Source organism: Diadema antillarum, unplaced genomic scaffold (assembly GCF_040938485.1).
Source record: "Diadema antillarum isolate AM-2024a unplaced genomic scaffold, OU_Dant_1.0 seq00000523_RagTag, whole genome shotgun sequence".
Taxonomy (NCBI): domain Eukaryota; kingdom Metazoa; phylum Echinodermata; class Echinoidea; order Diadematoida; family Diadematidae; genus Diadema; species Diadema antillarum.
The window spans coordinates 1,093,723-1,220,353 of record NW_027271475.1 but is presented as its reverse complement, the minus strand read 5'-3'; the positions used below and the strand labels follow the sequence as shown (position 1 = coordinate 1,220,353).

General features: G+C 38.3%; 3 protein-coding genes across 3 annotated transcripts; 1 reads left to right on the top strand and 2 right to left on the bottom strand.

The window, feature by feature from the left end:
* Window positions 1-64,705: 64,705 nt before the first annotated feature.
* LOC139734307 (headcase protein homolog) lies at window positions 64,706-66,731 on the bottom strand. The gene has a single exon (XM_071645101.1). The coding sequence runs from the start codon at window positions 66,710-66,712 to the stop codon at window positions 64,850-64,852; it is 1,863 nt and encodes a 620-aa protein (XP_071501202.1). The 5' UTR covers window positions 66,713-66,731; the 3' UTR covers window positions 64,706-64,849.
* A 6,654-nt stretch (window positions 66,732-73,385) lies between these two features.
* Window positions 73,386-110,256, bottom strand: LOC139734330 (synapse-associated protein 1-like). The gene is made up of 9 exons (XM_071645122.1): window positions 109,777-110,256; window positions 104,350-104,423; window positions 103,244-103,384; window positions 101,028-101,167; window positions 99,774-99,865; window positions 98,824-98,889; window positions 92,681-92,884; window positions 89,696-89,754; window positions 73,386-75,958 (listed from the first exon to the last, which is right to left on the bottom strand). The coding sequence occupies exons 1-9, from the start codon at window positions 110,186-110,188 to the stop codon at window positions 75,869-75,871; spliced, it is 1,278 nt and encodes a 425-aa protein (XP_071501223.1). The 5' UTR covers window positions 110,189-110,256; the 3' UTR covers window positions 73,386-75,868.
* Window positions 110,257-110,602: 346 nt separating this feature from the next.
* LOC139734305 (small ribosomal subunit protein eS4-like) lies at window positions 110,603-120,840 on the top strand. The gene is made up of 7 exons (XM_071645100.1): window positions 110,603-110,614; window positions 113,600-113,677; window positions 115,049-115,229; window positions 116,759-116,856; window positions 118,182-118,353; window positions 119,404-119,514; window positions 120,457-120,840. Exons 1-7 carry the CDS (start codon window positions 110,612-110,614, stop codon window positions 120,594-120,596), a joined length of 783 nt encoding a protein of 260 aa, XP_071501201.1. The 5' UTR covers window positions 110,603-110,611; the 3' UTR covers window positions 120,597-120,840.
* The last annotated feature ends 5,791 nt before the right edge of the window (window positions 120,841-126,631 follow it).

Here is a 126,631-nt window from a genome sequence, read left to right as displayed (position 1 = left end):
ACATCAGGTAAGTTCACGCGTCTGTGTAAAAAAGCACGCAAACAAAAGTCAAATGATTACTGCTTTTGAAAATCTCTTTATCTACCTTGGTTATATATATATATATATATATATATATATATATATATATATATATCGTTTTGCTATATTCAGTGATATTATTGTCGCTATAGCATGATTGTATAATCAGTGTTTTACTAAGTATCATCTCAAAAAGACTTCCAGTTTGTTTGTTTTTTCACTGTGATCCTACTACATACGTTGACAATGAAGAAGCACATTGTCTGGAGTTTATGAAGGCATTATTTACCATTTGCAGATGAAACAAATACACACTTTTACTGCTACAAAATAGTTCTAAAGTGTGAGTAAGGAATAGAAATAATGTAAACATGTTAATCAGTATAATCAATGCTATGTATCATTAAATATGCAGATTGTGAACAACAGTTATGATAAGATTCAAGACTATGACTATAATTACCCATCTGCAGTTATGGTTTATTGAATAAAATAGTGATACCTTCATATCTTTTTTTTGAAAAACGTTCGTATGGTAGGATGTTTTGTGGTACAACTGACCTACACATATGCACCAAATGTGATAACTCAAACATTCTTCTTTTTTTTAGAATCACTGCTCCCAATGGTAAACAATACCTTTGTACCATATTGCTTTATGTTACGATTTCCAAGAAAAATTCAACACCGTAGAATGGGCAAGAAGGAACGAAGGATTTCGTGTATTAAAACATTCAATTTGTCATCGACCCCACAATGGTTCTTTCCTCTCAGCATCCATGAGAGCAGCTGACAACCATTTCCCATTGCCATCCTTTGTAAATATTGGAAAATCTCAACAATGTTCTTCTTTCTAGGTTGCTCATGTCACAAACATAACACTTTCATTGCATGTTTGTCATGGTGTGATTGCACATCCCTGCTGGAAAGAACACAGTATTCCCCACAGTGTGAAACACGTTGTGAACACGGTGTGGACTCTTTTCACACTTTTAAATTCGAGCGTTTTAACATTGTGAATACATTTTCAAATAATTAATTTACGGTGTGAAACAGAATAACTATGTAAACTCGCAAAGAAATAACTACAACAGTGTTAGATTATCTTCACACTGTTAGGTTCAAACGATTTCACAAAGCCTACTATGTTATAACATATTGTGAACACACTGTGGGACACTGCGTTCGTTCCAGCAAGGATTTGATTCACTGAAAATAGTCTATACGTAATTACACACTTTTTTTGGAAAAAAAAATGATGTATTTGTTGAAAAAGTATCGTACGAAGAGGCAATATCATCTTCGTAACTTCACTGTTTAGGTTAATACAGGATTGACTGCCTTGCTCTTGAATCAGTGATTTAATCCGGCACGTGTACGCATGGTCACACACACGGGGTCGCACTATCATAGATGGTATTTTACTCGAGGTATGTATGATGATAATAAGTTATCTCCCTATAAAGTGTTGTGACCAAGAGGTAGTGGCGTATGAAAATATCGCTTGGTTGAACAAGGGCAGAAAAAAAAAATGAGACACTCGAACGCATAACGATGAACTTTCAAAGCAGACTATTTCATTTGAAGTGACACAAAGGGGTTAGAAGTACGCAACAAAGTAGCTGCCCAGCATTTTCTCTCTTTTTTTTTTTTTTTTTTTTTTTTTGGTTAACTGCCCCTTGCATGTAAATATTCTGGAAAACCTCAACCACATTCTTCTTCAGAGGTTGCTAATGTCACAAATCCAATACTTTAAAGAGATGGTATAGATCTGGTTGAGATAGGGCTTCGGGTTTCCAATTTTTGTGAGATAATGGGAAACCTCAATGAAATTTAAAAGAAAATGTAATTTTAACAGGGATTCAAAGTTTATTTAATGGAAAATTGGTTCTGAAATTGCTGAGATATCCAAAACGAAGGGATCCTAATGAAAGGTGGGACTCACCTTTTGAATAAGGGCGTTATTGCCATTTCATTTATCTTTCAAATGCATTTCAACACCTTTCAACGGTACTTTTCATTGTATGAAATCCAATACTAACATACAGCAAATTTAGCCGAATTCTTATCTCGTCAAAAAGTTACTTAACAGACAGTAGGTTTACACAGTATGTAATGGCACAATAGTTTTCTTTCTGGAAAATCTTTGCCATGTTGGGCATATACATTGGTTTACATACAGTACATTGGCACCTGGTCCATTGTTGTTTTCAATACAAAACGGCAAAAATCTCTGCTCACAGTATTTTCATTGTGTCCTATTAGAGGATGATACAGCCCTTGTTACTTCCATTACTTTGAAATATTTTAGAAACTATTTTTTTTTTTTTTTGGGGGGGGGGGGGGGGGGTAAACAAGCATAGTCACCACTTGTAGCTACTAACATACGTTTATTCTTTTTTCCCCTGGTGCCCGTTGCTGGGTTCGCCGATGAAAAGTACTTTTAACGAAGAACACAGAAGAATGTGATTTCATCAGACATTGTCAGAGTTGATCGTCAACTATACAACGGGACTATGGACAATAAGTGCATGAGGTGTACTCCATCATCCAGCGCCTCAAACGATGGGATGGGGAAATACCGCACCTTTGGAAGCATCATCATCTTCATGGTTATCATCGTCAACGAGGTGTTGAGGACAGCAGTAGGTAAGTAATAAGTACAACATGATGTACAATATGGCAGCAGAGGTCAAAAAGAGCTTGCAATTATCTTGTCCAAGGTCCCTTGAAGTAAATCTATTACTGAAGTCCCGTCGACACAAATTGAGCAGTTCTTTGTTTGTTCCATTTCATGTGAGAAGATGGCTGGATAGTCCATCTACTTCAACTGCAAGAGTTGGTCTTCCATTTAGGGTCCAGTTGGATGTGCAAAGGCGGCACCACTTCACTGGGTTAAACACTCTGCTCTTCGCGATGAATAAATGAAACGGGATCTCTTACGTTCATGAGTTGTGACTCTCTCATACAAGGGACCTCCATTTTATGTAGTATTCAAACTCATCATCCTTAGTGAAATAATGAATAGATTAAAAAAAAAGATCTCAAGTCTCGTGAGGAGAGATGCATCGAAAACATGGATTCTGTATCGTTTGTTGCTCGCAGTGTAAAGCATAACGACAGCCAGTGTCATTTATAATTTTCGATACATGAATCAAGTTTATCATTCATCAAGTGAGGAACAGGAATGCAAATGTAATCGAAAATGAAAAACACAGTCTTAAACAAAATACAATGAAAAGTAGAATGAGTAGAGCCTACTTTATACTAAAACCAAGAAAGGGAAATTATGAATCAACTCCCAAGCTGGTGTTAAAAGGATAATTATCGAATTTGTTCGAACGTAAATATTGTGGTACATGAGTATTATGTGGACATTCTGAAGAATTAGGTCCGTGTTAAACCAAAATTCTTTTTTCAACTCAGTGCCCGTGGTTCCTGAGATTCTGAGGGTCACCTGTCAAAAACGTGCTTCTCATTTCCGATTCTGTGAGAACGGGTCTGGCTGTAGTCGGAAATTTCTTATGTGCATGGAAGACAGTGAGAATTTCTCAAACTTTCTCAAAGACCCTAGAACCAGTACGAAATCCTTTCTCAATATGACTATCGACAAGGGCTACGAAGTTGGCAACGACAGCTGTTTGGAAGAGTTGAGGAACGTGCAGACAGCCTTTGAGAAAGCTTTGTCCAGGTGTGAGGCGGCGATCAACAGGGAAACCGGGATAATCTTAGCGGCAAAGTTTGTGACACGGATGATATTAACCCTGCTACTGAGTTTGCTAATAGACAGGTGAGGTCAGGATTCTAGAAATGTATCCCTGAGCCAAAACAATGTGCATTGTGTGGAGAGTCGGGTTTTTCAATTGTATTTCAAAGACAAGAGTCCCGCACGCGATAGAGAGGTTTCGAATGATGTTAGCATTTTTGATTCTCACTTGGTTTGATTTGCCCTATAAGCTGCTGTATTTTTCGAGGTGTTTTCACATACTAGAAATGACTATACAGCAAGTCATGCTTGAGCGCCAAAGATAAATGTCAAATTCGTATGCAAAAAACTTCAACAGTCAATGTTTGCTATAGGCTGGAATTAAATCTACAAGTTACACGTAGGTCTAGATTTACACATCACAAAATTTTGATTCATTTTTCTTTTTACTTTAAGGTGTCTATTGTCCTGGATTGCAATTCGGAGGATTGAAGTTCCCCTTTTCTTCTAAAAGAAAGGTTCTCTCGAATTTGTGGAAATTTTATTATTCTAATCAGTTCCCTGTGCTGAAGCACACTGTTAGAACGCTGTGTAAAATTTCGTTGTTTAAAATATTGTTGTTTAAAATTCTAAACAATGTTGTTTAAATATAGAAAATTGGAGCTTGAATGCCTTAAACAGCGGTTGTTTAAAAACAATTCGGAATGATTGTCCAAACAATTAAACATCGTTGTTTAGAAATTGATGGGCAAAAGTCATGTGATAGTCATGAACCAATCAGCGGGCCTGCATGTATCCTTCATCGCAATCGATCGCCGCCGGGCGGCCACCGCGCCTCACACACACACTAACACGTACACGTACTGTACATCACACGTTTATGTACGTATATAGCTATAATACTTTAGCGCGGCTATTCATCATGATGGACGGCGGTGACGATGACTGCAATGCAGCTATGTGGAGTCACGAACATTATCAGCAAATGGGGTCTAGCTATAGAAGAACTTTGCCAGTCATTCCAAGGTATTTATTTATTTAACTGATTGTTACATCGCTTCATGCCCATTTAGATCTGTAATTTGCATGATGTATGAAGCTAGTCACGGCTCACGCTTTGGGTTCTTGGCCGGGCTGCGCTACGCCTCGCCTTCATGCATGTAACGTTAAAAACTGTTAAGTTAGGTCGTCTGTACCGGTAGGTTTCCTACGTACATTATGTTTTTCAACCAGTTCGTGCTTGTATAAACACTTGCATAATTCAATCCTTACATACATTTTCAAAACTGCACATAAAATACGAATTTCTTTTACAAAAACTAATCATCTAAATCAGCGTACGGAATATTCCCATTGTTGACACAGTAGTCAGTACAGTAGCCTATTCGTTGTAACTGCTAGCATAGGTAGTTCTATCTGAACAGTAACAGCTGGCACCGTATCACATCATGCACAATTTTAGGCGCAGTGTCCGAGTTCGATGATGTAGAAATCTAACAAGTTAGTTTAACATGATAGGGTCTAACGTGACGGTTAGGGCCTAGCTAGGCAATGCTAGGGCCTAGTCAAGGGCTAGGCCCCTACCGGCCTAGGGCCTATATTTTAGACTGCTGTGCTAGCAGTGCTTAAAGTTCAATTACCGGTACACAATGACCTGTCTCGATCATTTCCTACCTCATAATTTAGAACTTATGGTCGGCTGTATGATAGCCCTACTACATCGACCACCCTCTTGTATGTAATAAACCGACCGTGTATTAATTGGCGCACTGAACGCTTAGTACGCACTTCACTGCACGCAAAGCATATAAAAATGGATTGGCTTTGACTGTTGATCAGGATGGTGTGGGAAAACGCGAAAATTCACCGTTCATTAACAAAGTTAATGGTTTTAATCAAGGACAAAATTTCGAATGAATATTTTCACCGAATCATAATGTAATGTCTATGGAAGTTTCTAAAAAGCTTCGTACAACACGGTGTTCAATACAACTTGGTTTGCGTGCATTGTCAATGCAAAAACAGCGGTCGATCTCAATAAGGAGCGTTACCGCGGGGAGCTGAAACGAGGCCACGCAAGTTCGACGGCGATATTTTTGCACTGAAACTTCGAATCGAAAAGGGAACAAAGGCATTTGATAGCCTAGCTCTGGATTTCCTCAATCACGTAGGTCAAGTTTTTTGCATGAATTTCAGTGTTAAATATTCTTATCAAGCAAATAAACATTAGGCGGTCGATGAGTATTAGGTCCAACCGTACAACCAAAATCTACTGTAAACATAATGAACCCCCTAAAATCCAATACTAAAGTGCAAGTTAAGTTCTGCTACTTTTGCTGGAGCAATTCATTCTTTACTGAGCATCATTGCCATCAATGATGCTCGATGAATTAAGGTCTACGTAAGCTTCCAGTAGAAAAAAAGGCCTAGAACCCCTATAGAAAATGAAGATAAAGACAGAAAACAGATTGTGGTGTTTAACGCACAATATAGTCTATGCACCACACGTAAACTTAATGCCGGTAGTAATAATATACCACCTTTAATAGTAGAGTTCTATTTGTTTCGTGTAGGTACAAGTAGGTGGTTTGGAACCAATTTTTGGCACTTTTGTCACTATCGAATAAGCTTCTATGCAAAGATTAGGAGCTTTCTTCTCAGTCTGTCAAGATTTCCATGCCAAACGAAGCACATTGTGCAAATTCACACAAACTTGTGAGAAAAATGTTTATAGAATGAACATTTTTGCAGAAGCTAATGATCATGCATAATTCACTCCATCATTTCATTTTTTTTGCATGTGGTTTATAGCATTCTTTCTGGGCCACCCTTAATATGATTTATACAGCACCTCTTGTTCCATTTGTACAGATCAAGCAAGACTTCAGCCAGGAGATCATGGCTGAAGACAGGATGTTTGCAGCATGGCCATGTATGCTGACAAAGTACTCTAGTATGGGGAATCAAGATGTCCATCGTAGCAAATGCTGCTTATTCGTCACATGGGTGACACCGATGGCCTTTCCCAAGGTACATTTTAAATAGTATTGCTCTGTGTAGAGATTCTAATCTACAGCCCCAGTACCACCCTTTCCTTTTTTTGCATTTGAGTTGAGGTGAATTTATTAACAACATTAACAAAATACTTACAGTATGTACATGACTATTAAAAAAAAAATTGTTAGACCGAGAAATTCATTCAATGCTTGTTAATTAATTTCTAAGACTTTCGCAAAACCTGCAAAAACTGAAGTGGATCTGCAATTTCAAAGCCAATATCAAAGAGATCATCCGGGCTCTTGATGACTCTGCTTTGTCCATCATTCAACTTGCATGTCATGTTCCCGTATTTGGTTTTGTTGCCGATTTGACATCAGGAGCTTCCTTGGCATTTATCATGCACTGATCGAGTGACACATTGCATGCCTTTAGATCTTCATTGATGTACACACTTTTCATGTTCTCTTTTCCTTTCAGACTAGAATGTCCAGAATACAGTTTGTTCCTTTTGTTTGCAATAAAGTGGACTTTGATCTGCCTGCTCTTTCCTTCTTGCCTTTTCCCCACGATGATGACAAGATCATGAACATGAGATGTCCTCTTTCCAAATGTCTAAGCCAACTTCCTTGGCAACATTTGACTCGCCCTCAGTAAGCTCTTCCTCTGTCTCCTCAGCCCCCTCTGGCAGGCCAGTCAGGCAGAACTGAATCCTCAAGAGATGACATGTGGATTCAGAACATCTTTAATTGTGCTCATACAAGCTTCTTTCGCTCCTTGTATCACATGCGGTAGTGCAGCTTTAATGACTGTAACTACAGCTTGGACAATTATTTGGGAGAGGCTGTCTCCTGCCCCTCTCTCACATTATAGCACCCCACGGCCACAGTAGTACACTGAAACTTCTGGACGGTTTGTCCTTGCCTCCTTCATCTACCATTCCCCTTTTCTTCTCCGCTGCCTGATCAACTCACATGATAATCAAGCTTTTGTCATTATAGGATAACATTAACAGAGAAGTCTTTTATGAACTATTAAAGTTTTTGCATTCTTTTTCCTACTACTTGGAATAAAAATCACTGGACCTTGAACATCCCTTGCTCTTGCTAATCTAATTAAGATATATGCATATTAGCTGATCTTGCTTTACGCAATGCCAGAATATGACATGAACCTCCTGCAAAAGCCCAAATGTCATTCGTATTGCAATAGTCTTTGTTAAGCACTTAACAGTAGTGCAAGATTATTCTTATTAAGGCACTGGCTGTCAACACCATTCAACTTTCTTTCATCCAAGTTCATGGTAACTCTGATTTCTGCTTTGTAGAATAGCATGATGATTATTACAGCATAATAATTCTAATGCTTGGCCTTACAAGTTTGGCTCTACTCATCCACAATTACTTGCCCGTCTTGGTAGTAAATGCCGTTGCCAGAATTAGTCCCTCATTCAAAATGTGTATTATTTTCTACAATACCCTCCAAAAAACTTTAAAATAGCCCCCCCACAGTTAGTAATCCCGGTTGCAATCAAGTACAATATAAGTATATAAGCCAGCATCTGAATATGAGCTGATACTTGTCAGCATTTCTCTTTATCAGCCTTGATTGTGTTAATATTTTGAAAGGGTATATTTGTACTTATCATTAAAAATACTCCCCCTGTGTCATACATTTTGCTCCACAGAGGAAAAAGAGACGCTTGCATTCCCCATGCTGCCGCTAGTTTGCCGAGGCTGGACTGCGAGGGTGTGGGGCAAGTGCTCCTTTCAGGAGTCGTTGGGAGTTATTCTACGACTTTCAACCTGTAAGTACCTAACTGTTCGGAGGCTAATCTTCTAAAACAAGTGATGTGTTGCCCTCTTATTAAAATGATGAGATGGACTTTGACATTGCAATACAAAATATAAAAATCATCAAGCTGTGGTCCATAGTTACAGAAATTCCCAGTTTATGCTGTTTCATTTGTGACCGTGCACCTCAAAACGAACATAAAGTCGCACACACTGATTTTGCGTGAGGACTGAAAATAAGTGAAATGGGTCAACCTAGCCGAACTTGACTTTTTCATATTTTCTGAAAATGCGGGTCTTCTTTTACATTATGCTAACATTTGGGACCATAAAACGGGCAGGAAAGTGTGTTTTTTTAGCAGTTTATCTCGAACATTTTTTGTAGAATAGTGTGATTAGGTGTGTCTTTGGAATCCCTTTTTCATTTCTGAAAAACCTTGTCCACACTCGTCACCTTCGACTCTAATAACTTTTGAAAGAATAGTGCTACTGCTTTGAAAGTTGGCATTAATTATGGACAGAATGTGTTAATGAGGCATGCTTAATTTCAGTTTAATCTAATAATCCCTTCATTGTTGTTACTCTGGTGGTTTATTTCCTGTTTTTTGTCCCATTCATTGCACAGCCAGCACGGTTTGGTAGATTAAGCGCTTGAATAGACACTGTACTTCAGAGCCTGTTTTCTCGGTTCACACTTTTCCTGAGTTTGTGCTTTCTTTCCAATATTTAGATAGGTTAGGAGAGTCCATTTGATTTGAGTTATACATCATTTTAAAGCTTAAAGTCTGCTCTTTCAGAATATTGTCTTAACTTATAATTCATGTCTGGCGACTTTTTGTTTGTTTTGAGGTGCAGTGTCACATTTGTTAGTTTAGTCCATGGATTCTACATATTTATGTAAATTTACTATGTTGCTAATGTATGCTGTGAATCACAATAATTTGTTTTAATGAAAAAAAAATCTTATATTACATAGTCAACATACATATTTACTTTATTTTGTGCCTGACTGCTCAATTGCACACTTGTCCAATATCAATATGTCCTTTTCATTTTGATAAAAAGGGGAAAAAATTCGCATGAAATGCAAAATTGGTCCCAAATGTCGCCAATAAGGAATATTCCATTCGTCAATAAATATTGCACTTGACCTATGGTATCATTATATTCAGCAAGATGCTGGAAATATATCACGTACCACTCATATACATCCAATGTGATACAGGGTGTCTCTCCCCCCCCCCCCCCCCCCCCCATACCAAAAAGGAAAAAGACCTCGCATACTCCTTAATGTTCCTACAATGTAAGTGGACAAAATTGTTATACTACTAGTATTGGAAAGAGTAACTTACCCAAAGTAATGAAATGCAATTCAGAAGTAGTTTTTGTTTGATAATACTTTTTGTCTGGGCTTGCCAGCAATAAAATTAATTGCCTTTCAGAAGTTCCCATAGGCCACACAGTTGAAAATTCATTCAGCCAGGTCATGGTTAGCCCTTGCAAGAATAGAAAATGTAATACATGGATGTTATATACTACATAAAATACCCAATTTAGGGTATATGTTTGCAAATGAAATGTTGCAGAATTTGGCCAGGCACTTTATTATGAACTCTACCTTGAACATTGGAGAGGTGTGGGAAATATATCTGTTCTGATGGACCTCATTATACCAATGCCTCAACCCAACACTTCTGCGTAGATTATTTCAAGATTTTATCGAGATGTATAGTTATGCATGTTTCTTTTCCAATTCCATTTCATTTTACAGGAGGGCACAGACCTGGCTTTCTACATTGGACAAATTGACAGGAAGCAGAGACCACAGCCCTTCATCTTGCTGATGGGAGGATCCTGGAAGAAGCCACTGCAAACCTTTGTCATTAGGAAGTTTTGGCTACACGACACGAAGACCGAGAATACGAGGAAGCGATCACTTGTGACAGTCCCCGTACTCTGACTCCCGTCCCCATATCTATGCAGTTTCGCTTTCCTGTGCAGGACGGAGGCGTGGGGACAAGATCGCTGATTGGTTGGCTGATTGGCTGGCTCACTCCTGCCCAGCATCGGGACCGAACGCTATTTTGGCCAAGTACCGTACTCGTTTTCCCCCGGACAGGACGTTCCTCGGATTTGACCATGTGCAGAAGCAAATTTCGCACACGACACGCTTAACTCCAGGCCGCGTTGTGCGAAAACTCCCTATTGTAGAGAGACAGGGATTCTTGTTTCCAACTTTGACAAAGGCTGTGGACTGTGCATTCAAAGTGCATTATGTCCTAGATGTAGAGTACCAGGCTCAATGTTTTGCTGCCTGGCAGTTCTTGGAGACAGTTGTGTACAAAATGCCTGGTAAAGTGACATCCAATTCTGTGAGAGAGATCAGGACATACCTGAACTCTTCAAATCAGGAAGATTAGATGCGTAGAATGAGATTTTCATGGTCATCAGAAGTTTAATTGACAAAGTTGACTTTTAGGTCATTCGTCAAAGCAAAGGTTTGGTATCTATGTTTTATTTGTTTATAACTCAATAAGTAATGGATACATGTCACATGGAAAGATCAAAGGTCATGAGAAGATTGTTCTATTAGTGGGTAATGTTGGCCCTTGAAAACTTGTGATAAAGATGGACTAGAAATGAATTAAAAAGAGTATTTTGCATAGTAGTGACTTAATGAAATATTGGGCAAGATCTTCACAGGTTTATACTGAAGCATGACAGTCAATTTTCAGAAATATAGCAATTGTGAAATTAAAACCTCATATCTGTTGAGCATAATGGAGGTGACACTCTGTACTGAATGTGGCCTTCATAAAATTCAAGATGAACTGTTTCGTAGAATGTATATTTCCATTATGAATTTATTTCATTGTATATAGAGTAATCTTCATTACTGCCATCTCTATCACAGGAGTGACAGAGATGACCTTTGCTGGACAGATGTGCTGTACTTGGCACATCCCAGACATGAAAAAAAAAAAAAAAATTGTATGTGTTCATGGTAGCAGGTATGACTAAACAGGAGTAAGTTTCATTATAATTACAAAGTGCTGTATATGTTATTTGGTCTGTTCAGATATGCTGGATATAGGTATGGAGTAGAATTTTCACAAGAGATAAAACTTATTTCTTAATGTGAATGGTTTCTCCATCTGCAGTATATTTACAGTCATCATTGTACTGTCAAGGAAATATAATCTAATAACCCCTGACTTACTATTGCAGATGTTCCCCACAAGCATTGCAACTGAAATGATTCAACATGTTGTTACATCTAATTGAACATTGTTAAAAATGATCTAGTTAATAGAGAAGCTGTGTAGTGCAATACCTTCAGTAATATTTTCTTAGTGGGGCAACAAAGTACAGTATTGGGACAGAAAAGCAAATCCTTAGAGGCCATTCCCGTATGCTTCGCTTATGAGATTTCCAAGCGCATGTTATAGTGACAAACACTTCAAGAACAAAGTCAGTGGTTCTAAGAAAATCAGATAATTATTCCAGGAAATAAGACTCATTCAAGATTTATCTTGTCTTGTCAGGGTATGATCACTATAAAACTGGATAATGTGTCTGTAAGGTGTGCATTGGACTGTAAAAGCATTCTGAAAAATTACATTCTCTGTGTACTGTTCATTCAGTTAGCCCTTTTGGACCCATCTGAGGACAACTGATGGTCCCCATGCACCCACACAATATGAGAAATGAAGCAACAAAATATTCAATGTGGCACAGGTATAGATAACCTCAAGCTGAACACATCCATGTTATGCATAATAATTAATTCTTTAATTATTGCATGTTTCAAATTCAATTTGCCATTGCAGTTTAGTTGAAATATTGTGAAATGTGATTTTTACGGCGTTAAGCGCCCCATTTGTATGTAAGTGGAATCAAAATGTACATGTGACAATACACTAAGCTTTAGATGAGTCGAGGTCAATTCAGCTGGGAAATCACTTAACTCAAGCATAACAAAAGCTCGTGATTTTTCCTCTGCAGTCAAACTGCATATTTTTACTAAATCCGCGCAAGTCGACACATTTTTCTCGGTTCTCGAGAACTTCGACTTATCAAAGGTTAACTGTATAAGAAGAATTGTTACTCTGTATATATTCTGAAAATGGATGAGACAGTTCTTGATTGGCTCAATTTGTTATTTGTAATAAGTTTGCACATCGATGGACAGATTGACCGATTGAAGGTTTTCTAATGATACGCTGTCAGTGATATAGACAGTGAAAATGTGCTGAAATATATAATTGGCCAAAAAGATAAACATTTGTATTATTGTGCTTATATACAAGTGAGTTGTACAGTAATATGGGATTAAGAACTGTTTAAATTCTAAACATGAATATCTAATATTTGCTTTAAACAACCCAGTTGTATAAAATTACTTTTAAACAACCCGGTTGTATAAATGACTTTTAAACAACAGTTGTTTAGAGTTTTAAACAACTTTTTTTAAACAACTCAGTTGTATAAAATTACATTTAAACAACAGTTGTTTAGACTTTTAAACAACTTTTTTTAAACAACCCAGTTGTATAAAATGACTTTTAAACAACAGTTGTTTAAATTTTTAAACAACTTTTTTAAACAACCCAGTTGTTTAAATTTCTTTTAAACAACAGTTGTTTAGAATTTTTAAACAACAAAGGGTTAAAAGTTTAAACAACTACGTGTTGTTTAATTTTTAAACAACAGTTGAGCGATTCACCGGTTAACTTGTGGTTGTTTAAAATTTTAAACAACCTTGTTGATTTTTTTCTAACAGTGCATAAGCTAATATGCATAATGTTACGTTAGAATTTGTTACTCTACGTTCTAGCTTTCACAGATAAAGACATTTCATTTCTGATTCCACGCAGACTTGGATTATTCATTCCTCTTGTAGCCTCAACCGCATTTATGCTGTTGTCATGTTTAGGTGAGTAGCTATGACTACTGTTTCTCGTTAATAGCTTTTATGTTTTGTGGTGATTCATGGTGCAATTTGAGCCAATATTTCTTATGATCACATGTCTGTTGATTGCCTGGAAAGTAATCATCGGCCTCCCCCCCCCCCCCCCCCCACTCGAAAAATAATGACAAAGCCGATAATACAGTGTAGCTAAAAAGCGTTTCGTGACACTTAGTATCTTTAGCATATTCTGAAAACAAAAAGCGCAATTTTTCATGAATATCTATCAAATGTTATTTGATTATGGCTTACTATAGAAGTTACTTGATATTACTTATTACCTAACATAATTCCGTAATGACTAAAAAAAAAAAAAAAACTTTCATTTCAATATCACCCTATTTGTCAACTGAAACTAATACTCCTTCATTTAATTTGATAACTTATGCTACATTTTACGAAAGGACTGATATTACAAATATTTGCCATTGCGCAGATTGTTCTGATATTATAGTCTGATAGTGTTAACAATCATATTATTCATTTCGTTCTTTTACTCTTCATAAAGCTTCATCTATTACCATCTGGGTAAAGGTTAATCATGTAATTGTGTTTACCTTGTGTATAATAATCCTCCAGCTTCATTTCTGACGTTTTTGTCGAGCCCATCGGAGGTGTGGGGAGACTAAAGCCCCTGTCACACTTTGCCGGATAGGCCCACCGTACAAAAAAAAACACAAAAAAACCAAACAAAAATGGAATCGTCAATCCGGTGGACAAAGTGCAAAGTTTCCGTTTTAGGGGAGCGTACGCGCACGGTAAAGGGGCCGAACCAAAAGAAGAAACAACGAACCTGGGGCGATTGTGTACAGGACAGTGAAACGCGCGCAAACGAATGAGAAACGAATATGAACTGCTTGCCTACAGGACAAAACGCACGAGAAACAAATAGGTGACGCATAAGACGTACATCGAACGTCAGAGATCCATTGACGTGATGGCTATCGGGCTATACATGTATTACATCATCTTGGAGCGTCCACCACTCGGCCAGTTCTGTTTCTACGACATGTACACTTCACTTCAGCTCTCATATCAGCTCCCATCAATGTGCCAAGGGATCGTAGGCCAAGACTTAGCCTCCTTCTCATGATATGTGCCTACTTGTTGTTAGACCTTTGACACCGCTTTCTTCATTTTGGTCCTAAATATCACTCACATGCAGATTTACCAAAAAGTTTCTCACTTTTACACAAAATCAATTCATTCATGCCCGATGTTACTTCACAAATTTAACCTTCTCTATTTTTTGTTTCTGATTGAATTTTTGTTCAGATGTTCTTTATAATGATTAACAGCCGGATGAGCGTTGATTTTCTCAAGTAAAGGCACATGATTATTCTTCACTGAACTCATCCATTGTATTTGAAGATCATGAAGTCATAAAACACTATTCTGACTGCATTCAGAATATCAATGTCAGCAATACATTTTTTTTCAAGTTTGGACATACAGACCTTTGTATGACTCAAGGTTTGAAGCATTCTCTATTTTCTCTCAAACAGTTTCTGTGATACATCAAACCAAATGCATCACAGTCACATGACAGTAAGATGGCTCATTTAGATTTCCTGATGCTATTCGAACCTTGACGTCATGGGTTTTGATCTTGATGGCTTCTACTCATTGTCTCATTTTCAACTCAGAGGTCACTCATAACTTTTAAAGGTCCTGCTTACCTTAGGGAGCAGTGATTTAATTTTTTTTTTCAAGATATCACATTTGATGCATATGTGTGGGTCTGTTGTATCACAAAACATTCTGCCATATAAAATTTTCGCAATAAAGCCTAAAATATAAAGAAATATAAATACTTTTCTCAAGAAACCATAACTGTAGACGGTTTAGTCTGGAAAATTTGTATCATAACTATGTTCATATTTTGTGTATTTAACAAACTTAACATCAATTTATACGGATTCAAAGTTTTACAGTCGTTGTTTCTATCCCTAACTCACATTTTAGAACTATTTAAGCACTAATGCTGGGTTTTTGTTTCATCTGCAAATGGTGAATTATGCCTTGAACCTGTGAATATCCAACATCTCAGCCGATGCCCAGTATATCGAATAAACTTCATTGCCCCATAATGGCGAATCTGATCAAGGCTGGTAAAACCTATAACTAGTGTATTATAGGTATAATAATTATGCATGCTTCCATAAATTTTGTTCAGGTCTCTGCAGTTCCTCAGTATCTACAACAATCTTACAACAGCCATAATAGTAAACTGACTAAAAACCTTGCTTTTCCGAAAGACTTGTTGTCCTGTCAAAGAGGGGTGAGAATTTTTTCCCCCCAAGAAGATGATGGTCTTTCCGACCTTGAAACATGTGATGCATTTTGCTTTCTCTTTTTATGTGCCTCTTAGTTTTCACCTGAAACACAACATTCGCTTGGTAAATTCGGGAGACTTAGCAAAGCAGTTCGATTTTGTTTCGCTTTTGTGTCTATAACAATTGGTCATACAAACCAAATTGCCTGTGTCCTCAGGACCAATTTGCCACTTCTTGGACCGCATCTGCCTTCTCTGTTGCTTGCGTTCCCTCCTTCAGGCGGCAATATATTTTTGGAGGGCCATGTTGGTATTCTGCAGCAACGGACTTTACAGGATGCCCAGCGGATCGAAACGCGAGGAAAACGACAAAGTATTGTACAATACAGATACAGGAGAAAACGTGCAACTATAGGACAAGGCTCGGATCGCGCTATCCGTTTTTGGCGAGGAAAAACTATGTGCATGCACAAAGTTTTCTGCCCGCTCTGACGAATATCACCAGAAGACAAACTTCCATCCAAAGGATAAAAAGGACATGAAACGCATTTTAACGGAAATTAACGGATGCCAAAAATCGACCTTCGGTTCCCATGCGTTTGCCTTATCCGGCAAAGTGTGACAGGGGCATAAGGGATCGCCCGCGGCGTCCGTCTGTCCGACCGTCGTCCGTAGTAACGCTACAAAAACTTGAATAACTCTCTACTGAGGACTTCAATTTCACTCAAACTTGGAGGGAAGAGTGGTTATACAAAGTTAAACATTTTATCAAACATGAAGGTCATCTCATGGTCAAAGGTCACAGGCAGAGGTTTATAACGAACTGTAGGGGCCAATGTTAAGGTTTTACGGCGCGTTTCGATTATGGCTCATAACTTTTGATCCCTATGTCCGTTTGTGACCAAACTTGGCTGGTAAATGTCCCTTGGGGAGTTGAAGGTCATCACAAGATTAAAGGTCACAGAGAGGGGTCAACGAACTTTTAGGGCTCAATGTTAAGTTTTTAGGGCGCATTTCGATTATGGCTCATAACTTTTGATCCCTTTGTCCGTTTGTGACCTAACTTGGATGGTAAATGTCCCTTGGGGAGTTAAAGGTCACCACAAAGTCAAAGGGTCAATGAACTTCCGGGAGTTAGAAAAACATCAATTTCTTCTACGCGAATGGGCGAGACACAATTTGGCACTTGCCTTGTTATCCAGCTCTAAGACTTGTATTCCCATATCGTATTCATAATCATAATCAATGTTTCTTTTTCAAGCAGTTTACTTTTTTCGTTATCAAACCAAGTTTTAATACAACTTGTAGTTCTTGACTCTACATTCTCTGTACTACAATATAAACTACAGATTCTTGAGATATCATTAGCATCAATAAATATCCAGCAAGCCTCCTTTGTAGTCATCATTTACTCTTTTTTGAACAGAAAAGACGTACACTGGTATAATGACGAGAAATGATAATATGCATCCAATAAAAACAGGCCTAAAGAATATTCACTGACATCACTAGTCAAATTGTTATCTATTATAAAAAATAACGTAAATCTAATGAAACGCGTTTTTTTCTAATATCCATACCCATACCTCGACCTGTCTTATTCTTCCGTTATCGATTATAAAGGCATACTCATCAATGCTTATACATTTAGGCTGGGGGTTAAGTTGCCAATTTAGACTGACAGTTGAATTACGAAATCATTGATTTTGTCAAAATATTCTTTTTCAGATTTTTTTGTGTGTTCCGCCTAGTTTTTTTTTTCTTTCTTGCTAATATCATGATGCAGGATTTGCGTTTGGTAAAGACATGGCATTCTTGTTACTGGCTCGTTTACTGCACGGTGTTGGCGGAACTGGCTACGAAATTGCTGGTAAGATTGCAAATCTTAAAGGTACATGACATTTTACACTTTAATTTCACATTGTAAGTATAGAATAATCAGTCTATATTCATCATCATGGCCAATTGCATTCCTAAGAGTAGCTTAACTTTACTAATATCATGCATATCAGATTTGTATCAGATTAAGTGCACTTTGATAGACCTTTATCTGCAAAACTCCTTCAATCAAAAGTAGCTTTTTCTGCATGTCTTGTTTCCAAATATTCAATGTAGGCAAGATATAAACCATTCTTAATCACCATTTTCTTCTTTCAGTGCATGGTCTTAGCTAATTTGCTGGGGCGGGAGTAATGGTGCAGGATAAAGGATTTAGTGAATACCTGACTGCAATTGATTTATACCTTGCCTTTTCTTACCATGTGTTATAATGCGCTAGGACATTTTTTCAGCTGCTTAGAGTTTTGCTGATTAAATTTCATTTAGGAAAAGTTAGAAAACGAAACGGTTAACGTAATATTTCTTACATCATTTCATTAAACTTTATGAAACATATTCGAACATTTTGCAGAAATAAAGACACTATATCTAAAACTAAAGTTTGTTAAAGTCTCTACGCAGAGATGAGAAATAAATTCTTTTCCTTCAACATTCCATGGAATATCATAACATTGCGTTCCCGATCTTCTAAGTTTCTACATTTGGACACTCGAGGGATAAATCTATTCTCGACACGTTGCTGATATATTTAGATAAATTTTAAGTCCCCAAAGTGATTGTTGTCCCAATCGGCCATCAATAGTTAACCTTTTTTTTTGAAAATTTGGTGGCACGACATCAAATATTATTTAGTGGTCGTGGACAGCCGCTGTCGAATCCTGAATACAATATGCAGATATCCTGTTTGTCCGATAACATATCACTTTTAAATTTTGTTGCTCTTAGTTTTTTTTTCTACGAACCCCTGCAGTTATGCCACTGTTAACGTTCAAACTATTCCAGTGTTTGTTTTTTTTTTATTTCTATTGTTCTTTATCTTTTTCTTTTCTTTTTTGTTTTGCAAAGGAATAGCGTACCTTTCCTTTCAATACGATGATGACCCAGATTTGAAAGGATTCGTTCTTGGTCTTGTCTTGAGCTGCTTCGCCTTCGGTACTCTAAGTAAGTGTGTTGATTAAGCGAAAACATTCCTGAGGCTTGTTTATAAAGCATTTCAATGTATAAATGATAGACAGTTCAAAGCGTCGCGACCAAGAAATGGACTACGCAGCTCAGCTGAAAATTCTATTACGGGAAGCACCTAAATCGTAGATTGTACATATGTTTAAAAAAGTTATGGAGCCTTTACTTTATCATTGACCTGACCTGCGTTTCACCACAAAGCGTTATTGTTAATTTTGTGTGATCTAGTTAAAAAATAACAACATAAAAACCCAAAAATGACTGTGGCAACCTCTACCATTCTGAATTTCTACACGGATTTATTTTTTAAGAAATGCATGGCCTTTGAAATCATAGGGTAATAGAAAGGAAGTACATAGTGTACCCTTTATGAGACGGAATGATCTACAAACACATAACAGCGTTTGTAAATACAAATCTATCGAAATAATCACTGATTGTTGTCTTGCAGTTGGCCCACCCTTTGGCTCGATACTTTATGCATTTTCTGGCCAGGCTTTACCGTTTCTTATTCTCGCTGGGACCATGCTTCTTCTCTTAGGTAAGTTTCACTCCATACCCTATTCACCATTATATACTGCAGGGAGCATTTTCCCCTGCTATACTGGTTCAACCCAGACGGCACTATAAAGCAAGTGTTTAGCTGTGGTGCTAATGATTAAAAGCAAAATGAACTATGGACTCTGAACGCACATGAAACTGGCGTACGCTTTCGAACTATTCATCTTCACAGTTCTTCATCCATTTGCAATCTCTCGTTATTCTGCACCACCTTCTGAAGGAAAGAAACACTCTGCACTTTCTGTCGCCAGAAATCCCTACATCCTCATAGTGTCAGGTAATAATTGCGCTTTTATGCTTTTTAGTATTTTCACAATTCCGTTGTTTTTGTTTATTCTGTTTTGTTTTGCAATCAGAAAAGTTTTTCTTTTCGAAGGGGGGAGGCAGGGGAGCTAGGGACATTGGAAACTATTAGATTTAAATATATTTAACATATTTTTAAAGTTAGAAATAAAAAATATCATATTTGGAGTGGTCTCCCTTATTTTCAAAGTCCTTGCAATTGAAATAAGATCACTCTCCAAAATCAAACGTCCTGTTATCAGATCTTAATGGTGTGGTTTTATGGCCCACCATATACGAGAGAGAAAGAAACCGTTTGACATTGTGAAATAGACGACATTCCCCTCTTCCTTACCATACATTCCAAAAAAAAAAATACATTCGTACGAGTTTAACATTAAAATCGGTAAAGCATGATAAAGGCCACAGATATTGCAAATTGTATTTAGTAGAGAGATCTGTAGAAAGAATGACTGTATATGTTTGGTTATTTTGTTTTTGTTTTGTTTTGTTTTTGTTTTTTTCTGCGGATAAAAAAAAAACCCACAACAACCGGACTTTGCTCTTGAACAACCTGCCTCTTTTATCAAGGATAAAGAATTTTTGTTTTTGTGCGTTACTTTTATATGAAGTTTTTCATTTAATTTCGCTTCATTTCATTTCATTGCATTTATTTGCCTTGTTCCATATTCGAATATAACACAATGATAAAACAATACCATCAAACATAAATACTAGTAAACGCCCTAAGATCGGAGTTATGAAATAAAAGACAAATAAATTTCCACAAAATAACATCGCATTATACAGATAAAAACACAAACGACACCAACATTTAACAGTCAGGGACATGATAAAAAGCAGTGTCTGTTGAACTGAGAAATAAAGTCCTTGGGAGAATACGTTCGATCCGATAGTTCATTAGATTTGAATATTTGTCATTGAAGTATCTGAGAAAGATATGGGGAGAAAATATACATAAGATTCGCCGGGTATATATGTTATAGTAAACGATGTCATATATACGCAATTATATGTCATACATAATATTACCATAAGATACTAGGTCGTGTTACACTCGGGTAGCCAAACATAAACAATGTACACACAGTTTCTCGCATATGATATGCAGAGTTATTTCACTTTGTCGCCCAGTTCAATACATCATGTAATCATGAAGAAAAGATAAACAGGACCAAAGATGCTTGCATCGACATTCAATTTCAGGTGCAGACATCATTGTCTTTTCCGGAATGGCTTCAGTAGCAACTACTTTGCCCATTTACTTGCGAACACGACTCGCGGTTCCAGAATGGGAAGTCGGTGAGCATTATTCCGACGTGAAGCTCACTATAAGGATGTCCTTAGATATTACTCTCTTTCGAAATTAAATTTGTAGTATTTGAAAGGGTTTGGATCTTATTTTTAGGGGAGTATTGAGAGTCTTAAAGGGAAAACCATCAATAACCTTGCATGTCTCACACGTGTCCTGTCATTGCTTTTAATGATAGTTTTGAATGAGGTGTATTGATGATTTTGAAGTGTAACAAGATCTGTTTTAGATTGCAATGACTAAAGTGTTGTCAAAAGAGGCTCTTAACAAGTTTTCAGGATGGCGTTCATGTTGAAACAGCATGTTAATATTTCACATGTATTTCATACCATATAAATTTAATCAGCACTAAACAGTAAACTTTTTTTTTTATTGAAATGGGCTAAACGAGGGAAGAAATGAAGACAAAATATAAGCCAAATCAATTCCAATAACTTGTAACCAAATGTAAATTCATGAACCACATCCATACTTTCGCTCCCTCTCTTTGGTAATTTCGGTCTCACCAATCTCATATCAATGATGTGTGCATGTGTGTAAGTGTGTGTGTGTGTGTGTGTGTGTGTGTGTGTGTGTGTGTATGTGTGTGTGCTTGTGCTGAGTTTATTTTTTGCTCTTGGTGGAAATTAAAGAATCCTTTTGCCCTTTATCAGGTGTGACCTTTATACCTACCAGCGTCATCCCTCTGATTATTGGTCCTTTACTTGGCTACTTCAACAGGAAACTGAAAAGGTATGGTTTGGTGATGAATCTAAAGCATAGAGTAATGTTTTCCTTTTATACTTTCACATGCCAGCCTGTTTCTGCAACATTTTTCTTTAATATTTATCATATTCACTTATTTCACTCACTTGATTGATTTGTTTCTATACTTCTTAACTTATATATTTATTTGAGTATTTATTCATTGACTATATCGGATTTTGAGGCTGACCCGTTTGTCATAAAGAATTCCGATGAAAAGAAAACGGAACTGATATGCTGTATCGTTAGGTAATACAAAGTGGCCATTTAGGAATATTATGAAAATGATGTCAAGCGGCTATGCTTTGACTTGATTGTCGAAATTTTTGGCAATGTTTCTGATCGAAGCGATCTTAGACTTATAGTTAGTTTAAAAAGTATTTTAGTAGATCTGAAATTAAACACTTGTGGCAATAAGGTAATACTGATCACATAATTAAATAATGTATTTTTATTGTTTTTCCCATACCAAAATCTTGCAGATGGATCTGGATGAGTGCCAGTATGTTACTCATGGCTGCGGCTATCTCCACGGTATACAAAATCAATAACGCTTCGATTGGATACAAGAGAGAAGTAACGGTGGCGGATGAAACTTTGGTTATGATTTTCCTGTAGCCACATATTAACCAAACAAAAGATCAGCTATAAATGCTTATGATAATATGATAATAATACCTTTGATGACAATATACTTATGAATACTTAAATATTCTAGTGTTAAATGTTTCATACTTTTTGTGTTTATTTTTGCAGTGCCATATAGCAGTAAAAATACCAAAACCTGGAAGTCAAATCATTGTCAAAGTCAATCAGAATCTGCATTCCAGTTTTGCTATTATGTGCAGAGATTGAAGGAAGATAGGTCACAGACACACACACACACACACACACACACACACACACAGACATACACTGAGACTTATGGAGCTCAACTTTAAATCGCAAGTTAATCAGTGTTGATACAAATGTACTGAGAAATTAAAGACAGTACAGAAGCGTAGAAAACATTTTCCGTACGACCGAACGAGCTCTTATTCATTCTTTATGATTCTTTGCTGAAGTCAATATGTTGCCGTCCCTTCGCGTACTTAAATTCATAATTCTTAAACTGTCATTAATAGATTCCATTTGGCCATAAGGTCGTATACATCATACCGTCCATGAGCGCACTGGGTACCGCCATAGGTGAGTCGTACATAAGATAGTTTGTACGTTATTTTCAAGTAGGCCTACTATTTGCCCCTTCTAATGCAAGCAAATCGAATATATTTTATGCAAAAGGGAAATTTTAAACCATGGTAACCATGTATCAAGAGTGCAGTTTGAAAAACTTAATGGAAAAATGGATGCTCATAATGAAAGTTAAAAATTTGACTTAAAAGAACTCATTTCCTTAACCATATTGGTCACAATAATGTAGATAGCTACTATGGTTGTGATGTCATATCCTCACAACTCCAATTTGCATGTAAAACGTTCATATCATTCATTCATCGATATTTTGTAAACACATGTCTTCTTTTGTTGCGATATCTTTGTCTTATAAGCAATTATTTTAGGAAGATATGATTGTTCACTTTTAGTCAAGTCCAGTGAAACTTTGACTATTCATTGAAGTCAACATGACCTGAATTAAGTCGAGTATTTTGTTTTCTGTCATATGTCATTCGATTACAAAAGAAAAGGAGCAAAATGCTTGAACCATGAAAGTTAAGTATAAAAAGTATTGAAAATTTATGCATGTAGATGCTCTAGATTCATACGTCTAAACAAAAAACAAAAAAGGAAACATTCCTACCATCTATCCTAATGACATAAAAATTGTGAAGTCAGACTGGCAGAGTGGTATTATCTAATATGATAATTATTATTTTTTTATTTCTGCTTTAAATAGTAGTACCAAACCCTTCTTCAAGATGACCGTACTTTAAATTTCCCCCGGCATTGACGTGCACCGATTTTGACATCGAAGTATTTTGTGTTGTCGAAGGCTATCATGGGCGTCGGAATCTCATTATCCGTGTGTTATCAGTAATTTCTTAACAAAAGGGCTTTTTACACTTGTGTTTCTTAACCCCGGACTTTCTCTGACCCAGGACTATCGTTAGTCCCGTTCCAATTTTTTCAGCTTTTTACACTCGCCAATTAGTCCCGTACTATCTCTTGTCCGGGGCTAAGGAGAAAACTGACCTTTTTACACTCGTATTTCTTAGCCCCGGACTTTCCAAACCACATGAATATTCATAATTACGCTGTGTACTGTACACGTACACGCACGCACCAGCAGCACTTGATTACCTCGTTTCTGATTGGTCAGTGAAGGTCAGACTTCGTCTCGCTTAGCCCAGGATTATTTTTTCGTTCTGTTTACACTCACTTGCTTGGCACCGCAATTGCGGTGCTAACCCCTGCTATTTTGCAGGGCCAGATAGTACCGTACTATCGGTGGGGCTAGCCCACTTTGGCAAAAACAAGTGTAAACAGAAAGTGGGCTAAGGATAGTCCCGTACCAACGGTGGGGCTAAGGCCCCCCCCCCCCCCCTTAGCCCCACCGTTGGTCCGGGGCTAAGCAAAAATTTACAAGTGTAAAAAGCCCTAAAGATCCAGAGCCTTCAGTACCGCAAAGAACATACCATGTGAGAGATAAGCATTGTGATTCATTCATTGTCGCGTGATGAGAGGAGTTTATTGGCGTCACGTGTATAGACCAGACTCACATTTGTCAGTTCTTAGCAAAAGCTACAACGCTGCACCAGACGCCATTGGGTGAGATGCTTAGAATTGAAAAATGTTTTGCCCCAACAGCCATCTCGGATACCACGACTATGATGACTGTTTTTCGGATCGTCGACCTCTGGTACGATGGGGCCCGCACCGGAGCCTCTGCCGTCTTTATTTTTACATTTTGCCTCGGGTACATGGCAGGTAGGTGAATCGTTTCTGTCATTTCTGTAGAGTATGCAGAGAAATAATGTCTTCAACCTCATCACGCAGTAGCACGTGGTTCGGCAACCTATGAGGTTTATGGAAATTATAGCGAATCAGTGACATCAGAAGTTTGACTTAGATTTTCGAAAAAGGGACCGAAAGAACGTGTTGTTATCGTCAATGTACATGACTATTGCTTTTTAATGTGATGTATATTTCTCATGCTTCTTAGCGTTTATCAAATACCTCAACAGCACAGTACACAGCTATTCCAAATACACGTGTTCCTTGTTTTCCAGACAAACGCAATTATTTCTTTTTATGAAATGTGTTTATCGCAGTACTGCAAGAGTAACATTTATCTTTAACTTGAATTTTCGGTGGCAGATATTTTCACAACCGTTCAGCAACATATCCAGTACAGCGCAGCTTCACACCGTGTACAAGAGCATTTTGTTTGTTTGTTTGTTTTTTTGTTTGTTTGTTTGTGTTTGTGTTTGTGTTTTTGTGTTTTGTTTTGTTTTGTTTTGTTTTGTTTTGGGGGGGGAGGGGGGGGGGGCTTGTTTTGTATTCTTTTACGCGCTAAATCCCTAGATCAGAGTTGTAGATCTATGTACTCTTAGACCAGGTTTGATCATTACATAATACGGAACTCTATATCCATGGAGTGGAAGCTACCTGTCCTGTTGCTGTAGAAACTTTACTCCTCTTATCTCAAGCATGTTCATGGACATGAATAAACTGAAGAAACAGGACAGCGATAATTATATAAAGACCGCTCAATTCTTTTTTTCTCGCATTCATTCAGATTTCTTCTCCTCAATACATTCACAGGTTCGTTGCTTGCTGGGTTAATAGTCAGAGAAATAGGATTCTGCTGGTAAGACTCTTCTCTTCGTATCAGATAAGGACATGCTAACTTCTACTCTTTTGATAGTAATGTTCGGAAAAACATCGGCCCTGTTTTAACAGACAGAAGCTGTCTTCATCTTAAAAGAAGCGAAACAAATCAGGAAATGAATGCAAGTTAGGTTCATAAAACCTAAAGAAAGAATAGTGGGAAACATTCCGTGATTGTGCCTCACACTTCCCACTTGTAATTCAATTATAGACGATGTTAATTACACGCCAAGATGTTCAGACTTCCAATTATGTCTAACGTTGACTTGCCATGTCTAGTGTAAACACACTAAAATGACTAATGCAACATATAGCGTCTCGTTGGAAAGTGAATACAAATAATATCATAATCTCTTTATATTCCTTGTCTAAGCAATATGTTGTCTGGTTACTTCAATGGACAAATAGATTTGGAAATTGAATATGAACAGAGTGATATCAAGCAGATCAAGTCATGAAAGTAATTTCTGGCACCTAAGGTTGAAACGTTATAATTCACAGAATACAAAGACAAAAAGTGGCCCACACGAGCACTCAAACTTATGTGTATGTGTGATTAACATTTTATGGGGATGTATAATATTAAAGTATGTTGTAAATTAAGGCCTGTGGTTAAGTGTTATAGCGCGTATATGTTGTAAAATGATGAAGAAGATCCTTTAATCAAACGATTGGTTGAGAGCGTACACGTGACCAAGCATTTATTTTAGCTTACACTAAGTTTACTAATGCGATCAGTCGTTAGTATAAAGTATTGCGACCGGTCATTTGCCCCTTTTGTATTTTTTTTTTTAAATCTGAATTGATTTCTTGTATTGATCCTTTGTGTGTTGGTGTCTGTTTATGTATGTGCGAGTGTACGTGTTGCTATATTTCCTTAACTTACGTCAATCGCCAATATTGAATGCACATTGTATATAAAAGTTTTGGGGATAAATGAAGTGAAAAGAAATACAAGACCTGTCTAACTCCAACAAAAAATAGAAACATTGTGATATTGATTTTGTTTGTGTATCATTGTGTCAAAAACAGGACCATGTGGACCGTTGCCATAGCAGCTGTTGCGTATTCTCCCCTCTGCTTCCTGCTCCGTAAGATACCTGAAGAAGACGGTCAAACACCCATGGAAGGAGAACGGCAGGTTCTTCTCCCTGCTGTACAAGTTTCTACCCAAACTATTAAACAACAGCCTGTACAGAAAGAAGACTGACTTTTTCCTACACGTTTGTGTGTGTTTGTTTCTTTTGCTGCGTTAGCGGGTTATGAATGTGGGTAAAGTATGAGGGAAGGGTACATTGTGATGGACGTGCTTTTCAAGCTTATAGGGATAGTACAGTATTGGTGGAGATGAGAATTGGGTTTTTAACTTTTTTGCGAGATACCAAGAAAACACTTATGATGTAGTACAGAACATACAATATTCTAAGAGGAATTCAAAGTTTATTTGATGAGGATTGGGTTTGGAATGACTGAAACATCCAAAAACAAAGTAAAACAAAGCAATTGTAATAAAGTGTGGGTCCCATACTTTATTAGAATCGCTCTTGTTTGGATATCTCGGCCATTTCATAACCAATTTTCATCAAATAAACATTGCGTTTCTCACAGAATTACATGCTATTTAATATTTCATATGAGTTTCTCATTATCTCACCGAAAATGTTAGAAACCTGAAATTAGGTCTTAACTAAAACTATGCGATCCCTTTAAGGTCTTAATTCTGTGAATATCTTTTTTTTTTTATAAGAAATGATCGTATTAATCATGTAATTCGTCTGTAATTTTTTTTTTTGTGTGTCAAATTGTTTTTCAATTGAGATTTCGTATCCTCATAAAGCGTACATAATCCAACGCCCAAAAAGCCAATTATGATGACCGTCCCCTTGTGTAACAAAGAACACCAACTATCATTTTGAAGTTGTTCTTAAAGTTTATTATCGAGCTTATGTTTGATTCTCTACCTGGAGAACCCTGATTCGGGCTGCATGCCTGGCACTAGTTATATTATTGTGGTTGTGCCCACAAGCAGAACACTGAAGCTTCATTGCCTGATTTTCGAGTGTTTTCGATTTTCACGAGTGTGCTTGCTTACTAGCACATTTGGCCAAGATTCATACTTAGATCCCCCATTTTCAATTATCATGTCGTATTCATTAGACTTCATTGTAACTGTGTATCATATTTATCCATGTTGTACAGAAATGTTATTCATTCCATGTTTGTTTTATTGTAAGGCATATAAGTCTTGAAGAAAGTGCAGACAAAATAAATATGGTGAGTAGACCTGTGATTACAAGTAGTTTTAAGTTACTCAAAGTTGCTGCACAATACTATAACTGAAATAGACATCTTTACTTTTTTGATAATGATTTTTTTTTCTGTGAGTTATACAATGACGGATAAAAAGAAATCACTGGCCTTTATATAAGTACATGAAGTTGTAAGACTACTATTAATTTGCGGCCAAGGATTCAACACTTTACAACATGTTAAATAAATCAATGAATAAATGAATAAATAGATAAATAGATAAATGAATAGATAAATAGATGAATAAATAGATGAATAAATAAATAAATAAATAATACATGAAAGGTGTGACACGGCCTGTAAGGCCGTGTCACATCTTTCCGGGCAAGCCTTGCGTGCGACTTGCGAAGAACCATTTGTATCATTTTTTACTACCCGGAGGTCCCCGCAGATGACCTGCACATAACAATACCTAGCACGTATGTCACCCGTAGTCGCCCGGAGGTGCGCACGCAAGTCCTTTTTACCCGTAACCATGTGTAGGCCTTGTCACACCTTTCCGGGCAAGCTACGCGGGCTTGGTGCGTGTGAGGATTTTCCAGCATACCGGACAATACTGATGGCGGACAAGAATTTGGGCGAGTTGTGCATGTGTCCTACTTGCTTAATGCGTTCTACTTAAGTTCATCTTGCGGGTATTCTGTGTGACCTGCGTGCCAGGCGCACGTGGGGGGTGACAACTCAGAAATCCATCTGAAGGAATGGCAGAATAGACCGGGGTCCCAGAAGATTTATTTAGCTGAAAAGGGTCACACTTTTTAATGGTCTCATCGCATAAGGATGTGGCCAAGGGTCAATAAAATGAATTGCTGGCAAGTCATATCCTGTACCGTAAGCCTAGGGACCACAAAAAGGGACCCCGAAAATGGATTTATTCAGCCGAAGGGGGTCACGGACAAAAGTTGGTGGATATTGTTCCTTTGGGTGTACTTATCATGAAAACAGCAATGCCAGCTTTTTTATCCTGTACGGGGCCCCAGACAGTAGCCCCAAAGGGCCCCACAAATATGGTGTTATTCAGCTGAAAAGGGTCACGGCTAATTTCTTTTGCAATGGCAGTAGTTCCCATCAGAGGTACCCAAAACACCAATGCCAGCTATTTTATCCTGTACGGGGCCCCAGACAGTAGCCCAAAAGGACCCCACCCCCCATAGGCCCTACGTACAAACACACACAAACATTGATTTTATTCATTTGAAAAGAGCCACGGCTAATTTCTTTTGCAATGGAAGTAGTTCCCGTCAGAGATATCCAAAACACCAATGCCAGCTATTTTATCCTATACGGGGCCCCAGACAGTAGCCCCAAATTGCCCCACCCCCATACGTACAAACACACGCAAACATTGATTTTTATTCGTGCAGCTGAGAAGAGTCACGGCTAATTTCTTTTGCAATGGAAGGAGTACCCATCAGAGATATCAAAAACACCAAAGCCAGCTATTGTATCCAGTACGGGGCCCCGGACGGTAGCCCCAAAGGAGTCCCCCCCCCCCCCCCCCCGGCACACACACACACACCCAAAATACGAAAGCCAGTTATTTTATCCTGCACGGGGCCCCAGACAGTAGCCTAAAATGCCCCCTCCCCCCTCCCCTCCCCCCCCCCCCCCCCACACACACATTGATTTTATGCAGCTGAAATGGGTCACGGCTAATTTCTTTTGCAATTTAAGTAGTACCCATCAGAGATATCCAAAATACCAAAGCCAGCTATTTTATCCTGCACGGGGCCCCAGTCAGTAGCCCCAAATTGCTCCCTTCCCCCCTCCCCCCCCCCCCCAACACACACACACACACACACACACATTGATTTCATTCAGCTGAAAAGGGTCGTCTTTTGCAATCGGAAGTAGTAGGCATACTCATCAGAGATATCCAAAACACTAAAGCCAGTTATTACGGGGCCCCAGACAGTAGCCCCAAAGTGCACCCCTACACACACACACACACATACACACACACACACACACACACACACACACACACACACACACACACACACACACACACACACACACACACACACACACACACACACACACACATTAGTTTCATTCAGCCAAAAAGGGTCACGGCTAATTTCTTTTCCAATGAAAGTATATAGTACCCATCAGAGATATCCAAAGCACCAAAGCCAGTTATTTTATCCTGTACGGGGCCCCAGACAGTAGCCCCAAAGTGCCCCCCTCTCCACATACACACACACACACACACACACACACACACACACACACATTAGTTTCATTCAGCAGAAAAGGGTCACGGCTAATTTCTTTTGCAATGGAAGTAGTACCCATCAGAGATATCCAAAATACCAAAGCCAGTTATTTTATCCTGTACGGGGGCCCAAGACAGTATAGCCCCAAACACGGGAAATTTCTTTTGCACTGGAAGAAGTACCTATCAGAGATATTCAACATACCAAGGCCAGTTATTTTTTCCTGTACAGAGCCCCAGACAGTAGCTCCACAGTGTCCCATCCATTATACATGTACTGTGAATCAGCTGAAAATGGTCTTACAAATTCTTTAGTAACGTAAATATCAGGGCCTATTGAACAGAGATATCACAAACACCAAAGCAAGTCATCTTATCCTGTATATGGAGTCCTATAGGTTACAGTAGCAAAACACCCAAGAAATTTGCAAAGGAAGCATACTTCTGTATAGTGCACAACCGAGACGACCATATTATTACGAAAACCAGTCATTTCATCCTGTACTGGGCCCAGTACAGTATAGCCATAAAGTCCAGACCCGAGTCTGGACTGAGCAATGTTGTGTGTAAACATACCGTCCCCTCTAGCAAGAGGCAAAACACTCTGTCCCTCGGATAGGACATAAAATGGAGGTCCCGTGTATGAGAGAGTCACAGCTCATGCACGTAAAGATCCCGCTTCATTCATTCATCGCAAAGAGCAGGGTGTCTAACCCGGTGAAGTGGTCCTACCCCACATCCAACTGGACCCCATGGAAGACCAGCTTAGTGTAGCTGAATATGGGCTATCCAGCCATCTTCACAGATGGAAAATGAACAACAACAACAACAACAAAGTGCCCCTCCCCCACGTAATTATTATGACATCATTTAGCTGAAAAGAGTCATAGTTGTTTTTCTTTTACAATCGAAGTAGGCCTTAGTTTACATCATAGATACCTAATCATCAAAGCCAGTTAGGTTTTCCCAGCCAATTTCGCACTTTTGTCGGTTCATTTTGATAGAAGGTTCGAATTCGTAAAATGGGTATTTAAATTGGCTGGTACCCTACGTTCATTCAAATTCGCCTTGACTTGCCGAAAAGGGTATTTCAGTCATTAAATTTCGCGAAAGACAGTCAAATTCCAAACGTGTTCATTCAAATTCAAATCATGCTATTTCTTTGTTTCAGATCATTTCAACGTGTCTTTCTATTTGTGTTTTTGTTTCATCTAAAGTTTATAAATTACTGTTATAAAGCAGTAAAAGTATCATATTTCTTATCTAGTATAACTGGATTTGGTTGTTCTGTAACGCTCCTTCTCTTTCATGTACATGTCATTATAGGCCTATACGTGTACCAGTAATGCAGATTAACTTCATGTTTTATAGTCATGAGAGCGCAATAGATACAGACGAATATCTCTAGAAGACATAGAAAGAATTATTTAAAAAAAACTTGAGGATCATAACCTTCACTTCCTGGAACTGGCCAACCGCTCGTAATAAAGCGCTCGAAACGGTCAGATAATTTGTGGCTTCTTACTTCTTCGGATTCAAAAAGCACGTTAAAAAAAAAAACTGGTGTCAAAGTCTCTTAAACGAATACGAGAACTTGAAATGTTATGATGCTTACAAAACAATAACTACGATGAAAGAAAATAAGGAAAGAGGTCAAGCATGAACATATCTGTTCAATTGACTGCAGAACATCTTAAATTAGATGGCCAGAAATCAATTTGAATGAACGAGCGCAGCACTCTCTTAATTTCTAGGATTTATTTTTAAGTCCTAAGGATTTATTTCTTTAAGTCCTAGCGGACTGTAAATACAGACAAAACCTTAGAACTTAAAAGTAAGTCTTAGCTAGGATTTAAAAATTTAAGTCTATGTTCGACTTAAATTTCAAGTCTATAGGATTTATTTTTTAAGTCTTATTAGATTACATTTAAATCTTTCTTAGACTTGTTTTTAGAATAAATCCAGCTTGGATTTAAACGACGAAAGACTTATTTTAAGCGACGAAAGACTTATTTTAAGCCTTCCTTGGATTTATTTCAAATAAATCCATCATGGATTTAAACTCAGACTACTGAAAATGACAGCCAATTGATGCACTTTCTTCACATGTAAAGGTCTATTTATTTTAACAAAATCAAACTGATGCATTTTTCACAAACATCGATAAGTTACAAAATATACAGATGATTGTCATACACATGTAGGCTCCAGAAAAAATGAAATACGACATGATGAAAACAGAGCATATTTTGCAATAGTCTCAGATGGTCACATCTTCACATTCATGTTACTGATGCTTCTTTCACTGTGTTCTGTAAACAAGTTACTAGACGACTGGAACCTTCATTGCCAAATAGATTACTTTTTTTCACTTTTTTTTTTTAAATCTTGCAAGATGACTCCATACGACTCGATTCACTTTCATTTTATGTATTTCTTTCCCTGGTGAGCATCGTTAAGTCTTAAGATGGAAACTATGAACAAATATAAGATTATATATGAATTCTAATACCTTAAATTTTAGAAATGATGCTGTGTAATAAACAATACAGCCTCCATTAAGTTGACGTTTAGATTTACACGCTTTGTACGTCCCATGCATGCAATTTAAAGAATTATTTGATTTTTTGGAATGATGCATAGTATAAATTTAATCAAGAGGGAAGTAAAGGCCAAAATTAGTGTAATCAAATTAGAAAAGAGAAGAAATTTCCCTACACAGAATGGTGTAAAGACTATGAAAATCAGCTACGAAATAAGGAAGATATGCCTCTTTTCAATTTCACACATTTCCAGAAAACAGATCTTGTCCAGTCTTTATGAACGTCCAAATGAGGGAATTGATGTCATTCCTTCAAAATATTTTTACACTTTTCACCTGCATGTATTTGCATATTCATACGGACTAGTCAAGAAATGTTTTCTGAAAACGTGTTACATTTCCTTATTTCTTACCAGACTTCCCTAATTTTTCCACTATTCCGTAGGGAAAATTTACAATTGAATCCAAACTGTATTACATACAACAGTAGGGAGCAAGATCTATGTAAACTCTGAAGTAAATTCACCTTAAAACATTAAGAAGCTCAAATAACAATTAAATTCTAAAATTACTTCTAAAATTCCTTGAATATCGATTGTCTGAAATGGATTTACATAAGTACATTTCCATACTGCATTTTGGTAGACAAAATGTTTGACAAAAGAATATACAAATTCCTGCTTAATCTATTGATATTTAAGAATCCATCTCAACTGATGACAGGGAACCATCTCAAGAGACTGTTCAAGTGAGATGGACCACTAGTTTCTTAATTACTTTGATGTCATATCTCGTAACAAAGCACTATGTTGAAGTGATGCAATCTGAATTTTTAACTAGAATTATCACTCATTGTGATTAATATACCCCCACCCACAATTGAGGGAATTAGCTCAACCAGGATTATTTTTTCTTACTTTTTAATAAAGAAAAAAATTACCATGGCAATGCACTGTTCCACCTCTCAAATCAAGTGCTCAAAAACTGAGTGAGCAAGATAAATAAACTGACGATTTCTATGGTTTTTACTAAAAATTGTGTAACCATGGCAACACAATGTTGGACATTAAGAAAAAAATGAAGTTTGCACAACTATAGGCCCTATATCATAGCCGTCATATGTGCCAAATTTCAAGCTAAATGCTAAAAGGGTGAGGGGTTTAGTTGAATTCACATTAGTGTATCATTTTCATGCAAAATATACTGTTACCATGGCAACACATTTTCCACACTGACAAAAGATTTTTTGCACATCTAGGTAATGTAGAGGTAACATGTGCCAAATTTGAAGCCAAAATGCTCTAAACAGAGACAGGAGAATCGAAATGTTTGTATGATTTTCATTGAAAATGCACCGTTACCATGGCAACACATTGTTTAACAATGATGAAATATGAAGTTTGCATATTTCTGAACTACAATGGTTGCATGTGCCAAATTTCAAGCCAAATGCTCAAAGACTGAGGGAGTTACCTGAATCCAAAATGTTTTTGTATGATTTTCATTCAAACTATGTTGTTACCATGGCAACACAATGATCAACAATGACGAAAGGTTAAGTTTGCACATGTACGTACCATAGTGGTCAGGTGTGCCAAATTTCAAGCTAAATGCTCAAAGACTGAGGTTGTTACATGAATCCACAATATCTTTGTATGCATTTAGTGAAAAGATGCTGTTACCATGGCAATGCATTGTTCACCATTGATGAAAGATTAAGTTTGCACATCTATATGCTAAAGTTGTTGCATGTGCCAAATGTCAAGCCAATTACTCAAAGAGTGAGGGAGTTAACTGAATCCACAATATTTTTTGTATGATTTTCATTCAAAATATGCCGTTACCATGGCAACACATTGATCAACACTTACGAAAGAATACGTTTACACATCTACATACCACAGTGGTCTTTTGTGCCAAATTTCTAGCTAAATGCTCGAAGACTAAAGGAAGTTAGCTGAATCCACAATATTTTTGTATGTTTTTTGGTTTAAAAAAAGCTGTTACCATGGCAACGCATTGCTCACCACATTGTTTCCATATCTATATACCATAGTGGTCATGTGTGCCAAATTTCAAGTCAAATGCTCTAAATTTGTTTAAGGTGCCCATCTGCGCTGAATCTATCCTTCCTCGTGGGTTCAAGCACATACTTTGGCTGGAAAACCAAAGTTTATTTCTTTATAAATAGAGAGTTTCATATTAAAGTGTTTAGCCACAACGTCATAATGAAAATAGCAACAAATCAGCGCTCAATAAATGTGATGGACAATGGCTCAACAACACTGTGGGAGTGATGAAAATTAGGCAATCGTTGAATAATTACAAAAGTGTTCAGGGGAACCTAAACTTTCTTCTTTCAATTTAAATCAATGCGGATCTGGCATTACTTTTTTTTTTCATCATCAACCAGACATAATATACAGAAAACAAGCCAAAGATGAACAATAAATAAATTGAAACTGGACATGTATAAAAACTTGAAATATTGTTGAAATGTTCACGTAGCAATGCAAATGCAAAAGTGAGGCACACACATACATGATAGCACCTCTAAAGGAAACATTGCGGCATTAACTTTCCTTATTGTGTTATTTTCATTTAAAAATGCACACAAAAAAAAATTACAAGGAAACTTTACTACAACCAGGGCATGACAGACATGCTTCTTGTGTGCATGGATTTGTAGCTCAATATAAATGGAAAAGTGAGGCACACATAACATAACTCAATATCCATGAGTCAAACATTATGCATGATAGTATCTTCAAAGGAAACATTGCAGCATTTTACCTGTGTTACTTTGATTTAAGAATTCACCGAAAATTAAGAAAACTTTAAGAAATATTGTTGAAATGTTCACGTAGCAATGCAAATGCAAAAGTGAGGCACACACATACGTGATAGCACCTCTAAAGGAAACATTGCGGCATTAACTTTCCTTATTGTGTTATTTTCATTTAAAAATGCACACAAAAAAAAAATTACAAGGAAACTTTACTACAACCAGGGCAAGTCAGATATGCTTCTTGTGTGCATGGCTTTGTGGCACAATGTCGGAAAATCTTACTAGCATCATACACTGACGTGTTCTTGAAGTTCGTGGCTAATGCCCAGAACGAAGCCCTCACTTGGGATTGTAGCAGTGACATGAATATGCCGCCACAAAATCAAAGAATGCTTCAAGCACCCAAGCATATTTGACGATGAAGACACAGTGGGCTTTAAAGAGTCTGTCAAATTCTTGCTTCCGGTCATCTCCAGCCTGGACTTAGTATGGTCTTGTCCAGGATGAGAAAATACTTGATGTACGTCTAGTCACTCCCTTATCTGACTAAGCAGGGCTGGCTGAAGGTGGCATCTTTAGCATCACTGAACTTCGCGCTTCTCGCTCGTGATGTATACGTTTCGCGCAGATCAACTTGGCGTTTCCCGTTTGCTAAGGCTTTCAGGTGGGAGAATCTCCAGATCAGAAGATGCTTGGGGCTGGGGTTGGAGTCTCTGCATCAGCAATGCCATGAACATTGGTTCCTACCTGAAAAGAGATTAAACATGTATAGCACTACTGATATTTCGAACTAAATTTCACTTGAATTGTTTGAGCAAATGACAAAGGCTACAATTATTATCAAATAAACTTTGCTTAACATAGAGGGAAGTTAAGTTCTCAGTGAGAGGGCACTCTGGAGGGAAAAAATATTAAAATATAATTTTACATATTGATCTTAAATACTATGTACTAATAACATATTCATCACATAACTTTTAGTTTGTGATGTACAAGTAAATATTTCTGATATATTTCGGAACATATTATTTTAAAACATTTTGTCTCATCTGGTAAACCTCAAAGCCTTGAAAAAAATTCCCAGAAATCAGATTACTTTTTGCCATCATCGGGGTGGGGCCTACTTGATATTTACATGTTCCAGACTCATAAGATATTTGATGTACATGTTATTACAAATCAATAGAAGTCAGCATGCATTTTTAATCCGTAATTTAATGAATTTGAAAGAAAACTGTCAAAACACGGCAGATACCCCTACACAATACTCATTGCTGAATGTTCTAAAGTTTGTTTGAGAAGAATCGCTTCAAAAACACTGATATATCAGAGAAGAAAACTTTGCATTTCTCACGACAGCATGAGAAATTCAGATTTTTAAATTCCACCTGTTACTGAGTACATGCAGATTCTACACGAGTCTTGCTTTGTAAGATAAGAAGCTCAAATATTCTTCTCTAAACATGAGCTGGTACTTAAAAGCCCAATGAAACATGCATATTGATAATTCTCAAAATTGGAAGCTCAATGATTTGATCATAAACTGATTTCAAGTCTATAAACATTAAGCATATACTGTACTTACAGGCACATAGTCATTCTGCACCAGGTACTGCTGGGCATCCCTCGGGAGCATGAGAGGTCCTCTCCCTTTCTTCTACATGGGGATGTTGGGTCTGTGAAGCATCGCTGCAAGTAGTGACATTCCACAAAATTCCTATAGAATGGAACACAACACAATTTTTTTTTCAACTTTAAGTATTTCACCCATTCTCTTTAACATATTAGATATGACGTATTGTATCAGCTCTGACAATCCCTAACATTCAGTTTTCGACTTATTATCAATATCAGTCTATGAAGAGCAAACTCGTACACATTCACTTTCCTGAAAGGTGTAATAGCAATGAAGCATAAACAAATGAGTAAGTTTTACTCTTACACTTTGGACAGAAATTGTTCCAGTAATTATAATCAATGCCACAAGATCTATGAGGATTGGCAGAAGGACTTACTGTCTCCATCCATGTCTTCACATCTTCTTACGATGTGTTGCAACTAAGGGTGGTTTCGCTTGGCAAGTGCAAGATTCTATAGACGTAAAATGGCCCCCATCTGTTCACCATCTCCTGCACTTTTCTCGGTACAACTGGGCAGTCCGTATTGATCTGAAAATAAACACAAAAACTGTGAAATATCAGTGATAAGGAAGTGGAAAATGAAAAACAGAAACGCTTGACAAAAAAAAAGGAAGAAAACAAATATGCTTCGGGGGTATAAACGGTCGCCATAGCCACATTTCTAGATTTTTATGTAATTAATTATTTCTTATTGGTCTCGAGGGTTGTATTTCATGCTGGAGGAAAAAATGAGACCGATATCTCTGATTTTTGTTTCAGATGTTATCGTTAAAATCAATTTTTAGAAATACCAGGGATGTCTTGCATATCTAAACACCAAGAAGGGATAGTCCTGACAGAGTACTCCTTGGAGTACAAATTATACAAATAACAGGTAATTTGCATTCCCGTTATCTTAAAATATATTAAAAGTAAAAAATAAAAAAGGCCTCATATATTGTAAAACTTCACTACATTCTCTCACTGGTGTATGTGATGCTTAATGCATACATCTCAGCCAGAAGTGTAGATCTGTAGAATTTTTAAGTCTAGATCCTTCTACTCAAACACAGATCACCACATTGATTATGCTACAAAGAGAAAGACTGGAGTAGAATACCTTTATCCAGGTGCGAAATCTTGTTCCATTGCACGAGTTAATCCCATACATTATTTGTTTCATACAACGCCTTCAACAATAACACTAACAGACTTACTAGTTCAAGAAAGAGTCTTGAATTCAGTGCAGAAATGGCAACCATAAGGCCTAGGTGTCCAGGCCTACTACTGAGTGGTAGTAATAATAGTAGAAGTATTTTCATGGAATGCAAATCAGTAGCACATTCACATTACATACACATGTACGCAGCCAAGTGCAAGTAGCATTGAAGTTGATTATTCCAGTAAAATGAGTGACATGATGCACGCTTGATAGTAAGAGTGTTGAGTGCACACGCCAAAGGTAATTGTTTATTGTGACATCAGACTCAGTAGACCTAGTCATGCAATGGAACAGAAACTGTTTATTAATTGTAGACCCCCTATTTTAATATGGGAGTCAATAGAAATTGGTGATGTCAGCCAATATGGCCCATGCGATAGAAGTTTTTACAGTTCAGAGCTTGACGCCACTGCACTGGCATTGCAACATTGGCGCCCTAAACCCTGGGGCGCTCATCACACAGGGGGCTTCGTGTTTGGGCTGGTCGCAGTTCTATTGTAGCGCCCATAAGAGTCCCTGTATTAATACACTTGTACTTGCAGTTTCACCGAAATAGAGCCCCCACAATACTAGTATAACGTTAGCCTACATGTAACATGTTACAATGTTTGGATAGACACATTAGCCATGAACAGCTAACGTTAGCACTGGCGCTTCAGGGATGGACAGCGCTGTATACATGTATATACAGCGGCAAGGCTCAAACTCGCCAAAAATGTCATGTTCAATGTAGGGCGGTTAGTGCACATCTTAACATCTTTTATCCATGGTTACTGAGTCCCAGAGTTATCAAACACATTCTTAAGCATTCATACAGTAATATGCTCACCTTTAATAAGCAACTTGGTCAAGCTTCCGTCAGATCATGCCCTCAAAAAACTCCGGCCTGCATGACTTCTGCCTTCAAGACCAACTCAACTGTTCGAGTCAATAGCGTTTGTTTGCAAATGGTCGATGGTAGGTAGGTACGTACAAGTACTATAGTACATGCACAATGTACATATTGTGCACTGAATGTGTGTGTATGACTACGCTATCTAGCATCGCATGAAGCAAAGTGACGGCCAGCGCCAATTCCGGTTTTAGGCGGTTCAAGATAGCGCATGACGTCATTTACAAGTCATCTGATTGGCTGAAAGTTTAAGTCCTTGTTAGATTTAGATTGCGAACAGCTTGGACACTCAACTTTTAATCGAAGCCACCTAAAATAAGTCTTAAAGACTTAAAATATTTTAAGTCGTAAGAAAGATTTAAAATTTAAGTCCTAGAAATTAAGAGAGCATGTGATCACGTGACTATATCATTATGAATTTATGAATGAACGGATAGTGGAATGGTGCTTGTCTTATATATGGATTTCAGTTGAAAAAGTGTTATTTAGAAGAAGGTTAGAGGTAATGTGAATGTTTCAAAATGAATTTGAATGAAGAGATTATGACATTGAACGACCATGTCATCTAGGCGAAATTTTTGCTAAATCTAATTCAACATTAAAGAATTCGATTAAAAGAGGTGCGAAATTGGCCCGGATGCAGGGCCCTTGACAGGTATTATAGCCCCAAGGTATTCCCACCCCATGTGAATTAAGTGTTTTTAGGTGAAAAGAGTCATATATGCCTATTTTCCTTGGCAGTGGAATTAAGAGCTGAGATACGTAAATTAACACAAACCCATCCAGTCATCTTTATTCTTTAAGGGGCCCCCAGCCAGTAGCTGGAAAGTGCTCCCGTATTATATTCTAAGTGAAAAGAATCACTGCTATAATTTCTTTTGCAATGGCAGTAGTACTCAACGAGGTATCAAAAACACCGAAACCAGTTATATAGCTGTACGGGGCCCCACGGAGTGTTCCTAAAGTGTCCCCACATGTAATTCCACTATCAAGATCTGCATCCCGATCTAACAATGCAATCTGTCAGATCGGGAGAGAGGGGCAAAAGTGTACGGGGACCGGGAGTATCGTAGCAGCAGCGTTTGGGTGATGGGGTTGGATCTGGCAATTTTACAGATCGGGAAGAAATTTTGAACTGGTTCAAAATTTCTTCCCCATCTCCCCATCAAGATTGAGCTATTTTGAATCGTAGCTCAAACGGGGAGAGAGCAGTGACAGTGTAAATACCGCGGGATGAACGTAACAATTCCAGGTTTTTCTGACCGTAGTAACAGCGGACGTTATCATGGACGGAAAGAAAATCGAACACAGAAGTACTAGAAATGGTGTCGGCTGAACGTGAGCTACTCTCGACCATCAGGAAACGCCAGATGCAGTTTTTGGGCCATGTCGTGAGGAAGAGGCAAACTGAACATCTAGTCCTGTCTGGATTTGTGAATGGGAAGAGATCACGTGGACGACAGCGACTCACTTTCCTTTCTGCAATGGCTGCATTCGTGCGACGATAGAGGGAGATGGCGGAAACATACTGCATCAGTGATCGCCAATGGGCAGTGACGTCCATGGCAGAACAGAGAGAGAGAGAGAGAGAGAGAGAGAGAGAGAGAGTAACAGCGGCACAAGAACGGAAAGTAGTCTAAACTAGACACCGACGACATGGTCCCGCTGCTGCGCCGCTTTCTTGATCAAAGCACGACCTTCCCGCTTTAACGACGCTCTCACTAAGTTTTCTACTCTCGTATAAAATCAAGGCCTGTTCCTACGACGCTTCATTCCTGCTTCGATAACGCTGTTGGCCGCTTTAGCCATTGTTAGCTAAGCTGTTCCTACGCTTTCCCAGACTCAATTACGCATGTCTTCCGCTCTCGCCGCTCTAAAATCGAACTTAGCCGATACGCTGGAAAATGTTTGCCAGAACAGCAAAACTGATGATGAGGAGGAGGACGTTGTCGTTGTCGCGAAAATAAAGACGAAGGAGCGCATATTTAAGAAGAAGAAGAGATGCAAACAATAAAGAGAATAAAGCAAAATACTTTGGAGCTACTGTCTGGGGCCCCGTGCAGGATAAAATATCTGACTTTGGTATTTTTAATATCTGATGGGTACTACTTCCATTGCAAAAGAAATTAGCCGTGACCCTTTTCGGCTGAATGAAACCAATATGTGTGTGTGTGTGTGTGTTTGTGTGTGTGTGTGTGTTGCGTGTGTGTGTGTGTGTAGGGGGCACTTTGGGGCTACTGTCTGGGGCCCCGTACAGGATAAAATAACTGGCTTTAGTGCTTTGGATATCTCTGATGAGTACTACTTGCGATTGCAAAAGAAAGTAGCCGTGACCCTTTTCAGCTGAATAAAATCAATGTGTGTGTAAGTGGGGGGAGGGGGGGGGGAGGGGGAGGGGGTAAGGGGGCAATTTCGGGCAACTTTCTGGGGCCCAGTGCAGGATAAAATAACTGGCTTTGGTATTTTGGATTTTTCTGATGGGTACTACTTCCATTTCAAAAGAAATTAGCCGTGACCCTTTTCAGCTGAATGAAACTATTGTGTGAGCATGTGAGCATGTGTGTAGGGGGGGGGGGGGCACTTTGGGCCTACTGTCTGGGGCCCCGTACAGGATGAAATAGCTGGATTTGGTGTTTTGTATATCTCTGATTGGTACTACTTCCATTGCAAATGAAATTAGCCGTTACTCTTATCAGCTGAATAAAGTCAACGTGTGTGTGTATTTGTACGTAGGACTTCATAGGGGTGGGGCAATTTTGGGCTACTGTCTGGGGCCCCGTACAGGATAAAATAACTGGCTTTGGTTGTTTGGATATCTCTGATTGGAACTCCTTCCATGCAAAAGGAATTGGCCGTGACTCTTTTCAACTGAATAAAATCAATGTTTGTGTGTGTTTGTACGTAGGGCCTATGGGGGGTGGGGCCCTTTGGGGCTACTGTCTGGGGCCCCGTACAGGATAAAATAGTTGGCATTGGTGTTTTGGATATCTCTGATGGGAACTACTTCCATTGCAAAAGAAATTAGCCGTGACCCTTTTCAGCTGAATAACACCATATTTGTGGGGCCCTTTGGGGCTACTGTCTGGGGCCCCGTACAGGATAGAATAGCTGGCATTGCTGTTTTCATGATAAGTACACCCAAAGGAACAATATCCACCAACTTTTGTCCGTGACCCCCTTCGGCTGAATAAATCCATTTTTCGGGGTCCCTTTTTGTGGCCCCTATAGCTTTCGGTACAGGATATGACTTGCCAGCAATTCATTTTATTGACCCTTGGCCGCATCCTTATATGATGAGACCATCAAAAAGTGTGACCCTTTCCAGCTGAATAAATGCTCTGGGCCCCCGGTCTAGAAGTCCAACAGAAATGACAGAATGTCATTATCTTGGCCGCCCTAGCCGCATACGTGGACTGCAAAGTACCTGCGTGGGAGTTGCCTGCGAGGTGCTGCTCAAAACTTTGCTGCGGGTAAATCGGACTCGAGTGCCCAGCTCCGAGCAACTACGGGAAAGATAATTTTCCTACGTGCTGGAAAAACCTTAATCGCAACAAGCCCGCGAAGCTTGCCCGGAATGGTGTGACACGGCCTTTAGGCTACCGAACTCATTCAGTGGGGACAAAAACCAACTGCACTTACAATTTGTTTTTGTGATGATTGTGGAGGAGCAGAAAGTTACCAAAATGTGCAGGACATTGACGGCACAATTTGGTAAATTTACCAAAATGTGCAGTTACCAAAGTGTGCCGTGTTAACATGTTACGGCACGTTTGGTAATTTACCAAAATGTGCAATTTCCAAAAATGTGCCGTAACGATGGCCGTGAAGCAATCGATTCTGAAGAAAGCTGCAACCATTTCCGAACAGAATCAAACGTTGATGATAAAATGACTTATCTGAAAACTCTGTCAACCCAGGTCAGGACATCGTCTTGCGCGAAGCGCAGAAACACCAGTCCTGTCCTCGACTCGCCCTGTGGTGGCGCTCGACGAATCGGCGAGTCGAAAGCGCAGACTACGTGATCATTGATTTGTCTTGTCATGTCATGTTCAATCAGAATGTATCCAATAAAATTTAAGGCATTATTTACCATTTGCAGATAAACCAAAAAACCCAGCTTTAGTGTTTCAAAACAGTTCTAAAAATGTGAGTTAGGGATAGATATAATCAAACCAGTGTAAAAAGTTAATCAATACCTGAATATACCAAATGTGATCAATAGTTATAATAAAATTGTTTCCAGACTAAACCGTCTACAGTTACAGTTTAGTGAGAGAAAAAAAGTGACATCTCCTTATATTTTAGGCTTTATTGCAAAATTTGTATATGTATGGTTCTGTGATACAACTGACCAACACATATGGATCAAAATGTCATAACTCGAACATTTTCTGGATACAGTCTGATTGAACATGACATGACAATGATCATGCAGTCCGAGCTTTGGACTCGTCGATTCGTCGAGCGCCACCAGAGGGCGAGTCGAGGCCAGGACTGGTGTTTCTGCGGACGATGACCTGGGAACTAATGAGTAAACAGTATCCTTCAACACTCATTGGCATTGTTAAAAACGAGAAAAAAATTATCAAATCATAATACTGTGCAAACAGCGAAATAATCGGTCACAGTCTCAAATATACCTATGCAAATTAGTAGTACGCTGTCTCATTGAATTTTATTCTTTTATGTAATGGGCCTATGCTGCCTATCATTGATTTTTAGACAAAATTTCGAATTCTCACTGAGTTTGTCATGTACAAAATGTCAAGAGAGTATAATTCTGGGAGAAACTTTGCACATAAGTTACAAGTATATGCCTACAGATTCCCACCGAAGAAAATTTACTCAAAGATACTAATTGGTCTTGAGCATCTTTGATTTACTTTTCTTTCCCTTTACACGCTGCACAACTACTTTTCGATTACATTAATTCAACAAATCGCGATGTCTCCTTTGTATTTATTTGTCTCTTCAGTTGTCTTGTCATACATATAGCTGTATTGTATCATGTATAGTCCCTTTTAAAATGTCAGTTCTCTTTCTTTGGTGGGCTTCCGAATTCATTTTGGATTGATTTCCTTCTACAGAGGGGCCCACATAATTATTAAAAGCATTGTTGTTGTTTTACAGTGCATTCACGGGTCCCTCCGATTTTCGTATAATATTGCTCTCCTTAATTGGTATTGTTGATAATGCTTCTTTGTTACTATGATGTACATTATATTGTTGTATACACTCTGTTCTTTCACAACGTACCATTTACATTATTCTCTTGTCCAAAAAAAAAGAAAAAAGAGTGAGATGTATGTTGCGTCAGGTCGGAAAAAAAGAAAATAGATTTGAATTGAATGCAATTGCATGGAGCTGTGAGATTGCACTTTGGAAAGAGACAACAGAGACCAAAAAAAAAAAAATTAACTGCAGAAGAAGATGAGCCATATTTTTTGAATGAACAATACTCGAGGTAAAACTGAGTAATCTATGATACGCCTGGTTATCATGGCTAAACAGTGAAAAGAAAAGGAAACACAGATGAGATAACTGTCAGATTGACAAAGGGCCAGTGTCTTGAAAGTAGATATTTAGGGGTGAAAGCGGATGCACTTCACGAGACCGACACCTACGAGTCATACAGCCTACGAGTTATACAGCCCACGAGTCATAACAGCCCATGAGTTCGACACTAAGCAAACGAGGCCCACGAGACCGACACATTAAACCCCGTGTTGTACTCGTAGTGTCTGTAGAACTCGTGGGCTGTTTTTACCTAGTGCCTGTCGCATGGGATTTATTTGTTTAGTGGGTCAGGGAGGTCTTTTCCACCTCCCTGGTCACGGGTTGCAGGCCAGACTCGTGGGCTGTATATAACTGATGGGTGTCGGTCTTGTGGGCCTCATCCACGTCAAGCTCTACTTATGATGACGATCCCCTGTATTGGTTTCTCCTTTGTTCACAGATACAGTATGCCTTGATATGTTATTTTGATTCATATGTCACTACAGACTGATGTTACGCAAATGATATTTTTTTTTTGTATTCTCATGGTCGGACATCCGGGTATTTTGCGTGTCACGGGGTCATGGATAGCGGTGGAGTGAAAACAAACAGTCGCGTTACGTGAAGCCTGGAGTGGTAACGCTGTACGTGTTTTCTGCCGGGGCGCCCCGCGAGCATAGCGCTAGCGCCAGCTGTACTACCGGTACTGTAGCTGTGCGGGGGGCAGGATTAGGCCCTAGGCCTACCCTAAATTAGGCCCTACCCTAAGCCTACTACAGTACTAACGTTAGGCCTGTAGACCTACCTGAAGTTTCTATGAGGTACTAAGTAAGCGTAGATATCGGGGTAGGGCCTACTCAAAGAGGTTCTACTGCACATCTGGGTCCCGTTGCATAAAACTTTTTGAGCAACCTTAGAAAATTCTGGTTGGGATTTGCCCAACCTGAATTTTTTAAGGTTGCTAATCTAAGAATGTAAAATCCGTTGCATAAAAACCTGAATTTTGTGATTTCAACCGGAAAAAAATCCGGTTGGAGTTTTATGCAACAGGCCCCTGGCCATTTTGTCGGGTCGTTGATCCAGAGTCCTGCCGCGATTTCATACGGGCACAGGTCCAGTCCGACTGCCTTCAACTTGGCAAAATACCGGGACCGATCGATCGACAGGATCCAGATTATTAGAATATTGCTGGCAAGACATGATGCATGTATCTCATGAATGATGGTACAAATGACAAAATGAATAATGAAAAACAGTCCCCATGTCTGCGTAGAGTTGCACATAAATTATACGCGTCGCACATGCACAGCATGCAGTATGCGCATTATGCAGGCTTAGCGCTTGCAAGCTGTTTGTTTTCACTCCAGTCAACCGGAAGTGACGTGTAGACGACCGCAAGAATTGATTTGTATGTTATCTGTATCACTCTGTTTTCATTTGCAATTGTATTTGGAGAAAGAAAATGCAGAAATAAATCAAACAAACAAACAAATGAACCCGTGAAAGCGGGGACACTGTGACGGTGGATGCCAAAGGATGCGGCACAAAATCATCTCGAGGAAAGTTGAGGAAATTCACTATCTTCTGTATAAACGAAAGTTTCTCACTATTTTCATGTATAACATGAATAATACATCGCTAAAATTTCATAATAGTTATGTCCTTTTTCAAACTATAAGAATGCCTTACATTATTAGACATACACACACACATATATACATATACATATCAATATATATGTATATATAATATATGTATATATACACACACACACACACATATATATATATATATATATTATATATACATTCATTTATTCATTTATTTATTTATAGCCTATAATATAGGCTATATATAAATGTATCATATTCCCTCTTTAGGATATCAAAGCACTCTAAGAAGTAATTTTAAAGGGATAGTACAGTATTGGTGGAGATGAGAATTGGGCTTTTAACTTTTTGCGAGATATCAAGAAAAAACTTATGAAATAGTACAGAGCATAGTCAATTACCATTTTAAGAGGAATTCAAAGTTTATTTGATGAAAGTCAGGTTTGGAATGACTGAAACATCCAAAAACAAAGTAAAACAAAGCGATCGTAATAAAGTGTGGTTTCCACACTTACCAGAATCGCTCTGTTTTGGATATCTCAGCCATTTCAAAACCAATTCTTATCAAATAAACGTGGAATTCCTCGTGGAATTACATGCTCTTTCAAATTTCTCATTATCTCACCAAAAATGTTAGAAACCTGAAATTAGGTCTCAACCAGAACAAGAAATCTATTATTATGAATTGACAGTTCTATCAACAAGAAGATATCATAAGATTACTAGCTCTTAGAGCAATTATTATCAATTTCAATGCGTTGCTCAGTTACTGCGATGTACAGGTTGTATACCCGTGGTAATAAACTGTATGACTCAATCCATTTGAGTGTCTTTAATGCGCATGCGTCTTACCCTTGCCAATCATCATCCTGCCTCCGGTGGAAGACATAGTCTGTCTTTTCCGGTCTCTTTACAATTTTTGCTCATCTTGGTCGTTATAAAGCATAAAACTGAACTGACTACATAGAAAAGGATACCATTATACCCCTGCTATTTTCATTTATGATGCTTGAATATATCTTTCTTGCTCAAAGTTTTTTTTTTTTTTTTCCAGTCAGTCAAAGGGCTTCAAAGCGGGGCAATTACCTTCAGGAACTTGATCATTCAGTGTATAGTCAATGAGGTGTATAATACTTCCTTGGTCTGGTAATAAAGACAAGCAAATTTTGGCACGCATTCAAACGTCTATTTATAGCCGAGAGAAAGAGAGCGAACAATGCATGCATCGCCCGTCATGCATGCTCTGTGTGTGTGCATTCGATTCATTGCGCGGAGTATTGAATGGAGAGCACATTCACTCTTCATAAAAACATTCGGTACCACATGTAGATAGATGTATCTTGAATGTGCTTGTCGCTGTACATAGTGGCTACAATATAATTCTTGTCAAGCTCTTGCCAAGACAACATGAAATAAATCACAACTTTTTCGCAGCGTGATATATTTGAACCTGCACCATTCCACAGCGTTAGTGCATGAAATTCAGTTAATTTGAAAGTGCTGGTTTTTACAGATATCATGTATACAGCACGTTAATTTATTTGCTAACACACACACACACACACACACACGCACACACACACACACACACACACACACACACACACACACACACACACACACACACACACACACACACACACACAAAAATCAATGCTAATCATTTACACTCGGAGAAAAGAACCGATTACTAATTCATCGCCGAAGCTCTTTAACCTTGGTGCGTACAGCTATTTTGGGTTTGTTTGTCTGCTTTTGTGTGTGTGAGTGTGTGTGTGTGTGTGTGTGGGGGGGGGGGGGGGTGATTGGTTGGTAATCTGAAACTTCGGAAATGTTTACACTTTCTCTTAATTGGTTAAGATACGGTTTGGAGATACATACGAGGGGCGACTGAAAAGTTTTGAGCCTAACATAGAAAAAATTAAGATATGAAGGCCAAATTTGGTCCATGAAATCTTCATTATTAGGCCATGGGGTGAGCTGGTTTTTTCGCTTGTTTCGTTCCGACAACTGCGGCACTAAAATTTCTCCACAGCTACGTGTAAAAAAATACCCAAAAAGGCTACAGGAAAAAGTTCGACACAAACCCTCCTGTAGTATTTTGGTAATTTAGGGGGAAACAGTGAACTTTTTTTGTCACTGAGGAGCTCAATATGTACACTTTGCCGTGTACGATATTCATTCGCGAACGATCATGTGATGTATGTTATCCAATCCGAATCGAGAATTATCGTTTACGAGTCAAAATGGCCGCCCCCTGTGAGCCTGTCGACGCGTCTACGTCGTCTGCTCTGCCGAAACTTTTAAGATGCGTTATTATGCATGTAACATCGATGAAGTTTGAAAATTTCACGGCTATGACAAACCTAAGATAGACGAAACCTATTTTGTGTGCCAAAGAGTGGATCAAATTGAGTGGGGGAGACCGTGAAATCGCAGACCAGAACGAAGTGATTCAGCTGCTCGGGGGACTGACTCAACTGCAACCTACGTAGCCGTATGTGTAGGATAATTTACAGGTTAGTTTACGTGCGTACAGTCGTAGCAGTCGACACTGCAGTGCAGTCTCTCTCATGTCAATGTTATATGCGTAATGTCAGTTAATGACCATGATGACTACATACAAGTACAACGTTAGCTATGTTATGAACGTTGCTTGTGTATGTTATAATGGGCGCTAATGCAGTAGCTTAGCCGTTAGCGTGTCTGTTACATTTTAGATAAGAATTTCACCTTGGCATGGCATAGCGCCGTTATAATGTAGCCTTAACCGTTAGATGTAATTTGACATGTTGTTCTATGTACAGCCCAGGTTAGAATGATGTGGCTGATTGGTGATACTGTTTTGTAAAAATCTTGACACACAGGACTGGATTGAAAAAGGTCTAAACTGCATGTAAATTTATATTTTCATAATCATGGCCATGGAGTATTAATATTAAAAATCCATCCTGTTTCTCTCACCCCGAAATTGGCGAATCCCCCCTCAAAACACACATTTGGCATCTCATTAAATTGACTTATTAATATTTGATGTAAATAGGTCTAAAAAACCAACAATGACAATAACATAATTTCAACAATTAAACTCCCTAAAACATATGATTACCATTATGTTGTGCCAAACTATAAAGCAGTGGGTGGTGGCGATAGTGAAAGGCCAAGGATTACTAGTATTAATGATGATAAGGCAGTTGTATTCATAATTATGATAATTGATATTGCATGTGATCAGGTGCTGAAAGCTGTAGATGTAATTTAAAATCAGTAATTGCACTGCAAGTACAAGTTGAAGTAGTTGATGATGACAATGATCATGAGGTGTTAATGATTACCTGGCATAGTACAAGGGCCTATTGGTAATTACAAGATTCAAATATTGGCAGTCAATAGTCTACCGTACATTTAATGATATTGAGTGTAATGTTCAACCCCTCCCTCTAGCGTTTAGCCTTTTTCCCCCTAACAAAATCCAACGGCTAATCATTGCTGTTCATTTCTCCATTGTATTAAATAGGATTCCATGAAACGTGCTACAAGAGGTTTATAGATAGCAAACGCCTGAATCTCGCTAGGAAACGAAAGCTGAAGGAGGAGCCTGGTCCGTCAGCAGGAGCATCTGTTTCCTCCCCTAAGACGCTCACATCAAGATCGAGATTTTCTTCTGGAAGCTCTTCAGGTTCTGCTGTGTTGCCTGTAAAATGCATCATTTGCAACAGAGTCAACCTGCTCATTTACTTGCCAAGGGAAATAGGTTAATATGATTGATATTGAAGCATGAAAACATTGTCATGTTACTATAAGTTGTCTTTGATAAAATGGAGCAATATATATACACCACTGAAACATTCACACACATACACAAAGAACTTCAGTGCAAAGTTCAGAAACAACAGAATGTACTGTATATGCACCAATGCTTTGGTCAATGTGATTGATATTCAAGAATTGACATCTTACCAAAGTTGTGCATGATAAAATGTCTTTGTAATACAGATTGCTTCCTGTATTTTGAATGCCAATGTTTATGCAACATGTTTTGACTCCTTGCCTCAGTAAGTGATTGTTTGCCCTTTAGCAAACATTTCTGCCCACTACATGTATTATGATTTGATTAGGGTTGAATTATTCTAAGAACAAAGACGTTTTCCTAAGTGTGTGTTTTTTTTTTTCATAAAACTGAATGACTACAATTAAAATTTGTTTCTCCCACTCTGGGGAAAAAAAAAATGTAAATATTATCAATACTGAAACAGAATGTTCATGTAGAAAGGTCAGTACAATGTAGGTGTGAGTACAAAATCAGTTTGCTAAAACTAATACACACCAGCCAAATGAAAATTGTGCATAAGTGGAGTCAGGTTTGCACTGATCCTCTGATATTGGAAGTTAATTGCAATGTTATCATAATTTTTAATGCCAAACCTGTTTTATTCTCACCGAGATTTTCAGGTACACACTGCCTCCAATACAGAGTCCAACAGTTTTCACTCATGAATGGGTAAACTATAATTTTGCCTTTATTTTATATATTGGCATTTTTCAAAACTTTTACACCCTTTCAAGGATATTTGGACCATGGAATGTTCCAGGAAATTTATTAAAACTAGAAAATTTGACTGATTATCATTTTGAGCTATCTTACATGAAAGGAGGTAGTGTCCCACCATGTTGTAACCTAATAATAGCAATGAAAACTTCAGGAAATTTTATGAAGATTAAATTTTCTAAAGTACTGTATAATATTTCATGAACAACGTGATTGCTATGTGATCTAAGTATATTAAAGCTTCTTAAGAAGAAGAAGAAGAAGAAAAGAAAAACATGTTTACTGATAAACAATATGATCTGTTTAATAGTAATGTCTCATGTGTGTAAATGAGTTTGTATGTGTGCGTGTGAGTGTATATGATATGTCAGCGTTTTTATGCACCTGTGTATGTGTAATGCACTGATCAATACATGTATTATATCATTGTGTGTGTTCATGTTTATGATAATCTTTTTTATGATGCTGATGTGATTAATGGCCAAGGCATGTAGAATAATATTTTGATACACTTGGGTATATTGAATCTTCATAACTATGTGTGTGCGTATGTGTGTGTGCATGTGAGGGTGTGTGTGTGTGTGTGTACAATAAGATTCTCCCACATGCACGCGGACACACACAAACAAACGCACTGAATTTTTTTCTTTTTTTTTTGCCTTGAATGATTAGTCATTTGATTAATAACATGTCTTTGAACAGAATATAAGGCATTTGCCTTGACCTCTGACGGTCAGTCAGTGCTCTCTCTCTCTCTTCAATGGTCTCGAACCACTTTGCTCTTGTCTTCCTTTGCATAGCCAGCATCAGGAAAAGCTGAAACATGAGATATAATGCAACTATTAAACCAAAACTTCACTTTTTTTCTAGGTATATGGCTAAAAGCAGTGCTTTACAAATGTGTATATGTACACGTATTTCAGCTTAGAAACACTATGGGAACTATACTGCGGCTAGCAGCCCCATACGCATAACTGCGGCCAGCAGCCCCATACGCATAGCGTCATGGGGCTGTGAACTGTAGCATACAGGATCATGACGAAAGTTTTATCGCGGACAAATATCAACTTAAATCGGGAAAAAAACTTCAATTTGAAGACTTATCAATAAATTTGAAGTATTGATAACAGAGTTCGTGCAAGGTTTGCTTCTGCAAATATTTCCTTTCTGTTCAAATTGATGACTAAATGTGACTCGGTCGAGAGGAAACTGGGAGAACTACACTGAATTGACGGCCAGCGCATGCACACACAGACATCTAATATCCAGTCAATGGATTCGAAATTTGTGCGCAGTGATGTGTGCGCCTGCGCTGACCGTCAATTCAACGTAGTTCTCCCAGTTTCCTCTCGACCGAGTCACATTTAGTCATCAATTTGAACAGAAAGGAACTATTTGCAGAAGCAAACTTTGCACGAACGCTGTTACCAATACTTCAAATTTATTAATAAGTCTTCAAATTGAAGATTTTTTCCCGATTTTAAGTTGATATTTGTCCGCGATAAAACTTTCGTCATGATCCTGTATGCTACAGTTCACAGCCCCATTACGATATGTGTATTTGGCTGCTGGTCGCAGTTTATAAAATATGGATTTTCGCAAAAACTACAGGATATTTCGAGGAGAACTTTTTACAGTATATTTAGGATGTACAAAACATCACATTTCCGCATTCAGAAAGTAGTGCCAGTGTTGCTGGAACGAAACCCATTTTCTAAGCCTCTTTTTCAGCTTCACCCCATGGCCTATATATCTCGCCAATCCTACCAACTAAATTTCTTGGTCATAACAATTTTTATCCTTATTTTACAGGTTCTTGAACTTTCTGTATCAGGTGATTCATAAAAAATGGACAAAATTGAGTAATGATCACAAAAGGTGTCTTGTTTCACCAGGACAATGCTCCAGCGCATTCATCAGCGGTTGCAATGGCAACCATTCATGACTGTGGGTTACAACTAGTTCCCGTATTCACCAGATCTAGCCCATCGGACTTCCACCTCTTTCCGAACCTCAAAAAAGATTTGGCTGGACAACGCTTCACCACTGATGAGGAGGTCATTGATGCTGTTGACTCCTACCTGGAGGACCAACCAAAGAACTTCTACTGCAGCGGCATAGAGGCACTACGTCACCGCTGGAGGAAGTGTGTGGACTCACAAGGGGACTATATATGTAGAAAAATAGAGCAATTTAGAGTACTTCTGCCTCTTACCATCTCTTGAAGGCTCAAAACTTTTCAGTCGCCCCTCGTACATGTATTCTGAAATAGAATGTACATTGTACTTTGATATTCAATTTTGCATCGCCCGTGAATATGGTAGACTCTCAATGGTAGGCCCAATATGCATTCTATTTCACAGGGATTTGAAAAAAAAAAGAATGGATATGGATAGAAATGAGTTTAAAATTCTCTGCTCTTTCTCCTCTCTCCTTCGATCCCTCGCTCCCGCTCTCTATCACACACACACACACACACACACACACACACACACACACACACACACACGCACACACACACACACGCGCGCACACACACACACACACACACACCAGGGGTGTATCCAGGATTTTTTCTGGGAGGATCGTAATGCAGTTTCTTCATTTTTACGGTAGAATTAGATACGAGGCCACAGTTCGAAGCGAAATTTGACGCGCATTGGACACGGTTGATTAAAATTCATCTTATCATGTGGGCAGCCTGTCTTCATACATCACTATCATTATCATTATGGTTTTCGGTATGATTCATACTATTTTACAAATCTCACTCAAGGGTTTAAAGGAAACCAAAACCCAAAGAGAAATGTGGATTGAGTGAAAGCAGCAACATTAGAACAACAGATCAGTGAAATTTTGAGGAAAATCGGATAATCGATGCAAAAGTTATGAATTTTTAAAGTTTTCGTGTTGGAACCGCTGGGTGAGGAGACTTCAAGAGGTTTTGATGTCATGTGTGAACAACAATATAAAGAAAATATTAGGGGAATTCCACAAAAATTCACTTTTCTAGCATAACAAAAGAGCACTTGACTAACCGCTTTCAGAAAGCAGGGGGAATAATTGCTACCCTTTACAATATGTCAGTATCAAGTTGATGGAATGTGTAATTTTCATGAACAATGAATTTTTGTGGAATTCTCTTTATATTTTCTTTATATTGTTGTTCTCACATGGCATCAAAACCTCTAGAAGTCTCCTCACCCAGCGGTTCCAACACGAAAACTTTAAAAATTCATAACTTTTGCATCCATTGTCCGATTTTCCTCAAACTTTCACTAATGTGTTCTACATACTACTGTTGCTGCTTTCACTCAATCCACATTTCTCTCTGGGTTTTGGTTTCCTTTAATGGTGCCAAAAATTAATCATGTCATTATACACGCGGTGATAATCGCTATATATTCGACATCTCCGGCTACTGTATAACAGAGTGGCATACACATTGCACATCATGACGGTATTCTTTTCTTTATTACTATACCTTATCTCTCAATATCTCTCCCTCCCTTTTCTAGCTATATTACACTTTCAATCACTGTCTTTATTCATAATATCAGTGGCATAAGATATTGGATATATACACTACCCAATGCAATCGTACATCGTTGATAAGATGCAGTGTACAATAGATATGTTTGGAAGTGTTATTGTGGTCTGCCAATTTAGGGCTAATTGCTCTTCTCTCTCTCTCTCTCTCTCTCTCTCTCTCTCTCTCTCTTGCATATTTCGTTTGTTAGAATGTTGTTTTTTCCCTAAATCTGATCATTTCATCCCATGGAGTATCCCCAATTAAAGGGTAAGAGATGAAGACCAAACGAAACGAAACGAGAGAGAGAGAAGAAAAAAGGTGCCCCAATCAGTCACAACTTCATTATTGTACAAAGTGATATGCATTTCCTGGCAAAACAGTATACAAAGTTCTATACCAAAAGAGCAGATCTAATATACTCGCGCTATTTAAAGTTGAGTGATAAATTTGCACAGCACATTACTTACCAAGTTCCGGCGTCTTGTCATGAGAACTCCTGTTGAGCACCTGGAGGGCAAAAAGGTTGGAGGGTCAACGCTCCCACGACTGTTGTTAAAAATAAACAGTATTATGTAAACCATCATAACCAAGACAGATTCGCATAAAATTATGACAGAGTGCATAATCATGTTATCTAGATTGTCATGGCGTGCTTTCAAAATCTAGCGAACTCTGATGTCGCATAAAAATAAACATGTAACATACGCATTAAGTGTCATCATTTCACAACTTTCCAAATTGGTTTCTGATCTTCACAAAATAATAATTTCTACTATCAAGAGACAAGGACATAGTGGAAAAAAAAAACAAACAAACAAACAAACAAACATGTCATATCCTTCACATCCAATGTTCTCCTGTGATAATTGTCATGCAACTTGGTGTTTTTTGTTCTTACTAAAATGTACAACACTAAACTTGTCAGAAGAGTGTGTATTGCTCAATATTGTAAAGCGATCAGAGCACCACGTGTATACAGTACATAATTATAATTATCATCTGATTTAAGGGGGAAGCGTACCCAAACATACACGTACATGTGGATTGAGTGAATGCAGCAAAATAAGTAGAACACATCAGTAAAAGTTCGAGGAAAATTGGATGATCCATTCAAAAATTACGAATTTTGAAAGTTTTAATGCCACTACTGCTGGATAAGGAGACTACCAGCTTGTGACAACACTCCAGAACGATATAAAGAAGATCATAAAAGAAACGAGAATATTTATAATATTTCATTTAACTTTTCTACCATAATGAAAGAGCAAAAGACTTATCTCTTTTAGAAAACAGGGGGATGAATAATACCCTCATGTCAATAAGTCAAAGGAACGTGCACTTTTCATTTAAATGGATATTGATATCTTCCTTTATATTGTTCTGGTGTGATGTCACAACCTGTTGTAGTCATGTCATCCAGTCGTAGTGGCACTGAGATTTTACAAATTCATGACTTTTGAAGAGATTATCCAATTTTCCTCAAACTTTCACTGATGTGTTCTACATGTACTAATATTGCTGTCTTCATTAAATCCAATATATTTGGGTAGACTTCCACTTTAATGTGACAATCATCATTGTTCGAATTCTTAAAGCAAAATATTTCACATCAATTTCTTACCTTTCCTGTACTTTAATTGCCCCTTTCACAATTCCTTTTGATTTTGCACTATACCTGCTTTAATACCAAAGAGTTTTTCAAGGGCCTGAAATCTCTATCAAAAGTATTCGGCACACACACACACACACACACACACACACACTTTTAAGTCAGCTTTGTTTTATTACAATTAGTGCCACAAATAATATTTCTTATTTCATTTCCTCACCTTCTGAAAGCAACTGTCAGTTCAACCAAGGGGTCTGTCAGGAGGTTAATCAACAATTCATATTTCAGGTGTCACTACAATATTTCAACCCCCAGTTCCTTGAGAATTGTCTCTTACAGTACCAGTATGATAGGCCTATAGTGTATACTTTTTTCACCACTCACTGACTAGAATAATGATAGCTTCTTTCTATCATTACCATTATCACAGCTATTCTAACATCAAACTCCATAGTCATCTTAGAATTAAAGGTCCAAATCACTATCAGTCTGTCAACATTTTATCATCTCATTTTCTCATCCCACTGGACTGAAGTATATGGTATACCTTGGTAAAATAGCAGCCTTATGATACTTCTGTTCACAATTTCACATACAATGTACACTGCAGATCTGTGTATTTACTCAGACTTTATACATCACACACTGGCAGAGACTAATTGACCATATAAATCCTCTTTTTTATTTCCATTTTTTTTTCTCAAAGTATTTGATATGTACGATGTCAAACAAAACACAAAGTCTACAATGACTGTCAAAGTCCAGGACACTTTGAGAAAACACAAAACAAAACAAAACTAAGGAACGAAAACAGATGCTTCAACTATTCATGTCAAACTGAACATGATATATAGTACACTGATGATTTATGACAAGGCAACACAACAACAAACTCCACAATAGAGAATAGCATCACCTTGTCCATAGTCGAGTCTAACCGCATAGTCCACTGTATTTTCACACATTGTATTGTACATAACACATTATGTATCAAAATCAAGCTCAAACTTTGTAAGTCTTGCAGTGGATTCTTGAAAACTCGTACATTGTATCAGAACTTCTACATACTGTACAAGTGTATCAGCTGAAACAATCAAAAAATTCGTTCCCATGCATGTACAGTACATACAATGTACTCGTGCAATATACAAATGTACATACAAGTACATGTACATCTGCACTTTATACTGGTCCACCTACATTCCTTGGAACATTTGTCTGTTTCTCATACATGTACTGCAGTTCATTCAAGGCTACAACACAAGAAATACCAAGAAATACCTTTACTGTTTCCATTAGGGCATACAACTAATGTACACCATACCTTGCTGATCCAAAATACTTCTGCACTTAAAAACAGAGAATGTGATACATGTTCATGACATGAACTTGCACACACAAATAATAACAAATACCAAAGAAAAATAGATATTCCAGAGGTGAAAAAAAACCCTGAATAATGCTGACAAAAATATTCCTTTCATAATCAACAAAAACATCAAAGGAACAAATGTCTACTATTCCTCAAATTTTAACAATGTTTGGGTCTCTTGTGTCTGTCTTTAAATCAAACACCAAGGCCTGCAGAATGCATCATGGCCAATTGATAAAACATTTGTACATTACATAATCATTCAAACCTTGGTTAGTATTAGATGCTGAATCTCACAATGCTATGTATCCCACTACACATGGTAAGGCCCCCTCGAGTACCAAGAAAGGAGAGGGTGTCAAGCATTCATTCTTCAGAGCATGGATGCAATGTAGAATACCCTACACATCAAGCAAACAGAAACATTGCTGGTGAGCAATGCAGAAATCCAATTACTGATGAAAGCCTATTCATTTGTACATTCAAATCTTTACATCACATCGTCACTTTCAATTTTACAAAATCTTACAGATCTGTACATGTACATACAGTACAGTACGGCCACGTGCCTTGCCATTCCTAATCATGTTCAAAGAAACAGCCAAAGCACATACAACTGTAGCATAAGATTTCAAATTGCATGTAAAAGCACACGTGTGATTTCAATGCACAGCTACAGGGTTTGTTTGTACAGTATTCATTGATTGGGGAAAATGGGAGGACCACAAAAATGACTGCACACTCTGGTTTCTTTTGTCATGATGAAATGATTCATCACATCTTAAAAAGAAAAAAGAAAAAAAAAGCCTGGGCACGGTATACATGTATTCCATCACCTCAAATCACCGACATAATCATTTTTGTTTGTGAAGAAAATGTCATCTTCCGGTCCCAAAAAATCTAATTCTTTCTCGGTGCTTTCAAATGACCATCAACAATGTTTTCATCTTCTTCTCCTTCTCCTTCTTCTTCCTCTTTTTTTCTTCATACACTTTGCTAATGCACTTCATTAGGAAAGAATGGGCAATGCCAAAATCAACAACTTTAGGCACCAAAACTACATACAGTACACGTTTTGAGGGTGCATATATTCTGTGATTTGATCACATGAAAAATCTCCTTTTTCAAGACTCAAACTATGCAAGAAGCCACCCTGTAGCACAATGTAACAATCACAAAGAAATAACATTTCTTAGAATACTCTTTACATTTGCTGCTACTGTTTCAATTCATCACAAACCTTCAGTGTCAACCTCTCCTGTTAAAGGAGTTCACTTTTCACTCACTTGAAAATGAAAAAGATGATTAACTAATTAACTACTTCCAGGAACATTCAATCCTGTGAATGTGGCTCCTGCATGCATCCAATGACTCTGTGTGTAACCACATACATGTACAAAGTTACAGTACCTCTTCTAAATTGCCCTTCCTTTGGTTTTAACATAAATTTTCTCCTGAAGATTACTTACTGACAACCTCTTCACTGAAATTTACACCAACACCTGCTCGAGCCCCTGGGTGTGTGATATTGTACTATACACTGTATGTACAAACATACAAAATGCACTTCTATTTTGTCAAAAAGGTAAATTTGATAAAGAAAAAAATTTCAAAATGCAAAATGAATGCAGTGGGTAATATGCATGCTCAAACAGGCAGAAAATGAGGGTCAAAACAAAGCAAACTTATGCTAGTAGGTTCTCTCAAATTAATCAATGTCTACACTTTTAATTACATCCCACAAGGAGTACAGGCAATCTGCTTCTTTTCATTCCAATTAACTTTTATTTCTCACTAGCATTCAATTGAGTGTTTGCTACATTTGTAACACTCCCCTTGATGTCAAAAATCCTGAAGTCAAACAATTCTGTGTTCCACCTATTCTCGTGATGCTCTATAACAGAATGATACACTGTCACTATTGTATTTTTTATTCATCCAATAGTCATGGAATAATAATAGCTCTTAAAAACATTAATAAAAGCACCCATCTATGAAATTGCAGATGTTAAGAAAAAAAGAAACAAAAAGAATTGTCAAAAATACTTCATGTCCATCAACATGCAAACTTTGTAAGTCCACTTTTGCAAAATCACATGGCAATATCTCACATCTCACAAATCCAGTCTACTGTAAAAGTGGAAATTTTCTTGGTGTTGAAATTTTCGCACAACCAGAAACTAGCGCAAAAATAAAAGCACGCGAATATCATTTTTGCTTGCCATACCTTCCAGTAGTTGACGTCTTGATTCCACGGAATTAAAGACACGCAAAACTCTTCTTACCCAGCCAAGCGCGAAAAATTAGTCGTGCGAAAATATCCACTTTTACAGTATTCCATCGAACTGTGTAATACGTCCTCTGAATCATCACTCTTTCACATCAAGTGTTCCTACTGTCTGGCTGATACATAGATTTCTTAAGTTGACTCACCTAATAAAAAAAAAAGGTACTCAAGGAAGAAAACAAAACAAAACACTGTGCATGCTGTGTCTGAGGATTAACAATTGTTCCCTCTCAGATTTCCATGGGTCAAGGCCTAATCAGCTGGTGAACGGCTAACCTCTCCCCCCCCCCCCCCCCCCCAAAAAAAAGGAGGAAATAATAATGCTAGTAACAATGGCAATGAAAGGACCATCACAAATCATTCTCTGCTGTGTGTCTCTCTCTCTGTCTGTCATATGGCTGGCTGCACCAGTAACAATCCACAAGTGCTAATCTAGTTCTACTTATTTGCTACTGGTCATTTACCACAAGGAATTAACTTTTCTTTTCTTTTTTTTTGCAATCAGAAGCAATGGCATCGAAAATTCCTTTGGTATCTCTTGTTCCCTTTTTGGGAGGTCCCCACCCCGCTCCTTAAAACTGAAGTGCTAACTGTTGAGTTCAATGACCATGATCCAAAAGAAATGCATTTTGATTTGTTTTGTTTTGTTTTGTTTTTGTCAGATTTGCTTGAAATTGTTCCAGACCCTCAATGACTTCTTTCCAGTAGGGCTTACATGTACACTTAAATTACATCTATTTTTACATCTATCCATAGAGTGACAATGTTCTTTGTGCTCCCTGGTCATGCTCTTTCATTAGTTCTGGTGAAGCAACTGGCAAAGATACAAATAATAATAATTACAATTACTATACTACAAAAAGAAAAAAATAATAAATGGGGGGGGGGGGGGGGGTGGTGGGAGTCAGTGAAGACCCTCAATTCCATACAAGCCTGAATCCTTAAATTATTGAATACCGGTAATTAATTTAAAACTATAAATGAATACTGGATGGAGGTCAATAGCAGTCCCTTATCTTTGTAAAAATATGTAGAATTATTATGAGTAAGGTGAGAAGGGTACAGTTAAAAACAAAACAAAACAAAATGCAACTGCATCTATCACTGACATACAGACTAAAATCCCACATCATCAAATATCTGAACAAAGTTGTTGTCGTGCTATCTGCATACAGATTAACATGCAGTGTATGATAACATACACAGTTTGGCTCACATACAGTGTAGTGCAATATTGTTCCATTACTCTGCTACGTTTTGCAACTACACATCATGCACAAACTAATCTGCGGCAAGGAATGATTACAAGTGCATACAGCAGTGCATCTAAACATACTGCCCAGATAGCTCAAGTGCAGTGTATGGTCTGTGTCCAACAAGTTGGCACATGCCAGAGTGTAGCTCTAATGCATGCACAGCAACATGGGTGATGTATACATGTAATTGTAATTATGATCATACACCGGTATGAATGATTCTCACGCCCACTTCTCGTACAGCTGTGACAGCAAACACCTTGTCTGATACGATTTCTATTAAATGGCAAATGCCACAAACATACATATAATACGACAAATTTTGACAAGGTACAGTGTAGTATTTGAAAGGAGAACACAGCAATTTTTTTTTTTTACATTGTTATCAAGTTTGATATGTCCCATGCAATGTATTACACATCTTGTAACCACTGATATTAAGTTCTGAGAAATTTCAATTAACAATCACATTCTAGTCCAGAAGCTATTAATGACAACTTGATAGCACTATTCCAAAAAACCATGGTTACATGAATTGGAGATTGGGAATTTGGTCAAAAAAGTCTACTCTTGTTCATGAAGTCTTACATGCATTCAACTGTGTTGTCTACCACTGCATAGCCTTGGCCTTCTCATGAAGTTTGCGAAAAGCATTTGATGATCATTCCGGTATTAAATCTACAATAGTAAGTACGTTACTTTTTGTCCAACTCTATTGTTTTAGAACTATAAAAAATTCCAAAGTGTACCTCGTAACATCCATCCACCCTCTCAATTAAATATGCACATTTTGCCATTGCAGAGGGCTCAGTAGAAAATTTCAGAAAAAAAAAGGTTTTAAATATATATATGAGAATTACATCTGAACAACAAAATGTCATTGTGCATTGTGCTAAGTAAAAACTAGATTTCTTCAGAGAAATCACACTGTGAACTCCTCACATCCTGTCCCTAGTTTTCTCTGTCTCTAAATATTTCTCTTGGAATCTCTTCAACTTTTAGCAGCATACCATCCTCATAATTTACCTTAAAATGTAAACAAATTTCAGCATATTCTTCTCTTCCAGCAAAGAGGGGAAAAATGAGATACATCCTAAACTTCCGACATATTAAAGGCAATAAAACCTGAACATTCTTTTTTTTCACTTAAGAAGGAAAATTACAACCAATCCCTAATCACTGTATGGACAGTGTTAAACTTTCTACACTTCCTACAAGTAAGATGATTTACCGTCAGTTTTAAAACAAATTATCTGTATCGCAAGTACAGCTCATGTTTATAAAAGTCCAAAGTTGGGCAAAATATGTACAATACAAACTTATATTTTTACCTCATTTTTGTCTTCTTTCCGCTCGACAAGTTCTCACAATGAAGCATTGTAACTTCATATAAATTCTTCCTTCTACTTATCTACAATACCGAATATGCAAATTAAGATAAAAATTAGGTCGTAACAATGCCAATGGGCATTCCCAGAGCTTCTCAAGCACTTTTTTTTTTTTTGCAATCCTCAGCAAGTACAAGTAAGCAACAGTAGCCCCAAAATTCTAATGCATCAATTTATGATACAAGTACAGTGTTACAATCAATTGCCAAGTCTAATGCCACAGAGCCAAGGTCAATGCCAGTGTAGGGCAAGTCCAAGATAACACGCACGTTACGTATGGGACATTCAGAGACTTTTATGACCTGAAAAATAGTGTTAATGGCCTTTGATCGTATTGAACTTCATCATGGTGATTGATATCTAGAAGAAGTATAATCATGTAAAAAAATTGAGAAAAATGACCTTGACAATTATATTCTGGAAGAGAAAATATGTGCCGTTACGTATGGGACCAGAAAAATTTTGTTTTTTTAAACATTTTTTTCAACTGCAAAACTCTCTGAAAGTGTATCATTCTACAACTTGTAACTCACTGTGATGAAAGTCACAACACTCAAGATTATCACAGGTAAGTTTCATGTCATTAGGCAAAAAGCTCTAATTACAGGTTCTAATTAAAGACAGACATGACGTGTTACGTATGGGACAGTTACGTATGGGACAGTTTGTCCCCCATTCATTTAGTGTGTGAAGAACCATGTTTATGGGTATTTTGCATAATCATTGAATTAAAATCAGTTGAAACTACTCAAATCCTGATCCAGATTGTCAAGGAAACAATATTCCCCAAATATTCACCATCATAATCATATTCAATCATATTTTTATATTTTTATGACCAACCTGGGTATGCGTGCCCTTTGTCCCCCATTCGTTTAGTGTGTGGAGAACCATGTTTATGGGTATTTTGCAAAATAATTTTGCAAAATACCCATTTAAACAAATTTTTGCATAATTATTGAGGTTGAATCAGTTGAAATTACTCAAATACTGATCCAGATTGACAAGGGAACAATATTCCCCAGATATTTATCATCATAATCACATTCATATTCAATCATATTCTATATTTTTTATGACCAACGTGAGTATGTATGCCCTATTTTTGTCAGGATAGTTACTACTGAAAAATTGAATAGTTTAAAGTGTTTACTTCCATTGATGAAGGGCAGTTTGCCATTTAGTTTCAATAAAAAACAACTTGATACAAGAAATATTAAGTTAAATAAATAAGCAATACCTGCTGTGTGGAACCTTAGTGATTGAGTAGATATATGATGTCTGTCTAGCAGTCAGGTCATTGATTTTAGTCACACCTCAGTATGTATACCCATGAATTTTGTTGTGGCTAACTACTGAAAACTGAATAAGGACAATTTGTGTCACTTGCAATAAAAAAAAAAATCATTTTACTTTTTATTTTTTTTCTATAATATCACAACCATTTCAAATTGGATCTCCATCACATAAACTTTGAATTCCTCTAGTCTTAGGATTTTATGCTCTTAAGTAATTCATATAATTGGTTTCCAATCATCTCTTTAAATGTTGAAAACTGAATCCCCATTTCTACGAAAAACTATACCATCCCTTTAATGCTGATTTTTCATTGTGTATTTTGCCATTTTCCCCTCCCTCTTTCTGAAAATTGTTCAGTCAAGTTCATGTATTGTTTCAAGTGTCTATAACTCAAAAAGTAGCTACAATGTTGGGATGCTTTCTTCAGGATGATTGACCATTTGTGTACTGAGAGACCTTCCCAGCTAGCTACATGCATTCACATGCAATATGTATGAGGATGTCCCATACGTAACGCATTTGTCCCATACGTAACATTATTTCAATGCCTAATAAAAAACATTTCTTTTACTTTTTTTTCTTTTTTCTCTGGTATTTAATTTCTCTTAACAATAAATTAGAACTTTCCAAAAGGGCATTAAAATAACCTCAGCAATTTCAGAAAAAACCTAAAAAAATGACCTCATTTTGTTACGTATGGGACATCTCATGATAGGACACGAGCTAATTTGCATAATCATTTGCATAATCCCTAAATTTTCATACCAAGTTAAACAATGTGATGAACTTTTTATGTCCACATATTAATCAAATATTATTTGCTTTCCTTTGAATTAATATGAATTTTTATAAATGTCCCATACGTAACGCTGTGTTTCACATTTATGCAAATGAGGCCCTTGAAATTTGCATAAATTTACATAATATCATTTTTTCCTCCACGGAAATCAAAACTTCAACTCATAAGCTTAAAAATGATACCAAACATGTCAATATTGAGCAAAGATGAAATTTTGCCTTCTGAGGGGACCTTATCTTGGACTTGCCCTGTAACAAAACAATCTGTCCACAAGAAATTTCTTAGTGGCTGAGCAGTGCCCAAAGGCATATTATGACCATCAATAAAATGGCAGACATTGTAAACAAATATGATATTCAATACACAAGCAAGAACATTTTGTTCCTCATTCTGGATAAAGTCTGTTGCATCCAAAATGCATCTTATAGATACAGTATACATACTTTACAATCCGAAACTGAAACAAAAAGTCAAGAAGTAAATAACCGCATCAGGCTCGAGAGAGTTCAGATCGGTCTTGCTGCCACCTCAACATACATTAATATGCTGTATGGAGTTGGAGTGCACCTCGTAGCTGCTCAGTGGTTTCACAAAATGGAAGTCAGGAACTCCGCAGTGGGGGCATTGTATACTCCTGGAGTACTCGCTGAAGAAGTGCGTACCCCGAGTGGGATCGATGACTGGCTTGCCGCACCGCTTGCAGCCAGCTCGCCCGGGGCAGCAAGGTGAAGCGGCAAAGATGTCGTAGGAGTAGAGCGTGCCCAGCTGGTGGTGGCTCCCATCCCAGCGAGACTTGCATATACGACAAACGATGCGTTGCACACCCTCTAAGCACTGCATGCAGACGGCGTTGAGGTACTGGGATCCTGGTGGACCCACTTGCAACCCCTTGCCTCCATCTCCCTGTCGGGGTGTGAGGTAGAAGGTACCATCGATGAGCGGATAGCGATCAAAGACTGGCAACTTCCTGGTACAGACCGAGCATGGAATCACGCGGGTGTTGTGCGCATTCAGCGTTGCAAATATAAATGAGCGTATCTCCTCCGACTCTGGCTGGCTGTCTTCCTCCATCTTTATATGGTAGGAGTTGAGCTTGTGGGCTGGGAGGACCTGGTAGAAAGCAGACAGATCCATTCTCGGGAGAAATCCACGGTTCCCTCCGCTGCTAGCACCAGCATTATTCACCTGGGACATGGAATCGTTGGGATTCCAGTAAGAGTGACTGAAGAAATTTGCGTTGAAGCCCTGTGTGCTGGGGGCCTTATTATCATTCTGGACCCGGAAGTCTGGAGGAGTGCCATGGTGGTACTGGGATGGGCGGTTTGGCAGGGTACCCGGTGGCTGCCTGCCCTGGTGGTGGGGCACATTCATGGGTGGGCCGTGGCCATGGCAATCATGGTGCGATGATAATGAAGGGTACTGCTGTGGCATCGGTGGTACATAGTGATGTGGTTGATTCTGATTTTTCCCGCCACTGCCACTTGGCTGTCGCTTCCAGCTGTCATGACTCTGGCTCTGAGTGTGGGATGGGGGGATGATGTTGCTCGACAGAGATGACGGTGTGCTGGAAACAACCGCTGTGGTGGATGTCACTGATGCCACGGCACATGTGCTGCTTGAGCTGGCACTCATGCCTACAGCTGACGAAGTGGACGATGAAGCCACGATAGACGGCGTTGGAAAGCGAGGTGTCTGATTCTTGCTACTGGATTGATGATAAGTCCCTGGGCTAGGCGGTGGGGTGTGGTTACTTTCCGTAGACGCTGTTGAGGAAGCTGATGCATGGCGCAGCCTACCATGACCATTGCCATGACCATTTCCATGACCATTACCATTCCCATTTCCATTTCCAGAGCTGATGGAGTTAGCCCGACCGATGCTAGGTTTCTCGTTTGACTTCTTACGACGCCGATGTCTGCGCTGCTGAGCATTTTCTCCAGCTGCACCCTCGGGAAGCTTCGGCGGAATCCACTCAAGGTCTTTCCGCAAATGCCCCTTGCTACACTTGCACGAGCATGCTTTCCACGCCAAGTCGTAGCCTTTCTTTGTCCACAAATTCTGTCGCCTCTGTTTCTCTGACCAGCTGCGAGCACGTCCGGAGGATCGTAAATAAGTGAGAACTTCATCCTCCCATGCCTCGAAACATGTCTTGTGCATAAACTGCCCTTGAGTACATTCCGGGTTGTTACAAACGACTTTTTGGCAGTCGTCTGGGTCGTCAATGTGCACGCATTCTCCTTCGTTACAGCCCAGTGGCACACAACATGGCTGTTCGTTCTCGTTGTTGTTTACCTCGCCCTCCCCTCCGCCGTCATGTTCGTCCAGCTGTTCTTCGACTTGCTGACGAAATTGGTCCGCCCGACGCTGCTTTTCGTCCCGAGAAAACGGCATGGTTTCGGCATTGTCACATGGACGATACTAATCCGAATGATATGATAACAGAGCTCGCTTTCCTCGGTCCAGAAATCAAAATAAATTCTTGAGGTAAACAAGAGCACATGAGGTTGGTTTCACGCTTTGATGTGATTGTTGTGATCCGGATCCGCGGGCGACTCAGCGGAGGTGTGTCTTGCGTGCCCGGATGGCTTATTAGCATAAATGAATTTCACTTCACGATTGGTCATGGCGACTTCCTCAGTATAAGTTGCCCTTTATCATTGGTCCACAATGACGTAAGGCTAGAATTTGCATAGAGCTGCCTGTAAACAACGAAGACTACGCACTCAAATTGTGCACACGGCACGTCCGACTCTCGCCCTTGCTACATTACATTGTGTGTGTAGCTAGTCCCTCTACTTTGTGTAACGGAACAGCCCGACCGTTGTATTTACACATGTCGAGTAATAGATGCGAAGTAGGCATGGCACTCTATTTGCATTTAATATGATTCGTTTGAGGTCAATGCCGTTGGTCTTTTTCAACGATTTTCCTCGTGGTGAGGGCCTAGGGTTTGGAGTAGTACGTCTGACTGTAGTTCAGCAATTGCTTGGAGTTTAAATTAGCGTGTTGAAGCGATGATGATAGAATCCAGCAGTGTTCATAATCAGTCTTTGCGAGAATACACTTTGCATGAGCTCTCAATTTTCATGTACATCGCAACTCCACGATCAATCATGTAGGAGATCTCAATTAAGTTTCAATGAAATCGGATATTAAAATGAGTAAAGGAAGAATAGTTTTGCATTACGCCCTTTTAACAAAATGGCTTTGTTCATGGTCACATATGCAAAGTATAGAAGAGGTAAAAGGTTCTCTAAGGGGAATGAACCCTGAACATAGGCCTATTGAGTGAAATGAATAAAATATATACATATATATATATATATATACATACATATATATATATATATATATATATATATATATATATATATCAATTATAGTGAAAAACATCAGCGAAGTTTGAGGAAAATCAGACAGTCCGTTTGAAAGTTATGAATTTTTAAAGTTTCGGTATCTTCATCGCTGGAAGAGAAGACTATCTTTACAGCAATATGCCTAAGTTTCTTATGAAACGTTTATACGCTTTCCCTCGACTTGTTATGTTATGATTATTGCGGCTAGAAAGTTGCATATTATTATAATGTTAAATCCAGTGTTACTATTTTCTTTATAGGGCCGTATACCGTTGTTCATGCGTGACGCACAAAAATGTTGTAGGTTTATAACGGCACCGAAACTTTGAATGTTAAATAAAGACGATGCCAGATTAATCATTTTTCCTGTAACTTTCTCGTTTGAATTCGGTTTCGATAGCGTCACTTTCTGCTATTTTTGGATGACTTTAATCTAAGCCATCTCTTAGATTTCAACTTGGACGCGGAGAGGATCCTCTCTTTGGCATTGTATAGGCGCCCGTTATGTAAATGTTTCTTATACCCATTTTTCTTTTTGGTCATTTTCTATAGTTGTGTAGGAAATACTTTTCTCTTTCTTTTGAAGTTTATTTACTTTTGTGAACCAGAGGGCATGGTGGCCCTCTTGTTCACCATACAGGGGAGCTTTTCATGAAGCGTTTTGGTCGGATATTTTTCTGACAAACTGTTACAAGCTCAGTACGAAAATCCTTGCATCTGATTGGCTGACAGGAAATTTGTCCGACAAAGTTGTCGGACAAAATGCTGCATGAAATGCCCCCCCCCCCCCCCCCCCCCCTTGCAGGGGGCGCGTATTAGACGAATTTATACCCTGGGTTAATTAAGACCATTATCATAATTGCAAAATTCTTATTTCGGTGTATTTTTCCGACTGCTGTTAGGCTGCATGCCATTCTTGGTACGTTGTATATTGATGAGGGCATCATTTCATTGATATCTTTAATGATTTTAAATATTTCAATAGTAAATAGTTATCTATTGGGGAAAAGCAGCAGCGTAGCTTGCAATAAAATAGCGCTATAATGATATTAATGGTGGTTTCACATCAGAGCTCTTGTAAAGGAAGGAAATCAATTAGATTATTGGTTTTCACGTGTCCTGTTTAAAATGTGGCTGTGGTGCAGGTATGTATATTACGGATAATGAGAGCTGCTTATTACATACAGAGAGGCGACTAAACCCTATGAGTAATCAACTCTCAATGACCAATATAAATTCATTTTCATGTTCAAGTCGACAACAGATGTTTACTGTGCTATATGGAATGCTCTATTACGCTGGTGAGGTGTAGACTTTGTTGTTGTTGTTTTTGTTGAATTATGATCTTAATGCTGTACGTTATAAAAAAAGTATAATTAAAGGTTTTCCCGGCCAATTTTGTTAAATTGTTATTCACGTTTATTTTATGTGCATTCAAATTCGTATGTTTGAAGCGGTGAAGTGACTTTCGTCAAACGATGTTATGTTTAATGCCTTCAATTTTTTTTATTAGGCACCCAAATCAGTGGTCACATGTTCAAACTCGAGCGGATGTAAGCATTCAATTTCGTGTTTGGCCATGGAATTCCAAGTTTGTGTATTTAAAATAGTACGATGGGCTCGATAAGCACTAAAAACAGTTTCAATTCCGTTTTTGAGCACGCGATATTTAAACATATTGAACATTCAAATTTCGTAATACACGTAGGCCTAAAAGAAGCAGGAGTAATTATTGCAAAGCTGATCATTAATGTGGCTTTTATTTTTTATGTTAAGTTTCATCATCATAATCAGCACTGTTTATTTGAACATTCAGGGTTTTTTTTTTTTTTTTTTGCTTAACATGTTAGGTAAACTTCATGAGTATATAAAATCCTCATTTCGTCATGTCATCACACATGGCTTTCTTTATCTCTAATTTACATCTTTATTAATTAGATCATGTTGTGTTTATAACCTGAAATTGACTTGCGACCTTCATTTAAATGTACACACTTATTTCATGTTTGCAGCAGCATCATGCGTCACCCACATGTAGACATTATAATAGCATTCAATTTAAAACGTAGTGCAAGTTATGTACTTTTTAATGGACAGGTTTAAACGAACTTGTTTACCCATATGCGAATTTGAATACTCGGAAAGAACTGGCGACAGGTGGAGATGAAGTTGAAAAACCATTGCCGAAAATGTATACGCATTCGATGACAGGCGTAATTGCGAAATCAGTTTTCCCGAATTTGTCAATAAAAAATGAATGAAGAAAAACGACTTTGAATGACGGTATTTCGATGCCCGAGCAAATTTGACGAAAATGAATGCTTCTAATATGAAATTGAATGACAAAAGAATGAAAATGGCCGGGAAAACCAATATTTTCATTGCGCCGACAGCTTCATTTTTTTTTTTTAAATCTTTAGGCCGCGATCTCTGAATTCATAATGTTTTTACTCCTTTCATTTATCTCATGCAATGAGATAAACCTCACAAAAACAAGACCAAGAACGGTACAATTGCAACGTACTTGATGTGAAGTACATTCATAAACGATCGAAAGGCAAACTTATATCGATGCTATTTGTGTAGCTTTGTACAGAGTATAATGTACAATGTACACGAGCATACACCCATGGACCAGAATGGACACCCATGGACCAGATAAGGGACACACACACACACACACACACACACACACACACACACACACACACACACACACACACACACACACACACACACGAAGACCAATTAGAGTTGCCATGGTAACATATTTAATTTCAACGCACATCGAATTTTAAATTCCTCCATGGCGAGATACACTCTGTTCATTATTTCGGTAGACACTCATCGCATTAACTTAATAAATAATTACTGTTCGACATAATTGCATCTAGGAGTATGATCTATGATGTATAACGTGCTTTTTTAAACTCCTCATATTTCTATCATTGTTGCCATTCCACAAGAAGATGGTCAAAAATGTCAAAATATGTTGTAAAGAACAGGTTGCTGTGCAATAATTAAGTGTGACGATAGTGACAGAACAAACATACAGCTTCATTTAAGTCCACTTGTTCAAGCCTGTAAAGTATGATCTCATTACATAGGAATTTAACGGTATTCAAATATATATATATATATTTTTGTTCATCCTTTTCTCTGATTTCACTGAAGTTTTCAAAGAGCTGTGGAGCGTTCCATTTTGCTTCCTTTTATTTCAGTCAGGGCAACATAAATGATATAAAAGAAACAATAAAACGTGAATTATTGTTTTCAGTTTGCGTTCATCACAAGAACAGTTATTCTTTGTACACACTGTCTTCACCTATCTCTCATGTACACACAAAGGTATGCAGCCCTACGGCATTCAAATCACAGCTACTTAAAGGAAACCAAAACCCAAATAAAAATGCGAATTGAGGGAAAGCAATATCAGTATAACACATCAGTGAAAGTTTTAGGAAAATCGGACCATCGAGTCAATAGTTTTAATCTTTAAAGTTTCGGTGTCGTCATTGCTGGATAATGATATCACGACACTTCATGACGTCATTCTGGACACTATAATATAAAAGGAAAATTCCATAAAATCTCAATTCATTGAAAAGTATCATTCCATCGACTTGTTACTGACATAAACGTATATGTTAGCTTTCTGAAAGAGGTAAGTCAAGTGCTCTTTTCTTGTGCTAGAAAAGTGAAAATATGTTGAATTTTCTTGGTATATTCTTTATATTGTCATCCAAAATGACGTCATGCAGTACTTTCCTTATCAAGTGATGACAGCACTAAAAGTTCAGAAATTTGTAACTTTTGAATCAATTGTTCGATTTTCCTCAAACTTTTCCTGATGTGTTCTACTAATACATTGCTGCCTTCACTCATATCCACCTTTTTATCTAAACTCTGGTTTCCTTTAAATCGGCAACACTGTACATCAACATGAAAACACAACTTTCCCGCACCAACGTTGTATACAGACATACTCCGAGAGAAAGGTTTCAGCAAATTGTTATGTTTATTACGACACTGGTTTTAGCCATTCGAACAGCTATATTATATGTATCTTTATATCTACATGTACAATTTAGATTCATTCTTGATTTCAACGCATAATTTCTCTGACAGGTGACAGGGCAACGAGAATTCACCACATGATAGATTTCCCGCCTGATTGAGATTATTTACATGACCACGACTAGAAGCAATCTGTCACAAACCGACACCCATAGACGAATACAAATTACCCATGGAGAGCAATACTACGTCATGCGATTGACTGACAGTGGAGGTGACTAACGCTGGACAGCACGAGAAATGTTAATCTAGACTAGTAATGCATCTTCTTTGCCAGTTATGTTCATAAATATATTGAGAGCAGGTTTTATCATGATATATCATGAAACCAATTTGTGGATATTATGATTTTTGACAAAAGCTCTAAGTATAATCAAAATCAATGTAAAATATACATCAGAGTTTAATTTTTTTTTTCTAAAGGAAATTGGTTACTAGTGTTTTTTCATTAATTTCCATAAACATCTTGTTCCTTCCTTTATTTGGGGGGGGGGGGGGGGAGAGCAACCAAAGTTTAGTAACTATGCAAAGCAGCACTCGAATAAATACCTACTATACAACTAGAAATGGAGACAATACTGTGGATACAGACAAACATTTAAATCAAATCACTGATGTTGGTTGCTGTGAACACAATCTGCTCAGCTGAAATTAAGGCAAGCATCCCCTATGTAAACACACATAACCCCAAATCTGACACTAGCCTCATCTATCATTATTTTTTTGAACTCATATACAGCCACTGTATCAGCATTGTATCCTGACTGACATGCAAGCTCCTGTTCATAGCCCATTTTCTATTTCATACCATATACCAACTTATAAGGGAAAACATGCAAAACAACATCACAATCCTTTCCAGCAAATATCTTTTTCTTTTCTCCCAATACAGTCACCACATGTTAGCTTTCTGCTATTCAACTGTGACTACAAATATTATCACAATGGAACAATGTCATACATGCTCATTTTTTGCCTCAACAAAGAGTTGAGAGAGTGCAAGAAATAAAGAGATAAAATGCTAAATTAAAATGGTTACAAATACACACATATGTTACTGTAAAGGAAATGGATTTACACAAAATTGATAATCAAAAACTACGTAGAAAATTTTAGGAGAGGGTAACCTCATCATAACAAGCTAGTTGGAACCACTGAAATTTCCTTGTTACATTGAGTATCTTGTTATTTCTGTGATGAAAATAGAAGAATATAAAAAGGAATGGAACCTGCAAAGTTACCTCATTATATTAGACATCTTGCTATATCCAAACTCGTTATAACGGGGTTCCACTGCAATATTCTGTAACCATGTCATGGAAGGGACATTCACTTGTAGACTGTACAAATGGGGTAATACAGAAACATCTTCACAATCATTGGTTTAAATAAAAAAAAACTAAATCAATTTAGTTTTCAATGCAATCAAAATGAATAGTACACAGTCCACTTTTCCATAGAGATTTAGCTTGAGTCTGTACAACAACAAATATTAAAATTTTATACAAGGGTCAGAATTTTGTACACTTATACTGGACTACAGCAGAGTAATGCAACACATTACAGTGACTTGGAGAACTACGCTGTATTAGTGCCTATACACAAACAAAACAGTTACATTATCACAGAAATATCCATGAATGCTCAAGACTGGAATGAAATTTCAGGAGTCCCCTGGAAAGGGGTAATGGGTAGTCACCACTGCCAGCATTGATGCTTTAAAAAAGAAATTGTAAGGTTAGTTGAAAGAGCTCTCTGGATAGCTATGATTTCCAAGAGGGAACAGCATGGTAGGTTTAATGTCCTTCCAAGCATTTGATGGCACACACACACACACACACACACACGGACACATTGATATAATATATATGCACATATCACACACCTACACTCACACACACTAACACACACAAATGCACACATTACATGTATACACATTCACATACACATGTACATGTACACACACCCACACACATGCACTTAACACAATTATGCATGATACAAAGCGGACATCGGTACTGCAACCCACTCTGACTGTAACCTCTGCCCACAAGGTACCATAAACTTTGGACCTTTAATGAGACAGTCAGACTTATGATATACTAAGAGCAATTTGCTTGACTGCAACAAATAATTTATTAAGTTGCTTCCGGCTTTTCATGCAATGGCTAAATTTGGCCATAAGCATGATGCCTTGTTTATATTTTGTAGCGGAGGTTCGTTCATCTTCAGCGCCTACTAAAAGGATTGAGTTTTTACCTCTTTTTGTAACGGAAATATTTCTTAATTTGTCACTGCTCATCACGTTACACAAAATCATCAGTAGACTTTCAAAACTGAAATTATGGCTCGTTCCAACTGTCCTGCGATTTGGTGATCTGCCCCAGTTGGGCCGTTAGAAGCTGATCGTGTAAGTCTTGTTTCTTTTTACATGTATCACAATTTGCACTGCGATTGAAATCGTGGTCTGAATCTTGGGGTAATTGTGGTGATCATATCAAATCTTATCAGATCTTATCTCATCTTGAGCTCAGTCATATTGTAGCAATCGCGTTGAAAAGTTTTAGACATTTCAAAAATTGTCTATGATCAATGCAATTGCCACAACTGCCCTCAAGATCTGATAAGAAAATCATGGTTACTCCACATTTCAGACCACGATTTCACCAGTGGTGCAGATTGTGATAGACATAGATCTAATTGAAAATTCCATGATTAACTACTAATGGCCAATCGTGGCATGCGAAGTGGATCGCACAACAGAGGGAATGAGCTTTAATAGCCTGAAAGTATGACATAATTATTAGCGTGAACTTCAGTGACTTTTAAGAATGACATTACATGTATATCTTTCATAGGACCATTTCATGCAAATGATTTTTATATTTTCTTGTATCCTCCCTATGAAACAATAACATCCTTTGACATTCCAATCTAAAGCTATGACTTCCTGTTGAAAATTAGCCATTTACTAACATCCTTCACGTGTGACTACATTAACAGTGGGCTTCTGGACAGAAACTGACATACTGCTGGTACCTAGTCAAAGTTCAGTGACCTTTGATCTGAAGGGGATCTTAAAACAAAATCAGTGCATTGTACATCTTTTCACTTGACTATAGAAAGGGAAATAAAAGAGATATATGAAACGTTCTACCACAGTCATCTCACAAACCTTCATGACTCCTATCATCATACTATACATGTGCTTGAACTGAAATATGATTCTCTTGAAAAAAACAAACAAACAAAACATTACCCAGCTCTTTTACAAGAGGCTATTTGATCGTTTCGAGTGTCCTATATCTCCACAAGCAGCTCACATGATATTAGCTGCATCTCTATTTTGCAAAAACAATATGAGACATCAGGGAAAGTGTACACTATACCTAACCTAGCTATCGAAAGGATGTAACTTACATGTACCATCACTCCACGGTCATATTTATCCCTTGTCACTGAACAGATGGGAAACAGTGCAAGGGAAAAAATTGCCCCCTCAAGCCTAAAAATATTGCAAAAGTATACAGATTTTATGTGAGCACTTTGACAAAGATATTACTGTAAACATATGTACAGTGTAAATATATATTTTTACTATCTTTGAAGTAGTGGTTGAAACCTGTGTGAGAAGGTATAAGCTAGCTCAGTTTGGGAGTCACAGCTCTGCCCTAGTGTGTGACTTTATACAGCCCAAGCAAGCATCATACTACATCAAAAATTTGTCCCATTTCTTGGGTGATTCTTAGCAGTCTGTCAGCAGTCTCACATATACACAAATGATGTAAAAGTTGGTCACTCCATGTGGTTTCACACATAGTGAACACTCACTACACCATACTCAAAGGAAATTCAAATGTAACCTGACGATATCAGTACACTTATGGTGCAAGAAACTAAGGGAAACATCTGATCGTATTTCTCCTGCCGAGGGTTTGTGGTTCCTACACCTTCGAAGTGAAAACGGGTGAAAGACGAGCAGCCATTGTCCACATTATCCATGCTGCAAGACTCTTGAAGTTTGATGGGCCAACATCTTGTATAATGTCTCAATGGAGGGAAATGGTCCTTCTCAAGAATGTGTCCACTTGCATCTCTTCCTTCCATCCCTCCATCACTCCATCCCAGCTTCATCCTCCAGCATCTGATTTATCTCTCGCTCCCATTCCTCGTTCTCTTCGCCCTCTTCAACAACTTCATAGTCCTGTGGCCAGACAGAGAGACAGAGATTAGAGAAAGAATTCAAAACAACAAATGAGACTCGTTCTCTGATGAACATGCTTGACACGAGAAGGACAACTTAGAATGATGGAGAATGTCTTTAAGTATTCATGATTAAAGGGACTGTACAATACTGGTTGAGGTGAGGATTTAGGTTTATAAAATTTTTTGGGTGAGATAATGAGAAACCTATTTTGAAAAATGAAAAAGCATGTAATTTCAAGAAGGTTTCAATGTTAATTTGATGAAAATTGGCCTTGAAATGGTTAAGATATCCAAAGAAGCGATCATCATGAAATTTACATGCCACGACTTTTATTAGGATCTCTTTGTTTTACATTGTTTTTGGATATCTCAGCCATTTCAAAACCTATTTTCATCAAATAAACTTTTGATTCCCCTCAGAATTGTAAAAGCTTTTTAACATTTCATAGAGTGGTTTCCAAATATCTCGCAAAATGTTATAAGTTGAATCCTCACCTCAACCAGTACTGTACAGTTCCTTTAAGATGCAAACTCAACATAAGCTCTTGATACATTTATTAAATTGGTATGTACGGTTTGTAGTATACTGTAGAAGCGGAAATTTTTGTGGTGTTCAAATTTTCACACATTTCGCGCAACCAGAAACTAGCGCAAAAATAAACGCACACAAATATTTTAGCTTGCCATATGTTCCACTAGTTGATGTCTTGATTCTGCGGGATTAAAAACATGTGAAACTCATCTTACCTGGCTGAGTACAAAAAATCAGTCATGCGAAAATATTGGATAACTTTTACAGTAATCAGTAGTCAGCATTGTACATACATTGTATAAGCATATTACTTGTCAAACTAAAACCCTTTATTTTCTGTTAATTTCCAGTGTCACACAAAAGTAAATTTGCTGCCAAATTTCCCTTTTTTAAAAGTAATGTGTTTTTTTAGTATAATTGTCGATTCTTATTGGTTACATACGTCTGTTTGGTGACATTTATGTCTGGGGTTGTCTGTTTGATTTTGCGGGGGGGGGGGGGGGGGGGGCAATGAACAAAAAAGGCAGAAATTCATGTCCTCATATGACAGTAATAACACAGAACACTGTACTTATGAAAACCTGGGTAGTTTCTATAATCTCAGTGACAGTGTGATCAGGGAGGTTTTCCTCTCACCTCTCTGGTGTGATTTTAACAAGCAGCTATAGACAACATATGATGAGATACTGCACTCTCAACAGCTGTTCATGCAAGTGTGTGTATGTGTGTAAGTGTGCGTGTGTGTCTGTGTCTGTGTGTGTGTCTGTGTGTGTGCTCAGTGTCATAATAAATTGGTATCATATTTCCTATTTCGCTACAAGTGGTGACTGTTCCACTGCTAATCATGTATTTACAACAGCACATGCTGCTAAACACATGATAAAACTATCATTATCCGCATAACAGGTATGACATGTATTGTGAAGGTAATATCAGCACCAGACAAGCGACTAATGAAACAAATACAAACAAGTGTGAGGCCTACATTGACAAGGCAGGCCCATAGGAAACCAAACAGCTGCCTCAAAGTTGGAATATTATTTAGCTTCTCTGACAATGTGGACTTTGATTTGTTTTCATGATTGCATGTATGATCATGAAAACAAATCAAAGTCCACATTGCTGGAAAGTTAAGGCCAAGTAAAAAAAGAAACCAGTTTCTCGTCCTCGCGCGCATCGATTTTGGCCGCCGCGTCGATTTTTTTACTATTTACTATTTTCAAAATGGCGCTGAAAATACCAAGAAATTCATAATTCTCGTCCCAGCCCGCTCCCCGCTCGCATCGATTTTCAGTTGCCGCATCGACTTTTTTGATATTTTACTATTTTTTCGGCCGCCGAAAAAAAAATCGACAATTCACCTACCAATCGTGATGTCTCATCTCTAATTACGCCTTGCGTCCTCTACTTTATAGCTGTAGTACAGCTGTAGCTTCTGTAGTGCGTATGTAATAACGCATGCATTTCACACTGCGAGCTCGGCAAGAAGGAATGACCCACAAAGCAGTTGAACTGTAATTGGATGGGCGCGGGCGGGCGCGGCCTGGGCTGTGATGTACAGCGCACTCGGTACGTCGTGGTGTAGACAGGACGTTGTGCACCTTCTGTACATTTTTCTCGTGCTGTTGCCCGCTTCATGTGCTGCTAGATTGATTGCGCGATGTAACCACATACTAGTCATAGAGGAGACCAGCCAGCCAGCATAGCATGCGCGCGTTCTGGAGCTGGAAAAAAAATCGTGGAGTGCAGTGATGGAGAGAACCGATCTCAAGCGCACGTGTGCACAGCGAACGGCTTTAATACCAGGGCCCCGTTTTATCAAAAGATATAAATCAATTTTAATTTTCCTTACTACGCAGTCTGCCATAGACTTACAGTTGAAATCGACTTCATAATCAATTCTAACTCTTCATAAAACGGGGCCCAGAGCTGCCAACCTTTGGAAGCACAAATTAGTACTCAGCAGCTCCAAAATTCACATCTTTCCACCAGAATTCGTATTTTTTCAATCTCCCTCTTTTTGCTATTTTGAATTAAACTCGTCGACTTATGAGGCCTACAGGCTCTAAACATAACGTTATGACACATGCCGAAGCATCGAGCTGGTCACCAGCACGATAAAGATGCCAAACTACGCAATGTTCAGCGTTGATTGATTGCTTTCTCGCAGTGAATGTGTACAAGTGCAAGTATGTACCTCCAAAAACTTGCTGGGATGATTATGGAAGCTTCCACTATCTAGCAGGGGACGTGGAATGCTTTCATCTTCTCAAGAGAGCTTCTTTGTGAGCGGATGCGATACCGGTACTCTGTTCCGTGTTTCCAATTATCGTTTACTATGAAAACATAATCACGCGTTGTTTTCAGGCTTTTTTCATTTCATTAGATTTTAAACATCAGTCTTTTCCGAAGTATTCCAATTCCTTTTCCCCTGACTGGAATCGGAAAGTCTGCTATAACGATGATCGCAAAATGCCGCGCTGTGTGTGGAAGCGCCGATGTACAAACACGTGGCTTCACTTTCAAGTTTAAAGGAATGCGCCATGTGCTCCTGCCTATAAGAGGTTACTGCAAGTTCGATGAATCGAATGCGCCGTAGCTGAGCTGAGCTGAATGGCTTATTTACGGTAAACATGCAGTTTACGTTCGATACGAAGAAATCATTACGTCTTTCACGAGGGAAAAACACACAAAACAAACAAATAAAATACACCCACAAACGAATGTTAATAGCCAAAACTTTGAAAAGTAATAAGCAGTTTTGATGAGCGTGAACTGAAATTGTCATTACACGTTGTATTTTGCTGTTTATATCACTGCTGCTTCTTGGTATCACTGTAATGATGGCCATGGAAGAAATGAAGGGAGAATGTGACTTACCTGCACAGGTACATGTTTTACTACATTTATGTAGTTTTGGTATACAATAATTCATCATCCAAATGATGAGTGATTATCAAATGTCTTTTTAGAACATGAAGAAACATCTTTAAATGTTTAATGCTATAATGCCACATCAGTATCATTTTGACATCCATCTGCAATTGTACAAGCTAGTTTCCAGTTGAATGTGCTACAATTGTACTGTGAAGAACTATACATACCAGCTGTGTGGACTCAAAAAGTCATAAACACAAATGATAAATAAAGCAGTGTTTTGAATATCATGGAATTAATTTCAGTCGTACATTTGTTGAAAGACATGTTTTATACCTGTTTCAATTAATAGCACAATACATCAGAATTGCAAGTACACTGGTATCAGAAATACCAGTATTAAGATGGTCATTTTCCCTTGACATCTGTAGTGGAAAGAAAAAGCAAATGTATTTCTGCATGCATGAAGTTTCGTTTCAAGTATGGTACATAATATATCTATTTGTTTGAAAATGCACAGAGTGCAGGCAAGACATACACTTGGGACCTGGTCTCTCATAACACAGCTACCAGAGTGATATTTCATTTCATAAATTGGATATAGAAAATAGTAAACCCCTCTCTCGTTACCTTTCTCAGAATTACCGGACGAGAAACACATATTACTTAAATTTTGACAATCCTCGAAAAAATAGTAAGATATCAAATAGTAAGGACCTCCCTCATCGCCTTGCTCAAAAAACCCGGACGAGAAACTGCTTTCTTTTTTTACTTGGCCTAATCTGAATTTCATGATTATAAAGTTTGATCATGAAAACAAAATTTAAGTCTACATTGTCTCAAAATCTAAATAGTATTCCAGCTTTGATGCAGCTTTTCAGTTTCATAGAGAAGAAAAAGGAAAAACATATTTGCAAGAAATTAAAGGTAGAGAGTATTTAAGATGAGAGGGCTGCCTTTGAATAGCAATTTTGGCAGCTGAATCATGCCATATCATTTTCATTTGTTAATATTAGATTTAGTATTTTAAGTATGGAGAGCAGCACTCTTGTCAAGCTTATTAACCCCTTGAGGATAAGTCCCAAGTATACTTGGGCAAGTGTCTATGGGGAACGTGTGTTGTACCAAATCAGCCCATCCTCAATGGGTTAATATCTTTTTCACCTCGTCTTAATGATCAAGAATGACAGCAACATCACATATTATAACATTCAGAACCTACAATACTTTAGCCAGGTCCTCATGGTACAATGAATTTGCATTCATGCAATAAACAGCTATATGCGTCTTTATTCCTTAGCCACAGTGATTCATCATACACCCTATTTCTCAATATGGTAGGTTCTGCCAAGAATAGTTAAAGGCACTACATCGGCAACATACGTCTTGCCCAACATCTACATCAGCAGAAAGCCAGGTAAGGCAAAACATGTGACACAAAACACTGTTGGTGACAGAAGCCATACCAGTCGATGGATAAGATTATCTATGCAAATGTGGTTGTATCATCACAGGGAATTGGGGACCATGCACAGAAAATTCTGGAAATCTATGCTATGGACAAACATTCAGAAAATCTTTTTGATACAATGGTTAATTGTAACAAAATTGTGCTATCCTACAATGTATCTAAATGCTTTGGAACTGTTTGTCCCTGACATTATTTGTTACTGAACATTTTGCCTCCTAAAAATGCACTGTAACTTGGCATTGATCAAATTTGTGCATGACAATGCAGAGCATCCATCAAAAGAGCCAATGGTCACATGACTGCAAGTCACATGACTTCAGGTCAAATGATTTCCAGGCACATGACCTATAGTCTCCAATAATGTAATCAATCTTATGCAAAACAGTGAAACAACGGGATGGCATATGCCAAACAGGTCTTAAAGCAGTTTGTATTAAGTTCAATGTACTAATCTTCCTCACATATACACGCCTACATCAGAGAAGATGAGCCACAATGCCTGTGAGGAGATCTAGCAAACATTGGAAGCATTGCTCTGGAAAAAAAAAAGGAAAAAATAATTTCAACATAAAAAGTTAACTTGGAATTTCAATAATTGTTAAATGAACAAAGTCAAACAGCAGAAATTGTATCCTTCACTTCAATTCAATGACAGTTGTAGAGTTGTAATACAAATGTAACTTGGAAATGAGGACTTTTAACAGTTGTTAGCCAAGTGTATAGCAGGTACAATGTACAAAGTGTATGTACCAGGTAGCTCAATCAAGCAAACTACAAACATGAAAATTGTATGACTGCCCCTATAAACAACAAAGCCACATTCCAATTTGAAGAGCTTGACAATGCAATTTTGGCTGTATTCTCCTTTTCCTATTTGTATACTAATGCTGTACTGGACTATCATTTTCTATTTACCTACTAGGTAGTTTATTGGTCTTTATGGCAGGTTGCTTTTGTCATCAATGGGCTGCACTGTAACGCTCCAGCTATGTTACAAACTTTAAGGAACAAACCCCTGGAATAATCTTCTCTTGTTTTTGTAAAAATGTTGACTTTGATAACACAACCTTGGCATTTGATTCCTTGATCTGAGCTCCATGAAACAACTTCTGGGGGCAGCACTTCTCCAATACAGTGTAAACAGTGAACCCCTTTCAGAATTGACTTTAGCCTTTTATCCAAACTTCAAAATTTCCTTTTCACAGTACACTCTTAACCCATTGAGGATGGACTGATTTTGCTACAACATGCATTTCCCATAGACACCTGCCCAAGTATACTCGGGACTCATCTTCAACGGGTTAATACCTAGTTTAAGCAATTATCTTTAGTCTGGATCTTATTGATAAAAAGATATGAACAGATTGGCAGACATTCCCAAAATATGATGCATCCGGCAAACCTTGACACAGACTCTACATCCCGCCTACAAAGTTCTGATCCCTTCTCAAGCCTTCAGAACACATGGCGCGGTTCATTCATGATAGATAAAGACACTACAGCAAATGGGAAATATTAAAGTAGAATCCCTTTGCAAGAAAAAGTTAGAAAGCTCCCATTTTTGAGAAGACATTCATTGTATAATTCTTGTTTGTGTTATGGGAGGAAACATGTCTCCTGCTGTCAACTCTGTGAATACCAGTTAAAGGGATTGTATAGATTTGGCTGAGACCTAGCTTCAGGTTTCTAACACTTTGTCGAGATAATGAGAAACTTCTTATGAAATATGAAAGAGCAAATGATTCCAAGAGGAATTCAATGTTTATTTGATGAAAATTGGTTTTGAAATGGCCAAGATATCCAAAAACAGATTGATCCTAATAAAAGGTGGGACCCACTTTTTATTATGATCACTTTGTTTCACTTTGTGTTTGGATGTGGTCAGCAAAACCAATTTTCATCACATAAACTTTGAATTCTTCTTAGAATGGCATGCTCTGTGCTAAAGTGGTTGCTTGGTATCTTGCAAAAAGTTACAAGCTAAATCCTCATCTCCACCAATACTATACTATCCCTTTAAGCTGTAATATTGTAAAAACTACACTGGATAAAAGCAAAGCAAAAGATATGGTTCATGCAGTATACATACATGTGCGTGGCTACATACTGTATTTCGGATGACAGAGAGCCTACATGTATAAGGTGATCTGTCAGTGAGTGTAGGTATAGGGTGTACAGTACTTGTTACATCTGTCACTGAGTATCAAATCACACTGGCTGCAGGGCATCCCCACAACCAACTCGTGCGACCTAAACACTGGGGAAACCCAGGGCCGGCGTGCTCTGGAGAACTCTCCCCCCACGGTCTGGATGGTGCAGGTGCATTAAAGGGCGTCGCTCTTTGACATGGCCCAAATAAACAAGCCCTGACAGCTAATTGGCAGAAGGCAGTGTTTACATGAAGTACATGTATGCACCGTGCCATGTACACTGTACTTTGTACTTGAAATGCATGTATGTAATTCATGACTGTATATTATGTTTTGTCTCAGTACATACATAATGAATGATGATGCAATGGAATGTGTGCCTTGATAATGGGGGGTTGACTTGAATAATAGACCTCACCCATTTATCAGAGAGAAAGAGGGATGGGGAAAGAAGGAGAGAGGAGAGATTGTTCTCCCTATTGGAGTATATTATATCGTATCAAAACAAAACAAATATAGTTTTGAAACTAATTTGGATCAGATAGTAGACAATAATAGATAGGGGGAGGGGGCAGCCTTGCCCTTATTGGAGACATTCTTTCTTATCAAAACAAAACAAACAAACTTACAAGCATACCTGAAAAATAATTTGCATCAAACAACAGACAAAATTTAAGGAAGAAATTTCTTCTGCCAAACTGTCCTTGTCAGGACATGTAGGTGTAATATTCATGTAAAACTGCATGACTTATCATTAGATACTCAAGTAAGGGAAAATAAATAGATACCTGCCTAGACTTGCCTGCTCCCCCCCCCCCCTCCAACATTCATGTCAAAAACAACCTTCAGGACTTCACAATCTGTGCACAATTCGGGAAGTATTCAACAAGATGGGCCATTGAGGCCCAGTGGTTGAGACCACAGACTCTACACCTTGAGGTCCCTGGTTCAAGTCTGTTGCCAGCAGTAGTTGTGATCTACCATGTAGGCAAGACACGTAATCCTCAATGATCAGTCCGTCAAAACTTTTCTTAACTTTGCTCATTACTTTTATGCCTCCTCATTGGTCATGTGACATAGAATCAATACATAAAAAGCAAATAAAACAAGAAGAGAAGTCATCTACAATATGAAGGCTATACTCCTGAAGCTATGATTTCTGAAGGATGAGGTAGAAAATATATTGCAAAATTAAACCACTCTGAAACAGGCATATTACTCACATGATTGCATTACTGGTCATTAAAATCTCATAAGTACTGGTTGTTGTAAGGAAAAAAAAAATACACCAAACAAAAAGACAGAAGATGAAACTAACAACAACCACCATGTTATCCATCGACTGGATAATGTAATGTTCCAGTCCTGAGCAGTCTATACTCATCCTCTACTGTATATAATGACATAAACTCATAATGTACGTGCTACCATGCATGTGTCTGTGTGACTGTGTGCATGTAGGGGCCTACATTGTATACATGTGTATTGTGTGTGTGTGTATGTACGTGAATGGGAGAGGGCAGTAGAACGTGCAGAGTAGGCCTACTGTGTAAGCTTCTTTTTTTTTTTTGCGTTATATTTTCGCAGATGAGGAGGTCACATAGTGCCCTACATTTTTGCAAGATGTTGTTTTCGCGAATTGACACCAAGGCTATCATTAAAGTGCACTACCGGTACATTGTATTACCCTAGGGCAAGGCAACATTTTTGCATGTTTTTAAATTCACGGTCCAACAGTGATTCACAAATAATTGGCAATAACTAAACCCTCCTGAAAATAATAGCTTAATACAGCATAGTGCACAAATCCTTATCAATCTATGATCACAGAAACTCTCCATTGCAGGAAACCATGTGTGGTACAAAATGTACACAGGACCTCAAAGAAAACAATGTCTACCATAATGACTGAGATTTCTACCATGCAGCTGTGGTTATACACCACCTGACTGAACCCAGATAGGGCCTATGCACACTGGCTGATATGAAAATCTACTCTGTTTTGCATTGCACCTGTTAATACCCGGGTAATATCAGGTAAAATGCCCATTGGGAACTCAACCCTCCTGAAAATAAAAGCTTACATGGCATAGTGTAAAAATCCTTGTTAATCTATGATCACAGAAACTCTCACTTTACAGGAAACCATGTTAGGTACAAAATGTACCCAGGACCTCGAAGAAAACAATGTCTACATATCATAATGATTACGATTTCTACCATACAGCTGTGGTTATACCACCTGACTGAACCCAGATATGCACACTGGCTGATATGAAAATCTACTCTGTTTTGCACTGCCTTCCTGCTTTCTCAAATGGCAATATCCGATTTCAACACCAATATAAGGTAAACATGATGCAAGACGGACAAAACAGCGTCTTCCTTGACAGGACACACATGATCACATTTACACAATGCGCTAACATACTCTACTTGAGCTGCATCACCATTTCACATATCGTCGCTGGGGCGACAAGACCTCGTATCTACGAAATGTCAAATGTTCAGGAGAGCCAAAAAAACATGGCAGCCAAAGCACTGTGACGAATGGGATATCCTTTCCTTTGACATGCCGTGGTGGCTTATTTTTGGAGTAAGACAGTTGGGATTTGTACAGGACATCACTTAACCCAATATTTGACCATTAATCCAAAAAAGTCATTTCCACCAAATTTGCAGATACAAGGTCTTGTCACCCCAGCGACGATATAATGTTACTATCTGTAGTCTATTATCTAGACTGCTATCAAATTTACAAATTTTACACTTGAATGCCAGGAAAACTGATAGTGATAAACAAAAACAGAGTCCAGAATCTAGACTATCACACTGCAAGTCTAAATGTAAATTTTGTGGGCAGCATGCTACTTCTTTTGGCCACTATCATACATACATACACCATGTACACAACAGTGTGTATTTTAAATTTTGCACAATACACCTGTAACATTCTGATTTGAAACATGGGAACAAACCTAGAGTCAGTGGGAACAGTGTGGAATGTGTAATATTGTAACACACTATGGTAATGAGTTCTCTCGTCCCACTGTAAAGTGGTAAAGAATCTAGACTAGCTACACTATGGTAATGCAATCGACTCAGGTAAAGTGCCCCTGCATGTCCTTATAAATATCATACACCAGTATCATATACCATGTACATGCATTGTCAAATTCTGTAAGTGATATGCAATGGCCCTCTAAATTATGATATTTACACTGTAAGCAATTAAAAAACCATGTCACATACAGTAGGTCTTTGATGTGCATCCCCTGACCCCAGCCTACAGTGTAGTCTTGGCCCAGAGCAGAAAAATAAAAATACAGTTGAACCTCTCGTATCCGGACAAGTCGGGACCGGGACTCATCCGGATAAGGGATTTGGCCGGATACGGGAGACTCAATGCTTTATACATGTACATATACATACACATGTACTGATGTAGCCCATTGTAGTACCACATGTAGTAATGTGTATACTGCAACCTTTTCATTGTTACACTCAGTAACAGACCCTAAAATAGAGGTGTATGTTAATGTTGGAAGTAATATGTAATTCATGTGTGTTTGTGTAGGAGTTCTCAAGGAGTTGGGAATCTCCCTTTCCTCCCGTAATTATTAAAAAAAAAAAAAAAATCATGGCGAGATTGCGTCCGTATAATAGAGAGATCCGGATAAAGGGAGGCCGGATAAGAGAGGTTCAACTGTAGTAAACAGAGAAAAAAAGTAAGTCATGCAAACAAACTAAAATAGATTTGTTTGTATGGATTTTCCCATGGAGCACATCCAGAACACATTTTAATGAAATCAGTATGAAATGTTGTTGGTAGACTGCATATGTGACCTTGCATCACAAAACGAACAAAAAGTCGCATGCACTGTGATTTTGTGTGAGGCCTGACAATAGGTGAAATGGGTCAACCTAGGCAATATTGACTTTTTCATATTTTCTCAAAGAGCAGGTCTTCATCTACATTATGCTACAATTTGGGATCATAAAACAAACAGGACAGTGTGTTTTTTAGCAATTTATTTTGAATGCTTCTTTAAAGAATAATGTGATTCTGTGTGTCTTCAGAGTCCCCATTTCATTTTTTTAAAACCCTGTACACACTCTTCACTTTTAATTCTAATAACTTTAGAAAGGATAATGCTACTTCTTTTAAAGTTGGCATTAATCATGGACAGAGTGTGTTGATAAAGTACAAAATGTATGCTGAATTTCAACTTAATCTGATAATTCCTTCATTGTTGTTACTCTGGTGGTTAACATCCTGTTTCTAGTCCCATTCATCGTACAGCTGGCACAGCTTGATAAGATTAAGCGCTTGAATAGACCCAATGTGCTTCAGAGCCTCTTTTCTCAGTTCACACTTTTCCTGAGTGTGTGCTTTCTTTCCAATATTTAGATAGGTTAGGAGAGTCCATTTGATTTGAGTTATACATCATTTTAAAGCTTAAAATCTACTCTTTCAGAATTAGCTCATAATTAAAAATCCATGTCAGATGACTTTTTGTTGGTTTTGTGATGGAGGGTCACATAATTTTGATGTAACTCAGGAGCCTAAAGATGCCAGAACATAGAGGGCAGCATTGGCAAAGACTCTCTCAAGCTGTAATAAGAGGAAGCATCATGCTCACCTGGATATCACAAGTTCACCTTCCATGCATTCTTGCAAATTATTACCTGAGAACTTAAAACTGCAGTCACTAATATACTGTAGAAGGAGATTTGTACCCCAACTTGGGGATGAATGGTGCCCATTTGTACATTATTATTCTATCATCCAAGTGATAATACCAGCTAGAATACAATGTAAGTTTGGTGAAATTTGTCCGTATGATTTCAAGAACATGAAAATGTACAATTTCGGCCCCAATTTGAACCCCCTCTGGGCCCATTGGGGCACGTGTGGATCCGCCATGAACAAATTTGACCCTCAGTCATCAATGTACTTACTCATAGGATTAACTGAGCTCAAATCATTTCTGATTCTAGAGAGAGGAAGATTTGTAAAGATTTCTTGGGGCCCAATTGAACAAACAGAGATCCTATCCCCCTAGGGATGCTACCTGTCAAGTTTGGAAAAAATCTGTCACAGGTTTCCAAGAAGAACACGAAAATGTAAGAAGTTTACACACAATACACGACGCTCCACACACAACGCTCGACAGATGGTAAGTGATCGCAATATCTCACTTGAGCCGTAAGTTTGACTGAAACAATGGGCATTACTTCAGACATTTCTTATAAATCCACACATGAACATTTTAGAGCAATAAACGACAGTTCTGCTGGCATACAAGAACTAACCAACACAAGCAAACAAAGATTGTATGCTTTTGTAAGTTTAATGAGCCACACTGAATCGAGCTCATGTTTTCCAGGTGAATAGTACAATAAATTCAACCATACATGTGACTTCCATCCTAAAGGTAATCTGTCTAATGCACTCTGACCCTTTCCAGTATTTATCCATCAAATCCAATCATAATTTACAACTTCTGGGAAGCTGCAGTTCACAGAAATGATAGCATTTGATATCATATTTGACTCAAGTACACGATTATATCATGTTTAATACAAACTCAATCTATTGCCTTGTCATTACTCTCATGAAATTCATTTGACACTTATATGGACACATACTGTCAACACAGCCAAGCTCGATACTCCAGTGGGCCACCATTTCAAGTCCCATTCACTCCATCACTGACATGATTCTACTGGGCATTGAATCTTCGGACATTCATCCAGACACAGTCCAAACCAGCAGAGCAAAGCTCTGGATGAATTGACTTCACACAATCCAACCCATGGCCTCAATATCCAGGAGGGAAATGACTATTAACATTTTTTTTTTGCCATTCTTTGCTCATATTCATAATGCACACCTTTTTATTACTGATTAATTCCTTCCTCTTGTCAGAGTCTCTTTTATAATTAGCCCTTTACCACCTATACATACACACATTTGCATTTGTTTGTGTACATATACTGTATGTGCATATATATACCAGGTTGGGGCTCGCTGCTTGTTCAGCTCCTCAAGGTCATCCCACCCCCATTCATGCTGTTGCTATTTCACTATTTTCCTATTCTTTATCCTCCTGTTGTTCCTTAATATCTTGTTTGATGTTGCCTCCCTATTCATCCTTATCCTTCACAGGTTGCCCCCTTTGATCTTTGGGATCATCACTGGCCCACCTCTGCCTTTTGTCTGTCCACCCTCCTGCTTTAATCCCCTCCCTTATTATTTTATTGGGCTCCTTGCCCATGACTTCCAACCCTTCCCTTTTGTTTTCTTTGTTCTGTGTCCCTAGTCCTCCCCTGACTGTTCTTGTTGTGTGTGGTCCCATTGCTTTCCCTTCCTGTTTGTCATTTTGCCTCTGACGAAGATTCTGCAACAATCGAAAGCTCAGGCCCCTTTTGACTCCATTTTACTCCATTGGCTTGCCGCTCCTCGATTCAAGCAGTTTTCAGCAGCTTTTTTGCTACATGAAATAATTTGTGTGCAGTAAAAAGTTGAGCTGAGGCATAAAAATCAAATGTCACCGTCAACAAAAACAGCACCACCATCAACATCACAAAAGCATGATGACATGTGCAGTAAATTATATTCTGATACGTAGAGGTAGAGATCACAATGAAATTACAATGTTTCTAATCAATTTGTTGTAACGTCAATGTCCACTAACTTACCTGTAATTCCTGTTGAAGCTCTTTCTCCCACTCTGGTACATCTTCTGTGACTTCTTCATCTGTGATTGATATGAGGAGTGGGGTCGAGAAAAGATACCAAGTTGGGTTAGACTTTTTAATGCTTTAGTGAGAACTGTAACACATCTACTACAGACCTTTGCTGAGAACGTAATTACTAAATTAGTGTTTATGCAAGCATTTAGCACAGTGGCAGATCCAGAGGGGCGCGCACTGGGCACTCACCCTCTCTTTATTTCTTGTTAAAGATAAAAGAAAGAAAAAGAAAAAAATGGGGTGTGTGCGCCTCCTTTAATTTTGTAAAGGTGCCTCTATACGGAATTCCTGGATCCGCCCCTGTAACATCTGATGCAATTGTCAACGTGTGTGCAGTTTGTTCCACTAAAAGAATGCAAAAAACAAACAAACACACACACACACACAAACACACACACACAGCTACCCTAGGAAAAAAACAAGGCAATCGCCAAATTGTGTCTCGCCCATTCGCGTACAAGGAATTAATATTTTTTATAACTCCCAGAAGTTAATTGACCTGCTTATGACCTTTGACCTTGTGGTGACCTTCAATACCCTAAGGGACATTTACCATCCAAGTTTGGTCACAAACGGACAAAGGGATCAAAAGTAATGAGCCATAATCGAAACGCGCCATAAAAACTTAACATTGGGCCCTAAAAATTTGTTGACCCCTTTCTGTGACCTTTGACTTTGTGATGACCTTTAACTCCCCAAGGGACATCTACTGTCCAAGTTTGGTCACAAACGGACATAGGGATCAAAAGTTATGAGCCACAATCAAAACGCGCCCTAAAAACATAACATTGGGCCCTAAAAGTTTGTTGACCCCTGTCTGTGACCTTTGACCTTGTGACGACCTTCACCTCCCCAAGGGACATGTTCCATCCAAGTTTGGTCACAAACGGACAAAGGGATCAAAAGTTATGAGCCATAAACGAAATGCGCCCTAAAAACTTACCATTGGGCCCTAAAAGTTCGTTGACCCCTGTCTGTAACCTTTGACCTTGTGGTTACCTTCAACTTCCCAAGAGACATCTACCATCACCCAAGTTTGATTGTCATTGTAGCAACATGTGCTGAGTTACGTGTGATAAGAGAGTCTTGCAAGTAAACTTTAACGTATGACCTCAAATGACCTTTGACCTTATCATGTGACCTCTTACGGCACCATAACATGAAGGTACCCCCAGTGCATCCATCACCCAAGTTTGATTGCCATTGTAGCAACATGTGTCGAGTTACATGTGATAAGAGAGTCTTGCAAGTAAACTTTAACGTATGACCTCAAAATGACCTTTGACCTTATCCTGTGACCTCCAACGGCACCATAACATGAAGGTACCCCCAGTGCATCTATGACCCAAGTTAGGTTGTAATCCAAGCAACTTATGTGAAGTTATTTGTCAAAAGAGAGTCTTGCAGGTAAACTTTAACATAGAAAAGAGGGTCTTGCACATACCCTTTAATATATGACCTCAAATGACCTTTGACCTCATCACATGACCTCTGACAACACCATAACATGAAGATACCCCTAGTGCTTCTATCACCCAAGTGTGGCTGCCATTGCTATAACAGTTGCCAAGTTATGCATCATAAGAGAGTCTTGCAGGTAAACTTTAACATTTGTGACGGACGACGGACGACGGACGGACGACGGACGGACGACGGACGGACGCCATTTGGATCCCTTAGTCTCGCCTTCACCTCCGGTGGGCGAGACAAAAATCATTAGATACAATACAAAATGGATTCTAAGTCTTGATGTCAAGCTTATGTGATCCAGATAACAAATGTAGTGATCTGTAATAAGCCTACTCTTAGTCGTGGCTTGGACAATCTGTCAATCACAGGTCTGTGTAGTACACTGTGTCATGAACTGTTTGTGTCTTGTACGCAACAGAGACTCCAACTCTCCCGTTTTCGACGGGAGATCTCCCGCCGAAAACCCATTTTTGCAAAATCTCCGTTCTCCCGCTTGAGATTTAATTTCTCCCGCCCTGGCTCTTTGTCTCCCGTTGGAAAGGATTTCTTACTTATTTCTATCGTATGTTGAAAAAATAAGCCTTAGATAGCACCAGAGAGCATCTAGAACCCTAGGAACTTCGCGCTTCGCACACATCAAGTTGGAGTCTCCCGTTTGCTAGGGGTTTCAGGCGGGAGAATCTCCAGATCAGAAGGTGCTTTGGGTTGGAGTCTCTGATGCAATGATATTGTTCATTTGTCAAAATCATTTTATTTTTTTCATTTCCTACTCTTCTTGCAATAAATATAAGATGCAGAGACACATGGAGAAAGAAATATTTTCTGAAATAAACAGTATTTTTTTCTTTCATAAGGTTTCAGCAAATTAACTATTCTACTTTAGATATTTCACTTTCATTTTCTAGAGCATGATAATAAAAACATCAACACATATGACTCTAATAGTGGAGAAGGTATGCAGGTACCAACAGATGTTTTGATGTGCAAAGTATTACATAGATGTTATGGGGGGGGGGGGGGTGATGATAGATTCAAATCCAGGCCTGGTTCCTTTGTCTTGTAGAGCAACAGTAAAAAACATCCCTGGAAAATTGCAAGATAGTCAAAAATTCCTACAGGCAGGCCACACATCACAGGAAGCTACAGTATACAAACATGTGTAAAAGTAAAATTTGTATGGTAGTCATTATACATTGTAGTTGAGACAACTGAAAGATTGTTGCAAATTCAAGCGAGCATATCAAACATTATGGGGGGCTAGCAAATACTATGAGTTTGGTCATCAGTCTTCTGGTCATGATGAATTTACATACTTTCAAAAAAGTCATATACCGACAGGTTGGCATCAAACGAGACCCTAATCTTTGCTGAAGGAGACGTGTGACACACATGTGAGGTGGGACTGTATTGCACAGTTAGCCCTGCAAGGACAAAAGTCGAAGTGATGTGACCATGTCCCACCTTTCTTGTCCATTCCAAGCTGCTCCATGCCCTTCTTGAGGTCAGCCTCATCCAACTCTGAGTTGAAGGCGTCGCTGATGAACTCCGACCCCGGAGGGCTGTCCGGCCTATCGATCTCCAGCTGCTCCTCATCCTCATCAGCCCCCTTGGCGGGTTTCGAGGGAAGACTCTTGGCACTCTTGGCATCGGTGGGCGGCGTCTTGTCTGGTGGGTATTTTGGGATTCAACACAGCACAACAACCCGACAGTGAACAACAGTTTTGGGATACTGGAGTAGAAGCTCATCTCTATTGGTACATCATCTGAAATTAGTAAACTCTCGATTTGAACACACACCATTTACCTCCACAATATTCAGCCATCAACGCTGAAGCTCTCATGAAGAGACTGACCCATCTTCACCTTCATCATGTTAACAGTTGATAAGGGGAGGTACTGTAAAACATGATATATTCGTGCCATGAATTTTTCGCGAATTGGAGCCGACGGCCTTTTTTGCGGCATGAAATTTTCGCAAACTGCCACTGGCATTCAATGCATATAGTGTAGACAAGAACTTTCGCGTGCATTTTAATTTTGCGAATCTTGGTGCTCGCGAAATTCGCGAAATTAAAATGCACGCGAAAATTCCTCGTTTTACAGTACATAGTGGATATTGAGATCAAAAGTTTTACACAAATATCAAGCGGTATAAGACCATGCTTCTCAACCAAAACTGACATAAAAAAAGAAGGATATTTCATCTAACTTGGCCTAAAAAAAAAAAAATATATATATATATATATAAGAGTAGGAGCCAAAGTGGGCCTTGAATTAAAAAAGTTGAGATGCACACGTATAATACATTCACATTATTCATGGCTTTGCAAAATTTCCATGTTAACTATTTCATGTGTGATCAGTCTCCATAAAATCACATGAAATATGGATGCTACGTAACTATATTATATTGGATGGCTATGAATGGGATACCAGTGAATATTGCACGAGTTAGGGCCAATATTGCACGAATCGAAGATGAGTGCAATATTGACCCTAACGAGTGCAATATTATACAAATATTCAATGTTTATGAGTGCGATGGTTCCGAATATTACATGAGCGTGCAAGTTTAACCGTTCTATTCAACGACGCGAAGAACGGTTAAACTTGCACCGAATGTAATATTCGGTACCGTCGCACGAATGATAAACATTGAATATTTGTTTTATACAACACATGATATCAAAATATCTAGGCATGGTCTAGAGTTTGGACCAAAAATAGATATGCTTTAACCCTAAATAGGTAGATCGAGAACTATGCAAAAGCCTACACCTAACGTTAGGCCAACTAGCTACGTAACGTACTGCCACTGGCTCGATCTCTGGTAGGCCCCCTAGGTCTTGAAAAAAAGGTCTAACTATACCCTATATAGCTAGGTCTAGAGAGTCTGCTTACCTCTATTTAAAGCATACTGTATTTGATCACTTTCTTAGTATTTGCTGCTGCATTTCACTCATGATTAGCAATGCGCTGAGATCCTCATCAGAGACGAGAACAAAGCTCGGGTGAAAAGAGGTAGGTCTACGTAGCCATGATAACGTAGTGGCATGGCCGTGCGACGTGCGTGGGTACGTGGTGACCAGTAGTGGTATGGTACACATGGTGGACTGGTGAACCGGTTGTTGCGTGCTGCGCTGGCGCAGCGCAAACCCTGCGGGTGCACGTATGCATCAATGCCAGCTAGCTGTACGATACATAAGTTCAGTGTGTCCTAGGGTCTATTGCACTGCCGGCTCGCTTGTATCGTTCAATAGTCGACTATTGCACTGCCATTGAGTGTGAGCGTTGGATAGCCGATTCCTCTGAATGTCATGTGACCAGCATTCATCCAATCAGATGGCAAGATTCCATACATGTGATGTATAATCCCTGATATTCCATGAATCAAGGCCTTCCAATATAATTATTATCATCTATGGGCAAGTCCAAGATAAGGTCCCCTCAGAAGGCAAAATTTCATCTTTGCTCAATATTGACGTGTTTGGTATCATTTTGAAGCTTATGAGTTGAAGTTTTGATTTCCATGGAGGAAAAAATGATATTATGTAAGTTTATGCAAATTTCAAGGGCTTCATTTGCATAAATGTGAAATACAGCGTTACGTATGGGACATTTATAAAAATTCATATTAATTCAAAGGAAAGCATATGATATTTGATTAATATGTGGACATAAGAAGTTCATCAAATAGTTTAACTTGGTATAAAAATTTAGGGATTATGCAAATGATTATGCAAATTAGCTCGTGTCTTATCATGAGATGTCCCATACGTAACAAATTGAGGTCATTTTTTTAGGTTTTTTCTGAAATTGCTATGGATATTTTAATGCCCTTTTGGAAAGTTCTAATTTATTGTTTAGAGAAACTAAATACCATAGAAAAAAGAAAAAACAGTAAAAGAAATATATTCTATTAGGCATTAAAATAATGTTACGTATGGGACAAATGCGTTACGTATGGGACATCCCCATACATATTGCATGTGAATGCATGTAGCTAGCTGGGAAGGTCTCTCAGTACACAAATGGTCAATCATCCTGAAGAAAGCATCCCAACATTGTAGCTACTTTTTGAGTTTTAGACACTTGAAACAATGCATGTACGTGACTGAACAATTTTCAGAAAGGGGGAGGGGAAAATGGCAAAATGCACAATGAAAAATCAGCATTAAAGGGATGGTATAGTTTTTGTAGAAATGGGGATTCAGTTTTCAACATTTAATGAGATGATTGGAAACCAATTATATGAATTACTAAAGAGCATACAATCCTAAAACTAGAGGAATTCAAAGTTTATGTGATGGAGATCCAATTTGAAATGGTTGTGATATATACAAAAAAAAATATGTAAAGTAAAATGATTCCTTTTTATTGCAAGTGATACACAAATAGTCCTTATTCAGTTTCAATAGTACAATGTAGCCACGACAGAATTCATGGGTATACATACCGAGGTGTGACACGAATCAATTACCTGACTGCTAGACAGACATATATCTACTCGATCACTGGGGTTCCACGCAGCAGGTATTGCTTATTTATTAAAATTAATATTTCTTGTGTCAAGTCATTTTTTGTTGAAACTAAATGGCAAACTGCCCTTCATCAATGGAAGTAAACACTTTAAACTATTCAATTTTTCAGTAGTAACTATCCTGATAAAAATAGGGCATACATACTCAGGTTAGTCATAAGAAATATAGAATATTATTAAATATGATTATGATGGTAAATACACGGGGAATATTGTTCCCTTGTCAATCTGGAATAGCATTTGAGTAATTTCAACTGATTCTACCTCAATATTTATGCAAAAATTTGTTTATGGCTATTTTGCAAAATTATTTTGCAAAATACCCATATAAACTTGGTTCTCCACACACTAAACGAATGGGGGACAAAGGGCATGCATACTCAGGTTGGTCATAAAAATATGAAAATATGATTGAATATGATTATGATGGTGAATATTCGGGGAATAATGTTTCCTTGACAATCTGGATCAGTATTTGAGTAGTTTCAATTGATTTTACTACAATAATTATGCAAAATTCCCATAAACATGGTTCTTCACACACTAAATGAATGGGGGACAAACTGTCCCATACGTAACTGTCCCATACGTAACACGTCATGTCTGTCTTTAATTAGAACCTGTAATTAGAGCTTTTTGCCTAATGACATGAAACTTACCTGTGATAATCTTGAGTGTTGTGACTTTTATCACAGTGAGTTACAAGTTATAGAATGAAATACTTTCAGAGAGTTTTGAGGTTGAAAAAAATGTTCAAAAAAACAAAAGTTTTCTGGTCCCATACGTAACGGCACATATTTTCTCTTCTAAAATATAATTGCCAAGGTCATTTTTCTCAATCTTTTACATGTTTATACTTCTCCTAGATATCAATCACCATGATGAAGTTCAATATGATCAAAGGCCATTAACACTATTTTTCAGGTCATAAAAGTCTCTGAATGTCCCATACGTAACGCGCGCATTATCTTGGACTTGCCCCTATACAATCAAGAGGAGCAAGCATAAACTGCTCAAAATTACCGGGCTTCTACTCGTCTTTGAAGTTGACTTGGCAGTCACATCCTAGCACTGAAAAGGGGAAGCCCCTAAAACTGCGTATGAAACAAGTAACTAGCAAGATGTCTGCGTGCTTGTGAATTGTAACAATATGACGCGCACTAGTAGCAAGCGTTTGGGCATTCAGCAAGCGCTCGCGCAATAGACGAGACAGAATTGAATATGGTGTTATCTTGAACGGCAAGAAACAACGGTAGCCTATGGAGAATTAATACATTGGCCTATGTGTTTCGTTCAATATGCTCTGATATTGAACGGTAAAAATTGAGCGGACAACAATACGCGTTTTTAATGCGCCGCTAAAACGTCCTATATAGCTGATAATTGTACATAACTACAATGTACATGTATGTTTTTACTTCTGGCAAGCCAACAATTGACTATAACTTTCCTAGGTGACTAGCATAACTAGATATATCGCTACGGCTACTGATATGCCTCCGCCATAATGCATGGTTTTCCTAATAGGTCTATAGTACAATGTCTTGACAATGTGTGATGACAGTTTCACACAATTGGCAAAATATTAAAATGACAGGTTTGACACAAATGTGCTTAATGTTCACTTTCCTAGAACTAGGTTCAATTGGATGAATGATTAAAATGTAAAAGTGCAGGTATTTGGGGAATTGATGATTTTTACTTGACTTTTGACCCTTTTATAAGTTTATGCATTGAGTAATTTTCAAGGTATTGAGAAAAAGTATAATTTCAGTATCAAATGGGAAAATAGCATTATCTAAACCTGGTCTTTGACCTTTGACCTCACAGTTCCAAAGAGAATCACTGTTAGGTTGAACATGCATAAATATGTAAGTTTCATGATGATACCTTGAGTTACTTTCGAGATATGGAGGAAAAAGTGCAATTTAGCACTTTCACTTGACCTTTTACCTTTTGACCTTTGACCTTTAGGCAAGAAACTTCCCCAAAAATATATATTGGGTAATACATGCCATACATCAAATTAAAAAAAAAAAAAAACCTTCAGGCATATTGCATTTAAAGGAAAGTAGTGATATTTTGAGGAGTTGACCTCGACCTTTGACCCCCTGACCTTTGACCCATGACCCCCAACTTCCCTAGATAATCACTGCCCATCAGTACAAGCATATATACTAAGTTCCATGAAGATACCTTGAACCATTTGCGAGATATGGAGAAAAACATGAAATTTAAATTTTTTTTTCACAAAATAACCTGTGACCTTTGACCTTTGACCCTGTGACCCTAAAATCCACACAAAGTATTATCCCCCAAGGATATACCCTCATACCAAGTTTGATGTAAAACCACCACACGGTTCTTGAGATATCGACAAAAACAAAACGGGACGGACGGACGGACGGACGACCCGAAAACATAATGCCTCCGGCCACTTCGTTGCGGAGGCATAAAAGAACATGTTACGCGATTGTTTTTCGTTTCTCCATTAAAAGTCTTCATTTTCCTTGGATTCTTTTTGTAGAGAATCATCACTTAACCTGCATTCCTGTAAGCTAAAAAAAAAACAACGCATCTTTCAGTCCATGATGAGGAGTATGTAACCTCATTACAAAGCAATTCAAAACCACTTGTTATTCCTCACTTCAAAACACACTCCACTAGCAAAGAGGAATTCCTGCACTGTCAAATTGCTATGAATCACTAAAGGAGATCACTCCATTTGCTGTCTGCTGAGTGCAGTCAAACTTTATTTGCCTAGCTTTAAAAAATATCTATTTGACAATGGTGCAAATAATCATTATGGTGATAATAAATGAATTCAAGAAATATCAAACTAGGAATACAAAAACTGAGCAGTCACACATAGCAATATGATGCAGAGTAAATACAAGTTTTGTTGGAATCTAATGCTGATGAAAATAAGATACAATGGAATTATAACAGACACAATACTGATACGAATTTAAGTCAGTTTGCCAAGTGTTTTTTTTTCCTGTTTTTGTCCTGTGTTTCTGATCTATTTCTGAACCTAGGGCATCACAAGACCTTGATGACTTACCTCCTTTTTGCGATGAACCTTCATCTGAAGAATGTGAAGCTGAGCCACTCCCTTTTCTACCATCACCTTTAAGAAATTTACAAGACTGTTTAGTTAGTTTTTTTTTGTTTTCTCTCTCTCTCCCTCTCTCTCTCTCTCTCACTCTCTCTCTAGCAATATCATACAGTCTATTAAAACTCTACACTTGAGTTTACGGCATTGAAGAAATGACGGAAATGTACAGTAACGGATACAAATTACAGATTCGGGAAGTGGACACATTGAATTTCAAGAGTAACAAGTAGATGAAAAATACTAAAGAAAATCCTTTGTGGTCCATCACCACCGTACCCAACACGCTTGAGATATGCTTTAGAAAATAAAATTCTTAACGAATGCAGTCAAAATTCAAACGTTTGACTGCTTATATCTTTTCAAAGATTGTTTTCATTTAAATAATTCTTCATTTTTATGAAGTAAGTTGTTGCTGCGTTCTTCAGTAACCCATGACTTTTGAATTTCTGATTTCCAAGAACGTGACTGCACAAAGCAAGTTTTCTAAAAGGTCTCTTTCTTGTGGCAAGATCTCTCTATTTTTTCGAGGGTAGATTTGTTTGAAATAAACATTCTGGAAAGTTTAGAGTATGTACAATTCTTCCCTACCACAAACAGAAATCTATATTCTCCAACTTTCTCTGACCACATAGACGGACACGAAAATGTGCGATCGATATATGCACTAGTTTCAACTCATCTAATTTCATTTTTTTTTTTTACATGATTCTGAACCAGATGTGTTGCAGTCCTTCCTTCCTTGTTTATCCCCAGCCAATATTGTGTATTAGGGAGTTTGAACTAATATAATGATTTAAAGTACTACACTATTTCTCTTTATATGAAGGGGTAGTACAATCTGATTAGCATGACAGCAATTTTACTGTCCAGTCGGTCAACCCTCCTCTGAATCTTACCTGATTTTGCTGCCAATGATGTAAGCTGGGAAGACTGTTTGATCAGGGACACCCGGTAGAAGTAATTTCTCCAGAAATTTTCCTCAGTGATTCTGTAAAATATTAAGCAAAATATGTTAGCACCAGACTTAAATGTGCAATAGTTCAAAGCTGCACTCAGTACTGACTTCTTTTTTCCAAACTCAATGTGATATTTGGAGCTGAAGGGGCCTCCTGCTAACAAAATATTAACACAGAGTTACGCAGAATAGCACAAACCAATTGAACTTTGCTTACAATGTGTGCCCAGTGCTGTAATTTCTGTTTTAGTTTGATTCAGGTCAGCTTCAAGTACCTGCAACTAGCTTGTAACATGTCTGTATCAGTCTCCTGCTCATAGACACCACTGAAAATTCCCTTGCTGAATGGTCAAATCAATCCTTGGCACAGTGGCCTTGTTTCTTATTACAGACAGAACAGAGCCATTTGTAGATTTTAACCCATGTTCACTATTTTTGAAGTCACCAATTCCATACACAGCTGCAATTGCACAGACATCAAGAGTAGCTAAACAAAGATAACTGAAGGACACAACATATTCTGTAAACATATAAGTTGAAAGGTATATGCCAGTATGAACATTCCAAAGAGAATCACTGTTAGGTTGAACATGCATAAATATGTAAGTTTCATGATAATACCTTGAGTTACTTTTGAGATATGGAAGAAGAAGTGCAATTTAGCACTTTCACTTGACCTTTGACCTTTTGACCTTTTGGCAAGAAACTTCCCACAGAACATATATTGGGTTATACATGCATACATCCAGTTAAAAAAATCCTTCAGGCATTGCATAAATATAAGGAAAGTAGTGATATTTTGAGGAGTTGACCTTGACCTTTGACCCCCTGACCTTTGACCCATGACCCCCAACTTCCCTAGATAATCACTGCCCATCGGTACATGCATATATACTAAGTTCCATGAAGATACCTTGAACCATTTGCGAGATATGGAGAAAAACATGAAATTTCAACCTTTTTTTCACAAAATAACCTTTGACCTTTGACCCAGTGACCCTAAAATCCAAACAAAGTATCATCCCCCCAGGATATAAAACAATCAGTTCAAATTACAAAAATATGGAAGGATGAGGATTTTCTCCATGACTAGGATGACACCAGCATGTGGCAGGGCTATCCCTAGTTTACTGCAGTCTTGTCAAACACAGCTTTCTCTATGAATCATTCCTCTGGAAAATACCTCCGTACTTACTTTTTGGGTACTAACTCGAACCGCATCTTTCGCAGGTTGTTGTCTTCCTGCAGGGTCGCCATGGCAATGGGGTGGACAGCAGTGAATTCAAAGTGGAACTGCACACCAGCTGGTGGATTTCTCAGGAAATTCCTTTTGTCCTTGAAGGGTAGACAAAGAGCACAAATTATTCTCAATTTTACATCTAGAAAAAAAAAAAAGAAGAGATTCGAGAAGAGATTCGAGTCTGAACAAAGCTACACTGTACAGGTAATGTGCATTGTTTGTGTTTGCATACTTTGAGATTGCAACTGTACAAGTTCGCTTGCTATTGCTTTGACAAAATATGAAAAGCTGTATGACTCAATATGTATATTGTTCCAAAAGGCTCTTCATGAAACCTGTAATTTCAAAACTTGCTTATGATCTAGGGGCTTCGAGCACATGATGTCACCTGTTTAAGGGACAAGTTCACCTTCATATACATGTGGATTAAGTGAAGGCAACAATGTTAGTAGAACACATCAGTGAAAGTTTGGGGAAAATCCGACAATCCGTTCAAAAGTCATTATTTTTTAAAATATCTGTGCAATCACTGCTGGGGGAGAAGACTACTACAGTGTATGATGTCACATGCGTACAACGATACAAGGAAAATAAAAAGAGAATTTCACAAAACTTGACTTTTTTAATAAAGTGCACATTTCCTCGACTTGTTACTGACTTATGTTAGGGGTAATATTATTCCCCCTGACTTCTGAAAGAGAGAAGTCGAGTGTTCTTTTATTATGTGAGAAAAGTGAGAATATCTTGAATTTTCTTTATACTTTCTTTATATAGTTGTACTCATATGACATCACAAGCTATAGTACTCTTCTCATCCAGCCATGACTGAGCAGAAACTTCAAAAATTCATAACTTTTGAACGGATTGTCCGATTTTCCTCAAACTCTCATTGATGTGTTCTACTAATATTGCTGCATTCACTCAACCCACATGTCTATGAAGGTGAACTTGTCCTTTAAACATCCATGGTGTTGCTGATCAATAGAGGGAAAAAAAATAGCAATGGTATCTATTTTGTGCAATGGCCAAAGGTTCAGCATTCAGTGAAAGATGAGATGCTCCATTCAACTCTACTCTGTATTATACTGTAAAAAGGAGGAATGTTTGCATGCATCTTAATTTCGCGAACTTCACAACAGCCAAGATTTGCGAAATTAAAATGCATGTGAATGTTGTCTACACTATATTCACTGAATGAGAGGCAATTTGTGAAAATTGCAAACTTCGAAAAAAGGCTGTTGGCTTCAATTCGCGATAATTTCATGCCGTGAAGATATCTTGCTTTACAATACATAAAGAGAGCATGGCATCTTTTACCACCTACAAAGTCTCATACCATCACATTCAAGACCTTGGTTCACTATTCAAATGAAATGTGTACAATTTGTTTGTGAGTAGATCAACACATACGCGTGACTAAGCATCACATGACCAACAAAAAGTTGCACGCCCTGATTTTAATCGAGGACTCAAAATAGGTGAAACAGGTTTAACCAATGTTTTTTCATATTTTCTGAAAGAGCAATTCTTCTAAACTATTCTAAAGTTTGGAATTGGAATCATAACGCAAAAGGGAAATTGTGTTTTTAGCAGCTTTTTCAAACACTTGTAGAATAGTGTGATTAGGTATGTCTCTTGGGACCACTTTTCTAAAAAAATCCTTTATACTCTCTTCACATTCAACTCTAATGACTTTTGAAAAGATTAAACGCTACTGCTTTGAAAGTCAGTTGGTATTAGTCACTGAAGGAATGTGTTCAGAGCATGCTCTTTTACCTTAATCTGATAATCCCTTCATTGTTGTTGCTATGGTGTTCAACATCCTGTTTTTTTGTTCCACTCATTGCACAGCTGGCATGGCTTGGTAAGATTAAGCACTTGAATAGACCCTATACTTCAGAGCCTAGCTTTTATCAGTTAACACTTTTCCAGAGTGTCTGCTTTCTTCCCGATATGTAGATACATGTAGGTTAGGAGAGCCCATTTGTATTCAGTAATTTTAAAGCTTGAAGTCTGCTCTTGTAGAATCTTCCTGTCACTATAAACTCATGTCTGGTGACTTTCTGTTGGTTTTGGAATGCAGGTTCACAGCAGGGTCACATATATTCATGTCAGGATTCCAAGTACATGTTGTAGCTGAAGTGGACATCGCAGCTCACACTTGACCTCACCTGAGAGAGGGCTAGTATCTGCTCCTTCATCTGCTCTTCCTCGTTGTATCCCACCCATGGAGGTAGGGCCACCTCGGACCGCTTGGAATGTTTCTCCTTCATGAACTTCTCCTGTTCCTTCTGGAAGTCACCAACTATCGTCTGTGTGTGTGCATATCATATGTGCATGTGTGATTTGCCGGGAACAACAAAAAAACAAAATTGAAATATTGGCACACAATCCAATGCAAATATCTGAAAGCTTCAGGGATACATTTCATACTTTCCTGGATAAGACACAATATATTGTAGATATTAAAGAGTGTCCTTATAAATAGTTATAGTTTGTATAAAGGTGTGTCTATCTTAGATACATATCTAAGATACATAAATTCACAATGCACATTCTTGAATCAGCAGGATAGTGAGTAGAAAGTAAATATTGTAATTACAACAATTCTTAATAAGAATTTCCATTTGTTGTAAAGGTGTATGCCCACTACAATGTTTCAGTTGTACAAATTGCACTTTTAAATAGTACAAAGTCAAAGCCACTAGGTTACTACTCCAGAATAATTTTCAGCAAAAAGTGGAATATAATATGCCAAGTCTTCACACAATGCATTGTGGAAGCAGTTTGAATAGACCACTGAATATCTGAGATATCGGATTATGAGCAAAAGTTCATTAAAACAGGAAATGATAATGGTAGAGTTCCTTTTTTTTTTTCTCCTCACAAAATAATTCAACCCTTAACCCTTCTCCTCCCCCCCCCCCCCCAAAAAAAAAAATAACATTGAGTATATAAAATGTACAGCATACATGGCTGGAAGTGACATGTTGTTTGTTTGTTTTTAGCCATGTATCAAATACCGCTTATTAGGGTAACCAAAGATGAAAAAAATGGTGTCTGTGACGCTGGATTCCAGATCCCTATGGTTAGGGCTACTTGACCCTAGTCAGCTTCTATGGCTATGCTATTAAAAACCAGGGGGTGAGGGTGGATTCTGCCCCTTCCCAACCCACTTTGATTCCCCAGCCCTTTCAGGGTTGGGGGGGGGGGGGGGCACAAAAGGAACACTTTCTAATATCAAATTCTGCATTTGCTGCAAGAAGGGACCACTCACTTGCTCCTCCATGGTTTTCTGTATCAAGGTGGCTGTTTTTGTTGCAGTGTCTGACACCTTCTTGAATAGAAAACCTGTCAAGACAGACACATGAAAAGAGAGGGGAAAAATGTGATTTAATGTATGTATATTACAAATCAAATACTCTAGGACCCCGTTTACAGTGCGAGGCTCGGCCGCGGCTCAGCCGCGGCCGAGTCTACCTTCATTTCAGTGTAAACGTGCAAAAGGCCAAATGCGAGGCCAAAATTGGCCTCGCATTTGGCCTCGCTCTGGAGATGGTCTCTCTCGGCCACGGCTCGGCCGCGGCCGAGCCCGGCCTTTTCTCCGTGTAAACGCAAACTGGGCCAAATTTAAGTCTGGCTTCCAAACCCTCTGCCTGAATCTTTTGCTATTCAGGATATTAACCCCCTCAACGTCGAAAACTAGTATAGTTTAAGGTGGTTTTGTCCTGCAAAGGATTTTTTCTTACGGTATAGGCCTTTGCCAGTACGGCGACTTCGTCGCCACGGAATTCAGTTGGCAAAGGGTCTGAAAACCAGACAATACCAAATTGCGTTTGTTTACAAACAGAGCGCCACTACGACAAAGTATTGAAAGGTTTGAATTAAAAGTGCAGCCAAGCCCAGTGCCAGTGTAAACAGACAAAATTGCGAGGCTCAGTCGCGCAATTGAGGCCGGGCTCGGCCACGGCCGAGCCCGGTCCCGCACTGTAAACAGGGTCTTATACCATAATCAGGAGACTGTGCATCACAAAACCAACAAAACGTCACACACACTAATTTTGTGTGAGGACTCAAAATAGGTGAGATGGGTCAACTTTAATAGTCAATCTTGATTCGTTCAAATTTTCTGAAAGAGCAAGACTTCCTCTACATCATGGTAAAGTTTGGGATCATAAAACGAATGAAAAATTGTGTTTTTCTTAATCTGATAATCCCTTCATTGTTTATGCAGCAGAGTTTCACATCCTGTTTTTTTGTTTTTTGTTTTTGCCCTTTCACTGCGTGGCTAGCATGACTTGGCGAGATCAAGCGTTTGAATTGACCCTACACTTTAAAGCCTCTTTTCTCAGTGCACACTTTTCAATAGTACACTGTATGTGTTTTCTTTTCAATATTTAGATAGGTTAGGAGAGTCCACCTGAATTGAGAACTTTATTGTTCATCATTTTAAAGTTTAAAGTCTGCTCTTTCAGAATTTGTCCTTAAAGGACAAGTTCACCCTCATAAACATAAGGATTGAGAGAATGTAGCAATATTAGGAGAACACGTCATTGAAAGTTTGAGGAAAATCGGACAACCCGTTCAAAAGTTATGAATTTTTGAAGTTTTTGTGTAGTAACCGCTGGATGAGAAGACTACTGCAGTGTATGAATAACTTAGATGTCTCATGCGTACAACAATATAAGGAAAATATAAAGAGAATTTCACAAAATTCCATCTTTTCAAAAAAGTACATATTCCCTTGACTCGTTACCGACATATGTTAGGGGTAATATTATTCCCCCTGCTTTTAGAAAGAGACAAGTCAAGTGCTCTTTTATTATGCGAAAAAAAGTGAAACTAGAGATTGTAATTTGTCATCACTGACAAATTAAGGTGATCCGATCTTTTTTTTTATCAATGATTCGAGTCCTGATACTGCAAAGTCTCAGCTACAACATATTAAAATCTGAGAGAAATTCACCGAAGCATAAGTAAGATAGTGCTCGATAAAGAGAGTCATGTCAATTTTCACATCTAAAAAAATTCCCTCCCATAGAGATAACACGTCATAGCGAAGATAGAAAAAGAAGAACATGTGACCTTTGACCCCACTTTCCACAGACAAGATGGCATCTGAGCAAAAAGTGGTTATTTTGTGAAATGATCCTTGTTACATGGTCTTTGTGTGTGCAAAATATGGGAAAGATAGGACATGTATTCACCAAGATACAGGATGAAACATTTATGACCTTTGACCCTAATTTACATACCCAAGATGGTGTCTGATCAAGTAGTTGTTATTTTATGAAATAATGTACGTGACATGAACTAAACATGTGCAAAATATGGGATTGATAGCCATTGTTGTTGTTCATCTATTGCACAGAAAGTAGTAGAAAGAAAGAAAAATAAAGAAAAAAATATGTTATTTTATAGAAATTTGAAGGAAAAGCATAAAAAAATCAGAAAAAGATAAAGTTAGGAAGGGAGATTAAGACTAACTAAAGAAAAAGAAGAAAAAAAGTGTTTAAAAAAATGAAAAAAAAATATTGGCAGGGGTGAGCCTCGAACCAGGGACCTTAGGATTACGAGTCGGATGCGCTATGCAATGACCTATTTCATGCTCCATAGGCCCTGTGTATTAAGCAAAATGACGCTGCATCGAAGCCACGTGCCATTTTCAACCAAGTTTTTCGACGTGATGCCGACGTCGTATGAAAAAATGAAGGGCACACTTACGATAGCCCAAAGTCTCAGCTACAACATACTAAAATCTGGGAAAAATTCACCGAAGCAAAAGTGAGCTAGTGCTCGAAAAAGAGAGTCATGTCAATTTTCACTGCCAGAAAAACTGCTCTCCCATAGAGATAACACGTAAACTGGTCAAATTCTACAAGGATACATTCAATCCATTTTTACGAGGCGATGACGTCATCCAATCAAAATGTTGTTTTTACATTAATGAAAGAACATTTCATAAGCTACAACATACTGAAATATGGGAGAAAATTGGCAGAGGATAAGTGAGATACGCTCGAGTAAACTTGTAATTTGATGACGTCATTTTGAAAATTTACTTTTTTTACTTTATTAAGAAATTTGATATCTTTTAATCAATTTGTCAGCATTGCCTACCCATGAAATGACATGTACAACTCATCAGCTTTCAATATATGTAAAGAAAATGGGGGGTCACCGTCCATCCTGACGAGTAAAATCGGATTTAAAATTGGCAGTTTTTTGGCATAGTTGCACTGTATATCGCCATTGACGCGCAGCTGCGCGGAATTTCAACTTTGACGGCCCCGTATGACGTCATATTGAGTCGGATTGACTTGAAACGTGGTATAAATATTCCTTGACATTTCAGACATGCGATCAAAGTGAAAAAACTGGAAATTTCAATTGCATATGAGCTGTGCGTGCGTATATGCGCGCGCGCGTACGCGTCCGTCCGATTTTTTCAATTTTTCAAAAAATGCTCCAAATGGTCTGAAACGTGTGCAAAAAAATTTTGAGCTCGATTGGAGCATACAAATATTTCAACGCGCGCGTACGCGCACGTTTTAAGAGAAAATATGAATTTTGAGAACATGAGTAGAATGCGCATAACTTAAAATATATGTGACGTAAATTTCATTGAAAAATTCTATTTCATTAATGAGATATGATTGAGAATGTGTTTTCATATAATGACGTCATAGTGACGTCACGGTCGACTGATCACAATGATACATTAGATTTGCCGTCTTTGGGACATGATGCATACATGATATAATTTTGAAATTGACAGGCAGCGGACTTTCTGAGCTAACCTCTGCACAACTTTTGAGGAGAAATAAAGAAGAAGAAGAAAAACAAAGAATCCGTACAGATACAGAAGGTGATCCGAGAGGATACTCGGATCACCTAAATATGTTGAATTTTCTTTACATTTTCTTTATCCTGTTGTACGCATATGACTCACAAGCTGTAGTAGTCTCCTCATCCAGCGGTTCCAACACAAAAATTTTAAAAATTCATAACTTTTGCATCGATTGTCCAATTTTCCTCAAACTTTCACTGATGTGTTCTACTAATATTGTTGCATTTTCTCAATCCTTATGTTTATGAAGGTGAACTTGTCCTTTAACTAAAAATCCATGTCTGGCAACTTTTTGTCAGTTTTGTGGTACACGGTCACATTTAATCACACACACACAACCCACAGCAATGTCAACAGATGGGTGTTCATCTCTTCTTTTACATTGATCTAGATTCTGTACCTGAATGTAGATTTCTCTATTTCACAAGATAAACTGCTCTAAAGTGTGTGCACTACACTGACAAATCTAGCTTCCCTTCATCTTTGATCGAACAGAACTTTGCAACTGAAAATGTCAACATTAATAGTACATTATTTTACCCATTATTACGTATAGTGAGGTGCCCGCACCTCGTCAGGGGCCCGAATACCGTCACCCCCGCTTACCGTCACCCCGCTTAAAATTGTTTTAAGCGCACTAAACAAAAATTTATGCCCGGGACTGTGCTCAGTACGTTTGAAACTTACCAGGGCTACCACAACCAAGCAAATTTTGGTGAAAACCGAACAGTTTTTCGCGAAAATCGGAAATTTTAATCGGAATAGGACCCTACGTGTTATAAGTATCACCACTGTCCCCGCACGCATCTTTATTACGTGTATGTCTATGGGAGCATCACGGTCACCCGCACACGTCTTTTACGTGCTTTGTCTATGGGAGCGCGGGTGACGAGTTGCGGGCCCCTTCCTTAGCCGCAATTTTTTCGCATCGTTCGCGTTTGACGATGATTGCTGCAAATTTTCGATATCGATCAGTGAACTTGTGATTCCATTGGAATTTTCAACATTTTTCCTGTACATGAGTTGGATTTCAAAGAATTTCAGTGGCGAATTGTGATTCAAATATGCGCAAACATTAACTATGACGAGGTGCGGGTCACCCAAGTATACACTACCTCCGCCAAGGGAGGAATTATGTTTTCATCGGCGTTGGTTTGTTAGTTTGTTTGCCTGTTTGCAAAATAACTCAAAAAGTTGGAAATGGATATGAATGAACCTTGCAGGGAAAATCAATGACACAAGGAACAGATCATAGACGACCAAATTTGGGTAGTGATCCAGGAACTTTTTATGGATTTTTAAAGGATATTTTATCTTTCGGCAGATAGGGTCAATGAACTTGGGAGTTCAAGCTGCACATATTTATGAGGTTTGCATTATATGCACTCCAAGTGCATGCTCTGCTCAGGCAAGGCATCTTGGTATGGTGTACAGTTTGTAGCTGCAAGCTGGAAGCCGACGACATGAAAAAAACAGGTTTCAATCTTATTCATTACCGGTAATAAGAATATGAAACAATGTTATTGTTACTCTACCTCCAACCCCCCCCCCCCCCCCCCCCCAAAAAAAAAAAAAAAAAATCATTAGCTTATACAACTGACAGCTGTTATCTAGACTATTATAAACTCTATTTTCAGTTTAGATCTGCATCAATTTCAAAGTTTGAATTGAGAAAGACAACCACTCACTACTGGTTTTTGACACTTGCCCAATCCCTATTAACAATAACATGATTAAACTCAACTACAAGATTCTATTACACTAGGTCTAGTCTGTGAAACATTGTGAACAGTTGATACAGGCAACTTTCTTTGTATTTCATATCCTTTCAGTGGCAATATTATTGTCACTCACTGCCAAAATTATATGCAGAATTGAGCGCAGCTTCGGCCGCCTCGGCAGCCTCTTCTTTGGTTATCCTGGCCATTTTAGTTGCGGTTGCCGATGTGTTTTTCCGTTCCGGCCTTTCAGAGTCTACTGCTGTGTCTTTGTCTCGGTCTGTTCCACTGGTGGTATTTCCATCCTCCCCGCTGGAGCATGATTTAGAATCGGGAGCAGCTGAAGGATCGCCTCCGTCGCTTCCTGCCAAGTCCGCTACCGCTGGCTCGGAATTTGCCGTCCCATGTCCCGTTTCCAATGCTGCATCATCATCATTGACACTGTCTGCGAGTTTATCCGAGTCGCTCTCAGCACTCGGCTTGTCTGCTGCTTTGCTCGATTCTTCTATTGTTTTCTTACCTCCCCACCAACTACTTAGCATTTCCATTGTTTTTTATACTTGTAGGAGTAATCCTGAAACTGTAAAGTCAAAAGAATAAGTATGTGAACAGCGTATTCGCAGAGGAGTCGTCGTCATTACGTGTCTCGCATCGAAGACAAGAGTTGTTTTCGTTTAGCACTTTGTACTTCCGGTGGTGACTTTATTCCTAACAATACCAGTAATGCACATGCACGGTGTATATGTGCACTGATCTCCATATTTCTGTGGTATGTATCTTTATCATCATATCATACATATAAAAATAAGTTCTATATTTTTACCTTGTGATGAAATACATGTAATTATTTTTTTTCTTTCAAAAATGTTGCATTAAAGAAAAAAAATATCGGCAATACGACGTTCGATAATGATCGATCATTACTTTGAAGCTTCCTCAAATTGGTCCTTTTCCTTCTAGCCTATGTCAAGATGGTATGTGGTGAACAATGTACTGGCTGATAAATCCTATTAAATCTTCCTGATCCGACAATATTTCAGAATGAAACTCAAAATTTCAATGCTTTGATCATCAGTCTCTAAATTTCTTGATTTGTGACAAGAAAAAGTAATGTTAGTATCAAGAAAACTACGTGTAATTATACGTACACCGTGCTTCCAACACACCCGAGACTTTACCTGTACTGTAAACCATCAATTCGTCCACGGCAATCAATCTATCACGGGCCCTGGGTACCGATATTGACACTCAATACGCAAAATTGTATGGTTTAATTCGCACTAACAATTAGGAGATGTTTTGGGGTGTTTTGGTTGTGAACACTACGAAAATGAGGGCATAGAGTTTATAAAAGGACATCGTGAAACCATTACTACTAGACTAGTATATAGGTTCCCACTCATTCACTCTGTTCTGTACATCACGGCACAGTCAGTAAATACCGTACCGTGCGTGGCGTACAATGTAGGCCTATCTAACGTGTCGTTGGTCTCGGGCCGTAGAGTCGGGGTATTCAAGGCTAGTCATTGCATGTGCTGTGCAGTGGCCGCTGTAAATCACAGTCTAGCTCTCTGGCCTCCAACTCCATTCACCTTCCAGTGCGCAAGTGCGTGCACACTGCATAAAACAGTCCGGGAAACCCGCTCATGAGGACCGCTCCCGCGTACAAGGACTGCCCCGCCTCATGAGGACCGCCCTCATCTCACATCTGACATAAAAATTGTCGCAACTTTGCACTGTGATTTTTTGTTACACACACCTGTCCACTATCCATGATGAAAAGAAGAAAAAATCCTGTCTGTTTTTTTTTTTCAAAAATCGAGTTTTAATCAACCGATGCAAAGCGCCCATCAAAACACGGGCGCCAGCGTGTTCGCACAATGCAAGACTGCCTCACCTAGCAGACTGATCCGACAGTCGGACATGCAAAATTATATCCACATCAATGTAGAACTCTGTTACCAAACTACTTTTATCTCAATGTTAATTTTGTTAAATACGTCATAAAATTTCACAAAATCCCAAAATATTATCATCTTGAATTCTTGATAATCCAACAGAATCCAGACAAGTGCTGTGCATGTTCAGTGTTAATGCGCGTACAACTTTCTACAAGGCCACTGAAAAATGTGCCGTGCCATACCTTGTCGGCGCAAGGTTGCATCGGCACTTGATTGGGGACATTGCAGCGCCCGTTGGTGTCCAAATTCTGGCGAGTCTGCACTTGCGTTCAACCCCTGTACATTTACATGTTACTGCATAGACACGTATGGAGATTTTGCTTTTCTTTTGCATTTTTGAGGATACCATCGGTTTCTGAGCATGCGATAAGTGAAAAATCTCGCAACAGAATGCTGCAATTTCTCAATTTTTTGCGCTCTTTCGGTAACCCTGATTTGTAACACAAGATTTAAACTGCAAGCGCTTTGGAAAATTTGCGCTGGTTCTGCATTTTTTACTGCAAAATTTGGGATTTTATCATTTTAGATGGATTTTTTTGAGGTGACTATGGCACTTTCCTGCGGTGAACATCTGTGCCAGTATGTTAAATGATGCGATATATGCATGTCAAACATTGTGTTGTGACAGTAGAATTTGATGGCTTGTGATAAGTGTACGGATTCTGGAGGCCAGCCAAAGACTGGGGGTTTTACTTTAAAGGACAAGTTCACCTTCATAAACATAAGGATTGAGAGAATGCAACAATATTAGTAGAACACATCAGTGAAAGTTTGAGGAAAATTGGACAATCGATGCAAAAGTTATGAATTTTTAAAATTTTTGTGTTGGAACCGCTGGATGAGGAGACTACTACAGCTTGTGAGTCATATGCGTACAACAGTATAAAGAAAATGTAAAAGAAAATTCAACATATTTTCACTTTTTTCGCATAATAAAAGAGCTCTTGACTTGCCTCTTTCTAAAGGCAGGGGGAATAATATTGCCTATAACATTTGTCGGTAACGAGTCAGGGGAATGTGTACTTTTTTCAAAAGATGGAATTTTGTGAAATTCTCTTTATATTTTCCTTATATTGTTGTACGCAAGTTATTCATACACTGCAGTAGTCTTCTCATCCAGCGGTTGCTGCACAAAAATTTTAAAAATTCATAACTTTTGAACGGATTGTCTGATTTTCCTCAAACTTTCAATGATGTGTTCTACTAATATTGCTACATTCTCTCAATCCTTATGTTTATAAAGGTGAACTTGTCCTTTAATGGCAATTTTTAAGAAGTTGGTGTGGATAAAAAATGGACAAATTAACAATAGTAAGTCTAGTACCAGAAGTGGCTACCACCCCCACCCCTCCCCCCCCCCCCCCAAAAAAAAAAAATATATATATATATATATTATAAAATTTTCAACTAATGAACTCATGTTCTAGGCAGGTTTGATCATGATGTCAAAACACTCGAATGCAAGGTGCTAAGTATATTAAGAGTCATGCACACACACACAAAAAAAGGAAAATAAAGATGAATGAAAAATGAATTGACAATTCACCTCCACAAGGCAAAGGAACCTCAGCATGAACAAAGTAAAGAAGCCCCACCCCAACATTTGGCAACAAAGGCTGCAAAGCAGAAACTGTGCTAAATCAGTTTTTGAAAACTGTTCAAAGAATTTATAAGATCGTATTGTGTGGTTTTTTAAACCATCAGAAGATTGTATTCCTTCAAATGATGTCCACATTGTAAACCATTCAGTTTGAAGAGAAAAAAATGTGAAAGGTTTAGATCCACTTGTTGAACATCACTTCTTTTCTCAAAGATAAAATTGATTTTTGTGAGTTAATGTGTGCTGCATTGGACACAGTATGAACATTGCGTATGTGGTTTATATGTATGACTTTAATTCAGTGATGAATATGTTGTCCTATTGAAAGTATGGAGTCTCTCATGAATAGTATGTGCATACAATTAATGTCACTATGTTTTCCTGCATTTTCATTCTAGGCACGTGGGCCAAAGAAGCATCTGAAGCGGTTGAATGCTCCCAAGCATTGGATGCTTGGGAAGCTGAACGGAAACTTTGTAAGTATTTTTTTTTTCACACTTTTCAAGTCATATTTGATTTTTGAAATGCCTGAAAACGGTGGAAGCAAATACTAGTTTATTTGAAAGGCACCAAGCACTATGCATTCACCCCTTGTTTCTATAATTTCTTCCTTGCTTGATCCATCCTGTGGTTTTTCTTCTGCAGGCAGGATCAAGTATGATTAGGAGTGTAGATTTGCTCAATTTTTCTTACTTTTTTGACATTTGTATCCATGGTAGCAAGTGTTTGTGCCATTACACCAGTTTTGCAAAGATTTTGTAAGCAGCATAAAAGATCATGGACTAGGTGATTACTGTATACGCCAAATATTTTGCGAGGTTTATATTTTCACGAATTGCACGCGAATTTCGTGAATCGGGTGCTATTCGCAAAATTAAAGACACGCAAAAATATTGACTCTGATCCTGATGCGGATGTGACGTACGCGTGTACATTATCTCCGTTCAGTTCAGGACTCCACGATCGTGAATTTAACCACTCGCGAAATCGTCAGGAATTCCCGATTCGCGAAAATTTAGACTCTGGAGATAAATGCCGTATACAGTATTGCCTTGGCATTGTGTGATGTCTATCATTGGTGGTGAACATGTTGATTGTCAAGAAAAAGCCTCAATTCCATGCTGGCCATGTTATGCCTCCTGGCCACAGTGCAACAAGATTTCCTCACATGAACATCCCCAGGTTTACAGGATATGGCAAGTGCTTCGTGGCAAATGTTTTTTGTCATTGTCCAGTGCGACATGTTAGCAAGCTAGCCACTATATGATGGACCATTGTATAAACATTGTTTCAGTATTACATCATATAAATTGTGTTGTTGTTTCAGTGTCACTTCTTAGATTGTATTGTGGTACCTTAAAGGGATGTTATAGTTTTGGTAGAGATGGGGGAATCAGATTGTAACTTTTTTCGAGATAATTAGAAACCACTTATGAAATATTAAAGAACATACAAATCTAGAGGAATTTAAAGTTTATTGGATGAAAAACGGGTTTGGAATGGCTGAAATATCACAAAACAAAGTGACACAAAGTGGGCCTAAGAAAAAGTGGGTCCCACCGTTAATTAGGACCGCTTTGTTTCTGGATACCTAAGCCATTTCAAAACCAATTTTCATCATTTCAAATCTGAATCCTCTTGGAATTGTATGCTCTTTCATTTTTCATAAGAGGTTTTTCATTATCTCACAGAAAGTAGGAAACCTGAAGCCCCATCTCACCCAAAACTATACCATCCCTTTATAACTAAATTGCACTCTCTACTGAATGCTTGCCATTCCTTTGAGAGTGACCTTGTCAGTGATTGCGTTCTTACAACCTGAGAATGTTTCTTCCTCTCCATCCAAGGCTCCCCGTGCATCCACAGGACCACACAAGCTCCGAGAATGCCTCCCGCTCATCATCTTCCTCCGCAACCGCCTCAAGTACGCCCTGACGTACGTCGAGACCAAGAAGATCATGATGCAGCGCCTCATCAAGGTTGACGGCAAAGTGCGCACCGACATCACCTACCCTGCTGGGTTCATGGGTAAGCCTCCCCTAGCGTCAGCAGCAAGCCAGCTGCAAAGGTGTTGGTAGCAATGTTTTAGTTTTTGGCAACATGAATGCAGATTTGTCATGGCTGTTGTTACAGATGCTCGGATGAGGGAAGTCTAGCGTGTCAATTGATATATCCTCCACCAAATTGATCATAAGATTAGGCTATACTAGTATATTGTTTTTCAATTTCATTAGCAAATGCCAAATAACGATTCATTCCATAGGCATAAATAGCCTTGTGGGCACAATGACAGGACATCAAAAGGAAATCAAGAATGAAATTTAGAAGTGAAAATGTAAACATTGTGTGTTTCTGGCTTTGTCCACTTGGAGGCAAGCATCATGGAAAACATGTTTGTGTGCCTTCAGAGTACTAGAACTTGTCAACCAGACTGGTGCAGAAGTTCTGAGCCAGCCTCTCCTATTAAAGATATAAACAATCAAAAGATTTACATCTCTTTGTATGCTGTCAGAATACTTCGTAGAAAAGTAGGGTACCATCAGCCTTATATCGTATATGTTGTGGCCGTGTCGAAGGCACTGCAGCTGATCACACCCACTTGCTGCAGTGTTCATTTACAGGCCTATATAAAACCAAGTCTGCTCATATGGTCGCCAATTTGGTTAGTACATGTTACCACTTTGGCATTACCCAGAGGAGACACATTCCACATTTTTTCAGTCACTGCTGTTATTTCAAGCATTGTTAACTGTGAAACTGCCAAACATGCGTGGTGGTGTTTTGTTTATTTGTGATTTTCTTTGTTGTCTTTTGTATTAGTCTTAGATGTCATCACTTTGTTGTTTCATTTATGCTGTTTGTGTGATTTGATTGTTTGGCATTGTAAAGGTATGAATAAACCTGTTGTATATATGACATGCAGTGTTCCAATTTTAACGGGAGACCAACATCTCCAATGTGGGACGGCATTTAACACATTTGAGGTCCACTTCGCACACACTGAAGGTCATGTAACAGCGTGTCTAGAGTAAAAGCTCATGCTTGTCTAAACTGAACTTGCTAAACCATCACAAAACACAGGTGTCAAGTAGATTGAATGTCAAAGCTGTGGAACTGTTTCATGCGCAGTTCAAAAGTGTACATCTTTGCCATTGCATAGCAATATTTCCGTCACATGATATCATATTAAGGATCATATCAAGCATGAATCATTATCAAAGTTTATTTGAAGACACTGTTTCCTCGAATTCAGATGATTCAAATCTTGATTTGAACCCTATGAAATGAAAAAGTGAAAAAAAATGGAAGTAGCATTATGCTTCTTCTTTTTTGTGGGGATTGTCCTTCCCCATGTGTATGAATTATCTCATAACGTTGAAATGGTGCCTCTATTTGGAAACCTCAGATAAAGCACAAGTTTATATTGTTTGTGAAGCATAGAGGTTTCTGTTACTTGGGCTTAGACAAAATGCTTCATTGCTGATAGAGAAACAATATGACTGGATGAGTACTTGGTGTGTGAGTGATGAGTAATCCACATATTGTCCCTGATGCAGATGTCATCTCAATCAACAAAACTGGAGAGAACTTCCGACTCATCTACAACGTGAAGGGCCGATTCGTTGTCCACCGCATCGGAAATGATGAAGCCAAGGTCAGTTGTTTATGTCTTGTAGGTTACTGTACTTTTTTCTGTCTTTGTCTTTATTCTCTTCTCTTTACATGTGCTCAGTGAAATTCTGGTGCTACACAAATTTCATTTTTATTATTACTTCCATTTTGACAGTTTTCTTTTTCTGTCAGAAATCAAGTGTGCAACATGAAATGTAGTAACCATCATACCAAACTGTCATGTCTTCTGTGGACATGGATAATCAGTTTACAGTAATAGCAGCTATTATATTCCACATACTAAGAATGCTGCAACAGGATTGGTCCAGAGCTGATCACGTGATGAAGCGTAGTTTTGCCCATCACATCACCTGAGAAGAAAAGTTTGTTACACTCTATGTTGATAGTCCCTTTTGTTTCGCTGATCTCCACACTGTCCACACAGTCCTAATGCAAGATGAGTACGCGCGAAATAAAAGTGCGTTGCACTGTGGACTATCAAATGACCTAGGTCACTTGATAGTACACAGTGCAACGCACTTTCACTTCGGTGCTGCGCGGTGCGCGCAGGAAATTCATTGTTTTGTCATCTACGCGCACGGGTAGCCTAAGCCCTAAGGATACCTAAAGACGGCTAAAACGGTTTCAGACGTGGAATAAAATGGGAATTTCTAGGACCCTAGATGTGGAATATAAAGCAAATAATCAACTTTTAGTTTCAGGCAATGAGACAAGTTATCACTTCCTCGGCGATCTGAATGTGTACGCTATCTTTCCTCAGCTGCGCTTTGGAAAAATAGCTACATCCAGATCGCCTCGGAAGTGATAGTTTGTCCCATCACCTTCACCAACGTTGATTATTTGCTTACTGTAGTGACAGCCATGTGCAAAGCTCCTAGTTGTCATAGCATTTGTGATTATTTACATTACTGACAGATCATTGTAGATCAAGTATTTGTACCACAGGGCTTTGATTCCTACAAATTTTGACATTTGTTAGGAAGCAGTGGTAGAATTACAATCGCTGGGCTTGAGGTTGAATAGAAAAATTAGTGATGCAATATATGCTGATGTCAAATGTTGTACTGTTCTTTTTATCAAGTTTCTTCAATCACCTTCAAGTCATTTTGAAATTACTATTTGAATCTGAATGTTATATGAAACAGATATAAAATGCAATTAGGCATCTAAAGAAAATGTGAACAAATGATTTCATACTACCCTGCCTCACAAAAAACAACAACAAAACAAAACAAAGCCATAACAAAGCAGCACCAACACTATACTGTGCAGATGAATGTCATTACTCAAAGATAAAACAGTGCACTGGAGGAAAGGATGGACATTTCTATTTCTCTTTGCACACAGTACAAGCTTTGCAAGGTCCGCAAGGTCTGGATCGGCCCCAAGGGAGTGCCCTACCTCAGCACCCACGATGCCCGCACCATCCGCTACCCTGACCCCCTCGTCAAGGTCAACGACACTGTCAAGGTCGACATCAGCTCTGGCAAGATCATCGACCACATCAAGTTCGACAGCGGTAAGCCAATGTGCATACCAAACATTCATTTGGTATAGCATGTGGGGGGGTTGGATTCCGCCCCCCCCCCCCCCCCCCCCCGAGATCTCGGCCATCGGTGGTGCGATCGCGATGAAATTTTGCATACGTTAGACCCGCGTCATAATCTACAAGATTGTGTCATAAGATTTTTTGAAACAATCAATTTCTAATTTTAATTAATTAATTATGCAAATTAAGCTCAAGATGATATTTTAGCCTAATTAAAAGCATTGACCTAACCCTAAAGGGGCTGGGCTTTTTTGGCTATGCTCAGACCGGGGGGGGGGGGGGGGGGATGGATTCCGCTCAAGATGATATTTTAGCCTAATTAAAAGCATTGAGAGTCTGATTTTTGATCTGTAAATCTGTTTTAGCATATTCAACAATTGTACATCACAAAAACTTCCAAAACTCATTTCAATTCTTATGTATTTTATTGTTTTCAGAATTTCTTATGTATTTCTCTGTTTTTCAACTTTTGTTTTTTCTCTGTTTTTTCATTGGAAATTGTCACTGACCACTTTTCTACCATAATTAGCACAAAATTAATCAATGAAAATGATTAATTGTAAAAATAATCAGGTTTTTATGACTTTCATGACAGAGCAATGTTTTCCATTGGAAATGTACACAAAATCACAAAATTATGCCCGTTTTGGGGCGACATTCCGTTACAAAAATGGGCGTGGCTTCGCAAAAGTATGCGCGGACGTTGCAAATTTGGTCTCAAAAGTTGCGCGAGACTTGAACGAAGAAAGTCAAGAAGCCTCGCGACGAGGCCTTCTCTCGTTACAGAATTATAGCGCGAAACGTCGAGGGGGGCGGATTCCCCCCCCCCCAGCCCTTTTAGGGTTAAGCAATGCAAAATTGGGGTAGTTATCGTGCTCAACATGTTGTAGCTTGCCACGGTATGAGCAGTGACCAAAAGGCTTTTCCATGTTTAGTCAGAAGCTCTAAAAAAAAGATGTCCAGCCTTTGATGTCTCTGAAGATCTTTGTAACGACTGTCCTGTGTACTTTGTCACTTCAGGCACGCTGTGCATGATCACGGGAGGTCGCAACTTGGGGCGTGTCGGCACCATCACCCACAGGGAGAAGCACCCGGGGTCCTTCGAGATCGTCCACGTCAAGGATGCCTCAGGTATGATGTCTCCAATCCTGGTTGGCGGCCCTCAGTGCACAATAAATTTAGTGAATTATATTCAGAAGAAAGGGAAAAAAAATGTGGTATGAGACGCTATCTTACACTTGAGAACAGCTTTAAACTTAATGCAGATACAATCTTCTTTTGTTCTTCAATCACATTTTGTGCAGGACACACAATACAGAAAAAGAGAGAATGAAAATTTGTTCTTTAAACTCATGGCAGTTGACAGTGAGTAATGCCCTATCCTCAAGAACAACTGGCACATTCTATTTCCCTGAAAGTAGGAATAATTTTGTGTTATGCCACACTTCCTGTAGTGTGGTTAGACTAGGTGAAGGCCCTGTTACACTAGAGCCTATCAAGCCAACGAATGCCCACGAACTGAAAAATTTGAAGGTACATTTGCATCTGTTACTAATCCTAGAATATTTTGAAACATGCTCGATGCTGAATGAGGGAGACAAATTGAAGAAACTCACACCTGATGTTTGATGCTCTTTGTATTCATTAGCTATTCACAGGGATTAGCAGGGACACTTTGGGGCTGACCTTTATTTTGGACATGATTGATGTTCTCTCTATTCATTAGCTATTTGAAATGATTTGCAGAGATACACTGGAGACATTTTTTCTTTAGCACATGTAAAAAAAAAAAGAAGCTCCAGTGTATTTCTGCAAATCCTTATGAATCCCTACGAATAGCCAATGAATACAAAGAATGTCAAATATGTGACAAACTATTCTAGTATTAGCAACAGATGCGAATGTATCTTCAAGTTTTTCAATTCGTTAGGCATTCGCTGGCTCCATATGTTCTAGTTTGACAAGGCCTTTACATATCAATTTCCTGTTGTCATCATTAGCTGATTGAATGATAACTTGAGTGGGTATGTTAGAACCGAGGCTTCATTATAATTTGTACTTGTTCTCTTTCAGATCATTCTTTCGCCACCCGTCTGAGCAACGTGTTCGTGATCGGCAAGTCCAACAAGCCCTACGTCTCGCTACCCAAGGGCAAGGGTATCCGCCTCACCATCGCAGAGGAGCGCGAGAAGCGCATCGCTCAGAGGCAATGAGCCACCAGCTCACTACCACTCCCATATCCCACACAGTGAACAGAGAAAAAGCAGGGATCCATAACCCCACACAAACTGAGTGAAAATGTGCCCATGGATTATTGGTCTATGATGTTTCTCCACCAACCCATTTTGATGAAGGAAGCTCCACGGCTAGACATGTGAAGTGAATACACACACGTGCTGCTTTTGCAGAAACGATGCGCTGACAAGAATCACAATAAATTCCTTTATCACCATGCAATGCAACTGTGCAATGTGTCCATCTGTGTTCTGTACGTCTTACAACACACTTTATTGACACGAAGTAGTGTCCTGTATTGTTATTTGTAAAACCGTAAAGGGGACCAAAACTGCCACAATCAATATCTCACCATACAACACCGATTAGAATTCTTTTCTGTCATTTTGGGTGCAAGAATTTTGATGGCCACCACTGCCGATGTCGAGCCCTGTTGGAAGTGTATCAGTTATTACAATGTGACTTCATTTTGTATGTTTTGATGTATGTGTGTTAGGTATGTGTCCAGTGGTGCAAGTATGTATGTGGGCATGTGTAGTGCAGGCTTTCAAGTGGCCCTACTTTTCCTACTTTTTCCTACTTTTTTACTGCTGTCCCTACTTTTCCTACTTTTTTGCTCAAAATCCTACTTTTTCCTACTTTTTCCTACTTTTTTGGTGAAAAACCCTGCAAAAAAAAAAAAATGTGCAAGGCTACTTGAATAGTTGATATTCAGAAATGATGAGTAGACTCTAGTTGCAGATTCTTACTGGTGGGGAGAGCCTCTTCAGCTTGAAAGAAGGATAACACAAACCAATCAACCACAAGACTGCTGCCAGCCTCAGCTTTTGCTCCTGTGCAGATGTGATTGATCCCACTGATATTGCAGCCTAGGACATGGAGCAGTGCTCATCCAGCTCTAATCATTGCTCAAAATTACCAGGCTCTCCAAAGGAGCAAAAGTGAGGCTGAGGCAGCAGGGTTGTGAGTACAAATTAAGATTTACATGTAGCAGTGGCGTATCTAGGGGGGGGGGGGGGGGGGGGGGGGGGGCAAGAGGGGCACGTGCCCCGGGCGCCACTCCTTGGGGGCGCAAAAAACGAAAAAACGAAAAGAAGAAGAAGAAGAAGAAAACGAAAGAAAAAAAGAAGAGGAAGAAGAAGGAAAAAAAAAACCTCGCCCGGACGGGGTTGGGGGGGGGGGGGGGGGGGGGAGAAAACCAAATCAAGCAAGATAAAAACAAAACATGATGATGACGCGGACAAATAACAATGTTTATTGTGTTCACACAAGAATTCCATGTTTTGTAAGCTGAAATACAAACATTTTTGGCTCGCTCGCTGCGCTCGCTCGCCAAAATTTAACAAAAAAAAGATAAGAACAAAACGTGATGATGATGCAGAAATATACAAATTTCAGCTCACTCGTGCATACTATTTTAGAGTATTTCTCAAGTCCTCAGTTTGTTGGTATGAATCGTTATCAATCAGACCATCACTATATCTTGATTAGAATTGTAAGATTTAATAAGCAAAAAAGAAAAAAAAAGACATGTTTGTAAGCTGAAATACAAACATTTTCGGCTCGCTCGCTGCGCTCGCTTGCCAAAATTTATCCAAAAAAAAAGATAAGAACAAAATGTGATGATGATGCAGAAATATGCAAATTTCCGCTCACTCGCGCATACTAATTGAGAGTATTTTTTTCAAGTCCTTAGTTTGTTGGTATAAATCGTTATCTATAATGCCGTCACTATATCTTGATTAGAATTGTAAGATTTAATAAGCAAAAAATGACAAGAATCCCATGTTTTGTCAGCTGAAATACAAAATTTTTCGGCTCGCTCGCTGCGCTTGCTCGCCAAAATTTAGCCAAAAAACAAAACAAAACGTGATGATGACGCAGAAATATGCAAATTTCGCTTCACTCGCGCATACTAATTGAGAGTATTTTTTCAAGTCCTTAGTTTGTTGGTTATAAATCGTTATTTATAAGGCCGTCACTATATCTTGATTGGAATTGTAAGATTTAATAAGCAAAAAATGACAAGAATCCCATGTTTTGTCAGCTGAAATACAAAAATGTTCGGCTTGCTCGCTGCGCTCGCTCGCCAAAATTCATCAAAATTTATTTCATTTAAATCACCCTCAAAAGACCCCTTTTAGGTGCTTGAAGAAGCATATCATGTGGACTTTTTTTAAAGTCCCTACCGGGATGGGGTTGGGGTTGAACACTTTTTCAGAATTTAGGGGCGCAATTTTCGCGCTTGCCCCGGGCGCCGTTTTCCCTAGATACGCCACTGATCAAGAGTTCTGGTGAGTATCAACAAAAACTACTCCAAAAAGCCTACACGTGTCCTGATTTATTCCTACTTTTTTTTCTTTAATGCCCTACTTTTTCCCTATCATGTCCTACTTTTTCCTACTTTTTTAGAAATTTTGTTCCTACTTTATTCCTACGTTTTTACAATATCCCGCTTGAAAGCCTGGTAGTGGAACTTTGTTATAAAAAGGTTGGATATATTCAGATACCTGTACCTGATAAGTGTACAGTGCACTCCCGTTATAACGAAATGCTCGGGACCAGTAGTGTTCTTTCGTTATAACGAAATTTCGTTATAACCGAACAAACACAATATATAACAAAAACAAGGAAACCACGCATAGTATTATATTCTGTTTGTTGAATACTCATCGTACACTGGAAAGCAATGTGAAATGGGATGGTAAAGTTACCTTTTTAATTTTGTTTAAATATTACATTCAAAACTGTGCGTGACACACGGAGCAAACACACGGTGATGTGAAGCGTTCTCCCGTGGACATGCAGAGACACTAACAAATGCTTGTTCCGCTACGTATTTTGAAAAGCGATCCGCATTTCGTTATAACGAAGCACATTTCTTTTGTTTTTCTTTGTCAGTGGGGCTCGGAAAAGACTTCGTTATAACGAAAATTTCGCTATAACCGTGTTCGTTATAAGCGAATTTTGTCCCATAAACTTTAATGGCGATAATTTTGGGACCAGAAGTTTTACTTCGTTGTAACGAAATTTCGTTATAACCGTGTTCGTTGTAACGGGAATGCACTGTACTCCATTTAAAAGAAATTCTTGTTACTGTACAACAAAGTAAAAGTTGAGGTCCCAAAGTCGTCACCTATATGATTATCTCTATATACTTTACTGTTCAGTTATAACAAAATTTTGTATAACAAAAGAAAACTGCTGGTCCCCAGGACTTCGTTATGATAGGAGTCCCCTGTCTGATGAGGTAATTATCATACTCATTTAATTTATCCCTGATATGAGATACCCGATATAACAGACATTTTGGTGGACCCAAGGAGTTCATTATGGGGTGTCCCTGTACTCGTAGATTAATGGAGAGAGAGGCGAGACAAGCAGTTCTAATTTGTAAAACAAGGCAGACTTTACTCCTTGTTACAAGTTGAGGACATTTCATTGGTAATTTTATTAGAATGAGACAGAAAATTAATAGATTAAGAGACAAAAGATGTATAGATCAGAATTGTGGCATGTCTGTGCAGAATTTCAACCTTACAGAAGGGCCAGTAGAAATGGTGCATGTGTGTGTGTGTGTGTGTGTGTGTGTGTGTGTGTGTGAAAGTCATGATGGATACGATCCAAGTTCTCAAGTGGCCAAAATAATGCACAAGATGTACTTGGACATTGCATCAAATGGTACATAGTACTAGATATATTTCTACACTCACATCAGTCATACATAAGTCGAAGTGTTATAAACAAAAAAAAAGGTGTTTTATGCAATGCTGCAAGCTCGCATGTGTCTGCAATATTTGGATATTTATTTTTCCGCATAAAAATAGAAAGTTTGCAAAATCAAAATCTTTCACTAAAATTTGATGTCAGCATCTTTAAAATGAGGGATCATCCATTTTAAAACAATATATGAAGAGCTTCAATGTTGCAAAATGGGCTGAGCACCATTTTCAAAAAAAAATTGAGTCTGTCATCAGATAAAGCAAAATTAAACCTTTTTGTGATCCCTCGCTTTTAAAATAAATATTTCTGAAATTGTAAAAAAAAAATTGTGTATTTTCTTAATATCCTCTTTTTTTAACAGCATTAAACACAAATATCTTGACTTGACAGGAACTGAGTTAACTCATTTTAGGATAAAACTTAGTATTCTGATTTTTTTTTCCTCAAAAAAATGTTTTATAGTGAGTACTGTATCAGTATGCTTTATGGTCTGTAGATGTTGGCAGCCCAATATATGCATAGAGCTATGTATTAAATATGTAACAGCATACATGTACATCTATCAGGCTTTCAAGCGGGATAATGTAAAAAAGTAGGAATAAAGTAGGAAGAGAATCTCTAAAAAAGTAGGAAAAAGTAGGACATGAGAGGGAAAAAGTAGGACATTTGAGAAAAAAAGTAGGAATAAATCAGGACATGTGCAGACTTTTTGGAGTAGTTTTCGTCGAGACTCACCAGAATCCTTGATGTCACAAGTAAATCTTAATTTGTACTCACAACCCTGCTGCCTCAGCCTCACTTTTGCTCCTTGGAGAGCCTGAAAAATACAACAAAGGCAGACATTCCTTAGAACAATGTCAGGAAACAAACAGAAATGCATGTTCAATCGTAGGGGCAATATGAATCTTGATCACTTACTACAATACTTGCATAGAAAAGACATCATTCTGTGATTGACATGAACACCTACCATATATGTGACCCTGCATCGCAACACCAACAAAAGTCACTAGACATGGATTTTTAGTTAACAGCAGATTCTGAAAGAGCAAACTTTAAGCTTTAAAATGATGTATGACTCAATTCAACTGGACTCTCCTAACCTATCCTAATATTGGAATGAAAGCACACACTCTGGAAAATGTGAACTGAGTATAGGGGCTCTGAAGTATAGCGTCTATTCAAGCACTTAATCTTTATCAAGCAGTGCTAGCTCTGCAATGAATGGAACAAGTAACAGGATGTTAACCGATGGAGCAACAACAATGCAGAGATTAACAGATTAATCTGTGCATGCTTTATTAACACATTCTCTAGATGATCAATGCCAACTTTCAAAGTAGTAGCATCATCCTTTCTAAAGTTATTGGAGTTGAAAGTTAAGAGTATGGACAGGGTTTTTTTTTTTATGAAATGAAAAGAGGACTCTATGAGAAACACCTAATCACACTATTCTGCCAAAAAGTTGTTTTATGATCCCAAACTTTAGTATAATAATATTATACTAAAGTCTTCTTCTATATTATAGAAGAAGACTTGCTCTTTTAGAAAATATGAAAAACTCAAGATTGGCTGGGTTGGCCCGTATTACCTATTTTCAGTCCTAACACAAAATCAGTATGTGCGACTTATTGTCGGTTGGTTTTGTGATGCACGGTCACATAATCTTATCATCCCACAAAATATATCTTAAACATTCCATGATGTGTAAGTTATACACTAATGCCAAAGGTACGCTATACACTTCCATAATTGAAAGATGACATCTTTTATCTACATTCATTTGAATGTTTTGAAGTTGTGAAGATATGTGTTTCATTTCAAAATGTGAAAAAAAGAGTGGAAATAAGGATATTTGACAAAAGCAATCAAAAACGAAAATGACACTTTTATCTCCATTCATTTGAAGTTGTGAAGATATGTTTCATTTTTAAGTGTGAAGAAGACTGGAAATAAGGATTTTTGACAAAGCTATTCAAGTGATGCTCAAGACAAGGTTAGTATGCTTTCAAGTTCCAGCTGAATGACCGTGAGATAAGCAACAGACTAACTTTCCAAGAGACCTTCAATTTCAAATACATGTAAGCATGTAACATGTGTTCAAACATTTTAAAATAACAGGAGAATTTAAACAACTTATATGTAGCGGTCAGTATTAGTCTCTGAGAGCATGTGTTATCATAATTTCTGGCAAGACATGCATGAAGAATGGGTTGCCTCATGACAGTGAGGCCTTACGAAGTGAAATCATACCTACCAATGCATCAACATCTTTATTTTGCAAATCCTG

Bases quoted from the DNA above. Each gene is read 5' to 3' on its own strand.
- LOC139734305 (XM_071645100.1), top strand. The intron at 113,678-115,048 runs GTAAGTATTTTT...TCTCCATCCAAG, and splicing joins GGAAGCTGAACGGAAACTTT to GCTCCCCGTGCATCCACAGG. The intron at 116,857-118,181 runs GTCAGTTGTTTA...CTTTGCACACAG, and splicing joins TCGGAAATGATGAAGCCAAG to TACAAGCTTTGCAAGGTCCG.
- LOC139734307 (XM_071645101.1), bottom strand. From the start codon at position 66,712: ATGCCGTTTTCTCGGGACGAAAAGCAGCGTCGGGCGGACCAATTTCGT.
- LOC139734330 (XM_071645122.1), bottom strand. From the start codon at position 110,188: ATGGAAATGCTAAGTAGTTGGTGGGGAGGTAAGAAAACAATAGAAGAA. The intron at 104,424-109,776 runs GTGAGTGACAAT...CTGTCTTGACAG, and splicing joins TTCTGCATATAATTTTGGCA to GTTTTCTATTCAAGAAGGTG. The intron at 99,866-101,027 runs GTAAGTACGGAG...AATATTTTACAG, and splicing joins TTCGAGTTAGTACCCAAAAA to AATCACTGAGGAAAATTTCT.